Consider the following 144,179-nt stretch of genomic DNA (forward strand, 5'->3'; position numbering starts at 1 on the left):
ACCGCAATAGACACTGCCAGCCAGCCACCACCGCTATTGGACACCACTTAGCCACCATCCACCCATCAGGAATCCACTGCAAAAAAAAAAAAAAAACCTAAAACCCATTGCCACACCCACCACCGCCCACACCCACACCCACTGCCACCAGCCACTGCCCGCACCTCAACCCAAATCAAAGCCCAATCACAAACCCCAAAACCCACCAAATCAACCAAAACCACAAGATCAACTAAAACCCAAACAAAACAAAAAATTATCAGATCATTCAAGCTTGGATTCGATCTAGAGAGAGAACAACGGAGAAAAAAGAGAGTCAACCCACCGCCATCGCGCCGCCGCGATCAGCCATTCAGGACCCAACACAAAACCGGACCAGATCTCAGCCGCGATCCACGGCCCACTGGTGAAAGGGAAAGAGAACCGGTAAGAAGAGAGAAGAATAAAAAAAGCGGCACTGAACAGAGGATAAGAAAAGAGAGGAAAAGAAGAAAGAAAAAAGAAGAAAAAGAAGAAGAGAGAAACGGATCAGAGGAGAGGAGAAGAGAAGAGAGGAAAAAAAAAACTGAATGGGTGAAACGGCAGAAAAGAGAGAGAAGAAATAAAGAGGGAAAGTGAAAATATTTTTTTAAAATAAAGGAGGAGAGAACAAATAAAATATTATTTTTATCTATAAGTTTGGAGCTAGTCAAAGATAACAACTTACTGTAGATCTATTGCTAAAATTTTTAGGTGTATCTCCTTTGTTGTGGCTTGCATTTTGATATTTTAGTTGCTAAAATAGTGTTATAACACCTTTACTATGAGTGCTATGAGAAGTTATATACCATTTTACAGTGCTATACGATATATCTTTGCAATTGGAGAAGTTATATATTACTGTACAATGCTGAACTTGAATTTATATCTTTGCAATTGTGTCAATTTGATCAATTATCTTTTAATATTGTGTCAATTTTATCTTTATTATTATCTTTTAGATGAAAATTAATAATATATCTAATGGCCAAAATTAAAAAAAAAAAAACTTCCATTGATGTGACAATAAACTAAAATTTCATGTTGGTTATTTTCCATGTCAGCAATTTTCATGTAATATATAACGGCAATGATTAAATTGATACGACACTAAAACATAATGACCAAATTGACACAATTGAAAAATTATGAACCAAATTAAAATATGATGTAAAAGATAAGGATCAAATATGTAGTTTTTCCAAAAATAAATTAGAAAAAGATCAGATGAAAATATGGATATGTTTTGGGTTTTATTTTTTTATTATTATTTATCTTTTATCTATACTACTTGAACACGTGAATATGATATGTTTTGAGTTTTTTCTTTCTTTCTTTAATTCTTTAATTTTTTCTTCTACTTTGTAAATTAGTCGGTAAATGAAACTAATATTTTGTTTACAGAAGCCACATTCATTCTGTTTTTCCCTAAAAAAGATGCATCTTTCCACTGGGGTTTGAAAACATAAGAACCAAGGTAATTGAACGGAACACTCCACTCAGGTTTGAAAACATGAATCTTATATGCTTGGTTTTTAATGTAGTGAATTATTTTAATTTTACTTGATGTAAATATTTCATGTTTCTACATTGATCCATCAACTTCTTCATAATAGCTTTAGTAAATATTTTCTCATGCAATTTTTTAATAGTTTTATAGTTACAATTTAATTATGCATTTTCACTTTATGTAAATTTATAAGACTTGCTTAGACTTGAATTATAGCATCATCTTCAAATCATTGAAAAATTGATCATAACATTAATGAAATTGTTGGTGATAATGAGGGAATACTAGCTTCTGAGCATGCGCTCACTTGCATGCTCAGATGCTCTTATATTTATTTATTGTAAGAGTTAGTAGTTTTCATTTATCATAATTCGAAGTTGTTACAATATTTTTCAATCACAAAAATACCCACAAGTGTGATGAGATTTATGCCAAAAAATTATTTTACCCACAAATACATAAATTTTATTACACCCCTAGATATTTTTATGATCTAAAATATAGCAACTTCAAATTATGATGAATGAAAACTATTATCTTTAAAAAATAAAAATAGAAAAGCATCTGAGTGAACACTTAAACACATGCTCAAAGGCCAATTAACTTTAAGAACGTAGAGAATATAAAATCCAACAGTGAGATATTTTAAATATTAATACAATAAAAAGTTATTAAGTTATGTAGCATTACTTAAATTTATTCCATTTGTAAGTTTTCATCTAGTCAGTTTGTAAATTGTGAATTATCTTTTAAATTATATTGATCAAAATTGATATTCTTTAAACATTTTAGATCAAGAATTATGGTTAAATAAATTGGAGATTACACAATTAGAGTAGACTAATTTTAAAAAATTACGAAATATATAAAAATTAAATATACAAAGAGTCTATTTATTTTTTCTTTTCACATAAAAAGTTTCTAAATATATTTATTAAATTATTACACATTCGTTATTTTTTAATTCCATAGTAAAATGAGTAGTAATTTTAATATTTCCCTTAATTGGCACGTGGGTCCATGAAGATGGAGAAAAAACAATGAGAGAAAAGACAGGTAGGATAAGAGACTTTAGGTTTAGGGTTTTGGCAAAATTCCTAGCTAACTAACACAAATAGGACACCCAACCGCTGTCTCTCAAAAAAAAAAAAAGGACACCCAACCGCTTGTGAGGCAAAAGTGCAATTAGGCAGACATTTTAGACAGGTGACACAGCTGTCAATCAATTAATATAATCTTCAGACTACTCCCACCTAACCATAATTAATAATATTAATTAGTCAGATTATCAAAAAAAAAAAAAAATAGTCAGAGTATCACTTTACTATTATATTAAAAACCGGAAACGGCTTTGTAAATTATGACACCATTAATTACGTCACAAACATAAAACGGATGAAATAAAAACAGGTTCGCCAGCCAAAAAAGAATAAGGGTACGGCTAACAAGTGATATTTTGAGAAAGTTTAAATACAAAAATATTTCTAAAAATATTTTTTAAATCAATATTTTAAATATATTCATTAACTTTTTATTTGAAATAAAAATTATATTTTAACATAATTTAAGTATATATATATATAAAATTTTCTTCTAAAGACTTAAATTCAGCCATTATCTCTTAGAGTTACACTATGGTGTGATAATTAAAAAAAAAAAGAAAAAAGAAGAACAATAAAACCCACAATTTCTTGTGGGTAAATTCTGAACACACATGAATTTACAACTCTAAAAAACCTATAACTTTGCCATAATTTCGCTTGACAAATTATGGGTGACAGAGATATTATAAATGCTGAAGTAAAAGTGGTGGTCCAAGATTCGCGAAGGCCGCATGGAAAGGTGTGGATTTTATTGTTTTGCTTGGAAAAAAAAAACTAGAAACCGAAACAAAAACAAAAGAAAAATAGGTTGAGTGGGAAAAATCCAAAAAAAATGAAAAGTCAGAGGACGACATAAACAAAATCGATTTTGAGTCCACGTGAGACAGCTCCGGGCAAACCAAATTTTCCTCGTGCGGTCTTACCGGCTATTCCTGTAGCTGTAATATCTCTCTCTCTCTTTCCACGTAGGTTTAGTTGGAGTTTCGACAATTGGACTTTTCGGATTTGATAGAGATTATTAAAAAAAAGAAAAAGAAAAAGAAAAAGAAAATTCTATTAGGGGAAGGCCACTTTACCCCTATTTTTTCGTTTTTGTAATTATTTTAGAAAATGAATATCCGTTTGCATTTCATTTGAGACACTACTGTTTCTCTCACCTATAAATACCAGCTGTGGAAGACATGCTCATTTTTTCTCCTCTTCTTCCTCGCTCTTTAGTTTTTTTTTCCCCGACCACCACAGAGTGCCGGCGAACTCGCCGGCGAGAAAACGAAACCGTTTATTCTCCTCCTCATCCGTCCTATTTGAGCTTCGCTTCTCGCTTTTCGCTTCTCGCTTTTCGCTTTTCGCTCTTCGCCTTCTATACTATACTCTTAACCCCCTCTCTCTCCTCCCCCCTCTCTCTCTCTCCTTATTTGGATCTTTTTGTCTCTTTTCAGATCTGGTTGTTCAGGTACAGATTACTCAATTTACTCACAAATTATAGTTCTTTTTTTTTTTCCACTCTTTATCATCTAATTGCTTCGTTGTTGATCTTGATCTGCCATTGTAGATTTTGAAAATTGATCCTATTTTTTGCAATAGATTAGGTAATTAAAGTTCTGTAATAATGTGGTTTTCGTTTGAAACTGTGTGTGTGATTTGTTGCAGAGTTCGATTTTGAGGGGGAGAGAGGGAGAGAGAGAGCGATATGGATGGGAGCAAAGAGATGGGAGTAGGTGTGGGACTTAGAAACGTGAGCTCGCATTGCTCCATCTCGGAAATGGACGACTACGATCTCTCTCGCCTTCTCGATAAGCCGAGGCTGAACATCGAGAGGCAGAGATCGTTCGACGAGAGGTCGTTGAGTGAGTTGTCGATCGGTCTAGCCAGAGGAGGATTAGATAACTTTGAGAGCACGTGCTCCCCCGGAGGAAGGTCCGGGTTTGAAACCCCGGCTTCTTCGGCTCGTAACTCATTCGAGCCTCATCCAATGGTTGCTGACGCTTGGGAGGCTCTTCGCCGGTCTTTGGTGTATTTTCGGGGTCAGCCGGTTGGGACTATTGCTGCCGTTGACCATGCCTCGGAGGAAGTTCTTAACTACGATCAGGTATATATACCCTTTTTGATATTGTATGAGCACACTATGTAATCTACTATGATCCAATTCACGTACCACACCCATTAGAGATTGCTAGAATAATAGTATCTTTTAAATGCTTAAAATTGAAATCTTTGATTCAATTCAATAGGAAAACGAACCCATTTGAAACTAAAAAGATTTCAACTTGTTATATGTTTTAACATGATGACAAGCTATGTGAACCTGGGGTATTAATTGTTATGAACTTAGTATACAACAATAACAACAGCAACAACCAGGTCTTACTCCCAAATTTTTGGAGTTGCTATGGATCCTCAACAGATTAGTATGGGTAGACTACATATTTTCTATTCAAAGTCATTCTCTTTCACTGCATCCGGGGTCTGATATAGTGCCTCGCTACTAAGGGAAACCCCAACTGGTATCTGTAGTAGATCCATTCTCATTCACTGCATCTGGGGTCTTTTTTTTTCGGGCCTTAGGACCGGTTATAAACAAAATATATGACACTAAGCACAGACACTGTATGTGAACTTCGTGCATGTTTTATAAATCTAATTTGATGTGTGCTTTGCTTTAGGTTTTTGTACGAGATTTTGTTCCTAGCGCTCTGGCTTTCCTGATGAATGGTGAGCCTGACATAGTCAAGAATTTTCTCTTGAAGACTTTGTACCTTCAAGGGTGGGAAAAAAGAATAGACAGGTTTAAACTTGGGGAAGGTGCAATGCCAGCCAGCTTCAAAGTTCTTCATGACCCTATTCGAAAAACAGATACACTTATTGCAGATTTTGGTGAGAGTGCCATTGGGAGAGTTGCTCCCGTTGACTCTGGATTTTGGTGGATAATTCTGCTGAGAGCTTATACAAAGTCCACGGGGGATTTAACTCTTGCAGAAACATCAGATTGTCAAAAGGGGATGAAGCTTATTTTAACTTTATGTCTCTCAGAGGGTTTTGATACATTCCCAACTCTGCTTTGTGCAGATGGATGCTCTATGATTGATCGAAGAATGGTAAGCTGCCTCTAAAATGATTTTACTCAAGTATACTTTTTTTATTTTTATAAATAATTTTTGTCAAAGATGCTTGGATATTGCTTAGCTGCTTCTTTACCAATCTGTTTAATTCTTATTATGAAATATATGAAGTTTCTACGGGAAAGCAAGGTCACCTCATTAAGTGGTCTTGGTTGATGTTGACTGGCCAATTTTAGTTTCAAAAGAAGAGCAATTGAGCCAATGAAGAATTAGCTTGCTCAGTGCAATGTTTTCTTTTAGCGGTGTTGTTCTTTGGTGTGGAAGTCAGGTCTAAGTTTAATGGCTTCCTGGAATAATTTCTTTTCTTATGACTAAATAAATCCTTGTTTTCAAAGGTATGTGTTGTTAGTGACCATGAACATAGTTTTCACTTAATATTTATTTACTTGAATTGGTTTTAGCAGTGTTTGAGCATATTCCAACAGAGACTATGAGTTCTAGAAGGATCTATTAAGCATTAAAGATATTTGCATATCTGTAAAAAAAGAAGAAGAATAATACTCAAAGACGTTTGCATTGTTACAATGCTTCATTCTAAGTGTAACAACAGGATTATTATTTATTTATTAAAGCCTTGAGACGGAGAGGAAATTCTTAATCATAATAATATGTGACAAATTTTATTGTTTTGTAATGCTCACTGCCTTGTAAGGATGGATAGCCCAGTTTCTCTTGTTCCCTGTGCACTTCCCTCTTTTTGATTTGCTTTAGTAGGATATGTAAAGGATTTACTTGAAGATGCAGATGTTTATTTATTTGTTTTCTTTAGTCTGTTGAGGTTGTTTCCAATTTAGTATCCCCAAATAGAATGAATGCAAATGCTTTTATTGGATCTTTGCATAGTCCTTTTCATGTTCTTTTTGGGTCAACCCCTCATCTAAATTAAGATTTCCTTTTATAACTGTTCAATGAGGATGCTGACTTTTCATTCCATATTCCTTGTAAAAGTAAGTCACACAACTGTTCTCAATTTTCTCTTTCCAGTATTATTCTCTACAATATATTACTTTGGCTCTTATCTTTTTTGTTTTGGTTGAAAATTTTCTTTAGTGCTTGGTGTGGACTCCAAGCAATCCTAGGTGGTGACTCCTAGGTTCTATCTCTCTTTTAAAAATAAATTTCCCCATAGACAGTCCCCTTGAGAATTCTTCTATCTTTTATCAATTTTAATATCAAAGCCCTCTGCCTTTTTTTTTTAATTTAATTTTTTTTTATATTATTATAAAACTACACTATCAGCTGTTAAATCTCATTTTATTACGTTTTTTTTTTTTCAAATTTTAAATTAAATTTTTTTTAAAGTTGAAAAATCATTTCAACGCCTTTTCCTCTACTTAATGAAAAAGCTACTACTAAGCCAAGGCCTAGGGGTGTTGAATACTGCATAGATTTTGATGATTTAGTAGGTTTTTCATAGTTTGATGCTTTGGCTAAAACAAGTGCATTGTAGTGAAAATCAAGTAGTTTATAGCTACAATTAGATTTGAAGCAAGTTTGTGGGGGAGTAAAATTAGCAGTTGTTCAAATTTTTGAGAGTATGGTTTTATTCAGAAACTCTTCTTGATTGACTTCACTGTATTTCCTTAGTTACTCTTCTAATTAAAGAAGTATTATTTTAATTTTTTCACTTATTATCTCCATTTTTTTTTGTATAAAAGGAATTCATCCATAACCTGGTTCTTGTGCCAGGGATGCTTATGTTATCGTAGTGGATTGTTGTTGTATGTGTAAGCAAGCTGGGGAGTCTATGATCACTTATTGTTAAATTGTTCTATGGATAGAGATCCGTAGTCTTTCATTTTATGCCTCTTTGGGGTGCAGTGGGTTATGCCAAAGAGGGTGTAGATTTGTTGGCATGTTGGAAGGGACAGTTTTCTAGGCAGAAAAATGGTGATATTTGGAATGCAACCCCTCTGTGTCATGTGGATTATATGGACGGAACAAAATAACTGGACATTTGAAGTCCTTGAATGATTAATGTTGGCCGTGAAGTTGATTTTTCTACATACTTTGTATGATTGGATGGCTCCCACAAACAGTCATTCTGTCTCTAGTTTGCTGGTTTTAGATGCACCTTCAGTTCACAAGCCGTGTATTTGATGGTGCTTCATCTTTGCTCTTTTTTATGTGAATAAAACATTACTTATCAAAAAGAAAAAAAAATCCTGATAATCTTTTGGGACTCTATTTTTTGAGCTCCTGATCACTTTTCCTCTTTGTATCTTGAAATCAGTTGGACTTTTTTTCCTCCACTATGAACATGAGTACCTAAAGTTCTTTTATAAAGTACACAGTGATGAAAGACAAACGAAAAATTTGCAACAATAAATTAAAGAATAAGAAAATAAAGGATGGGACCTAGGATTTAGCACCTTGGCTTGCTTGGAGTCAAAACCAAGTGAAAGAAAATGCTAGGAGTCAACACCTAGGGTTGGCTGGGGTCGGCACCAAACAATTGAAATAACACCAGTGAGAACTTTATTATCAATTAAACATTGTCTTATAAAATTGAACCCAGGGCTTCTTAATAGAGTTCCAAAACTTTGCTTACAAGAAAAGAACTTTAACTCCTGATCCAAATAGGAAAAGAAAATTATTAATTAAGGGATTGGGCTTAGGTCTTTAGGCCCAATTGATAGCACTCCTTATATCTTGTGTCCACATCACACAAATTTTATGTTTAGTTTCAAAATTCACCTATGATTTGATGACAAATGTACCTGGTGCACAAAGCACCCACTTTTTGTAGGGTGGGAGAGGTCATGGTAAGCAGCTTGACCCCCCAATTTGTTTTGGTGGAAGGCACTTGCCATCGCACCAAGGCCTGACCTCTAGTGTCTCGTCCATCAATCTTGCTGATTTATCTTTCTGTAGTACATAAATTCTACCTTTTTCCACCCTAGCGTTTTGTACCTATCCTAAAGTATGGATCACATTTTTAGATTCATTTTATCATTCATGAATATATAATATTTCTTTGATGATACTTATATTACCTGTATCGGTTGTCATAGTGGTCAACTTTCTTCTTAATAGTTCCTTTTCTTTTTTCCCATTGGTTTTAAATACTGGATGTTAACCTGTTATGTTTAATTATATTATTCATTTTTGAATTGACATGCTTTACCTTTGGCAGACTTCTTGTTCTATTAGTTTGCGAATTGTGTTGAAATATACTCTTTAGACCTTTTGTCTTGAAATTCGAACAGGCCATTGATCCTGAAATTTACTTTCTTTTAGGTCATTGATATGGGAAAAGGAAAAATGCAAGACACTTCTGTATAATACTTTCAGCTACTGCACTTGTCATATATTGTTGGCATGTAACTTTACTCTTTTTTGCTTCTTTCCTCTGTTTTTAATATTATGCTTGTGTCTCGCATATAGCCTATGGAACTTATATGGAATTGTATTTTTTGTTTCTGTTATAACTGATCTGTTTCCCAAAATCATAACATAATGTTCCCCTGGTCTTCTTCACTTTTTTTCTTTTTCTTGAGGAATGTGTCAGGAATTCAGTTATTCTTTTACACTTTTGAAGAAGTCTTTCCTCATTTACATGTTTTATTGCGTGAATTCTTTTCCAGGGCGTATATGGTTATCCAATTGAAATTCAGGCACTTTTCTTTATGGCGTTGAGATGTGCTTTGGCAATGCTTAAACCTGATACAGAAGGAAAAGAATTTATAGAGCGAATTGTGAAGCGTTTGCATGCATTGAGTTATCACATGCGAAGTTACTTTTGGCTTGACTTCCAACAGCTAAATGACATTTACCGCTACAAGACTGAGGAGTACTCACATACTGCAGTAAATAAGTTTAATGTTATTCCTGATTCAATCCCAGAATGGGTATTTGATTTTATGCCAACACGTGGTGGTTACTTTATTGGAAATGTTAGTCCTGCAAGAATGGATTTTCGATGGTTTGCACTAGGCAATTGTGTTGCGATTATGTCATCTCTTGCAACACCTGAGCAATCAATGGCTATTATGGATCTTCTTGAATCTCGCTGGGAAGAGTTGGTTGGAGAGATGCCTCTGAAAATAAGTTATCCTGCAATAGAAAGTCATGAGTGGAGAATTGTAACTGGTTGTGATCCCAAGAATACCAGATGGAGTTACCATAATGGAGGATCTTGGCCAGGTTTGCCTCTTTTCTTGTCATCCAAGTTTTCTACGTTAATGCTTTTAAGTTTTGCCAACTGAAGTCCAATATGAATTTTAGTGAGGGCCTTTTTACCGAGGTGGTAGGAATAAACTCACCATTTTGGCACTCAATAGTCAATATGCATATATTAGGGTCAAGTGAAGGTTTGGATAGCACAGGATTTTTATAGGACGACAATGTTGTTCCCATCTAGAAGGATGCTTTTCTATCTTGCATCTATGTGCTTGAAGAGATATCCTGAAAGCAATCTCTCTCAGTCCTTCCCATCACTCTTCTTTGCACACAAACCATAGAAGGATGCAATCCAAATAGAAAATTATGATTCAGGCATAAAAGCAAAGCAGACGATTGGGTTCCAAGAAACCAGGATAAAATTTAATTTTAGTTGTTGGTTTATTAAACCATGTGTTTTTTGAGTATATTTATGTTTGATAAGTTGTGTGATTTTGAATATTTCAATCACATCCCATGCTTCAAGGTTGGAGTCACACCCTTTCCATCAAAGACAAAGTTTAGCTATAAAATTGGTTGTAGCCTAAGGCTATAACCTTACTCAGTAAAATAAATATTACTACATATTTTAGAAATCTAACTGTTGAATTGTATGTTCTTTACGCTCTTTATACACATGTCAAATATTGTGTCAATTGGATATTCTTTACTTTATAATCTATAAGCTTATATTTTATAGTTAATTTTAAATTACAAAAACTTGCAATTCAAACAATTTATTGATGACATAGCTATTAATCTTAAATTTTTTAGAAATTTTGCAAGCATTGAGAATATAGGAAGAAGTGATCCAATGATGGATTTGTCAAAATTCATCTCCAATAAAAGATATTGAGTAAGGCTGTAGCCCAATGCAATAACTAATTTTGTAGCTAAACTTTGCACACGATTGGCATATGACTTGTCAGCTAATTCTATTATGTCATATGTTAAAAAGAATTATATCTTTAACCATGCTTATATTTTAAATATTAAAAAGATGGAAAAGATATAAAAGAAAGAGAGAAGATATATAAAAAATGTAGCGACAAACAAATATTGAACAGGGAAAAAAAAGGAAATATAGAAATCAAAGTGGGGAAGATGAGTGAGGGATGTAATAGAGAGGGAGGGATGCAGCAGATTAAAGAAAGAAAGGAAAACAGAGAGTTGAGTTGACAAGATACCCTCCATTAAAGTCTTCAAATGGTATTTTTGCTGCTACTATATAAAATAGGGAAAAATGGAAACAGGAATTGTAACCTCGTGGTCCGCTGTAGTCAGCCTCATGGTGTGCCTGATTGGCGACTCAGCTGTCTCCACAGCTTTTGCTGGTTGCTTCTCAAGCCTTTGAGTGCCGATCTTCACTTGGGCTGGCTCTGAGGCTCTACCTTAGCTTTTCATCACAACTAGGGGCCTTTTATCATATCATGCGCTCATCTTCAAGAAATTTGGGGGGGGGGGGGGGGAGTACATAGATGAGGTGGCCCCGGGAATGAAAGTCCATTCCTTCATGCTCTGGAACTCCTTAACTTAGGTTGAACAAAAAAGGTTAAATCTTGTGAAACCGTAGCGTTGGTGAAACCCATCAGCCTGCCATCAACGATGAGGTGGCCCATGGGAATGTGCTACATGGAAACCAACAACTAGCTCCTGAGTTGCAGCATGGAGGTTCTTGCCAAGCGACTTCCCCCCTATCCGAAAAATATTCTGATACCTATATTTATTACTATTGCCTTATATGAGTGACATGAAGAAGAATGAAAAAGAGATGTTTTTAGTAGTTTCATATTGCCTCTTAACTTCCTTTATTTAAGCAGTGTGAGATAGAGTTGTTTTTCGGAAAAATTTAGCGGAAAACAATCTATAAAAAAAGTCATTTTTAATAGGGTTTTCCGTTAACCAAAGATCGTTTTACTTTGACTTATTTTTCTTGATACTACCAAACACAGGAAAACATAGAAAACTATCTTCATGAGAGGTTTTCTATCAAAACAAACAGAGCATTAAGTATTACTTGAGTTTGTTTTCTAATCTCATGATGCAATTCTTGAATATGACAAACAAATGCTATACTCTGTGGCTCTAACAAGCCCCACATGTTCCAAGAGCCTTGTAGCTCAACTAGTTGACAGCACCTGGTATTTCCAATTGAGACATCTAGGGTTCAAATTCCTTTACCTCTAACTATCGAATTATCAAAAACAAATGGGGACGTGGAGAAGATCTAAAGGCTTTATAATTATGCGGATTTCTAATGGACTGACGTCTATAGACCTATTGACAGAATTATTGTATGCAAATTGAGCCAGAGGGAGAATAAAATCCCAATTTCTATCATGTTATCCTACTAGACATCTTAATTGGTTCCCAAGACTCTTATTGAAGACCTCACTTTGAACCCTCGTAAGTTTGGAGTGTTTTCATTTTTGTCCCTATATTTTTTATTTCTATAATTATGTACCTTAACTTTCATTCTGTTTTCAATGTTGAGTTTTGACCACCTTTCAAACCATACCGTTAAATCCTATAAAAGGACGTCGTTTTGCTAGTTTTAGATTTCAAATCTAAAGAGAAATAAGAAAAATAGTTTCATACTAAAATAATTATTAAAAAAAAAATGAAATTATTTATAAAAAAAAATCAGCCACCCACTTTTTCCTCTTATTTCTTTCTTCTCTTTCCCCCATCCTCCTCTCTGTCTCTCTCTGTCAATTTCTGGCAATAGCTTTAGTCAGTGATGCTGTCAAAGATACCACCTTGTGATGCTGAACTCGCAATAACATCACCTTGATCTTGCAGCTCAGCTCATATAAGAACTTGATCTTGAAGCTCATTGGTTAGATGTTGTTTTGGTGAGTGAGGTTGAGGTTGGATGAGTGCAGAGTGATAGGGTGTTGAAGCTTGTGGTATACGGTGAAGTTGATGAGGCTGCGATGGTCTGTGACGAATATCTTTGTGGATTTGTTGAAGAGGAAGGAGGTGGACCTGTTTTGCCCCAACCTAGCCCCAATCCACACATAAGTTATATTGGCATCAATGATTTATTGAACATTGTACTCTTCATGTGTATAACACACAAAAATGCACATGCAAATACGCTGCTGCACACATCCTTTTTACATATGACGAAACCAAAACTTGATTCAACGCAAAAATTAAAGGACAGAAACAACAAAAATCACCTGGGAGTCGGCACCTAGGGATACTTGGGGTCAGCACTAAGCAGAATAGGAGTACAATATTGTGCTTATCTGGACTACTAAAATTGTTTCCATAGGAATACAATATTGTGCTTGTCTGGACTACTAAAATTAAACTCAAACACTGTCTTTGGTTGGGATGAAAGCTGGGGGGTGGAAAGGAGGGGGGGGGGGGGGGTGGGGAGAAGAGAAAAGTGGGAAGAAAACTGAGTTTTCTCTTGTTTGGTTGGGAGTGGAAAATTGAGGAAAAAATGAGTGGTTCCAGGTATTTTCCACTTGGGCCACCAAAACACCATTTTTCCAAATGAGAGAGAAAACAAGAGAGAAAAGAGGGCTTCAACTAAAATTACCCAACTACCCTTTTCCAATTGCGCTGGAGTGTACCTTGGAGGCCATGGATTTTGGGTAATGTTGCAATGCCACTGACGTTCATTGAGCTCTTTATAAGTGAGCACAGGAAGTTCTTTGGCTGGCATTGTTTGTGGATCTTTGCCGTTCACTTAGCTGGAGTGTAAAAATTTGCAATTATCCATGTGTGCATGTGAACCTTTTCCCACATAGACACTTGTTGTATGGTGGCAAATAAAGGAATGCCCCATTGATTTCTTTCCTTAAAAAAAAAAAATTATTTATATTTTATTATTTACCATTTTTATATATGTTGTGAAAATATATTAGAAACTATCCAAAATTTTAGGTGTTTTTTAATGTAATTTTTTACTGTTGATTCATTCTATCTAGGAGTTACCCATTAGGGTGCAACCTAGTGATTGGAAGCTTGGAATGAGTGGTAGAACCAGACATTCTGGGTTCAATCCTCACTCTAGGAGTTTCCTTGGATTACTTGATACACGGTTTTGGTGGGTGGGGTCATGTATCTATGGTTTACTCCCTAAGGGTGGGTCTAAAGGGTCCTACCTTAGTGAGATTCCGCCATCAAAGTTTATTTTATTATATAGTCATTCTTACATCATAATTGAAAAATATCTTATAAAACATATTAAAAAAATAAAGTTCTAGGAGCATAGTAGTAAATTTGTACTATCTATTTCATTGTTCCACTTTTCCATCATTTGTACCAAATAGTCAAACACACGAAACCCAAGGTGAAAATCTAAATCTTTTCTTTTCTTCCAACATTTTCCATCTTTCTACTTTTCCATACTCCGAAGCTCCAATCAAACATATTCTAATTCTAGTTGGTTTAGGAAACCCTAATTCTTTTTCACTTGGGAAATTCTAATTCTATTTGACTTGGGAAATCCTACATATTGAATTTCAAAAGTAATCTTGACTCTAGGAAATTAAGTGTCCGTTTGGGATCCGCTTAATTTGTTGAAACTGAAAGCTTTTTGTTGAAAGTACCGATAAAAGTTAGCTGAAATAGTATAGTAGGACTCATGAATAATACCAAAAATTGCAATAGGACCCATGAATAGTAGCAAAAAAAGCTAAATAGTAAAATAAGCTGGCAAAAATAATCCATGCCAAACGGACACTAAAATGCTAATAACCCAATTAAATAATAATACTTTGAAAAAAATACCATTGACCAATGGAAATACAATTGACCTCCAAAATTAAATAAAACTAAATCAAGATAAATGTTTCTTTGTGTTTCTTGCTTCTCCTTTTCTCTTTACTTCAGGATAAAACTGTTGAAACAAGAAGCATCATGTACAATTCTTGAGTTATGGTGTTCAAGTTTGTGTCTGATGTTCATAAGCTTTTTTTTTTTGTTTTGACTATTTATTTTCCTCTTTATCTCGAGTGCAGTGCTTTTGTGGCTGCTGACAGCTGCTTGCATTAAAACGGGACGACCACAGATTGCAAGACGAGCGATTGAGCTTGCTGAGAATCGTCTGCTGAAGGATAACTGGCCAGAATATTATGATGGGAAAACTGGGAGGTATATTGGGAAGCAGGCAAGAAAGTACCAGACATGGTCAATTGCAGGATATTTGGTGGCAAAGATGATGCTAGAGGATCCATCACACTTGGGAATGATTTCACTGGAAGAGGACAAGCAAATGAAGCCAGCTCTTAAGAGGTCGTCATCTTGGACTTGCTGAAAAGCTCAAGCATGGAAAAGCAAATAGGAGAAAAAGAATAGAGAAAAACAGGTGGTGAAACATCTTGTTATATAAATCAATACTATTCTTTGGTGCTTCCTGCCTTGTACGGCTTCATTCAAAGTTTGCTTGTGTACAATAGCCTGTGCTGAGACTAGTTTTGTGATTTTCCAAATAAAAGATGCATTTTGTTATTCAAGATATAAACTTTGGGAGGCATTCTGCAAATGCCATGGTGCCAATTTTTATTAGCTCTTTACAGGCTAAATGTTGGTGTCAAGTCTTTGCTTTACCAGATAAGAGACATTGTGGATGATCTTATAAGTATATTGTGGACTTTTTATTAAAATCACATTGTTCAGCAGTTGTTTTTGAAAGTGCTTAATTATCTTCTGATCCATTGGTGTTCTCTCACAGCTTCCTGTTGTGACAGTTCAGAGAATACTAGGGCTGTGAAACCAACCCTCCCACAACAATTCGAGATTAGCCCAATAGGGTGGTTTTGAACAACTCAGCACTCGGCTTGAAAAATTACCAGATAAATATTGATCAACTTACAACTGAACTTGGCTGGATTATGCTTTAATCAAGTCATTTATTAAAACTTTGTTTGCTATTAAACCTTCACAAAGTTTTTGAGTAAACTCTTTAAGGCATGCTTGGTATGTAAGAATAGCAATTTACTTAAGGAATAACTATTTTAGTTACTTTTTAGCTTTATCTACGGTACTTTCAACAAAAAGTTTCAGTTTAGCTAAATAAACGGTTCTCAAATAGACTCTTCGGCTATGAGGACTAGTTAGCAATGAATTCACCTCATTTGTGTTGGAATAGACTCTATGATGGAATAAGTATTAAATTAGAGATAGAAATATTATCATTATTATTATTATTATTATCTGATCTTTTTCGCTAGTAGCATTCAACAAGTGACCAACATTTTCAAGTATATCATAGACAGTGACAAAGTCTGATTTTTTAAAAAGCATCATTAACTGAAGATGACAATATTAGCTCCACTAGCGATGTTGAAGTGAGAAATTTTGGCGTAAATGAGGCTCTTTGACAATGATTCTGGTCTAATTCTGGACAGATACGATTCGTGGACCAAGAGACTAGAGTTTGAGAGCTATGATGAGAGGATAGAATTAACGAGAAGTGATAGTAGTGTAGTTAAGTCTTAACTCCGCGAGATTGACGTCTGAATCGACTTCTACCAGAACAATACATGGAGGAGGCTAGAGGAGATAAATTGCGAACGAGGTCAAAAGAGATAGAAATTGTGGAATACACAAATTCAAAATATATTCATTGTCATTACTAAACAGATGAGATACATAGACCATAGACCCTTTTTTTTTTTTTTTTTTTTTAATTTGTTTATGAGAATGACCATAGACCCATTAGCCCGTGCAATGTAGCCTACAAAATAGCATCAAAGTCTTAGTGAACAGGCTAAAAGCCTAAAACCCATCCTAATAAATGATCTCATCACATAGTACCAAAATCAAGGGCTTCATCAAGGGAAACCAAATTTCAAACAATCTAAATTTAACCAGAGTGAGATTATGGAGAGAGAGTGTGACTGAAAAATGAAGAGAGGAGAGAGAGAGGGAGTATTCAGAAAATATGACGGACAGAGACAGTATTTAGGCATTAAAAAAGTCTTTACAACCTGTTATAGTGAGTTCTTATTTTTAAGAACTCACTGTAGCAAGGTTGTAAAAAATTTTGGATATGCATACCGAAATAAAGTGGGTTTTTAATGTAATTGGATTGTAAAATAGCAATTGAGGGGGGGTGGGGTGGTTACAACCCCCAATGCTAATACTCTAACCGAGATAAGTAAGAAGAGGAGTGGAACAGATAGACTGACAGCCCTTAAACTCGATTTTAGCGAAGCATATGACAAATTAAGTTGGAATTCAAGCAGTCTTGCGAAAAATGAGGTTTAGCCATCAATGGATACATATAATAATGCAATGTGTTAGGACAATGTCATATAACATCCTGGTTAATGAATCAACAACACAACCAATTATTTTATCCCCAACAGAGGCCTTAGACAATGTGATCCACTGTCTCCCTACATCTTCATTCTTTGTGAAAATGCTCTATCATGCACCCTTATAGACATCGAAACAAGTGGTACACTAAAAGAAATCGAGCTCAGAAAAGGTGGGCCAACCAAACTTGTTATTTGCAGATAACATCCTAATCTTCGTGAAGATTTAGAAGGAAGGTCCAGGAAAACTTCGCAATGCACTTAGGCCCTTATAGCAAAACAATTTTGGAGGATTGCTTAAATCCCTCAATCTCTTCTAGTCACTACTTTAAGAGATCCAAGTACTTTCCAAAGCACAACCACTTCTGGGAAGCACTCAACAACCTTAGAATTCAACAAGGATGTGGAAGGCCAAATGGGAAACAAAGAATACAGCTAGGGCATGCCCAATGGAGAGTAGGGATATGGGGCAAAACATTAGGTCCAAAGACAACAACTAGTTCCAACAATGCAACTCTGAAATTTTGGAAGAATTCAGTTAACATTGCTCTTCGGGCATTTGTTAATAGACCATTTTAAGAAAGTTTTGATATTATTTTTATAGAAAATATAAAAATCTGTCAATTTTTTTTTTCTTTTCCTATAAAAAATTTCTAAAAATATTTCTTAGACCAATGTACTTAAGGCATCTGTTAATTTTCTCCATTTTAAAATGGTTGCAACTACAAGAAGGAATAGTAGAGAATCTCTTAAAAACAGAACATCTGGCTCTAATTATTAGCAAAATGGAACGTACTAGGTACGAATAGGGTACGGGTACATATTTTTAACACAAGAAATAGGCCAAAATGGGCTTTTTCCCTTTTCGCGAAAAAAAAATCAGCATGTTGCCCCATTTCCCAAACTAATTAGGGAAATGATCCTCTTTTAAAATTCGATTTTCTCAAAATCGAGTTAAGCCCTATAACGACGTTTTAAGGAGCCTATAGTGACGTTTTTAAAGACCTATAGCGGCGTTTTGTAACTCGAGCTCCATGAAGTCGAGTTATAGGTAAAAAGAAAAAGAAAAACTTGCATGTAACTCGATTTCATGGAGGTCGAGTTAAAAAACACCGCTATAGGTTCTTAAAACGTCACTATAGGCTCCTTAAAACGTTGCTATAGGGCTCCATAATTTTTTTTTTGAAACTCGATTTTGAGAAAATCTAGTTTCAAAAAAAGGGCATTTCCCTAATTAGTTTGAGAAAGGGGGCATTTGCCTTTTTTTTTTTGTGTGAAATGGGCATTTGCCCATTTTCGCCCAAGAAATAAGACCAAAATGACCAAGAAGATGAACCACACGAAGGGAGAAACAAGCAGAGATAAAGCAGGCTATGAAAATTACATATTCCACATAGGGTGACCTTGTTTAATCGTCACCTCCTACACAACGGCCTAGCCATCAAAATAAAGCTAGCCCATATGCATATAACAATAGTCGATAGACATTGAATGCAACCCATGTAGAGCCATAGAGGATATATAGGAAGAAACATCGGACCACCTATTCCTTATGTTCCTGTTTGCACAAGCATTATGGTTTTATCAGAATGACAAACAGGAAAAGCTGGTTGAAGAAGAGAGAAGAATGAGATGCTGAAGACGAAACAAGTTATAAAGCAACAATGAGCTAAATGATCAACAGTTAGTTAGTTGTTACGATGCAAAACGACTTGTAGCATCGTTCTCTTTTATTTGTATAGTTTAGTAACCATGTGACTAGCACGTGCTGTGATTAAATGTTAGTTAGTTTAGGCAGTTATATCTGTTAGTTGGTTTCCCTCTTAGCCTCGAGTATATATTGGTCTTGACTATATATACACGAGTATAAAGATGACACAGAAAAAAAATTAGTGTGTACATTATCTAGACAAAATAACAATTTCACAATGAAATAAAAATGGTGTGTACATTATGAGACAAAATAAAAAGAAATTTACATGATTGCAAGCTTGTTTTTTAGGAGATGTGAGAGTTATATGATGTAACTCTTTAGGTGATAGTCACTTTCAAATTTAAGTGATGAATAATGTAGAAATTGTGATTGATTACTATCTACTTATCACACATGTATCTCATGCTGTTGCTAGTTGCACACACTTCACAAGTTATTCTTTGCTAAACTTAGTATATGAAATTGTGTGTGAATTTGGATTGGCCATCCAAGATTATATATTCTATGATTTTGATAAATAAAAAAAAATGTTCAATGGTTGAAAATTTGGGGTAAAAAGGATTGAAAACCTTGTTTTTGAAGTTTTGGGTTGAAAACAATTGTTTTTGAAAAACTTTTAAACTCATGCTCATGCATTTCATTCATGAAATTATTTGAATTGAGTATTTTCTGCATAAAACTCTGCAGTTTTTCAAAAAATTCAAATTTCCAAAATTTCCATCGATCAAATGTGATTTTCAACTGATCGAAAATCCCTTGATTTTAAATCATTTCTCTCTACCTGACTCGATTGGTATTCGATTGATGCTCGACCGATCGAAACTGAAAAATTTTCAGTTTTTAAGTTTTTGACCAATATTTTTTCATGCATCATTTATGTTTAGAATTCACATGCATTGCATTATTATTTTTTTTTTTTTTGTATTCATCTTGTAGCTTTGCAGTCATATCTCTCATTATTTTCACACATAAAATGCATACACTTTCTTAAATTGGGTACTCAACTTGATTTAAAAATCGATTGATTAATTTTTGGGTCCTTTGTATAGTTTAGTATATGCTATTTTTATGTGTGAACTGTAGAAAATATTTTTCAAAAGAGATATGATGGATAATAATGTGCAAATATTTTTTCTACTTGATTTGAGTTCAAACACCATCTGTATATGGATCACATAGTATCAAGTTTGCATTTATTGAAAGAGAGAATTTTTTTTAAGTGTATCCTCAACTTATGTTTCTTTTAGTTCTTCCCCACCTCCTAAATTTTTCCCAAACCTATTTTTCCCAAAACATGTTTTGTTTTTCCTATTTTTATAGGGGGAGTTGTTTCCTTGATTCTTTATTTTCTCTTATCCTTTATTGCGTATGTTTTTTGTTTACTCTTTGATTGGGTTGTCTTTGTCAATACGTGACAAAAAGGGGGAGAAATAGATGAAATGTGGGATTCTTGTTTAAAAAGGTTTTTAAAATGTTTTGTTTAGGGGGAGATGAAATTGTTTTTGAAAGGGGGAGACAATAAAGTTTTTGATGTATCTAACTTAGGGGGAGAGTTAGTTTACTTTTTTTGTTTTTATATTGTGCTTCATTTTGATTTACTTGTATATTTCACACAGCGTTTATGGTTTGTTTAGTGTTTCAGGAACTTATAGGTTAATTCATTTGAAGCTATTGTCTACTTTTGCAACTGATAGATAGGAGTTAGGTTGAATTGTAATTTGGGCAATAATGTGTAATTGGGTTGTTCTTGTATTTGAGCATTTCATATTGTATGTAAGTTTTGTCACGAATTGAGGGAGATTGTTAGGTTTTAAAAGTTTAGAACAATTGGCAAATCGTGAATACAAACTTGTCTAGATATAGATCCTAGAGTCTATAGGTATTATTAGACAATGCTTAAGGTGATACAAGTTAAGATTAAAGAATATACAAGTTGTAGAAAGAAGAGTTCAGAATCTGCCTGGTTCGATCGATCAAAAGATAGGCTCAACTTATCAAAATATAAGTCTGCAGAATTTTAAGTCGGCCCAGATAGCAGTTCAAGCCCAAAAAGAATTAGGGTTTCAGATCTACTTCTTCTAGTATATAAAGGAAACCCTAAGCACGTTTTTAATAGGCTTTTTAGAGAGAGAGAGAAGAGTGTGCCTCTTTTCTAGATCTAGGGTTTTGTACCCAAAAGCTCTCTTGAGTCTTTTAATGTGCTATGTGTTGAATCTCTTGTGAGATCTAGAAGTGTTTACCTTCATACACACTTAGGGTTATCAAGATCTGGATTCATGTAAAAAACTTAGTGATCATTTCAGTTGCTGCATAAAGAACATTCAAGAAGATCAAGATTCACAAGTAGGAGACTTGTGGTTGCAGTAGATCAAAGAAAGAAGTAGTCTGTGGACTCGGAGCTGTCACGTGGTTGTGGTAGTAAGTTTTCTACTCGAGATAGCAATAGGATGTTAGTGGTCTAAGTTCTATTGTACAAACTTCAATTCTTTCATAGTGGATCTGTTTTACCTTGAGGATAGCTAGGTTAGATCTTCTCTAGGTTTTTTACCGGTTTGGTTTTCCTAGGTCATTAGATTTTTGTGTTTTTTATTTTTCCGCATTATATTTATTTTACACATATTGGTTTAACCTAGTGTTAATTAACAAACTTGTTAATTAACTTGGCTTAATATTAGGTTAATCATATTGTGTTAAGGGGTCTAAAACTTTACAATTTTTTTATTATAAAAAAATAGGTTAAAATTAATATGTTGTTTATTTTTATTTTTAATACATGTATATTGTAGCACTAATGGATGAGGATATAGTTGCAAAAGATTTCTTTGACTTAAATGAGCCACTTCAAGAAAGTATTATAATTTTATTTTATTTGTGATTTGCATTTCATTTATCATAGAATATTTTGAAACTCTTGTTTTAATATAGAACCAAAATTAATATGATGTTAATTTTTATTTCTAATACATGTATTATAGCACCAATGAATGGGAATGTGGTTGCAAGTGAGACACGTTACTTTACTCCAAAAAATTGTTTTGACTTAAATGAACCCCTTCAAGAAGGTATTATAATTTTATTTTATTTGTAAATTTTCATTTCATTTGTCATCAAATATGATGTTTATATTTTAAACTCTTGTTTTAACATAGCACCAATGGATGGCAATGTAGATGCAAGTGAAACTCGTCAATTTGTTCTAGTGGATTGTTTTGACTTAAATGAATTGTCTCAAGAAGGTATTATTATTTTTCATTTTATTTGTAATATATAATTCATATATCATATAATATGATGTTGACTGTTTTTTTAATTTTTGTTTTAATATAGCACAAGTTGATGATGATTTGATTGCAAGTGAGGTTCATGGAAGTGTTTCAAAGAATTGTGTTGAATTAAATGAACTTTCAAATGATGGAAAAAATAATAATACTTATGGAGATGAAATAATTAATTGGAATGAATGTCCATAGATAAAATGAGAGTTATTGAAGAACATGAATATATAAATTCAATAGAAAATGAGTTTGAGCCTATTGTTGGTCAATGTTTTCCTAGTGAACAAAGCTTTCATTTTCTATAAAAATTATGCAAATCAATATGGTTTTACAATTCAAAAAGGTTGTACTGAGGAAAAAAAGAAAAGAAATAGTAAGATGTGATTTCTTTTCTCATCGACAAGGTAAACAACCACTAAAATAGTGGATCCATCTAAGGAGCAGCGAAATAAGAAGTCTTTAAAATGTGGACGTAAAGCTCATTTAAGTATCATGTTGCTCAACTCATTTGATATTTTTCCTCGAGAATGGCATGTCACTAAGTTTGTTGTAGACCACAATCATGATTTGTTCTCTCCTTTGGAAGTGTGATTTCTTCTAGCCAATCGAGTTCTCACTATAGATGATGAAAAACACATTTTCTTATTGAAAGAAGCTGGACTTTCAATTAGAGAGGTAATGCGTGTTATGGAACTTGGGAGACATTTGATACATGGACAACTTTTATTTTTTCAAAGGGATATTCGTAATATTTATGTGAAAATGAGGAGGAAGAATGCAAAAAATAATGTCATGGATCTTCTACAATTTTGCAAAGTTGCTAAAGAAGAGAACTCTAGATTCCAATATGCATTGACAATTGATGAAGAAAATAGATTGGAGCATATTTATTTGGTCACCTACTCATTGTTTTGATTGGCACAAAAAATATGGAGATGCAGTTGTTTTTTATACCACTTATAAGGTGAATGCTTATGATATGCCTTTTGGTATTTTTGTTGGTGTCAATAATCATGGAAAGACAATTCTCTTTGGTTGTGCACTTCTTCGAAATGAAACAACAAGTGCCTTTCGATGATTAATGAAGGTATATTCTTTGTCTTATAAATTTGTACAATTATTTTTTAAATTTTATTTGATTAATTAGTAGAATAATAACGTATATCTTTTGAAATATTTTCACGCTTTATTAAATTTGTATTTGATTAGCAGACTTTTGCATGCTTAATGAAGAATTAACTCAAGACAATTTTGACAGACCAAGATCCATAGATTACAGAGGCAATATCAAAAGAATTGCCGGCAACAAAGCATGCCTTTTTTATATGGCATATTACCGCTAAATTCAGCGGTTGGTTTACATCAATTCGTGGTAATCAATATTCAAATTGGTGCATGGGCTTTTATAAGTTATACAAGTTAGAGTCATGTGAAGATTTTGACAATCAAGGGCTTCAAGTTATGACAAAATATGACATGCTCTTTAAAAAACATGTAATTGGTTTATATCAAATCAAACACTTTTGGATACTATGTTACCTTCGTGGGAATTTTTTTGTGGAATGACAACAACTGAAATATTGGAAAGTATAAATACATTTATTAAACGGTTTGTTAGTTCTCACACAAACATGATCCAACTCATCAAACAAGTACGTCATTATTTACCATTGATTTCTTTTGCTGTATATTTTTTTTTTATTTGTTATTATTTGTAATTTTAGGTTGATCTTGCCATTGAAGAAATTGAGCAAATACAATCACGTGATGTGATGTTGTAGACATATAGAGGTTTTTCTTTAAGATCAATGTCATCGTTAGAAGACCAAGCACATAATGTTTTGACGTCCTATGCTTTCAAGATTTTTCAAGAGGAGTTTGGGAGAGCAACACAATATTCGGTGCTTCAAGAAAATGGTATTGAATTGTGCTACAATATTATAAAGATGAAACTAGTCAAAGGCACAAAGGATTACGGGATGGTAAGATGACATATTGTAGTTGCAAGAATTTTGAATTTTGGGGTATATTTTGTCATCATGTACTTAGTGTATTCCTTCATAAAGATTGTTACCAAATTCCATCCTTGTATTTACCACCACGTTGGTGTCGTGAAGCATCATTAAATGAAAAAGAATTGCTAGTGGTGGATGATGAAAATTTAGTGGACAAAGAAAATATGGTTGATGCTAATGTTAATTATATGATTGATAGAGATTGTTTCATTAATTGTCCTCCGCTCTCAAAGACAAAAGGTTTCCCGAAGCAAAAAACGAATGAAAGGTGGAAAAGAATTATGAAAGAAAAAGAAAGCCTTGTAGTCTTTGCAAGAATGTTGCCCATAACATCTTAACATATTTGGAGAAAAATAATTGTACTTCCTCAAATGGGGTGAAAAAAAGAAAAAAAAATGTAGTTTAAGTGAAATTGGATTGAATCCAATATTTTCTTTAAAATGTTAGGCATAAACTCTTGAGCTTGTAAAAGAAAAAAAAATTGACAATATCGTGTTTGTTAATTTTGACAATATAATGCCTTTGTTAATTTTGACGCTTCTTTTGTGTTTTTTATTTTTTGGTTTTACATTTCCATTTTGACAATTATGTCATTGTACTAAAACACTTCTTCCTACTTTTTTTTTTATAATGAATTTACCTAAATTTTTATAAGGGATTCAATAAATAATAATTTAAATTAAATATTCTTGAAGAAATTTAAATCATGCTTAAATTGCCCATTTATAAGGGATTCCAACCTAAACTCGAATCCATGTTGATATTACATTGTTAGTCCCTAATATTTATCTACTAGTGCTTTAGTCCCTAAAGTATCAAGTGAATGTTATTGGTCTGTAAAGTATCAATTTTGACAACTTAATGTATTTGTTATTGTTTTAACTTTCTTTTTTTGGTGTACCCATAGCATAAACAATTCAATCAAAATTAATATTTTTCTTCGGGTTGAGGAGTATTTTCAATTCAACCCACCATATTCAGGTTGAAAAAAGATCTAACCCAACCTAGCCCACCTAGATCGGGTTAGAATTTTTTAAAAAAGTAATAATTTAATTGAGCATTCAAACAACACCAATACAAACAACACCGATACAAATAAGAGCAAATTTATAACCTAAAAAGCCTGAGCCTACTACCAAACTAACACAAACTATTTTATTAGTACTTCAAAGTTAGTAGGATATCATATAGCTCTATCCTAACTTGGTTGATAAGAAAAGAATAAATACTAAAATTATATAATATTTTTAAAATATATATTAAATATAGGTGGGTCTAGTTAGGCGAATTTGCTGACCCACCAACCTTTTAAAACTGACCCAAACTAATAGGTAGGGTTGAATTGGATCGGTTTTGGCAGATCAACGACTTGGTTGCACACCCCTAGCCTCGTATAGTAGAATAAATAAAGGGTAAAGAGTTGAAATGAAAATTTTAGATTTGAGCTTCCTCTAATGCATTTGTGAATTTATGTTCTCTTATCCTTCCTTATTTGTTTGGTTGCAAATCTTCGTCTTCTTTTTTCAGCTTTTAATTTCTTAATTCATCTTTTAATTTCTTAATTGATATTCCTATCTTTTTTTCATTAGTTTTCATTAGTTTTTTTTTTCCATTAATGGTAGGTGAAAAAATATTAATGTCACTAGGATGTCGATGAGAACCAATAAAAACTTATTGCATAAACTTTATTATGAAATTATTATGAAAATATTGTGTAAATAGCACAATTTTTTTTCTAAAGAAAAATAACACTAATTTAAAAAGTTTAGAGATGATATATATAAAATACAAAGTTTAGCTATAAAATTGGTTGTAACTTAAGGCTACAACTTTACTTAGTAAAATAAACATTACAACATATTTTGAAAATCCAACTTTACTTACAAAATTATGCCAAATTTTGTGTTAATTGGATATTATTTACTATATGATCTATGATCTATAAGCTTATATATTATGCATAATTTTAAATTACAAAAAAACTTGTAATTTAATAAATTTATTGATGACATGGCTATTGATCTTTAATTTTCTAAAAAAATTTTCAAGCATGAAGGATATAAAAAGAAGATATAATCCAATGGTAAATTTGTCAAAATTCACCTCTAATAAAAAGATATTGAGTAAGGTTGTAGCCTTTTGTACCTAAACTTTGTCCTACAATAAAATGTGACAATATTTTCACTGTTTTTTTTTGTTTTTGGGTCCTGTTAACGGGTTCTGCCCAGCACCCATTAAGTCTGCATGATTTTACTAAATTAGCCTGAGAAATCAAGAAAAACAACAACACATTAATGAAGCGTGTCAAGTGGCATAAAAACAACAAATATTGCATGCTTTTACTTAAATACACTTTCAACCATTTTTACCATCTCCTTTTTTATCTCTCCCCCTTCCTTTGGTTTCTTCATTCATCTTTATCTTTTGATTTTCCCCCCCTTTCTTGCACGGCTGTGTCAAGCGCAACATGAAGGTAACGTCAACCATTTGTTATTTATTAATTATTATTATTATTTAGCCTCCAAAAAATAAATTTTTTTAAAAAATAACTTTTTAAAAAAGAAATATGACTCCTAAATTCAAATATTAATGAGCTGGAGTATTTAAAGAAAAAATTTATCTAAAAAAAATAAGAATACATAGATAAAATAAGTGGTATAGTAAAAAAAAAAAAAATTCAGAATAAACTTATGTATTTAATCTCTTATAAACATACATGGCTCTAGTTGGATTGGGTCGACTGGTTATACTTATATATGTTTAATCTCTTGCAAGCACTCTCTTTTCAATATATATTATCAAAATTCACATAATATGCCTAAATATATTCCAAATTTCTAGATTCATCAAAATCAATTCTTAAAAATAAATCAAACTTAAAATTAAAATAAGGGTAACAAAATAAACTTAAAAATATGGTGGGTTGGTTTGAGTCAGACGAATTGAAAAAATTATCAATTCAAACTTGACACAACTTAAGACTTAGATTACATCCTTTGCTATATATTTCTTTTGCTTTGTCTTTAAATTGTAACTAGGAAAAAGAATCTTGCATTTTCTCTTATTTATGTTCATTTGTTCAACAAATAAACCAAAATTAAGCCAAATTTAAGCTTGACTATTAAATGTACTAAGCTCAAGTATAATAATATATCTGTAAATAAGCTTGTGAACATGATAAAAGTTTTATAGTTTATTATAATTAATAATTCCATTCGTAGTAAAATTCATTGATTTGTGAAGGGGTAAAAATAGGTAGTCAATGGTTTTACTATATATGAGAAAGGCTAAATAGTAAAATACACCCCTAAAATTTGGGGTCTTGTAATTTTTCTCCCTAAAGTAGGGCTACTTTAGTAAGACGACTAAGATCGTGCATTTTCAGGATTGTAAGTAGGATCGGTAAAATATAATTGATCCTACATTCATGAAAGATCCTACTGACAACCCAAATTTGCTTTAGGTTGGTTTAAAAAAACAAAAACCCAATCAACCTAATGGATAGAAATAATCCAATGGGCCTTAAACGATGTTGAAGTATTGAAAAGACCTCCATGTAAACTAAAAATATCTAAAACAAATTTCACTTTAAATTACAAACTTATTCCATATAGTCTTAGTTATGTGGGATCAAAAAATGATTATCTTCCTAAGTATTTATTTATTATACTTGACGTCGGTGTATTATATAAAAAAAAGTCTATTATAAAATTCCATTAGACTAATATTATATTAATATCAGTTGGTTTTCATCTTTGAGAAGTAAATTTAGTTGGTTGGTTTGATATAAAATTTAAGGGTTAGTTTGCAATTGTAGTCTTACAATTTTTTTAAAAAAAAATTGTGCTGCTCATTTTTCAAGAATATTTAACCATAATTAGTATAATTTAAAATATCATGATCACAACTGGTCAAAATCAATAAGAGTACTTAGCTAACCAAAACATTTAAGTACAATGCCATAATATTCTCAAAAGGAAAATATAACACCCAAAAAAGAAAGAGAAAAAAAAAAAAAAAGACAAAAGAAGCATCAGTTAACAATGGCATAACATAGTCATAGTGGGGGAAGAAGCAATGGCATAAAATTGTCAAAAATAACAAAATATTGGATTCAATCCCAATTCAAAAATACAAGTTCAAGAGCTTCTACCTAAAATTTCAAACAAAATATTGGAGTCAATCCCATTTCACTTGAAGTACACGTTTTCCTTTTTTGCACCATTTGAGGAAGTATAAGTCTCTTTCTCTGGACACAGAGATGTTATGACCAACATGCTTGCAAAGCTCACAAGTCTTCTTTTGCTTTCCTAATTCTCTTTGGCCTTTCATTTGTTTTTGCTTTGGACGGCCTTTTGTCTTTGATAGCGGAGGACAATTAATGAAATAATCTCCATCAATCACACCATTAACATTGGCATCAACCGCATTTTCCTTACCTACTAAATTTTCATCATCCAACACTAGCAATTCTTTTTCACTTAATGAGGCTTCACAACACCAACGAGATGGTAAATACAATAGTGGAATATGCTAACAATCTTTGTGAAGGAATACACTATGAATGTGATGACAAAGTATACCCCAAAATTCAAAATGTTTGCAACTACAATTAGTCACCTAACCATCCCATAAGACCTTGTGCTTTTAACTAGTTTCATCTTTGTGAGTGGTAATTCTTTTGATATTGCCTCTGTAATCCATGTATCTTGATCTGTCAAAATTTCCTTTGGTTGTTTCTTCATTAAACATGCAAAGTTATGCTAATAAAAACAATTATTAGCATATGTAAACATTTCAAATGATATGTATTAATATTAGCTACTAATTATGAGATTCAGACTTTTCAGCACAAAAATTGGCCCAATAAACTGCAACTTTCGTGAGCAAGGGGAAACAATACAATAATATAAACAAGAAAAATTGCATCTCGCCTAAAGTGAACTCCACCCCATGCAGCAATTAAAAACACAACTACCCCCATTAGCTCTTTTTATTATTATTATAATATAAATAAGTAAACTTTTATTGAAACAACAAATAGTATTTATCCCCATTTACTCACAAATTTCTAATTGGTTTTGCTTCTTTCACATACAAATAGAAAGAAGAATCTCAATTCTCACTCATCTAATAGTTTATACAAAACCCAAAATTCCATTTTCAATTCCACGCAAAACAAGCGGAAAATAACACCAAGAATTCCAACACAAACAAACCATTTTCACCCAAGAAACAAAATGCTAATTAAATAAAATGGAAAAATAGTTGTACAAATTTATAAGATAAATAGAGTACCTTCATTAGTCATTGAAAAGCACTAGTTGTTTCATTTTGAAGAAGTGCACAACCAAAAAGAATCGACTTTCCATGATTATTAACACTAACAAAAATACCAAAAGACATATCATAAGCATTTACCTTGTAAGTAGTATAAAAAACAACCACATCTCCATATTTTTGGTACCAATCAAAACTATGAGGGTGCGACCAAAAAATATGCTCTAACCTTTTCTCTTCATCAATTGTGAATGCATATTGAAACTTAGAATTCCTTTTTTTAGCAACTTTACAAAATTGTAAGAGACTCATAGCATCATTCACAGCATGTATCTTTCTCATTTTTACATAAAGATTGCAAATATCCCGTTGAAAAAATGGAAGATGTCAATGTTTCACATTTTTCTTAAGTTCCATGACACGTATTATTTCTCTAACTAAAAGTCCAACTTCTTTGTATAAGAGAATGCAATTTTTATCATCTTCAATGATAACTCGATTGGCCAGAAGAAATCGTACACTTGAAGGGGACAACAATTTATGATTGTGATCTATAACAAAAATAGTGACATGCCATTCTTTCGGAAAAATGTCTATTGACTTTCGCAATACAATAGTTAGACGAGCTTTGCATCCACATTTTAAAGACTTCCTATTTCGTTGCTCCTTAAATGGATCCACCATTTTTAGTGGTTGCCTACCTTCCCGATGACAAAAGAAATTATGTCTTCCTATTTCTCCATTTTTTTTTCTCTGAACGACCTTTTCGAATTGTAAAACCATTTCAATTCGCATAATTTTTATAGAAAATGAAAGCTTCTTCTTCACTAAGAAAACATTGACCAACAAAAGACTCAAATTCATTTTCTATTGAATTTATATCCTCATATTCTTCAATAACCCCCATCTCATCTATTAGACATTCATTCCAATCAATTATTTCCCCTCCACATGTGTTATTATTTTTTCCATTATTCGGAAGCTCATTTAACTCAACACAATTCCTTGAAACACTTCCATGAATCCCACTTGCAATTAAATCATCATCAATTTGTGCTATATTAAAAGAAGAAAAAAAAATCAATATTGTATTATACGTTAAATGAAATATGGATTACAAATAAAATATAAAAATAATAGTACCTTTTTGAGGTAGTTCATTTAAGTCAAAGTAATTCATTGGAACAAGTTGATGAGTCTTACTTGCAACTAAATTGTCATTCATTTGTGCTACATTAAAACAAGATTAAAACAATCAATATTCAGTATCATATTTTAGGATAAATGAAAAAAAATGATATAAAAAAAATAAAATAATAGTTCATTCTTGAAGTAATTCATTTAAGTTAAAACAATTCTTTTTAACAACTTGATGAGTCTCACTTATAACTAAATTCTCATCTATTGGTGCTTTATTAAAAGAAGATTAAAACAATTCACATCATACTTTAGGATAAATGGAAAAAAAAAAACATGATACAAATAAAATAAGATTAACCTCATATTCAAATATATTTTAAAAATTAAAATTATTCTACCTTGCAAATAATTGTTTAATCCTTCATTGAACACTTGAACTTTTCTTCTTTTCTTCTTCTCTTTCTTTTTTTTTGGAAGTGGGGTTTGATAATGATAAAGTGAAAGAAAGTGAGTTTGATATTGGTAAAGTAAAAGAAGATGAATAGTAAAATATTGATAAAGTGAAATTGGGTGAAAAATAAAAAGTAAAATAGAGGAAAATATATTAAAAGTGTGTTAAAATGATATTTTTGTCCTATAATTATTGTAGAAACTAAATTACTTCAACCAGTCAACCACAGCTAAAAAATAAAACTCTGCCAATTTCTTATGCAACTTGAAAAGTACTCGTCTAATATTAACAGCTGTTGACCGACACTTGTTAACAAAATTTTTTTTTTATGAAAAATTATTTTGTATTTTTAAAGTATCATAAATATGTACTTTCTCCTCTCACATGAATAATGAGTCTCACTAATTAAATTAATGATAAAACTCAGTATTTGAGAAGAAAAAGTATGCTGCGTACGTAATAATTTTCCTATTCTTTAAAACTATACATGAAAGTTTGTTCGTGTATTTTCACTTTCAGTACATTAACTAGGCGGGGTCCAGGAGACTGACTCTGTCAACTTTTTTCTCGTGATGTCCCTGTACATTAAAGCTGTGTTTGGATTCAGCATTTTGGCATCCGCATTTAGCCCAAGCACGTTTTGCTTTTTTTTTTTTTTTTATACATGATAGTTTGTTCGTGTATTTTCACTTTCAGTACATTAACTAGGCGGGGTCCAGGAGACTGACTCTGTCAACTCTTTCCTCGTGACGTCCCTGTACATTAAAGCTGTGTTTGGATTCAGCATTTTCGCATCTACATTTAGCCCAAGCACGTTTTGCTGTTTTTTATTTTTTATTTTTTATCTCAGCCGCATTTGTTGACTTTCTTACATTTCACTTTTTTTTTTTTTTTAATGCTGCTGCAGCACGCTTTTTCAGGGGACAAACGGTTACTATTCCTAAACAGTAATAGTATATTTCTGACTTCCTAGCCCATTTTTTTAGTGAACAATACATTTGTGTACTGTTTACGGACTCACAAATTTTATTTTCAGCTTTTTTTTTAATTAAAAATAAGATTCGCAGTACTATTCACACATTTAAAAATTATTTTGTTACAGTATTTTTAATTTTTAGCTGTATCCGAACGGACCCTTAAATTTGGGATACATGTGACTTTGACAGATTCCGTCGGTGCCAGAGGTACGTCTCAGTTAAAAGAAAACAAAACAATACAAACAGTGAGTGGAAGGGAGAAAGAGAGAAAAGAGTTGATTTTTAGAGCCACTGCTTTGGAGAGATCAGATCGCTCGTCGACTGGTGGCTGCAGCGGTCGGCAAAGCCGAATAATCACGTGATACATTTTTGGAGTTGAAAATTTGGTAATTATATGAGGTCACTAGAACAGCACGTTCACACCTAAATTCTAAAGAGCAAAGACGATTTGTTTTTTTGTTTTTTTTAAATAGTCAGTAGTAACGCGTTACACGTGTTATAAAACAAAAAAAAAGTGTATAAGGTGTATGCGGAGAAAACTCAAAGTAAATTTTTAAAGATTTTGCTAACGTGTGTCTAAGGAACTTAATAATTAATTATTTTTGAAAATATTTTTTTTGAGATTTGAAAAATTATTGACAATTTTTTCAATTCCTGAGAAAATATTTTTAAAAATAAACATTAACTAGACCTAACTTTGAATGGATACATGTGCATGATTTTCAGACCCAAACCGTTAAAGTTAACCGGTTAAAGAGAGAGATTCAAAGTTTTTACAATTGAACCAAGTCAAATCAAAATCGACGATGTTATAATTAATTTAATAATTAATTAAAATAAAAATAAAAATATTAAATTAATACAAATACAAAATTTGATTAAATTAATTCCTAAATAAATATAAAGATCTATATTTCAAATGTATTTTTCATATTACATCTTTCATAAGATAAATAAAAAAATTAAATCCCAATCAAACATAATAAATAAACAAATATATATAAGTACATAACAATGTCAGAGCCGATTTATTGATTATAAAAAAAATATAGTTAAATCACTTAAATAAACCAAACAGTAAACCATTGTTATCAATTTTATATATAATAACTGAATAAAACAGTTTTTTTTTTTTTTGCTGAAACTAAATAAGACAGTTGATGAAGCTTAAAGCTACTGTAGTAGTATTGCTATTGTGAGACGCTGGTACTGCAACGCATGCATGAATAGAATAACAAAGCTAAAAACTTATTATATAATAAATATATCAATCTCTCTCGTCAAAAAATTAAAAATGAATAAATATATCTATAGTCACGTGATTGTGATCTGACGTCTGTGGTCCTTGGTTGACAGCTTTATCAAACAAAACAAAGAACAGAGGTCCCAGTTAAAAGAAAACAAGACAGTGAGAGGTAGAGAGAAAGAGAGAAGAGAGTTGCTTTTCAGAGCCCCTGCTTTGGAGAGATCCGACCGCTCGTCGACTAGTGGTTGCACCGGTCGGCAAGGGTGGAAGCTTTGATGAAGCATCTTAATTTATATATATTTATTGATTTTTCGGTGCTGTAAATACATTTTTGGAGTTGAAAATTTGGTAATTATATATGATCTCACTAGAACACCACGTCCACATCTAAATTCTAAAGAGCAAAGACATTTAAAAAAAAAAAAAGCACAAATATTAAAAAAAAAAACATATATATAAGACCCTTTCGGCTTTCCCAAGTTCCATACATTTGAATTAAGTCAGGCTTAAATATTTGAAGCTCTCAAAGAACAACGTCAAGTTCACAAAAGAAAGAGTGAGCCGAGTCAGCTAGAGTAAAAGATATGAATTTCAAGAACAAAGAATGCCTGTTGAACTTTATTGGCTTTCTGTTTCTTGTTGCACAGTGTCTTTCAATGGTTGAAGGAGAGGTCCATTACTATGAATTTGTTGTAAGTACTTACCATGTTATATATAGTTGTCTTTTTATCTGCACTGACTATAATAGCGAAGTGTTTTCCTGTTTTAGAATGATTCTAAGATATTGCAAAGCTTACTGTATAAGATTTATAAGCTGACATAACGCTGATATTTATTTATGGATAATGTTAACCAGCGTCTTGGTGCTGGTTAAGGACAGAAAAGACCAAAAAAACAAAAAAAGTCTCGAAAAGTAAAAAAAAAAAAAAAAAAAAAAAATCTAAACAATACTACAAAACTGAAAAATTGAGCTAAATTGATAAAGGGAAATGTTAACAAATACCGGACAGTGCTTATTAAGGTTTTCTTTTTTGTATTTCACTTAAAAAGAAGAAAAAAATTGTTAAAAAAATTGTCAAAAGAGATAAAAAAAATTACAAAAAACTGAAAAATTGTCAAAAGTTAAAAAAGTTACCCAAAAAATTACCAAAAATGTGTTGTTAATGGGCACCTTACGGTGCCCGTTAACACAACCCATTGATAAAAAGACAAAAAATTTGTCAGGAAAAAGTAAAAAATTTTGTGCTTAACAGGCATTGCACGGTGCCCATTAACATAACCCTTTATTTATTATGTTGTTGAAATTTATCAATTATGTTCATCATTACATCAGTTTGTAACATTTTGTAGTAAAATTTGAAATAATTTTAACATTTTACTTTCCAATATTGTGGGTTTGAATGGATAAGCTTATCACTTGGATTGGAGAATAATAGCTTGATTTTTTTTGTTACATTAATTTAATTATCAATATATGCTTCTTATTTCACAGCTTGCGGAGAAAAACTTTACGAAGCTGTGTAACACGACAAGTAAGTTAGTTGTAAATGGCAGTATCCCAGGGCCGGTAATACAAGTACACAAAGGGGACACAGTATTTGTCAATGTTCACAACCAAGGTTATTATGGGGTGACCATTCATTGGTAAGCTCAATCACTCTTCATAAACACACGCACGCGCACACATACACATACACACACATATATATATCAAAACGGTTCTTTAGCATGAGTTCTATGAACTCACATTCATAAGGGACAAAAAAAAAAAAAAAAAAACCAAACATAACTAATGCAAGAAAAAATATTTTCATTACTCTATCTCTTACCTAAGTACTGCTCAACAAGATTCAAATCCTTGGATAATTTTATGGTTCTTATAGGCATGGTGTAAAGCAACCAAGAAATCCATGGTCAGATGGCCCAGAATACATAACGCAATGTCCTATTGAGCCAGGATCAAACTTCACATATGAGGTCATATTTTCCACTGAGGAGGGAACGCTCTGGTGGCATGCACATAGCGATTGGACACGAGCCTATGTTCATGGTGCCATTGTTATCTTGCCTACTATTGGAACAACTTATCCATTTCCCAAACCGGATGATGAGGATATAATCATTCTTGGTATGCTTATATTTTTAAATCTCTTAATCCCACTAGATTTTAATAAAAAAATAAAAAAAAACTTTCACGTCTGTTCAATAAAGTGTCAACATCATTTTGCCCTTTTGGAAAAGATATGAATGTGATGCTAGTGATGTGAGTTAAAAGTGTGTATACAGTTATTAAATTTATATCTAACTATATGTTTAGTCCATCATGCCCAATAAAAATGGCCGAAATCCAACATATCATATCAATCTAACATTATCTAAGACTTAAAAAAAAAATTAAATATAAGAACGGAAAAATAAGAATAGAAAGTAAAATTTCAAAATTGAAACTTGTAAGATCCACGTGATTGCCTTGGAAACAAAAGAGAGTTGATGTGGACAATAACTCTACTTCTTATCCTAGCCACAACTTTTAGCTTTCAACCATTTCTTATTTTTTATTGTTTTTTCTTTTCCTTACTTTTTCTCCTTCATCTCCTTCTCCACTTATTCGTCAGTTCTCTCTTTCTTCCATAAAGGGATGATTTGTCTAACCAAGCTTCAATTCTGCTCAACCCAACTAAAGCAGCACCACTAGTTCCACCACCACGCCTCTGTTAACCTTTGGTTCATGGTTTGTTTATTTGTTTTTTATTTTATTTTTGGTTTAAATGAAAAAATTGCAGAAGGAACCATTTCGGGTTGAAATACATTTTTTGCCCAGAATGGCCAAAATGGGCCGCAATGGCTGGTACCTTTCGAAATGATCCGGTATTTAGAGCGAGACGAAATAGGGGGTGTTTTCTGTACCGGAGTGAGTTTCGAAACGGAAAATACTGGCCCTATCGGCCGGTATGAAGTTATTAAATATGATTTTTTAATATTTTTTTTATAAGTTATCTTATAATTTATTATAATATTTTTGTAACAAAAATCTTAGCTTTACATGTTGTGCATTCATAATGTGATTTAAAGTAGTTTTTGTTCTATTATTTTAATATCATTTTTTTTGTTCATTAAATTTAGAAGTTCTTTAGGTGTTGTAGTTTGACTCACTCCAATTCAATCCACTATGTAGCTTTGGAAATTGTAACTATTTACAATGAATTGTATTGACTAATAAATCAAATTATTAAATTTATCTTGAAGAACATAAAGTACAACACATGAGGAATTAGACTTAAATTTTTTCCATTATTAATTTTTTAAAATTAATACGTGATTGTTGATTAAACAATGTATGGCACGAGACTAATTCTAATATGTTAAAAATTCATGTTCAAATGAATGAAAAGCAAAATGAAACTTGATTGCCGAGAGCTCTCTTATTGGATGCATCATGCATGAACCTACTCTAAGCCTTCTCATATGCTAGTGTATTTCTGATTAAGTTTTGTTGAAAATGCAGGTTCATTGTACAAAGCAAATTTAAAAGACGAATACGATTTTGACCTAATACATGGCGATAACGACCTGCCACACTCTATTGCTTACACCATAAACGGCGAACCAGGAGATTTGGGTGCATGCTCCAAAGGTACGTATGATAGTATATTATATTTTAGATTTTATAGCTCAGAAATACTCTTAATTAAGATCTTCTAGAGTTCTTTAATTTTGATCATATATATTTTTGTAATAAAGGTTCAGACTAAATCATGTCATCAATCTATTAGCAAGAATCTTAAAATAATAATGTCACATTTAAAAGAATCAATTAAATTGACATGTCATATTTTGAATTTTTTTTATTTTATTTTTAAATTTTCAAAAATTGAAAAACTTAAATCCAAGACTCAGTCTTATTGTCGATCTCTCACCGGAGGCAAGTTTACGCTTCAATTTTTACTTCTTTCGCAGTCTCAATATCTCTCAATTTCACGTAAATCTGAGATTGAAGCTGAATTAGCTTTCTTCTTTCATTATTAGTTTTTAATTGCCTAAAAATATGGATTTGCGTGTGCTAAATAAAATTTTCAGAAGAACAATAAGAGCTTAACTAAATGCAAGCAGACTCAAATGAACTAGGCACAATAGAAGTATAAACACAGCTGTAATTAATTCTGAGTTTCAAGCATATAAAAATGCTCTGAATTGTAATGTTTTCAAGATCTAATAATTGACACTATTTGCAACTAGGGATGATATTTTTTATCCATATCCATGAACTCACCCATTAACTATCTACTTTAGATAAGTCTTAACTCAACCCATTTGGAGGTATTTTGGTAATTTTTTTAGGTTTCAGAGATATTTTGGTCATTTTAAAGGTTTCATGGGTATTTTGCTCATTTTACAAATTTTGGGGGGTATTTTGGTCATTTTAGTGGTTTTTGAGCATATTTGATGATTTTAGAGATATCAGGGGTATTTTGGTCATTTTAGAAGTTTCATAGGTATTTTTCTCATTTTAGATATTTTGCTCATTTTAGAGATTTTGGGGATAATTTGGATGTCCAAGGGTATATTGGTAATTTTGGAAGTGTAGGGGTATTTTGGTCATTTTGGGTATTTAGGTCATTTTGGAGGTTATGAGAGTATTCAAGTAGTTTTAGAGGTATTTGGGTCTTATTAGATTAAATGGGAGGGTATTGGGTAATTAATTTATATATAAACGGGTCATAAATTGGTAAATGGTACATTATACACCCAACCCATTTATGACCCAACCCGCCCATTTGCCACCCCAATTGCAACACATTATGTCAATGTGGTATCCATTTCATTGATTAAAATGCAAGCACATAATAAGTATATATAATTTTATTTGTTATTTTTTGAGAAGAATAAGTAGATAATTTCATTGGAACAAATTGAAATTGAGATATATTTAGAGAGAGTGAGAGAGAGGGAATGTTATGTGGGTTTGATGATTATGATCTAAGTGATTGGGTTGGGCCGGACTCCATCTTGATCCAAGTTCTCTATCGTTGTTGCTGTCGAGATCTTGCTCGAGACATGCTTGTGCCATCAATGTTAGCACGACGGTGAGAGTAGAAGTGGAGAAGGACGAGAGGTACAATAGTGAAATTGGTTCTTAGAACTAGGTCTTTTCGAGTTTTTGAAAACTAAAATAAATTCAAAAAATTCAAAATCTGACATGTTAATTTTTTTTAATTGCTAATATTGCATCATTATTTTAAGGTTTTTGTTAATGGATTAATGACACGGTATAATTAGCATAGTTAGTAAAATACATTACGTGTTTAATATGACAAGCATACGGACGAGTATAGTTCGGCATCTTTCAAAAAAGTATGTTTCCAAAATTCAACATAAAAATACGGAAACGGAGAAAAAATGGTATGCGTATATTATGGTTATGTTACGTTTGTTTTTTAAAATATAGTAACAAAAATACGTAAACATTTACCATATGTTTTTTTAGATAAATACAATCATTTTTGTATCATAACCTTTTAACTCCTGTCAAGTGTGATTTAATCTTTAGAACATTCAAATAAAATTTAAATTTTTTGAGAACAATGCAAGAGAAATTACAAAAATTTTTATATAGGTCATATAAATTGATGCGTCACTAATTATAAAAATTAATTTAAACACTCAGTATTATTTTTTTAAAACAACACCAATTACATTTATTGTCTCATCAATTATTAAGTTTTTGTAGTAAGAGTAGTGCTATGTCCACAACATTTTTCACAAGAATTTTATAACAAATCCTCGATAACAAGCTATTATTGGTGAGTGAGAAAGTGATGTTAATGGTGGGCCTAAATTATAACAAGCAACAATTTACTACTTAGATTTTATTGTAAAAATATTGTATACGTGGCATTCCTAAGTAATATGTGTTGCACTAGTTTTAGAGTTTTTAAGATAATAATAATAATAAAAAATCCTTAACACGGTTATTTTGGCACTAGGAACAATGACTCAAACTTGGAATATGTGTTTTGTTAGGTCTATATTTTAAATATATTAAAAATCTCTTTTAGGGTAAGTTTGAGAATAACTTATTTAACTGAAACTGAAAACTTTTTGCTAAAAATACTGTAGATAAAACTAAAAGTTAGCTAAAATAATACAGTGGAACCTATGAATAGTACCAAAAAGAATAGTACCAAAAAGTTCAATAAGACCCATAAATAGTAACAAAAATAAGCTAAATAGTAAAATAAGCTGTCCAATATAAGCTTATCTCAAAAGCAACCTTAGGCTTATTTAGTGTTGAACATGTATTCGTTTTGTTGAGATTTTTTAATATTTTATATTCCTTGTTTGATGCAACAGCCAACAAGTTTCAATAAAAAGCTGATTTTTTAACATTTAACAAACTCGAATGTAACAAGCCAATTTTTACATTGTTCATATTTAACGCTTATTGTACATTTAAACTTAAAGTAACACGTTTAGTTATGTGGCTTTGCAAACAGTATGTAGTTTTGCAAAATAGTAAGTAAGACGCAAGTAACTTTAATTTTAACAGATGTACGCGAACTGTTCGTGTACATTACGCATATTTACCAATTGTGATAATCAAAACCATTTATGAATATTAGAATAACCCTATGTGATAGAATTCCCTAGAATCTTAGTCCAAAATATCTACCCTGTTGGATCATTTTGTTACAAGAAAGTCTAAATCTATGACAAAAATTTTACAAACTAAACTAATGTGGTAATAAATAAGATGAGAAATGCTAAAAAAGAGATGGAAAATGCTAAAGTTACTACAAGTTTTGCTACAGGGCTTTATGTAGCAAAACAAAGATGGTAATGAATGTGATTGGTAGGTTTTAACTAGCTCATAAATATTCATTTGAATCACCTCCTTGTAATTTGTGATTCATCAGTTTGGAAGCTCAATTTAGTAAACTTGTAGTACTTGCAACATTACTCTTAATGAGATTTGTTTCACTTCAATAAGATAAAGAAAAGAATTTTACTATATAACCTGTACAAATTGATGTGGCAATAGATGTGATTGGCGAATGTCAAAAACATAATAAATGAATACCAAAATCACTTCTTCTTTTTTTTTTTTGTTTTCTAATTGATGACACATTAATTTCTACCGTAGTAAAAATTATAGTATCAATAGAATCACTTGTAAGATAATTTTGAGTATTTGAATTATTTTTTGTGATTGGTGACACGTTAGTTTGCAGGACCTATATAGTAAAATCTATAGTATTCCTATCATCACCTTTTGTAGTATTCAACATCTCTCTACTACATAATCTTTACAAGTTGACATTTTACTAATTACAAAAAAGTGGTTACATATTCATTTATTAGGTTTTTTAAGTCCATGATCATATTCATTGTCATGTCAGTTTATAAAATTTATTTACTAAAATTTGTATATATTTAACGTTATTCATAAATAAATCACACATTGGAATTAATTCAGTCATAATCTTAATGTTGTAGAAACAACATACCGTCGGGTGGTTGATCACGGCAAGACCTATCTTCTTCGTCTAGTCAACGCAGTTGTGTCAGCAAATATGTTCTTTGCAATAGCTGAACACAACCTCACAATTGTTGGAATGGATGCAAGTTATATCAAACCCGTAACTACTAGTTACATAATGATAGGCCCAGGACAAACCATGGATATTCTACTCACAGCAAATCAGACTCTTGGCCATTATTATATAGCTGCTCGACAACTCTGGAGCCAACAGGAGGAACTTGATGGTTTTGACCAATTCAATGTCACCGCGATCATTGAATACAGAGGAAACTACACTATTCCATTATCTCCTTCCTTTCCAAGTACACTTCCCAGTTACAAGGACTTAACAGCTGCCAGAAAATTCTCCGCAAGCCTTTTTAGGAGCTTAGCAAGCAAAGACCATCCCGTAAATGTCCCCTTAAACATAACCACCAGAATTTTTATTACAGTTTCCATGGCTAAAATTAAATGTGAAAATACCACATGTACAGCACTCGAACAAGGAATTATGTTAGCTGCAAGTGCGAATAACATAAGTTGGAATAACCCAGTTCCTACTGATGTACTGCTTGCTTACTACAGGTTTTTTCCCCTCTTTCCCTCTTTTATTTTATATATATATATATATATATATATATATATATTAATATAGATTGCGTTGTTTTATAAAGAACAAAGTATGCAGTTTCAATTCTTTTCCATTTCTTCCTTTATGATTGCAAGTGCAGTTTTTGGTAGCTTATTTTCATATTATTTATCAACAGATTAGTTTTTAGTAACTTTATGTTAAATGTATGACAAAAAAATAAAAACTGGTTTATTTTTAAAAGGATAGAAGTTAGATTATTATATATAAAAAAAAGAACAAAACCTTGCGCACATTGCATGTCCTATGATGCCATAGTAGTGATAATTAAAAACTAAGAATAAAATACCATGACTTTTACTCAAATGACCATATAGTGTTTGATAATTACTTGGTCCTCTTCCATGTAATCAATATATGTTTTAGTTATTTTTTTAGAGTTGTGATATTATGGTTGAGAGATTTTATTTATTTATTTTAAATTGTGTATTTTAATAAAGGACTTTTGCCAAACATTGCATGGATTACTGACTAGGTATGAATATTTTATCAAAATGCAACATGATTATCCTTCTACCATATATGACAATACATTTTGATATTTGATTATATTAAAATCTTTCATGCAGGAATATTAGTGGGGTTTACACTACAGATTTCCCAGACCAACCCCCTTATTATTATAACTTCACATCTTACGACCTTCCAGATAGTATGGCAATAGCAGACCTTGGGTCCAAGGTAAAGGTGTTGAATTATAATGAAGCAGTTGAGATTGTTTTTCAAGGTACCAATATATTTACCGGCTCTGATCATCATCCAATGCATTTGCACGGGCATTACTTTTACGTGGTTGGAAGTGGTTATGGAAATTATAACAATGAAACCGACCCAAAAAGTTTTAACTTGGTTGATCCAGTCGCAGTTAATACCTTCGTTGTGCCTAAGAATGGATGGCTTGCCATCAGATTTGTAGCAAACAATCCAGGCAAGTTATTTTATCACTACCTTATACGTTTAGTTTATATTATTATAAAAAGTGCATGCATTAGAGACAGAACATTCGTTGGCTCAAGATCTTGTAACCACAAATAAATAAAAATAAATATGGATAATTTTTTAAAATAAGTTTGAGGGGGAAGATGGGATCAAACTTGTAGAAAAAAAAAGTTGCTACTGACTTAAGGGGAGGGGGGGGGGAGGGAAATTGAATCGCAAATGCATGCATTTAAAAATTGATCTAATTATCTAATTCTGGTTGGTCTAAGAATTGTGGATGTTAACATCAATAATATTTGGCAGGTGTGTGGTTTTGGCATTGTCATATAGATAGACATATGACTTGGGGTATGGCTGCTGTTTTTATCGTAAAGAATGGAGGCACTGCTGAGACAAGTATCCGCAAACCTCCTCCTCACTTGCCTCCATGTAAATTTCCCTTAGAATCGCGGGTCCAAAACAATGATGGATCAGATGGAAAAGAAAATCAACCAATTTTTATCTAAATGGATTGATTTACTTTTTATTTTTATTTTTGATGAATGTATGGATTGATTTACTTTTTATTTTTATTTTTGATGAATGTATGGATTGATTTACTTATGTAATCAGTTTATCGAACATTGTATTGCCTTAATTATTTGTACTTCCTAGTCAAGAGAAATTATTCAATAATCTTAGAGCAATACTCCTTCATTTCACATAATGGTGAATCTCAGTAATTAAGTTTATAGTGTGATGCACCGTTCATGTGCTCTTGCTCCTGCATGATTGGGTATACACATACACATGCTTGGAGCTTGATGCCATGAGTTGGTAGTTTCTCCACATGTACATGCCTTTGCTCCCATGGTCACATGTTTCATCTACTTTCCCTTGCTTGCCTCACATGACACATGTTAGGTTTTGAGTTTGTAATGTTGGCAAACCATGACAAAAACTAAGTCTCATTGGTTTAGAATGGTCTACATTAAAGTCCATGACAAAAAACTCATGCCGAGGATGAAAAAAATGAGTTACAATATGTTTCATTTGATTGGTACTCGATCGATCGATCGAAAGTCGCATATTTGCAAAAAATCAACAAACGTAAAAAGCCCATAACTTGACCATTTGAAGCCCAAATCGCCAGCCGTTTTTTCTAGTATTTAAAAGACATTATAAGCTAACCCTAGAGAGGTTTTTTAGAGTTTTTTTTAGAGAGATTAGAGTGCATCTTGTGCCTCTTTTGTATATCTAGGGTTTTGAACCCAAAAGCTCTCTAAAGTCTTCTACCTGTGTTATTCCTTGAAGAATCTCAAGATCCGGTGTTTTAGAAGTTGCTGCATACAAGATCAATGTCTGAGGAGATCCAAAACCTTTGAGTGGAGTCTCAAAGTCACAAGTGTGGGTGCTTGTATTGCAAAGGCCTAATAGAGAAGGAATCCGTGGATTCGGAGTTTGCACGTAGTCGTGTCAGTAAGTTCTACATATGGTAGTTATAGGATGTTAGTAGTCTAAGTCTTATTGTAAACTTTGATTCTTTATAGTGGATTTGATTTTTACCTTGAGGATAACTAGGTTAAATCCTCCCCAGATTTTTTACCGGTTTGGTATTCTTGGGTGATCATATCATTGTGTTCTTTATTTTCCACTGCTTTACATGATATGACTTTATTGTTTTAACCTAGATCTGAATAATAAACCTAAGTAATCACTTGGTCAATTAATTAGGTTAAACAATCTAGTTTACAGGGGTCTAAAACTTTACAACACATAGACTAACACCCATGCTTTGAATACAAGTGCACATCTTTTGAGTCATTAGGATAGCTTATTTTCCATCTAGTTGAGCAACAATATGAAGGCTAGTTATGAATGGGCAAACTTAGAGTGTGTAACCTCTTCTCATCCTGTATCCTAACTTTGGACCTAGTTTGATAGAAAGACCTTCATGAAGTCATGTTTTGGGTCTTGAACCTATAATCAGGTGGCGACTCCTTCATCTCTTTTTAAGAGGCTCTGTGTACTCTCAGGTTCACGTTAGTTTTGAATCTAAAACCATTTTTAGGAAGATTGAGTACTGTGTATCCCGCTTTCGCGAGAAGAAATTGACATACCAATCTCTCACAAAAGGGGATACGAATCACGAAACTTACAAGTTGCTAGGCTAAATATGCTTTAATACCATGTTTTGGAAAAAAAACATGTATCGAGTTTCTTACGTTTAAACCCTCACATGTTACACACACACACACACACTCTAATTTATTGTATTGGCCCTAGATATATACTCATTACAAAATTAAAAAAAATATTAATTTTTCTTTCAAAAAAATTATTTAAAAAAAAAACCATCAACCCAAATCGAATTTTCTCATATTTTCAAATCCCATCAAATCAACCCAAACAGCAACTCAATACCACAAATACACCAATCATAAAGCCACCTAAACAGCACCCATTATCACTGAGTTCAACCACCAAACCTCCAACAACTCGTCACCAATGACACAGTGACAAGTGACAACAAACCTGATTCTAGGCGGTGACTAAGGTTGAGGTTGGTATTGCTGTCAAAAACCATGCATCCAATCCATACACATGGTGCAAATTGGATGGAAGGACTAACGGTAACAGCCAATGTGGACATAACAAGTAAAACTTGAATGACCAAAATTTTTGCTCTTTGTTTTCAATTGCAAAATTATTGATAAGGATAATTATAGAAGGGTGTTAAAATCATTCATGTAAGATGAAGCCGACGTTCCCAATGAACTCGTTAGCCTTATTTGTGCTTTCATAGACATAGACGACTCCACCTCAAGGTTGACGACTGCATCTTAAGATCAACAACACCTGTATAAGACGACCAGAACGCCTAGACAAGGTAAAAAGATGACGGAAGGAAGCTAATGGGAATAAAGAAACCTTTGACGGGTCTGACAAGACCTTGCTTGGCTTCCGCACATAAGTATATAAGGAAACATCTTGCCCCCCACAGTTAACCCTAATCGAGAGGATTCCTACAAGGAAAGGATCCCGCAAGATACGCTTATTAATGAGAATTTTCCCTACAAGGAAAAGCCTTCTCCACCAAGGAACGAATGTCAATTCTACACTACTATAAAAACCCCAAAGCCCTCACAAATCAAGGTACGCATAATTCCCCAGCTCTGGTACTCTAGAGTAGTGAAAGTTCTCTGGCTTAACCTTCGGAGTGTATTTGGCCGGTACCACATCGGTACTCTCTTGAGGTCTTCTTTTCCTGTGTTGTGCAGGTGTTGTCTTGAGCACATGAGGACCATATGACTTATTGACGATTTTTGGAATCATCAGTTTGCGTCGTCTGTGGGAATCAAGAACTTGTAAGCCATACTACCACCTCCCAGACAAAGAGTTGCATGGTACTTACTCGCTTGATGGCAACCACCAACAATAATTAAGGAGACGAACCACGTATCACTGCCCTCGAGAGATAGATTCAGACTCTCGCTGCGGCCGTGGAACACGTTACCAAGCAAAACCATGACCTGGAAGAACAATTGCGCCAATAGAATGCAAGGCCTAACACTTAAGAGGAGGACCAAGAAGGTACCAGTGCAGAGAGAAGAGACCAAGAAGGGCCAGAAGGCTGTAATGCCCCAAAAAGACAAGAGTGACAGGACACAAGCCATCCATCTACAACAGATATGGCTCCACCACACATGGTCGCGCAGATGCAGATGATGAAGGAATGGATGGACTTCATGATGAACGCCTTCAGACGGGTGTCTAGCGACCTCAATGAGTTGGTTTATCAAATTGACTCACCATTCATTGCATCTGTCACTTTGTTCCCCCTTCCATCGAAGTTCCGCATGCCATAAGTAAAGGCCTACGACTGATCTAAGGATCCCTTAGATCACCTGGAGTCTTTCAAGACCCTGATGCATCTGCAAGGAGTGGTAGGTGAGATCATGCGCAGGGCCTTCCCCACTACATTAAGGGGACCTGCGAGGGTTTGGTTTAGCAGGTTGACGCCCAACTCCATTAGTACCTTCAAGGAGTTGAGCGCTCAGTTTGCCTCGCACTTTATTGAGGGACATAGTTATATGAAGTCCACCGCCTGCCTAATAAACATTAAGCAATGAAAGGACGAAACGTTGAGATCTTATATTACCCGCTTTAACAAAGAGGCCCTCTCGATTGATGAAGTTGATGACAAGATACTAGTGGTTACATTCACGAATGGGTTACGGAAGGGTAAGTTTCTATTCTCCTTATACAAAAACAACCCAAAGACTATGTCGGACGTACTCTATAGGGCAACTAAGTACATACACATGGAAGACGCGCTGCTGGCTCGAGAAAAGAAGCCTAAGAAGAGGGAAAGACAGGAGGAAGCATGGCAGGACAGGGGGCGAAAGACAACAAGGACTGGAGACCGACGAGAGAATAGGCACTCCAAAACCCCCACTAGGAGGTTCACAAGCTTCACCCCGTTGACCGCCCCTATCGACCAAGTCCTAATGCAGATCAAGGACGAAGGATCCCTGACATTTCCCGGCAAGTTGAAGGGAGACCCCAATAAGAGATCCAGAGACAAGTACTGTTGCTTTCACCGAAATCACAGTCATGACACATCTGACTGCTACGACTTAAAGCAACAAATAGAGGCCCTTATCAGACAAGAAAAGTTGTAGAGGTTCGAAAGCAAAGAAAGGACGAATGCACCGCAAGAACAGGCTGCCCGAAGGGAGAATGAGCGCCCTAGGCCGCCCATAGGAGACATAAGGATGATTACGAGAGGATTTACAACTTCTGGCTCGTCAAAAAAAGCTCGCAAAACCTACCTAAGGGTGGTTCCGAACGTCCATCTGACGAGCTTCATCCTAAAGATGGCACAGGTCTACAACCCTATCGTTGGATTCTCAGAGGAAGACGCTCGACGTCTCCACCACCTGCATGATGATGTACTTGTCGTTCTAGCATATGAGGATTGAAAGAGAACGGCTGGTTCCGACCAACGGCCCGCTCGTTGGGTTCAGGAGAATGAGAGTATATCCCTTCAGTGCAGTCACATTTCCCATAACAGTTGGTGATTATCCACAAAAAATCATAAAGGATGTAACATTCCTTGTGGTTGACTGCTCGTTTGCCTACAATGCCATCCTAGAACGACCTACCCTCAACTCATGGAAGGCCGTGACTTCAACTTATCACCTGATGATTAAGTTCCCCATCGAGTATGGAGTTGGAGAAGTACGTAGGGATCAAGTAGTGGCACGTGAGTGTTACATAGCAATGTTGGAGATGGACGACCATTTACAGACCATGAGTATAGAGAAGCAGCAGCGGACGGTTGCGGAACTCGTCGAAGGATTGGAAGAGATACCCCTTGACAACTCTAGGCCTGAATGAATGACTAGGATCAGCACTCTCGCCAGTTCGCCAATTCGTCAAGCGCTCACGACACTTCTAAAAGAAAACCAAGACGTCTTTGCCTGAAGCCATGAAGACATGCTCAAGATCGACCCTTTAGTCATGGTGCACAGGTTGAATGTGTCGCCCATTTTTCCCCCTATCCATTAGAGGAAGCGAGTGTTCACCTAGGAACGAGACCAAGCTATAGCGGAAGAAGTCTGCAAGCTGTAAGATGCAGACTTCATTAGAGAAGTATACTACCCTGATTGGCTGGCCAACGTGGTGATGGTCAAGAAAGCCAACAGGAAATGGAGGATATGCGTAGACTTCACAGACTTGAACAAAGCGTGCCCCAAGGATAGCTACCCCCTCCCATGGGTCGACGTCTTAGTAGACTCTACAGCTAGACACCAGTTACTGAGCTTCATGGATGCTTTTTTCGGCTACAACCAGATCAAACTGGACGAAGCTGATCAGGAGAAGACTTCATTCGTCACCAGCCAAGGCCTCTTTTGCTACAAAGTAATGTAGTTCGGCCTCAAGAACGTAGGCACAACATATCAGAGGCTAATGAACAACATGTTTGCGCATCAGATTGGAAGAAAAGTCCAAGTCTACATGTAACGACCCAAGGAAAAGCGCTAGTCACATCTGCGCTATACCTCAAAAGGATTAGTCACAATTGAGACTCATTGTAGTTGTTAATAAAGCTCAGTTCAACCCAGTAAATACCTGATGTGGGACTCATCACACACCCACATACATCACACAATCAATCAAATTGGGGCATCACAATCTCCCCACTTAAATCCCTAACGTCCTCGTTAGGGCCCACGTTGTGGGGTAATGTCTCCGAGCCCACCCGGGGTTACCGGGCCGGCTCTGATACCATATGTAACGACCCAAGGAAAAATGTTAGCCACATCTGCGTTATACCTCAAAAGGACTAGTCACAATTGAGGCTCTTTACAGTTGTTAATAAATCCCAGTTCAACCTAGTAAATACCCGATGTGAGACTCATCATACACCCACACACATCGCACAATCAATCAAATTGGGGCATCACACTACGTTGATGACATGCTGGTAAAAAGCCGAAGGGAGGACGACCACTTGGATGACCTTAAGGAGACCTTCGACACCCTCTGCTCTTACAACATGAAGCTTAATCCGAGTAAGTGTGCATTTGGGGTGATGGATGGAAAGTTCCTTGGGCTTATGGTGTCCTAGAGAGGTATCAAAGTCAACCCAGACAAGATTAGGGCCATAATGGAGATGTCACCACCAAGGAACGTGGAAGAAGTACAAAGCCTCAATGGCAAGGTAGCCGTGCTGAACAGGTTCGTGTCAAGGGCAATGGATAAATGCCTACCTTTCTTCCGCACGCTAAAGAAGTCTTTTGAGTGGATGGCTGAGTGTTAGCAAGCATTTGAAAATCTGAAGGCCCATCTCTCTTCACCGTCGCTGCTAAGTCTCACCAAACCAAGGGAAGAACTATTCTTCTACTTAGTTGTATCTCTGGCTGCCGTCAGTGCGGCCTTAGTCAGGGAGTAGAAGCTCGTCTACTACACTAGCCGAGCACTCCAAGGCGTGGAGGAAAGATACCCACCGATAAAGAAGCTCACCTTTGCTTTAGTCACCACAGCTCGTAAGCTCAAGCCATACTTCCAGGCCCATACTGTGGTCGTCCTGACAAACAAGCCTCTACGATAAGCAATGAGTAATCCTGAAGCCACCGGACGGATAAAGCTATGAGCGATAGAATTAAGTGAATTTGACGTACAATACCGGCCCTGAACTACCATAAAGGGACAAGTAGTCGCCGACTTTATTGTAGAGTTCACCAATGTGGAAGGCCAGGGGGTAGAAGAACATCCTCAGTGGAGCATCCATACGGATGGATCATTTAATAGGTAGGCTGACGGAGTAGGTGTAATGCTCCATTCCCTAGAAGGGGACGAGATCAAATGTATGGTTCGCCTGGACTTCCCAACGACCAACAACGAAGCAGAGTACAAAGCTTTAGTGGCGGGGCTAGATCTCGCAAAAGCCACGGGGGCAACAAGTGTGGTCGTATATTGCGACTCTTAGGTCGTCACCAGTCAGGTGAACGGGGACTTCAAATGCAAAGGGGAAAATATGAAGAAGTACTTGGAGAAGGTGTGGAAATGAGTAGGCGAGCTGCAGGCCAAGTTCGTCCAAGTCCCTAGAGAAGAGAACGAGAAAGCTGATCGCCTTGCCAAAGCCGCCTCATCGGAATACATGCGATCGCCTAGTAAGGTACTCTCTTTTGTTCAGCACTCATCCTTGATAAATGACGTCGGTGTGCAGGAAATAGATTCAGGAAGCAACTGGACTACACCAATAGTTTCCTATTTGAAAAACGGCACACTACCTGACGATAAGGGAGCCGTGAGAAAGCTGAAGGTCTAGGTAGCGCGATTCATTCTGATAAAGGACGTCTTATACAAGAGAGGCTTCTCCCGCCCGTACTTAAGATGTTTAAGCCTTGAAGAAGTGGACTATGTCATGAGAGAAGTCCATGAAGGGATTTGCGGGAACCACTCAGGGTCGCAGTCATTGGTGCACAAATTGATTCGTGTTGGATATTATTGGCTCACTATGTAATTTTACAAGGGCCGTGATGAAGTCAAAGAAGGTCAACCTAATTAAATTCAATTCCAATTGGAGCAAGGAATCAAAGGAATTTTGCACCTAATCCAAGCCCAATTCTGATTAGGATTCCAGCTTGCACACCAGTTAGTATTTGGAGCATAACTTTCGGCTCCGATGTCCAATCGAGATGATTCAAGTTGGGCTGGAATGCTAACTTAAAGGGATACAACTTTTTAGTTTACCAAAAGTCCTAATTCTGAAGTTAAATGGGCAAAAAACGTCAGTTAAGTGAAGCCTAAAAACTTGGGATTTTCTCCAAACGAAAATTCAACTTGTAATAGAATTCATTGACCTATTTAAAGGATCTTTAGGGAAAAATTCAGGGGAGAACTACTGTAGAACATAATTTAGGTTTTCTTAAAATTTCTTTACAGTTTTTAGAATTTTATTTGTATTATGGCTTGCTAAGGCAAAGAGTGAAACACAACCATTTATTGGTATGTTTTTAACAATTATTTATTGTTTTTAATGCTTATGTTTTTGATTGTTTTACTCATCTAGAAAATTGTTTAGTTCTATATAATCCTTTGATTTATCATAGACTCCAGCCATGTTAAATGCTTAGTATTCCCTGGGAACTAATTCACTAATTTTGTTTTGCCTAAAATCAATCAATTGCATGAAACTACCTTAGACAATTAATTCTTGAGTTTTTATTGTTAAATCATCCGACTAAGATCATCCTTCGTATGAATTTTAGTTGAGTTATAAAATAAATATTGTTAAGACTACCAATAGATGTGTTGTGTGTGGATCCCTAAACCTTAGCTTTAATATATTGTTATTTTCTCTCAATTTAAATTACCTTTACTAAACTATCAAAAATCTATTTAGATAAACTTTATTATTTTAGTTTTATTCTCTTGTGGTTTGCTAATCTATTCCCTTTTCCTTGTGGATTGGACCTCGGACTTTCTGAGTTATTACTTCGCGGCAATCCTGCACTTGGGAGCACTATTTAAGTTGCAGCAATGATAAGTTAATTAAATTACGGGTATTTTTGGAAACAAAAAAGACAATATCTAACTTTCTAAATCCTCTTAATATATAGAGATAAATAGTTGTACATGCATATTTTTATCGGTGGAACATAGAGTTTGTAGCAATTGTGATATTTTTCAAATCATAAATGAAATATGTATTCAACTTTAATGCATGCCAAACCTAACCCGTTTGTCATAATTCAAAAAGAGGTAAACAGAGATTGATGTACTGGATAATGCATAGCAATTCAATTTCTTACAAGTCTACAATCAGTCACCTAAGCCCTAGCTACTAGTGAGTGCTCCGCATGAGTAATTCTTAGGTACTCTCAGAGCATAAAAAATGGTCATCTCACATTCATGATGGGATTCACTCATTAAATTCATGGTGGAGTCCACCATGAATGTGAGAATAGAGAGTATTATTTATCTATATTTCTGGAGTACCTAAGAATTTTCTGCTCCACTTATTATGTTTCCTAATCTCACTATAATATATATGTATATTAGTGTCCAAGATTTTTTTTTATAAATGTTATGAGCAACCCAATCTTTTTGTACAATTGTATGTATCATAGTTGTCAAAACGTAAATCATATCATAAATCGATTTTTAATCTTTCTATACCGTGTATCGTATCGTATCGTATCATGTATCATAAGATACACATATAAAAAAATTATAAATATACATATATGAAGGGTATATTCATTATAAATTTTGAATATATTCCACTAATGACTAATTTATTCATCACTTATGAAATAATATTTAATAAGCTAACTAAATAAATCAAACTAGCATGTGTTTACAACATACACATTCAAATCACTTAAATTCAAAAGTGATAATATATTACAAATTACCCAAAAATAATAATTTATTTTCATCATATTGCCTAATCAACTTCATCTAAGTCAATTCTATCGTCATGTTTATAATTTTGTAAACTTATTTCTTCATTAAAATTTTCTTCATCATCATTCGTCATTAACATTTACTATCTCTTCTTATTCTTTTTATTTTAATAATTTTTTTATAAAATTTTCTTTTGGCATTCTAGCTTCTTGGACTTATAACAATAATGATAAAAATAAAAAATTTATATAGTCAATTAATATTTCATTCATGGTATATAAAATAAATTTGTAAATATTAAAGTGAAGGGTAAGTGTGTACTGTGTAGTCCAATTGTAGGAGAGAGAGGAAAAAGAACTTATGAATTTGTTATTTTAGTAGGCTAAATTAAGTAAACTAATAATTTTATGTTAAAAAAAATTCTAACAACTTGTTAGATTCAAATAAAAGTACAAATTTTAACAAAAAATCTCATTTTAAAGTATTTGTCTATGTATCATACTATAGGTACAATTTTAGAATACGATTCATACGATACGCATACTGTATTGTACAATTCATGAACACTTACAATACGCCGATACAATACAGAACTTTTTGCACACGATACAATACATATTGTACAATATGTACGATACTGACAACTATGGTATGTATAGAAACAACAGCCCCTATCAATACAAATTCCAAAATTTTGGAGGTAAATAAATAAAAAGTTCCTAAATGTTAACATTTTCTATAGTTATGAAGTAAAAAATTAAACACTTCTAAAAAAAAGTAATAAATTAAACGAAGACATATTTTACTGTGTATTGATTGCATATTTAATTAATTTGATTGTGCAAAATCATTTTGGCATCATCCCGTGCATTTTGCACAAGTTAACTGCTAGTGTAGGTCAATGAATAATATTATGCTAGTATATTTCTGATTAAGTTTTGTTGAGAATGCAGGTTCATTGTACAGTGGAAATTTAAAAGCCGAATTGGATTACGACCTAATATATGGCAGTGACTTGCCACACTCTAGTGCTTAGAGCATCATTATCAGATGTTGCAAATGTGCTAAATACCAAATATTTGGCACATTTGCAACACCAAACACAAAAAACACCTCCCATCAGACGTTGTATATGTGCCAAAATTATACCATTTGTGTCCGTACCATGGCAAATTTGCCACGGTACGGACACAAATGGTAAAACCAAAAACTAATATTTTATTGGACTTTTCTCTCTCCCCTGATTTCTTTATTTGATTTTCTCTCTCTCTCTCTCTCTCTCTCTCTTCTCAGAATCTGTCTCTCTCTCCCAAGTTCCCAACCCGTGTTCTTTCTCTTCTCACAATCGGACACGAGCAAGAAGAAGGCGGCAGCGGCGGCCAAGAGAGGAGGAAAGCCAGCCGCGACTCCGTCGAAATCGGCCGCAGCGGCCGCGGCGTCGGATTCATTGATGGTGGTAGATGGGTTTGTGAATATTGGCTATCTACTTCAGATCCATGGTGGTGAATCTCTCTCTTGGGTTCATCGATGGTGAAACCCATAAAGAACAGGAGCAGAAACTCGAGCCGAAGAGGGCCGCCGTCGGGACCATTTGGTTAGGTTTTGGACCCAAGAAGCAAGCGCGTGGAACGATGGAACAGAGCATTCTTGCTGGCGCGGGGGATGGCAGTAGATGGGTTCATCGATGGTGGTGCTTGGCGGTGTGAGCTTGAAAGTGGGTTCACCGAGGCCGCCGTCGATCTCACCCTCTTCCCTCTCCTCTCTGTCCGCCTTTCACTCTGCCTTTCTCTGGTTGTGGGTTTTTTTTTTGGCTGCAATTTGGGTTGATCTGATATTGGTGAGTAATTGTGGTGGTTGGTTTGCAGTAGAGGTGTTGTTGCGGCAGTGGATATTGGTGGCTGGTGGTTGTGCCGTAGATGTTGTTGATTTTGTTGATGATAACGGGGAGGAGATATAATATATTATTTTAATGTGTAGTAAATATTATTTTAATGTATAGAATTGAATTATAAAACATCTGATAAATAAGATGTTGTAAAATGATGTGGTAAAATAATAAAGTAGGTCTTTAGTGTGGAAAAATGACATTTTTTTGCCACATCTGCTGTGGATGCTCTTACACCATAAATGGCGAACCAGGAGATTTGTGTCCATGCCCCAAAGGTATGATCGATGGTAGATTTTAGATTTTATAGCTCAATGATACTTGGAATTAACATCTTCTAGAATTTTTGCAAACTCTATTACATAAAGAATTTTAATTTTGATATTTTGTTTTGTAATAAATGGTTCAAATAAATCATGTCATAAATCCACTAGCAAGAATCTTAAAATGATAATGTGTTGCAAATTAATACTCAATAAATTGAACACCTACATTGAGTCATTGATATCAATGTGTAAGAATGGAAAACAGAGAAGAACAAAAAGAAGAAAAGAATGCTTATGGAGAGAGAGAGAGAGAGAGAGAGAGAGAGAGAGAGAGAGAGAGAGAGAGAGAGAGAGAAACTTCTCGAATATCTCTGTGATTACTCAATTGAATGAATTGAATTGAAAAACTGTACAAGACTCTACATATATACTAACCAGAATGAAGAAAACTAACTCCAAATTATGCGCAGGGTAGTTACATTAGTTATAGCACGTGTATCACCCACGTGTGAACATAAATAACTAATACTGTCTAAACTACAAGTCAATTAGCTCCTTATGTTGTTTTACACATCACACTAACACTTGCTTCACTTTGCTCCACTTTGCTAGCACTTCACTGTTGCATTACTTCCTTCTTGCTTCACTACTGCTCTAACCTTGCCTTTAATATCTTTACATCCCCCCTCAAGGTTAGCACCAATTCCATAGATATTGCTTATGCTCATTTTGACAAGTAAAGAAGCTAATTTTTGAGCATTAAGGGCTTTTGTAAGTAAATCTGCTAACGGAGTATGAGTGGGAGTATAAAACAGTTTAATCACTCTATCTTGCACTTTGTCTCTAACCAAGTGGCAATCTATTTCAATATGCTTTGTTCGTTCATGGAATACAAGATTCTCCCCTATGTAAATTGTAGCCTGATTGTCACAGATAGCAAGGCTGGTTGTGGATGATAGACCTCAAGATCCTTTAACAATGCAAGTAGCCATGTTATCTCACATACTATCACAGCCATTGCCCTATACTCAACCTCTGCAGAAGATCAAAAAACAATGGACTGCTTTTTAGACTTCCATGACATCAGAGAATCACCTAGGGAAATACAATATCCAATTGTTGATCTTCTAGTGTCCACACATGCTACCCAGTCTGCATCGGTATACCCTGTTAAATGGAAATCAAACCTTAAGAAATAGAATTCCTTGACCAAGACATCCCTTAATATACTACAGCACCTTGTAAGCTGCATCCAAATGGGGTTTTCTAGGCTTAGACGTAAATTGACTAAGCTTATGCACTGAATATGCCAAATCCGGTCTTGTGATAGTGAGATACAACAATCTACCAACTAGTCTATAAACTCCAGGGTCAGGCAGCAATTGTCCTTGATATTTACTTAGCTTCAGATTCTGATCCATTGGAATTTTGCAAGGCTTACAAGCTGTCATCCCTGCATATTTAAGTATTTCAAGGGCATACTTTCTTTGACACAAGGTTATCCCTTTTTTTGATCTAGCAACTTCAAGACCAAGAAAATATTTCAAATTTCCAAGGTCTTTAAGCTTGAACTTCTGATCTAAGAACACTTTAAGTTCTTCTACAGCCTTGATATCATTGTTGGCAATGAGAGTATCATCAACATAAACTAATAAAGCCAAAAACAAATTTTGAGACTTCTTAGCAAACAAAGAGTAGTCTGATTTAGACTGTTTGAAACCATACTGCAAAATGGTGGATGAAAACTTGGAGTACCACTGCCTAGAAGCTTGCTTGAGCCCATATAAGGATTTATTGAGCTTACAGACCAGTCCCCCATTGCAGTGAAACCCCTGTGGAAGCTGCATATATACATCCTTATGCAAGTCACCATGGAGGAAGGCATTATTAACATCAAGTTGAGTCAAATGCCAACCCCTAACAGCAGTTATAGCCAACAAAGTCTTGACAGTAATCATTTTGGCAACAACTGAGAAGGTCTCAGTAAAGTCAAGACTCTCCTGTTGAGTAAACCCTTTAGCAACCAGACGTGCCTTGTACCTCTCAATATTGCCTTCTTATGAGGAGGTAAAGGAGTGAGAGTCCAAGTATTGTTAGACTCTAAAGCAACATTATCAGTCCTAAATACTTTGATTTTAGTGTGAAACTAAGTACATATCATGTTGTCAAAGGAAACAAGTAAAGGTCTAGTATCTAATTTACATTTCGTAAGATAGACCCAAGTTGATCTAGTGGCATCATTAACAAGGGTAAGAAAGTATTTGTAACCTTCATGAGTAGACTTAACAAAAGGACCCCAAACATCACAATGGACAATATCAAAAGCATCATGAGAGATATGATTAAAAGATGGAAAGGGAAGCTTTTTCTATTTAGCAATAGACAAAGAACACAATTTTTATTGCTTTGAAATGGAATTACATCAGGAAAATGATTGAGCAATGCACTAAGCTTATTATCAAAAACATGCCCAAGTCTAAGGTGCCAAAGATATGGCTTAGAGACAACAGGAATACTAGAAACAGAATGTACAAGGGAACTAAAAACAGACTTCAAAATAGAAGAAGCCCCTGATATAGATGTGCAATTTGATGAAGCTTGCAGCAAGTAAATATTGTTGTGCAATTTACCCATTCCAATCATTTTCCAACATGACAGGTCCTGTATGAAACTCAAATTTGAAAGGAAAACAAGAAAACAAGATAGATATTTTGTTAATTTGCTAACAGAGATGAGATTGAATGTGAAAGAGGGAACACAAAGAACATTTTTAAGAACTAAGGTAGATGTTACTTGAATTGTTCCCATGTGAGCGATAGTGACTTTCTCACCATTAGGCAGTTGAACAAAGGTAGATATAGAACTAGTGATTTTGGTGAATAAAGTAATAGAATGAATTATATGATCTGTGGCCCTAGTATCAAGAACCCAAGTCTCACCATTGAAGGCAGTCATGTTCACAGGAGTGACAGCAAACACAGAATGTTGCATGCTTAAAGACATACTTTCTTGAAACAAATTACTAACATTACCTGATGCAGCAGCAGGATTGATTGCAAAATTAGCTAAATGACACCTTCACATGAACCAGAAGCAAAGGCATAAGTGTTGACCAAAGAGATCACCTGTTGACATTGCCTAGAAGTAAAAGGAAAATTGCCATTGCATAGATCTTCAGACTGAGATTGATCACCCTCAAGACTGATTTGGTTTGCCATTGGAGCCTTTCCTTTCTGCTTGTAACCTGGTGGAAAACCAACCAGCTTGTAACACTTCTCCTTAATGTGACCAAGTTTGCCACAATGACTGCACATAGGCCTTCCTTTCCTAGTATTGCCTTTGAAGTTCTTGCTAGCATTAACAGAGCCATGAGTAAAGCTTTGATTTTTAACAGCAAGAGCAGTCGTTTCAACTAATGAGCCCAAATTGAAACCCAAGGATTTTTTCCTTTCTTCTTGAATCACCAAAGATAATGCCTTATCTATTGAAGGAGTAGGTTCCATCATGAGAATTTGAGTTACTTGAGAATAAGCATCATTCAACCCATTGAGAAACTGCATCAGTGAATCTTGATGCTGAAGAGTGGTGATCTTGTCATTCACACCACAAGTGCATTTGCCACAAGAACAACAAGGCAAAGGTCTAAAATTCAGCAATTGATCCCACGAAGCTTGAAGCCCTGTGAAATAGGTAGTGACTGATGAATCACCTTGCATCACAGTAGAAATTTGCTTCTGTAGCTGTGAAATTTGTGGTCCATTAGCTTGAGAAAAACGATTCTTGAGTGCATTCCAAATCTCAAGAGTTGTGTCCTTATAGATCACACTAGCAGTGATATGAGGTGAAACACAATTCAAGATCCAAGAGGAAATCGTTGAATTGCACTTAGACCATGCCTGCTTCTCCAAAGGAGTAACTGCCATTGAAGTAGTGATTGATCCATCAACAAAACCGAGTTTGCTTTTGGCATCCAAAGCCATCTTCATAGCTCGAACCCAGGTAGGATAATTATCCTCTGTTAATGGTTGTGAAACCAAAATCGCTCCAAGTGATTCACCATGATGCAAAAAGAACGGGCTACGAGGATCCTCCTTTGGTGTAAGCTCACGCTGTGAGATTGAAGACGAAGCTTGTTGAGAATTGGACGCCATTGAAATAGATTCAAGCTCTGATACCATGTAAGAATGGAAAATAGAGAAGAACAAAAAGAAGAAAAGAATGCTTATGGAAGCAATGAGAGAGAGAGAGAGAGAGAGAGAGAGAGCACAAGAGAGAAACTTCTAGAATATCTCTGTGATTACTCAATTGAATGAATTGAATTGAAAAACTGTACAAGACTCTACATATATACTAACAGAATGAAGAAAACTAACTACCAAATTATGCGTATGGTAGTTACATTAGTTATAGCACGTGTATCACCAACGTGTGAACATAAATAATTAATACTGTCTAAACTACAAGTCACTTAGCTCTTTATGTCGTTTTACACATCACACTAACACTTGCTTCACTTTGCTCCACTTTGCTAGCACTTCACTGTTGCATTACTTCCTTCTTGCTTTACTACTGCTCTAACCTTGCCTTTAATATCTTTGCACAATTTCAGCACGACAGTGAGAACAAAAGTGGAGGAGGACTAGAGGTACGAGCGTATGATAAATGATAATGAAATTGGTTGTCCCATCATTATTTTAAGGTGTTTGCTAATATGAACCGTTTATTACAAAATAAAAGGTTAAAAGATTAAGACAACTATATGTAGCATAATTTCCTAGAATCTTAATTCGAGATATCTACCCTGTTGAATCATTTTGTTACGGAGAATTTTAAATATATGACTTAAAGCTTATAAGCTAACATGACAATAAATGATATGGAAAATGTTTAAGGTATTACAAGTTTTGCTACATAACTGATGTGAAAATAAACTATTTTTTTGAGAGAGATGTGAAAATAAACTTAATTGGTGGTTTTCAACTACCTCACAAATAAATATATGTAGTAAAACTTTTAGTACTTGTAATATTACTCTAAATGAGATTTGTCATTTGTGTCACTTCAATAAGATAATAATAAAACGTTAAATATATTATAAATTTTACTATATAATCTTTACAAATTGATGTGACAATAATGAATACGATTGGTGAATGTCAAAAACATAATAAGTGAATATCAAAATCACTATTTTTTTTTATGTGATTGGTGACACATAAATTTGTACTGGTCATGTAATAAAGAATATAGTATCCCTAGCATCACTTGTAAGACAATATATGGGTGTTTGAATTAATTTTTGTGATTAATACATCAGTTTGCACAATCTATATAGTAAAATCTATAGTATTTTTATCATCACTCTTTGCAGTATCCCGAGCATTGACATTTTGCCAACCACAAAAAAAAAAAAAAATGATTACACAATCATTTATTAGGTTTTTGAAATCCACAATCATATTCATTGTCATGTCAATTTAATAAAATTTGTATTTATTTAGCATTTTCCATAAAAAAAATCGCATATTGGAATTAATAGTCATAATCTTAATGTTGTAGAAACAACACACCGTCGGGTGGTTGATCATGGCAAGACCTATCTTCTTCGTCTAGTCAACTCAGTTGTGGCAGCAGATATGTTCTTTGCAATAGCTGAACACAACCTCATAGTTGTTGGAATGGATGCAAATTATATCAAACCCATAACTACTAGTTACATAAGGATAAGCCCAGGACAAACCATGGATATTCTACTCACAGCGAATCAGACTCTTGGCCATTATTATATAGCTGCTCGACAATTCTAGAGCCAAGGTGTGGGAATCACAAATTTTGACCAGGTCAATGTCACCGCGATCATTGAATACAGAGGAAATTACATTATTCCATTATCTCCTGCCTTTCCCAGTATACTTCCCACTTACAAAGACTTAATAGCTGCCATAAAATTCGCAAACTTTTTTAGAAGCTTAGCAAGCAAAGACCATCTTGTAAATGACCCCTTAAACATAACCACTAGAATGTATGTAACAGTTTCCTTGAGTGAAATTGCTTGTCAAAATAGCACATGTACATCAAAAGGTGGAGATATATTAGCTACAAGCATGAATAACATAAGTTGGAGTAACCCAGTTCGTATTGATATACTGCTTGCTTACTACAGGTTTTCCCCCCCTCTTTCCCTCTTTTATTTTATTTTTAATATAAATTGTTTTATTTTTTTGTGAACGAAGTATCCAATTTCAATGTTTTTCCATTTGTTATTGTGAGTGTGCTTGGATTTTGCTTATTTTTCTAATAGTTTATTTTTATAATATTTATCAAAAGATATAGTTTTGATAACTTTTATATTAAATGTATGACAAGAAGTAAAAGTTTGATTATTTTATTAAAAAAAAAAGAAAAAAAAAAGAGGGAGAACCCAAACGCACACTCTATGTCCTATGATGCCTTAGTAGTGATAGTTAAAAAGTTAGAATAAAAAACTGACTTTTACTCAAATGACCGTGTAGAGTTTGATAATTACTTGGTTGGTTGGTCCTCTTCCATATAATCAATTTATGTTTTAGTTATCTTTTTAGAGTTTTGATATTATCATTTGGTTGAGAGATTTTTTATTTTTTTTAAATTGAATATTTTATAAATGGACTTTTGTCAAACATTGCATAGAATACTGACTAGATATGAATATTTTATCAAAAAGCAACATGATTATCCTTCTAACATATATGACAATACATTTTGATATTTGATTAAATTAAAATCTTTCATGCAAGAATTTCAGTGGGGTTTACACTACAAATTTCCCAGACCAACCCCTTTATTATTATAACTTCACAGCTAACGAGCTCCCAGTTGATATAGCAATAGCAGACCTTGGGGACAAGGTGAAGGTGTTGAATTATAATGAAGTAGTTGAGGTTGTTTTTCAAGGTACTAATTTAATGAACGGTGCCGGGATTCATCCAATGCATTTGCATGGGCATAGCTTTTACATGGTTGGATCTGGTTATGGAAATTATAACAATGAAATCGACCCAAAAACTTTTAATTTGGTTGATCCAGTCGAAGTGAATACCTTCGGTGTCCCTAAGAATGGATGGCTTGCCATTAGATTTGTAGCAAAAAATCCAGGCAAGTTATTTTATCACTATCTTATATGTTTATTTTATATGCATATATAAATTGATCTAATCATCTAGTTGGTTAAGAATTGTGGGTGTTAATATCAATAATATTTGGCAAGTATATGGTTTTGGCATTGTCATATAGATAGACATATGACCTGGGGTATGGCTGCTGTTTTTATCGTAAAGAATGGAGGCACTGCTGAGACAAGCATTCGCAAACCTTCTCCTCACTTGCCTTTATGTAATGTTCCATTAGAATCGCGGGTCCAAAACAATGATGGACCCGATGGAAAAGAAAATCAATCAATTTTTATCTAAATGGATTAATATACTCATGTAATAAATTTGTCCAACGTTGTATTGCATTAATTAATTATATTTCCTAATCAAGAGAAATTGTTCAATAATCCTAGAGCAACGTTCCTTCATTTCACATAATAGTAGATCCTAGTAATTAAGTTTATAGTGTGATGCACCATTCATGCGATAAGAGGGATTATTTCTCTAAGAGTGCTGAATAATTTTTCCTTCATCATATAATTCTCTTCTTTTTGATAGAAATAGACTTTCTTTTTTAGGGGGGAATATTTCATCTTAAACCCAATAGTTTAGGGGTGTAACAAATTAAATTCTATAGTTTCAAAATGCTAACAAATTAAACCCTAAAATCAAATAAACCATCAACCTATATTAAACCACAAACTTTCTTTTTTTTCCATTTAAATGGGTTGAGATTTAATTTGTCTTTTTTTTTTTTTTTTTTTTTTTTCTCCAAGATAAAATTTTATATTAGGCTAATATAAGTATATATGTATGTGAAGTTCCTTCCTAGAGATTTTTTTTTTATTTTTAATAGGTAATCACAAAACTTTTATAAATGATAAAAAAAAGAGGAATACAAGTTCATGATGATGAACAAGAAGAAAAAAAAAGAACAAACAGCACAACAAACAAAAGAAAATCAGGAAAGCTCTTTCCTAGAGACTTGAACCCTAACGCTTGCTGAGCTTACTCAACAAGAAGAATAAAACAAGCTTGAACATATATAATATAGCTTGTGTGATGAGTTTAAACTCAACTTGTGTTCAAATAAAATTAAATGAAATCATTCTTGATATTTTAACTCTCAATTTGACTAATTTAAGAAGCTTGTTGACTAATTTAAGAAGCTCGTGATTGAGCTCGCTCAACAAGAAAATAAAAGGCTTGAACATATAATATAACTTGGGGATGAGTTTAAACTCGCCCTGTGTTTGAATAAAATTAAATGAATCATTTTTTATGTTTTAATACCCAATTTGACTCAATTGGTTTAATGGTGACAAAGGTAAAACGATTAAATAGCTTGGACATTTCGGCCCAAAATTTCTATGCTAGAAGCCTAAGATGGACAATCAAATGAAATATGAAATAGGCTTCACAATGAACACACTTCTCTGAACTGAATCAGTTGACAAATTCTATCCCTGTCAATGAAGCGCCCGCATGAAGTTGAAGACTAACATCACCAACAACCTATCGCAAAATTAGCCAATTAGGTCAGTCAGTAGTAAAAGACTAATACCTGAATGTGTAAATTATCTATACTTTTTCTTGAGTATTAAGTAGAAACTAGAAAAAGGCATTGAGAGAAGTATCATCCTTTCACTTATTTATTTATTGGCTTGGAAAGAGAACTACTATTGTTATCCACAATGTAAGCAGTGATCCAGTATATTAGATAAGATGGATACCTTAGCCATGGATCTGTAAGAATGTTCTGTAACTCCAGCAACATGAGGTGTGATTATAACATTCTTAAACTTCAAAATTGGATCATCTGGATCAAATGGCTCAGTCCAAGCAACATCAATGCCCAAACCTCCTAAGTGGCCAGACTTGAGGTAATTAAGTACAGCCTCATAGTCCAAAAGACCCCCTCGAGCTATATTTACCAAAAGGGCACCCTGAATTACCATGAGACAGAACAAAAGATAAGTAGAAATTAAATTTAAATGTATAAAGAAAAAAATGACGGGGAAGATGGTCTAAAAATTTACTTATTAGGTCTTGAGTAATTCATTTCGAAAGTAATTTCTAGGAAAAAATATAAATTATACCCGTTAAGTTTGGTCAAATTTCATTTTCGTCCTTTAAATTTCACTTCAGCCATTTTAGTCCTGTAAGTTTACATTTTTGCTCATTGTCAATCCTTCTGTCTATCATTACCCTTAACTATTATTAAATTAATTTTTATATTAAAAAATTTATTATAAAAAAATAAACATGAATCCAGATATTCATACATGCCAAACACTTGAATTTTCTCAGATTATCAAACCAAGGAACCTAAAAAATAAAAATAAAACCACCAACCCAATACCATAAATAAACCATCGTAAAGCCACCCAAACAGCACCCATTGTCACTGAGTTCAACCATCAAACCTCCAACAACTCATCACTGATGACACAATGACACCAAACCTGATTCTGGGCGGTCGCTGAGGTTGAGGTTGGTCTTGGTGTCAAAAACCATGCTATCTGATCCCTACACATGGTGCAGAACAATGACGTCAAGGTGGTGGGGCTTCATGAAAACTGTCAATATCGTTGAATTTGCCACGGTTAAAAAATCAATTCCTCCCTATTCTTGACCGAAGAGAGAGACAAATTATGGAAAATTATGTCTCATATGCTTTGTTCTTCAGATCGGTAAACTGTAGTGTATTAGGAGCATCAAACTTTTCATGTTGATGAGGTCCATTAAAAAAGCTTTGAAAGATGGTCTCCTTCTTACCTTTTGACATCTGATATGGAAGAATAATTGGGGTTGTGAAAAGTTTTGCAATTGCATTAGCTTTCACAAGGAAGCCATTTTGCCTATGTTGATGAGATGAACTGAATGTGCTGCCAGTGAAAGGGGGGTTGGGGGGCGCAAGTAGGCAGAGAAAGAAGAGAGGATTTTTTAAAAACAATATATATATATATATATATATATATATTGCAATGCTAACCAAGCACAGTTAAAATAACTTCACAACTGATAAATTGCAATCAGTTCACCAAACTATAGCCATTCACTATACTGAAATACGAATAAAATGATTGAGTTACGGAAAAATATATAATCTACATCATTGCAAACAGAAATTATATTTTCCTATTTAAACAACTAGGGCATAGAAACAAACCTTTCTCATTGAAGATATGAACGTCTCGTTTACAATGCCAGCCTGAAATTCAAAATAGATAAAATCTAAGTATGCACTAGACAATTAATTATTGGATGCTTCTGCAGAAAACTTGTTTATGTTTGAAGTCTCCACTGCTGGCTTCAGAATTGTCTAGCAGTGTTGGCCACATCTTGAGATGTCCAGGATTTTAATGGAACTTTTTATATTGAGGGACATTTCCAGCATGTGTTTGTACAAAATGGACAAGAGGGAGACAATTATTGATAGATAAAATAGTACAATACTAGATTAGGATATATAGTAAAAAGGTCCACATAAAATTTATGCAAAACATTTTGCAAAATTAAAATAGAAGTGAGATTTATGTCCCTTTAGTGCCAACTTAGTTGCTTAAGTATTTTTTTTCATTAGAAAAAAATGATTGTCTTACTGGCATGATCGCTGCCAGCAACCATTTTTTACACTGGAGATGTGAAACATGAATTCTACCATTTCCCACAGAAGTAAATGACATAGGATGAAAAAGGCAAAGAAGCATTCTTACTGTTTGACGATTTAAACTTAGGCAACAAACAATTATGTCTGAATTTCTTGCAAACTTGTGAATGTCTTCATGACCACCTTTCTCATCAACCAAATCACCGTGAACTACAAATGATGTAGATATAACATAAGAGTAATGCCCTCTACAGCAATGGTCAAACTTATGGATCCTTACATACCATTAGTCTGGCAGGAATCTTGTGAATTTGTGCCCCAGCTCCGTTTTGTAGCAATAATTTTAACACCAAATGCTCGCAAGCGCTTTGCCAAGTCAATCCCAATATTTCCAAATCCCAGAATAAAGACCTGTATAACTGAAGAAAATCATTTTCCTAAGACTTACTAGGACTATTTATGATGATGATGATAAGAACGTATAGAAAAAGATATCAAAAGCTAGAATTCCCACTTTTTTTTCTTAGTATTGACACTTAATTCCCAATGCAATCAGTCAAATTACAATTTTTAGTACACATGTCAAGGGACAGATTACTGAGATCTTGTTGAGACACTCTTGCCAAATCAAAACTTCAACTATTAGTCAAGTTCAGCACATGAAACTAATTTTTCCTGCAAAATTCACAAAGGGAATGTGAATTTTTTGCTCCCCACCCCAGACAAACAAACACACTTCTCTCTCTTTTTGCTCAACCTCACAGCTTTAAAATATTCCAACAGCTAACATCAATCTATTTAGCCTGAGACTGAGACTTCCCCTTGAGTTAGGTTTAGTAATAAAATCAATTAGTCTGTGCCATATGCTCTTAGACCATACTTATAAAGCACGGGTGAGTTTCTGGATTCAGGTGCGGATGCGGGTGCGGGACTTGGCAATTTTTGAAAAAGTAGGATGCGGGTGCGGCAATTAAAAAATTATTATATATTTTTATATAGTGAATTTAATATTTTTTATATAAAAAAAAATTCAAATAAAGGGGTAGAGTTTATTATTAAAAAAAAATTATTTATGATTTGTTTTTAATAAAATCAATATTTTTGGTAATTGTAAACAAAAAACCACCTTTCAAGAAGGTTCTTTTACTCCTTTTCCAATTACCAAGCCTACCCACGTGAAATAATGACTTTCTCACCTACTTAATTTATATTCTTTTGTTATATACCTTTATTCTTCTTCCTCACCTCTTCTAAGTTCTAACCATTTCTTTGTGCCTTCTCTCACAACGCCACATGAAGCAGAAGAATGGTGGCCAGCAGCCATTGCAGCCTGTTTCAGCAGCCGTATCAGTCTATTTCGACGGCCATTTCGGCCAGAATCGGGCCGAATCGGAGCGAATCAGCCTGAATCGGCTCGAATCGGAAAAAAAAAAAAGGCCAGCTCTGGAGCCCGTGCTTTCTTGGACCATACTTTTCCCCCTTTTTCTTCCTGGTCCAATATTAATTCTCAAAAGTCTTTGTTTCCATGTACATATAAGTTACCAATCACACCATAAAAAAATCTCAATGATTAGTGACAACCTCATAAATCGCAAAACTCCCCACTTTCCACCAATTTAATTCCCATATTCGTGCTAAGTGTGCACGAGGAGGAATATGTGTCACCATTGCAAGTGGTCGATCTCTTCCAACCAAAAATTAGGTATTAACAAGTGCAAAGGAGGGTGCAAGCATTCAAAGGAATTCCAAGAAAGCAAAAAATGAGAACAAAAAAAAAAAAACAATAGTATTATCTGAAACTCTAACAAATTTGAAGTAGAAGATGAAGTTGAAGTCCCTGTCCAGTCATATGAAGTCTTCAAAAATAAAAACATCAAATTCATTGGCTGCATTTCCTTCCCTCAAAACAGTTACATTCCTTTCTCCTGCCATATTCACCGCATTAAGCATAACAGTATAGCCCTCCATATCTCACCATTCTCTCTCTTACCAAAGTGTCCATTCCAACAGGATAATAAATCAACAGCTCAAATGGGCATTGCCCAACTAACACCAAATAAGAAGTATTAATGACCACATCCCCTAGCAATTTCAGTGTAAAAGTGGATGAGCCATTGACTCTCCACGATTAAATGCACATATTGTATCATTCCATAATGATTAAACCCCAGCTTCTAAGATTATCCAAGTGAAAAATGCCACTCTAAAGGGTACATAACTTTTGATATGTTTTGCCATTGAAAATATTTTTCTTCCCCCTTTCTCCCTCATTGTGACTTACACTTGAAAACCATGGTTTTTCCACAGATATTTTTTCATTCTATCTTCCTCCTCCCAACATATCTTAATAGTATATAGATTATCCATGAAATGCTCAATAGATTCTAAGCTACCAATGTGATTTTTTTTTATGACATGTAACCTCACTAAGGATAGGCCCTTTAGACCCATCCCTGGAAAGTAAACCACAAATACACAACCCCACTAACCAGAACTAAGTATCAAGTAATCCAAGGGAACTCTTACGAGGCATCGAACCTATGAAGCACGGGTGCAGATTTGGGTTCGGGTGTGGTGCGGTGACTCGGCCATTTTTGAAAAAGCAGGTGCGGGTGAGGGTGCAGCAGCATACATTTATTAATAAAATATTAAATATATTTTTATTTTTATTTTCTATATATTGCTAAACATATTTTTTCATATAATAGTTAACATATACTAATTTAAAAACAATAATAGACAATAAAGTGAACACATAACAATAGAGAAATATTATATCTAAAAATTATTATGAGTTGATATTGATGGGCAAAAAATTAATTTCAGTGATACGTTCAAATTAGAACAAATAAAAACCTCCAACTTATAATTTGTTGTGAAAATATTGTAAACAATTGTTTCTCCTAATAATAATACCTCTTTGTTTTTAGTATGCATAAACATTAATATATATTATATACCATTGTACGAACTACCTAGTCTGACACTTGCTTAGATTTTTTTTTTTAAACGTTTCTTTGTCATTTCCAAAGCTAATAGCGTGAGGTCTCGGTAAAAGACTAAAAGTTGAAACTTAAAAAGAGTACTAGACTCTAGAAGAGAGTAGAAACATGAATTAAAAGAGGAAAAGACCAGCGCGAAACGAAGAAGAAGAAGAAACGGAGAAGAAGAAGATGAAATGGAGAAAAGAAGAAGAAGAAGAATGGCAGCCGGTGACCTGGGTTTGTAGTTTTTTTTTTTTTTAACATGTATTTCAGCCTGTTTCAGCCTGTCTCGAATCAAAAAAAAAATTAAAAATTAAAAAAAAAAAAAGGACTAGCCACGGACAAGTATGCAGCTGCATTGACGGCCGCACAGTGCATCCGTGCATCAAACCCATGATGTGTCTACAACTCATACTAAGCCTCCAACCACTGGGCTGCACCCAGGTATTAGATAGTCTTCCACTCATGCATCCCTATTTTTGGCAACTAGAGAACTTTTCCTTTGGTGTAGTTCCACCACTCCATGGATCATGCCAAAAGTAAATTCTAGACCCATTTTTTTTCACAAATCTGGTAGAGATATACCATCCTCTTTCAATTATGATACATTTCCAACAACTCACTCCATATGGACCTGTAGCCACTTCAAAACACCATCCCTCCAAAAGACAATAATTAATATCTTTACCTTTTCTCCATAGTGCATTTTCCTTCTATGCATTACACCAGAACCATTTCCCAAGATGTGCTTGATTCAAAACCAGATATTTTTTAACCCAAAACCTCCATAGAGAATGGGTGTACAAATTACATTCCAATTAACTAAATGGAATCTAACTTCCTCACCCATCCCACTTAAAAGAAAATCTCTTTGAAGTTTCATCATACTTTGTTACAAATTTTCAAGGAAAAAATGTAGATAATATGTTGAAATTTTTGACACATACTCTTAATTAGTGGAATGACAACTTATTGAATGAAACACGCATCATTTCTTTCTTTCTTTCTTTCTTTCTTTTTTAATTCCTTATTTTCCTCTTTTTCTTGTTTGTTGCAATGCATTTCTAACATAAAACAAAATATGTTTCTCAAAAAAAAAAAAAACATAAAACAAAAATTTATTAGACACAGAAAATTCTCAAAGAAATATTTTATTCTGAAGATTGGTTTGTTGCAATGCATTCCTAACATAGTTGCCATTCTTGTTTAAACAAAGACCTTGAAAATTCAAGGAAAAAAAAAACTAGAATCCTCTAGACATAAAGAAAACTCTCAAAGAAATATTTTATTTTGGTCTAATAAAACCAATCTACTATAATGAAAAATGTATAAGGACTCTTTATGATTCCTACTAAGCTTTTTTTCTGAAATAAAATTATAAAAATAACCTTAAACCTCCTAGTACTCAATTGAAAGACTAAATTAACAGAATAAAATAAGCTAAATAAAAATAACTAAATTTTAGACATGAAAAATTAAGGTCAGTGGGTTGAGAATCATGGACTATGAGAGAATTTGAATTAATTTCTCACAATCCTACTCAAAAAATTCCTAGGAATCTTGTTCTAAATCAATTTGGGTTTACTTACTATGAACTACAATTTAGGCAAATAAAATTTAAACTTTAAAATATATGATTTTCACTTGGTGGCAAAATAGGAACATTGACCAAGGAAGAAAGAAATTAACTCAAATGCTTTGCTCACAGGAAATTTGTGAAAGAAAACCAAGAGAACTGAAACTCACTGTTTTTCCAAGTAGCGTTTCACCAACTGGCTCTCCAAGCTTTCTCTGCCTTACAACAATTTGCATCTCATTCTGCAAGAATAATGCAAATCATCTAGATTAAAAAATTCAAGAAATTTAAACAATGTACATAGGTGTAAAGCCAATCACATAATCATAAACTCCCGTGTATATGAGCACCACACTATAAACAAAGAAGCAAAGCAAAACTTTTGCAAAGGCGGGTATTTACATATATGTACACACGTGAATTACCATCCCAACAACAACACATCCTAACAATTATGTCAAACTTGTAAAAATTTAATTAACCACCTAATATTGATTTTGGCCTCAAATTTTTTTGATTAAGAGAATAGAGTGCCCTAATTTTAAATGCAGTAATTCTAAAAGTCACAAGTTTCACAGCTGCTGATGTGAAACGTTGTTAATGGTAAATAACAAAATGACATTAGTAGTGGACCCAAATAAGAACCAATAAAAACTTGCCAACTCAACTACTTTGAATATTTTTTTGCCTATAGCATAACTCTTTCAAATGAAATAGCTCATTGCACTTGTTAAAAACTAATAAAAATCAGTTACCAATATCTTGCGTCAAAGAGGGTTTCGAACACACATTGTGGCAAAACCTCTACAATAATTTTGGAAAACCCTTCATTTGTGTGTGTGTGTGTGTGTGTTCAAGCATGCCAAAGAGTTATAGCTCAACTGGGCACTTCCTTCTCCCATAATAATTTGCTGGAGGGTGAGACTGTGGTTGAAGACCCACTGGCTGCATAACTTACCACTCAAAAAAGAAAAAAAAGTGTGTGGGTGTGTGCAATGTGTATACAGCTTTCAAGTGACTATGAAGCTATCAACCAGAACCACCACACGTCAAAATGAGCCTTAACCTTCTCCCCCTCGTTTGTTTTCTTTTCCAATGAAATTAGCATCAATAAGTCCATTTAATATTTACAATAAATTGTTGAAATAATTATCTAGTAATTTATCGATTCATTTTCTTCCTTCTACTTCTCGTCTCAAAGTGACCATAAGGGGCAAACAAGTACATATTCCACAAAGTACTAGGAAGATCCCATCCTACAAGGTCAACAATTCAATTGCTGAAAAAGAGAAGGCAGCATGACCTAAGCAACTTCAAATGCAGTCTTCTGGTTTATGTGCCCTTCATAATCTCCAAGATAGAAATGCAGGTGAGGAACATTTTGTTTAAGAGGAACAATGATTAAAACTGTGTAGGTAGCTTCTTTTTTTAATTTTTATAAGTAACTATTCTTGAATTTTGAACTCCTTGTGTTACATTATTTCTAACTGCTTGAAAAATAGATAGGGACAGCACCACTGGTAACTGATTATAGAGAATTGCAAATTACAATTCTAGAACACTGCAAGTAGCAATGAGTATGATTGGGTTGGATTTGACTTTGCTCCATTATTGCGATTGTGTTGAAAATTACCCAGATACACAGGTTGATATCAATCCATAACACCCCCCCCCCCCCCCCCTCTATTAAAACCAAAAAAAAAAAAATTGATTTATTAGTAACATGAAAATTAATAAAACGTCAAATATCCCAATTAATAGGTCTATCACAAGATTAATCCAACTTATGCCCATTTGAGTCAAATAACTTCAGCAAATTACCTTCTTTTTTTTAAGTTCTAAATATTCACAAAAACACAGCAGTCAAAATGTGAATCATATCGTGAATCAATTTTTTTTGCTTAATAAGTAATCAATCTCTCCATTTCTATATTAGTATCAATAACTAGATAAACATGCATGCACATATACATACCTAAGCACATTAAAAAAGGTGTTATTTCTATATTAGATTTAGATTAGACTAACATACTTGCTTTCGTAGAAGGCCCATCATCAAATATATAGCCATTTCTGCACATGATGCTGCATTTCCAGTTACATCACCCGGAATCCTTGCAACCTTGATTCCATACTTGGTAGCAGCATTAATATCAATGCCTTCAATAAGGTAATAGAACAAAAGTATATAAGAATACAAAACAAATGCAAAGGTAAGGTATATAAACAAACACAACAATTACCTTCCACACCAACACCATACTGCATAACAAGTTTCATTTGAGTTGCACGAGAGAGAACATTTGAGTCTAGCTTCATGTTTTTCACTACACACATGTGGTACTTGTCTATGACATTAGGCACGTCATCAAGGGGAACATCATCAACCTACAATGTCACAAATAGAGCTGTTCAATGAAAGAATGATGCAAAAGGTTGTTTTATAAAATCCAAATATATAATGAAACTCTAAATATTTTCTTATATAAGTCAATTCATTTTTAAAAAAAAAAAGACATTAACGAGATCCCACCTAAGTTACACAAGAAGTGAATTGATTAAAAATGAAAACTGTGCTACAATGACAACCAGTCCAGTAACATGTTTATCTGTTTATGCTCTAATAGAAACTTTATTTGTATGATGCCTTCTTCCTAATTTTAAGAGAAAAGGTGCAGAGAGAAGTGACAAGAATAGTAGAAAAAGAGAGATAAAAGAGGAATGCTCCGAATGGCACGAAGCAAATGGGTATAGGATTTACTACCATAGTTCATTAATAAAAATACCAAGATCCTGAATTACACAAATACCCAAGTAAAGAACAAAAGATCTTCACATAAACATAGTGTTCTACAACACTTAGGTCTTTAAAATAATTTACTGTTTTTGAAGTATTTATTCAGACAATTATTGTGGAATGTTCCACCAAAAACATATCAACCTTTGATAGTACAAGGATTTTTTTACAAGAAAAACATCAATCATCGTAATCTACCGCATTGTATCCACCAAGCCATCGGCTATATAAAGCTTAAGAGAAGAAATGATACATTTATTAAGCTCATTAAGCCTTCCCTAATCGATAAATTTATTATCCTATTATCCTAAAATTGCTAGTTCAAACTTCAAACACTAAGGCATGATGGCCAAAACTAAGACTACAACAAATTTACAGCACATACAAGCCTGATTTCTTAAATTCTTTCACTTTTTGAACTTATTGTTACTTTCATGTTTTGAAAGAACAATACTTTTTTCTAACATAACCAAACTGAATGAGCACCTTAGTTTACAGTTATTCAGATTTTCCACAATATAGTCCCTTTTAAAAAAATATAGTAATATAGTATTTCTCATCACAGTAACACAAAATTCTTTGAGATGTGAATATTCTTGAGAAGAAACCCTCTTTCTTCATAGATCTACATACATGAGCACCTTCCAAAATAGAATGTTAGCAAAAGCAATCATTATTGTGAAGTAAGACAAAACCAAAACAGTGCAACTATAAAAAAAATTTTTTGATAAGAAAGATGTTTATTGATATCAAAGATGAAACACCCTAGTACACAGGGAGTGTACAAGGGTTAAACAGTTAAGAACAAAAATTACAAGAATTTAAGAAATCAAGAAAAGATAAATATGATTGGTTCTGCAAAGCAGTCAACTAATCTCTAAGGGTTCTAAAGAAAAATAGCTTCAAGTCTGAAATTGATCTCTCCTTATCTTCAAAGCACCTGATACCAAATGATGCGAACCTTAATCGACACGCTTTGAGACCCAACAAAGAAGCACTTAATGGGCTGATTCAAGGGATTTGGGCTGATTCTAATGCAGGACATTCCAAGTTTAGCCCAAAGGAAGTTGAAAACGAAATAAATTTAATTCAAGCTATTTAGGGCTGATCTGGCTTAATTGCGAGTGATTTATGGCATGAATTAATGGTTGATTGACTTTTCAGCTCTATATCAGTGAAGGCAAATTTTTTCCTATTTTGGATTTGCTAATTTCAGACCAAATCAACTTTTATTTAGGGTTTTATTATTTAGTACGTTTTTTAGGTATTTTCCTTGTTTTTAGGTGCATTTAATGCTTTTTAGGTCAAATTTGATTCCTGGTATAGTAAGGTATTAATTAGGAGTTATTTTAGAATATATTTTCTTGTCTGACAAGTTTTATGGAGCCCTTAAATAGGCTCTGAAGTTTGTAAACGTTTGATAGAAAATTTATTGAATAAAATTCAAAAAAGGTGAGGCTTTGCTCTCTTTTGATTCTTCAAGAACTGTGAACTTATCAAGGATTCTTCCTTGTGGCGTTCAAACTTTATACCTTTGGTTCGTGATTCTTTATAATCATTGGGTCAAGGTCAACTTATACCTTTGGTTCGCGTTTCAATTATAAACGTTAGGTCAGGGTTTCTATCATAAATCTGATTTTTAGCTTTCCTAGGTTAAATATTCCAATATTTTTGTTGGGTCTCAAAGTGTGTCGATTAAGGTTCGCATCATTTGGTATCAGAGCACAGGTTCTAAAATCAATTTTCTATCCCTTTATCTTTTGTTTCCTGTTATCATCCTATCCTGTTTCTTTTGTGTTCTTCATTCATCGTTCTTATTTTTTTGTTTTTGTTGAAGTGCACTAGGTTAAAATCGTGCACCTAATTCCCAAAAAAAAAAAACGTGAAAAAAAAAAAACATCTAAAAAAAAAATTTTTAAAAAAAATTTTGTAGTTTCAGTTCTCTCAGACCAAAATATTGTTTTCTTTTGTCTTCTTCCTTTGATTTGGTATTTCTGTCATATTTTCTTGCCATTGGTATCTGTTTTAACACTACAAGTTGAATTTTTTGATCAAGTTTATTAGTTCATTGCAGAACTGAAAAGGCGAAGCTACGAGTGGAAAAAGGCAAGAGAGTGTGAGACTAATATCGGAAAAAAGCCAATTTAAGAGTGAAACACGAGTGGGAGTGACATAATTTGAGTGCAAACACGTGAGAGAGTGTTGTGAGGAATTATTTCTAACAATTCTCTGTTGTTTCAAAAGTATGTCTTTCAGGTGTGAAACATCAAATAGGGAAGGAGGAGAGGAGTCGTCCATCATCTTACAGGCTATGCAACAACAATTTGAACGCATGAACGTGGTGTTTAATGAGATTCGGGATCGGATGGATAGGCAGGACACTGTTATTGCTAATTTGCGTAAGGAGCGTCCCTAAAGTGGCCCTAATGCTAGAAGGCAAGAAAGGCGTGCGCACATGGATGATTCTGATGACTACCACGAGCATGAGTTTGAAGATCAGAACAAAATAAATGAAAGAGGATAGATGACCTAGGAGCCAGCACCTAGGCTTGCTTGGAGTCAACATCTAGCAAGAGAAAATAAAACCTCTAAAAGTTAGCACCACACAATTAGAAAATTCTAAGAGAAATTTTATTAATTAATTAACCTGTAATCTGTATTCATAGGAGTACAATACTATGCCTATTTACACTATTAGGACAAAACCCTAATACTAAATGTAATTGGCTAAGGAAACTTAATTCTAAGTGTCTTGGGGAATCCCAATTATTGAATATAAAATAGCCTCATCTCTGGGAAACTAATAATAATCTAGGTTAAATTACTAATTTGGTCCTCCAACTACTGGATAGAGTTCAATTTGATCCCTCAACTATTAATTTTATCAATTTAGCCTCTCAACTTTCAAAATTGAGTCAAGTTCATCCTTTGGTCTCTTGTCCATTTAAATTTTTATGGAATTAATAGTTGGAATTGATTTGATTTTAAAATATTTACACTTTCTATAATAGGAGATTCAAGGATGAATTTTTTTTTTTTTTTTTTTTTATAGGTAATCAAAGAACTATTATTAATGAGTAAATAAGGAAAAGTACAAGTTGTTCATGATGATGAACAACAAGAAAAAAAATAGAACAAACAGCAAAACAAAAAAAGAGGGTAATCAGGAAACTAATCTAAGGGAAAACATAAACTCAGAGAGAGAAGAAAAATCAGTAAAACTCCAACAACGAGACCACTCAAAAAGGCTACGCTGGCATAAAACCTTTAACTCATCCAACGTCTTCTCATTGTCCTCAAAGAAGGGATGATTTCGTTCCAACCAAACAATCCACATTAAGCACCCTAGAACCAAATTCCAAATGTTCAAATTATGCTTCCCAAGTCACTGATGCCAACAAGATAACAATTCCGCCACCGATCCTGGCATAACCCAATGAATACCAAATGTCTGAAGCATAGAAGTCCATAAGGTATGAGTAACAAGGCAATGAAGAAGAAGGCAGTCCACCGACTCCCCATCACAACAACACATACAACACTGATTTGCCAAAGGGCGACCCCTAAGCATTAGATTATCCAAAATCAAGTCAAGGATGAAATTGACTTGATTTTGAATGTTGATGGTCTAAATTGGTTCAATTAATAGTTTTTTTTTTTTTTATACAAGTAATAAGAATATATATATATATATATTAGAAAAAGGAGTCACCCAAGTATACAGGAAATATACTAGGGTGAAACAATCAATTACAAAAATTTCGTAAGTCTAATAAATCAACAATAGAAAAGAAAGAAAGGTTCCTTAAGGCAATCAGTCAGTCCAATAAAGTTCGGAAAAAGAATAACTTGAGATCAGGCATAGAATGCTCGGTATTTTCAAAACTTCTATTATTCCTACAATGTGGGATAATAATCCAAATGTGACCATTTTAATGACGATCAAATTGACCTTACCAGCAAGCTAGGAGCTCAACTACAGATTTTGGCAACACCTAAAAAACTCCAAACAAACCAAAAATCATGGACCACAAATCTAAAATGATGGGGCAATGTAGCAAAAGGTGGTCAACAGATTCACCATTACATTTGCACTTATAACATTAATCTATGATCTTTACCTTTCCCTTCCTTAAATTGTCAATAGTCAAAATATTACCCAAAGCTGCAGTCCATACAAAGAAAGCTACTCTCAAAAGGACCTTGGATCTCCCTAATTTTCCAAGGGAAAAGGTGATCAGTAGTAGCAATATCAGTATTAGAGTCCAAAAGTAGGTAATAAACACCTAACTTAAAGCCCTTTTTCTTATCCGATTGCCAACACATCTTATCCTCTCCAATCCCCCTAATTTTGAATCATAAATGGTAGTCATGAAAGTCATCAAGGCTCCAATTCCCAATCTTGTATTGCCCACACAAAGAGATCCCAGTGAAGAATCCCATTGGTGAAATGCATAGAATCTGCCACACTAGCATCCTTATTGAGGCTAAGTCTAAATAACTCAGGGTAACAAACAGCAAGAGAAGTCTGCGCACACCATCAGTCTTGCCAAAATTTCACTCGTGTTCCATCCCCAACCTCATAGTGAATGTGAGAAGATAAAGACAGCCAGCCCTGTCTAATAGTTCTCCATAGACTAACACCATAGGGACTAAGGACTAAGCTAGTAGACCACAATTGGTAGTTGAGGGACCCAATCAAACTTTACCTTATGGTTGCAAGAACAAATTAGTATATTTAGCTAAAAATCTATTAACCTAATTAACTACTCATACCTAAAATAAAATTCAATTGACTGCCAAATTAAAATAAAATTTTCTTCGCACTTTCTCACACCATTCTCCCAATTAGAGAAAACTCGTATATGAGTTTTGAAGTATTGGAAGGATAACAATTCTGACATTGTATACTTGCTTCAACTCTTGAATCATATTTGATAGCACTGAGAACAAAGAAGCCTTTCATTCCACCACACCATGAACTTCCACTGGAGTTACAAAATAATGTGTGATATTCATATTAGCTTTGGGAATGATACAACCTCCTCTTGATTCTCTTAAGCATCATGGTATCAATTTTTCCATTTCATCAAACTTTGTCACTTGATGCATCATAAAGGGTTAATCAGTAGCAAAGAATTCAAAAACTCATTTTGCACAACAAGTGTACCCTCTGATTTGTTGATATCTAGTTGAACTTTCTCCTCATCAAGTAGGGGAAGTCTTCCTTCTCAGCATTAAGCAATATATATGACTCTTCGACAATTTGAATTAAATCTACTACACATGATTCAGATTTTTCAACATGCTGTTTAGGTATTACAATTTGTTCTTCCTGCTGCACAAGCGTTAAAACACCTTCAAGGTTATTAGGCAGCCTTTGGATGGAGAACTCCATGAATCCTAGTCAGGCATCACAGGCAGTAATCCTAGAATCCAATTTGGGGCAGGTTAGAACTCCATGAATCCTAGGCAGCCTTTAGATAAGTAGCATAAGACTTGGACAAGTTTCACTAAATTTTCACGTTTGTTCCATGGATGACTATGCTGGAGTGGGCTTAGAACTAAAAACTCAGCAAATACTTTTCTTGTTTTCTTCAAACTGTACTACTAACTATTTATTCCATTGCCTCAAAATGTTTCTTCAATCTAGAAAACAACCATGATGAGATTGGGGAAGAAATTATTTCCAAAAGGATTAAGGATAAATTCATATCAAATTTTCTCTTTTATTTCATCCCTATCTTTAATAGCAAGTTTGTGCCTCCTAATGATGGTCTGTTGTAGGTCCTCCTAGAAATGTAGGGCTTTACCTATTAGCTTCATCTTTGCAAATTACATTCTTGTTATTTCATAAAACATACTTATTCAAAGAATTGGTCCATCTCATTTAATCAATTGGTGAAAATCCACAGATCTTTCCACAAATCATTGTAACAAGAACCTGGTATACCAACATGAGCTGCCTGAGCTGTTCATTTGAACCGCAGACAAGTCACAAGCAGTGCAAAGCTTGCAGTCCAAAGAAAAATAAATGGTCCATCACATATGAGATAACAAAGTGTTGGATCATATAACACTGGGTCCAACTGTTGCAGGCCTAATTACACTAATAACAACATGTTTAAAAATGCCTTATTTTAATGTTGGAAACTGCGTTGGAGTGTCGACAATAATTACAGCCTTCACAGGCCCTTCACAATGGGCCCTAGTACAGGTTGCACTCCTCTCTCAAAATTTCCAGTGATGTGGTGACAGTAGGCAGCTGTAGACACTGCTTGAAGTGCGAATGGCAAGACTCGTAGATTTGTGTCATGGTGGACCAAACACAATCTCGGCAGCAACACACGAGATAGTTTTTCAGGCATGGATATTAGTGGCAACACAGCAGTTTGGGCCAAGAGCAATGACCAAGAGTTGAGAAACCCTGAACCACCAGTGGATCTGTGGGTCTTGGGATGGTGCATTGTGGTTGGTGGCTATGGATGAGTTTGTGGGGTAACCTTGGATTGTTGACTTGTTTTTTGGGTACACATTACTGGTTGCCTTGGTCAAGCTTAACAAGGGCTTTGTTGTAGGTTGGGTTAACAGTTCTGGTCTGGTTGTGACAGCAACCTGGGGTTACGATGATATGGGTTTTGGGCTATAGATAATTATCGACATAGTTGTCAGTATTGTATGATATGTAATACGTATTGTATCATGTACAAAGAGTTCCATATCGTAATAGCATATCATAAGTGCTCATGAATCATACGATACTGTGGTGTGTATCATATGAATCCTATCGTATCGTAAAATTATACGTATCATATGATACATAAGACGTGCTTTAAAATGGGTTTTTTTGTTAATATTTGTGTTTTATTTGAATCCAACAAGTTGTTAAACTTGTTTTTAACACAAAATTATTAGGTTACTTAATTTATTTCAATAAAAGAACATGTCCATAAGTTTTTTTTTTTTCTTTTTTTCTTTTTTCCCTCTTTCTCCTACAAAATCTGGACTACACACTTATACTTTTTTTTTTTTTTGATAAGTAACTACACACTTATACTTCACTTTCATATTTGCAAATTTCTTTTCTATACTATGAATAAGATATTAATTGACAATATAATTTTTTTTTTTTTTTTTGTCATTATTGTTACAAGTCTGAGGTGCTAAAATGCCAAGAATTTGTTTTAAAAATTTATTTATTTAAAAAAAAAAGATAGTAAATGTTGATGATGATAAAGAAAATTTTAATGAAAAAATAAATTTTGTAAAATGAGCACGATGATAACACTGACTTAGATGGAGTTGATTTGACAAGATGATGAATATGATGAAAATAAATTATTATTTTGGGTCATTTGTTGTGTATTATCATTTTTAAGCTTAATCAATTTGAATATGTATATTATAAACACATGTTAATTTGATTTATTTAGTTAGCTTGTTAAAAATTATTAAATAAGTGATATTAAATTAGTTATTAGTTTTCTTTTTTGATAGGTAGCGTAAAATTTTATTAAATAAAAGAAAACAGCCAACCCGAGTACATTGGGAATGTACTATGGGGGCACAATTCAGGAACCAAAATTACAACGATCAAGAAAAAAGTAAGGGAAGAACAAGAAAGATGACAAAAACCACACTCCAATCAAGGAGAGTGTGCCAAAAAAAAAAAAAGACTTAATCTCTAGCGTAGAACGTTCACATCCCTCAAAACTTCTAGCATTCCTTTCACGCCAAATACACCATATCAAGCAATGAGACACAAGTCTCCAAAAATCTATGTTGCGATGTCATTCAAACTTACCCTTCCAAGACTCAAACAACTCAATAACCTTGTGAGGCATAACCCAATGGATTCCAAACAAACAGAACACCAACGACCACAACTCACAAGCTATGGGGCAATGAAGCAGAAGATGATCCACTGACTCCCCACAACTCTTACACATATAGCACCAATCAAGAACTAGCACACGTCTTTTGCAAAGGTTATTTGTTGTTCAAATCTTACCTAAGGAAGCAAACCATGAAAAGAAAGCTACCCTTTGAGGAACCTTCGATTGTCATATCATTCTCCAAGGGAAGGATAAGAGAGAACCTAAAAACCTCTACTCCTTGCTAGCTTCCAACAAACTTTATCAAGACCCAACCCTCGTACAGTCGAAGAGTAGACCATATCCATAAACAGATCAAAAGATTCTTGTTCCCAATCTTGTGGTGAATGACGAAATTTAGCATCCTAATGAATCCTTCCACCAGACCAACACATAACCTCCACTATTGAAGAATCCTTTGTCTACTAATGCAATAAAGTTCCAGAGAAGCCTCTTCAAGAGTACGATCTCCACACCACACATGCTTCCAAAACTTCACTCTAGTACCATCCCCCACGTCATACAGATGGATTTTAGAAAAATTCAGCTAACCACGTCTAATGGATCTACACAAGCTAACACCATAAGCACTAGTCACTTTTTTCGTGCACCAATCACCCCAAACATTCCCATATTTCACCTCTATAACCCTCCTCCATAGAGCATCAGTCTCCATGCCATACCTCAACCATTTTCCTAACAAGGCAAAATTAAAACTCCTCAAACCTTAGCCCAATTAACCAAGTGTAATTTAGATTCACCACTAATACCACTCCACAAGTGTAAATTAGTTATTAGTTGAATTTATAATGAATACACTCTTTATATATGTGTATATATATAATTTTTTTATAAATTGTATTAAGTGTTTGTGTATCGCAAGATACACAATACGATATGATACACAATCGTCTAATACCTAGCCCCCCAACCTGCAACGACTTACAAACCTTAGCCCAATTAACCAAGTGTAATTTAGATTCACCACTAATACCACTCCACAAGTGTAAATTAGTTATTAGTTGAATTTAGAATGAATACACTCTTTATATATGTGTATATATATAATTTTTTATAAATTGTATTAAGCGTTTGTGTATCTTGCGATACACAATATGATATGATACACGATACAAGAAAAAAAAATCAAAAATCAATTCACGTTTTGACAATTATGACTGTCAGTGTGGTTGGGCATCTATCTTTTTTTTCTTCCGTTTTTCTCTCTCTTTTTTCTTTTTTTGATGATTTTTTTTGCTACGAGATGGATTTGGTTGCTTCACAATTTTTTTTTCTTCCTTGTAATAGATTTGACTGTGATCCATTGGGATGCTTGGAAAAAACAATCAAAAGTTTGCTTTGATACCAAATTTGATGCATAACAGAACCAAAACAACCTAACAATAAAATTGAAAAACAGAAGAATAAAGGACAAATGACCTAAAAGTAGTCAGCACCAACCAAGAAACAACAAAGCCTCTAGTAGTTAGCACCAAACAAATGGAAAATTTTAAGACAAATTTTACTAATTAAGAAAACTGTAATATGTCGTTATAGAAGTGCAACACTACGCTCATATATAGGTTACTAGTGTTGAAAGACAAGAATAAAAGCAAGAAAGAGAGAAAACACAAGGGTAACGTAGTTCGACCTGACAGTCTAAGTCCATGGTATAAAACCCTTAGGGCTACATCTTTATTGTATTCTTAATTATTGTTACAATGAACCCTAGTAAGGTATATATACGAGCTAGGGTTAACCCTACATGGGCTTACAATATATTAGGCCTCTTGGGCTATTACATTAAAATTAACCCAATATCTTTAATAACGAGGACCAAACCCTAATATAAATTACAACTGACTAAGAAAGCCTAATTCTAATTTCTAAATGACTTGGAAAATCCCAATTATTGAATTATAAAATAACCTTTTTTTATATATATAGGAAAGAAACATGTATATTCAAAAAACTGCTAAATGCAAAAAAACACTGGCACAAAAAGTACAAAAAGGAAGGAAAAGCTAAGACATAAAAAGAACACTAATTACATAAAAGAAGAGAGCTAAGGGTGTGTTTAGTTGGGATGAAAACAGGGAGGATGGAAAATAAGAAGAGGAAAATAAGGTGAAAAATGGCATTTTTCACTGTTTGGTTAAGAGGGGAAGGGGGAGAGAAAAGTGGCAAGGCCCACAAGTTTTCTCTCCCCCCACTTCAAAATACAATCTCTCCAAATTGGAGAGAAAATTAGAGTGAAAAGTGAGAATTTTTTTTTGACAAAACTGCCCCCACTTTTTTGGTTCTTTTTTTTTTTCCATAGTAACGTTGGTTTTTTTTTTCCTTTTTTTTTTTTCTTTTGACTTTCCACTGTAATGTTGGTTTTTTTTTTTCTTTTGTTTGGTCAGGTGGTGGGTTCTTCTTTTCTTTCTATTTTTCTCTTAATTTTTATTTTTATTATTTTTTTAAGAAAACACTTTTAAATGATTTCTTATGCTATTTTTTTGAAATGTCCACTTTCATCTATACACAATTTTTTTTTAAAGTAAAATGTATTACTTTTTCTTTTATTTAAGAGGGACATGATGATAAATTTATACAAACCTTATTTTCAATCAAACCAAAAAGTTTTCCATCCCTTTACTTTTCCACCCTCTCAACCAAACACAACTGAGGAAAACTAAAAACTTTTCTATCCTCCCCCTTTTCCATCCTCTCTCTATTTTCTATCCTCTCACTTTTCTATCCTTCCAACCAAACGGACCCTAAGAAAAACAGGAAGAGAATCACTAGAAGTGAGTCCCCAAACCCTAGCCCAATCAAAAAGGGAACAAGCAAAGAGAGCAAGCAATTGGTCGATGGATCTATCCAAATCCTCAAATGTTCTCCGATTTCGTTCCCTCCAAATACACCACATCAAGCACGATGGAACTAAATTCCAAATATGAGATGAATGTTTCCCCAACCAATTCCACCAGCTAGAAAGAAAATCTGACACCGTACAAGAGGGGACCCATGAAATCCCAAAAGATCTATAAACAAAGGACCACAACTGATAAGCCTTCCCACAATGTAACAACAAATGATCCACTATCTCCCCACAACAACGGCACATAGTACACCAATCAACAACAACAAAGCCCTTCCGCCTCAAATTATCTCCCATGAGAATCCTATCTCATGCTGCTGTCCAAACAAAGAACGATACACGTCTGGGTGCCTTAACCTTCCAAATACCTTTCCATGGGAAAACAATAGAAGAAGAACCATATAACTTATGATAATATGAGCGGATAGTAAAAGCCCCGTTCTTTGTCAACTTCCATCTCATACGATCTCCATCAGTTACTGGAGGTAAATTGGATGCCAAGAAACGAAAGAAAACATACACCACATTAGCCTCCCAATCATTAGGGCCCTGAATGAAACGAACATCCCAAGTTCTCCTACTCCTCGCTCCTTGACACAACAAAGAAGATTCTATGGAAGCTTCTTTGTTTGCCGCAAAATTGAACAAGACCGGGAAAGCCAAATGGAGAGGAAGATCTCCACACCACCTGTCTGTCCATAATTTCACTCTATCCCCCACCCCAACCTTAAACTAGACATTTTTGCTAAACTCTTCCCATCCCATCTGAATGCTTCTCCACAAACACAACAAAGAAGATTCTATGGAAGCTTCTTTGTTTACCGCAAAATTGAACAAGACCGGGAAAGCCAAATGGAGAGGAAGATCTCCACACCACCTGTCTGTCCATAATTTCACTCTATCCCCCACCCCAACCTTAAACTGGACATTTTTGCTAAACTCTTCCCATCCCATCTGAATGCTTCTCCACAAACCACACTCATGAACACCCCTTCCCAACTTAGAGGTCCATCCCCCCATTCTTCCCCAAATTTCAAAGCTACCACCCTCCTCCAAAGCCTATTCTCCTCGATCCCAAAACGCCAAAGCCACTTTCCTAGTAGGTTTTATTGAAAGTGGTCAACTTCCTTATACCCAAACCGCCCTTGTCAATAGGCATACACACCTTCTCCCAACCCAACAAATGTGTCTTAGAGCCACCCCACAAAAAGTCCCTTTGCAGCTTCTCAATTTTGTTCGCCACATGAGTGGGAATGGTGAAAAGAGATAGGAAGTAAGTAGGGAGGCTAGAAAGCGTGTTTTAAGCAGAGTCAGTCTACCACCTTTGGACAAATATAACTTCTTCCACCCTGCTAACTTTCTTTCAATTTTTTCCAACATAGGGTTCCAAATAGAGAGGGATTTATGGGACGCCCCCAACGGCATACCAAGATAAGTCATTGGCAGGGCCCCAACCCTACAACCCAAAATCTCTGCCAAAGCATGCACATTATTTACCTCTCCTATAGGGACCATTTCGCTCTTTGCTCCATTAACCTTCAAACCAGTCACAGCTTGAAAGCAAAGAAGCAACAAACGAACATGCAAGATTTGCTCCACCGCTGCATCACAAAACAAAATAGTATCATCCGCAAACAGTAAATGCGAAACACATTCCCCTCTGCCCCTCCTACCAACTGCCTTAAAGCCACTGAGTAAACCTGCCCCCTCCATTCTCTTCACCATCTTACTAAACACCTCCATCATAACTAAAAATAACATGGGAGACAGCGAATCCTCTTGTCTCAAACCTCTAGAGCTACCAAAGAAATTAGCTGGAGACCTATTAACTAACATAGAAAACTGCATTGTAGAGATACAAGTTCGGATCCAGCTGCACCATTTCTCCCCAAAGCCCATTTTCTTCAACAACTTCAAAAGAGTCTCCCAATTCACATTGTCATATGCTTTCTCAATATCTAACTTACAAATCACCCCAGGAATCATACTCTTCGTCCGGCTGTCAACACACTCATTGGCAATGAGAGGAGGACAAGAAGGACGAGATAATACACAAAGCTCCCAATTCTGTGGGAGCTGGAAGAGATCATGGTAGACAACCTTACCCCCAATTTTTTTGGAAAATCCCAATTATTGAATTATAAAAAACCTTGGCTTTGAGAAAATAATAATAACCTAAACCACCAACATCTAAAACAAAATACAATTGAGTGATTGAACAATAAAAAAAATTCCAAAATAAAATAAAATTTTCTTCATGCTTCCCACATTACATTGCTTGGAGGGTATATACTTACTAAAGTGACTTGTCTGAATTAATCCCACATCCATTCATAAACTTCATTTTATTCAACACAAATCTAATAAAGAAAATGCAAGGCACCAATCAAAGATGGAAGAAATAAATTAAACAAAGAGAATAACCTGGACAAAGGGGTACTTTTGCAAATATTCTCTTGTGTAATTTTGAGAAGCAGGAAAATGTGGCCCACAAAAAAGGACACGTGTAAGGTGCGTGTCACTATTACCAGCCATGCTCTCAACCTTTGACAAAATATCTGCACTGGAAAACCTTTGAATTAAAAGAAAATACTTTATCTGAGAGTTTGTAAAACAATGGAAAATTATACACTGAGGATCTAAAAGAGTAATGCAAAAAGAAAAATAACAAACGACACATTACACAAAAAGTAAAGAACCATGCTTTATAAACCTTTAGGGAAGAGAAAGCCTTTAAAAATGTTACACTAGAGTTGCCTGCAACTGGTTCCTAATACTGGACATCATGAGATTATGAACATTTTTCCCCTTCTCATTTTCAAACTCAGCCTAGAACTTTATTTTTCAATAATAGATGAAGAATTTACTAAGAGAAAAGAGAAGAACAAGGAATATAAAAACAGTCCCATCCAACCAATGTTTCTCAATTAAAACATTGAGAGTTTTTATGACAAGGAAGAATCAAATTGAGGGTAAACAGAAAACCAAGACAACAAGCAAAGAAATACTAAATTGAGTTTATAAAGGGGAATTTCAACTCACTCAAAAGCCTACTAGTCTACTACAACTTTTATTTTATATGAAAGTTTATACATACATACATACATACATACATACAAACATACACACACACATATATATATATATATATATTTCAAAAAGAAGCTAACATAGTACGTGCTACATTCTGAATATTACATATTCAAGTTTAAGCCATCTAAGAATATTACATATTCTGCTGGCAAATGGTATTAACAGTTTAGGAATCTAAGTCTACTAGACTAATATGTTTATCTTCTCTAAAAGGATAATCAAGGAATTGGAGAAAAATTCAATGCATACTTGTGGACAGGTACTCCTTATAAGGTTATGAAGGCTAAAATCTGCAGGTGGACAGTAAGTACAGCTAACGAAGAAAAGGACTTCGGTTTTAGAAGGCTCCCTATGTGTTTTCTGCTAAGCGGATCCTGGGACCATTTATTCTATCAGTGTGGGTTCTGGCTAGAGATGGTGCATTCTCTAATCAATAGGCACATTGGTGATTGGCAACTGAGCTTTAGTGAGTAAATGATAATGCCAAAGGAAAAGGGCTGCATGCTACTATTTATAAAGTTGCTTAAACAGTCCAAAAAGTTCTCAATGACGAAGCAAGTATCAGAACATCAGGGATAAACATTCTTCTTGTAGAAGCAGAAGGCTTCTAATTATGCTCAAAACTATAACAGTCTCAATGTCCCAACTCTGTTTCCCATCATAATACAACCACTTACACAATAAGACTCTATGAGAAACCTCAAAAGTCAAAACTCCCAATGCCCAAGCCCGTCTTCAACCTAAAACATCCTTCAACTTCAAATAGTTGATAGCAAACTCTACCCCCATTCTGGCATATAGAGAATCTCTCTGAAGTTACAGCAACCTTTGCACAACCAAAATAAATATAGGGAAAAGGGACAAAATTCGTTGACTTAAAAAGTGCTTAGAACAAGTTTAAGTCTCCCCCACTGGCACCATCTCACTCTTTCTCAAGTATCTGTCCAAAAAAAAATAGAACACTCTACACAAAGAATACAACAGTATAGCATCAGCCCCAGAAAGAATGGAATTACCTGCAAACAACAGGGGAGACACTACAATCTCATTCCCACCGACCAAATCCCTTTCAGAACCTTTAATCATGCCTCCTTTTTTGCATGTTGACAACCATCCCACTCAATGCTTCTATAACTAGAATAACCAATGAATGGAAGGGAGGGTCCTCTTGTCTTACCCCCTTGACCTGTCAAAAGTCCAGACAACCTTCGAGGATCCAATCCACTAGGAGAAAAACATGAAGGGTAAAAATACATCCTAAGAAGAAATCATTCTATTATTGTCCCTTAAATAATTATTCTGTTAAGTGAGTAAACTACTCTAATAAATTACCAATACAGACTATTATTTTGCAATAAATAATACCATCCATGCAAAAAAATAACATCTCAACATTCATTGTGATAATGCATGAAAAATCTCATAAACATTCATCTTACTATGTACTTGAGCTATTACGTGAGGGATAGTAAAAACTAAGATAAGTGATTAGTATGCAAAAACTAAAAATAAAAAATATAATCACATCAAATTAACTTAAAAAAAATTCTTCCAGTGAGATGCAGCTCAAGTGACACCTCCTCCTCCCATTGAAAGAGCAAATTGAAGTGAAGTAGCTAATAAACTACTTTAACAACTTAAAAACAATACTGCCAATGAGCTGCAGCTAAAGTGGCACCTCCTCCACCCCTTGTTACAGCAAGGTGAGGTGACGTGTGCCTGTTTGGTAACACAGTTTCAAACCATACTTTTTTCAAACTTAACATCTTTCTAGCTACAGCTTTTTCAATTCAAACAATCCCATTTTCAGAAGGTTGAAAAAATAAGCTGTACCAAACAGGTATGTGAGTAAACTGCTCTAATAACCTAAAAACACTTCTGCCAATGAGCTGTAGCTAAAGTGAGACCACCCTACCCTTGTAAGAGCAAGGTGAGGTGATGGATTCAAGACCAACGATATTAATGCATGAGTTTCACGGGTTTGAGGTCTCTCATACTCGCAGGAATGGTGATATACCTGCAAATTTGTTACCAAAATATGCTTTAGGTGTTGAGCATTATGTTACTTGCATTGAGGAGAGCCCTTGTTCTCTCTCGACTGATGTAATTTCTTTTCATTCTGTTTAGTGAAATTCTAGTCTTAAAGTGAACAATTTGTAATTTTGTATCATGAACTTCCAAAGAAAGTATTTTTCGCATAAAACATGAAGAGTATGGCAACAGCTAGTGCTAGATACTCTTTTGATTTTAATCAAAAGGTGCATCAGTATCAGAAAGGAAAACCCATTTGTCTTTTTAACTTTTTCTTTGTTATGAAGACTTGAAATCAGTCAACGGCTTCTATGGGGTGTGAAGATTGAACGCATATGATATGATAGGAAAAATGGGGTTCATTTCTCTCAAAAAGATATAACATAAATTATGTATTATTGATTGCATCAAAAGGATTTGGTGGAAAGGGAAGCGTTACAGAGACATAAGGAAAGAGAGAGAGAGCGAGAGAGAGAGAGAGAGAGAGAGAGAGAAGCGTTTACCTGTGAGTGTGAAGCCTACTGAGTTTAGTGAGAGAAGAAGCGAGATTCCAGAGGACAATCGACCTCCTTATATACATTCCTTCCCCACCTCTCTGCTGTTTCTCTCCCAGATCTCTTTCAGCGTGTGTTTCATTTGTGAGTTTCCAGATTTTTTTTTATTTTCAAATAACTTTACTATGCTAACAATATAGTTAGAGGGCGTTTGGATCCAGCTGAACGCGTTTAGCGTTCAGCGTTTCCAGCGCTTTTTTTTTTTTTTTTTTTTTTGGTTTCTGCTGCAGGGGATAGGCACTGTACATGTTCTGTCCACCTACTTTTTTAGCAATTTTTTATTAAAAATGGGTCCTGTAATACTATTTACATATTAAAAAAATTATTTTGTTACAGTATTTTTCAGTTTTCAGTTTCAGCTTTCAGCTACATCCAAACGGACCCTAAGAATGTGTTTGGGAGCTGCGTTTTGCGTCCACGTCTGGACGCAAAACGCGCTTCAATAATTTTTTTTTTTTTCATTTCAGCTGCGGGGGACAAAACCGCAATGCGCGCACTGTGCGTGCACTGTTCATGTATTTTTTAAAAAAAATTTATTAAAAGTGGGTCACACAGTTCTATTTACACATTAAAAAATTATTTTGCTACAGTATTTTTCAGTTTTCAATTTTCAGTTTCAGCTGCATCCAAACGGACCCTTAGTTGCCCGGTTTAAGAAAAATGTAGAAAACTAGCATCTCGAGATTCATATAAAACTCGAGTTTTTAATACTCAATTTTGGAGGTTTTTCATATCTTGGCGTGGATCAAGTTTTTTCACGTGGATATCGAGTTTATAAAACTCGATTTAGAAAATCAAGTGTCCAAAACTCGATTTCTAATCCACGTTTTTACTAAAACTGAGTTTCAGAAACACGTTTTTGACCACTTAAAACCTAAACTCTGGCCTCACTCGTCACTCTCGCTTTCGTATCGGACAGTATCACTCTCAGACACTCTCACTCTCACTCTCACACTCATTCTTCTTCTTCTTCTTCGCCAGCTTTGTCTCCGATTCCAGTCCTCAAGAGCGCACTCAAGTGCCCCAAACCCACTGCTCCCATTGCCCACTGCTCCCATTACAGGATCTCGAGTCTTTCCCCACTACTTCCATTGACCCACCGTGCCGAAGGTACTCTCTCTCTCTCTACTCAATACTCTCTCTCTCTCTCTCTCTCTCTCTCTCTCTCTCTCTCTCTCTCTCTCTCTCTCCAATTTTGGAATTTCATGATTTTGGGTTTTGGTGATTCATGTTTGGTTTTCGAGAAAAAAAATTGAGGTTTAGGATGATAGAGAGCTCTTGTGAGACCTTGCTTAGTTAGTCTAAATTGAATTGAGTTTTTATTATTTATTTGCTACTGCATCAGTTTTAATTAAGTATTCCTGAAATTAGGTCAATCTAGTAAAGGAGTTTTTATTGAGTTTTTATTGTTTATTTGCTACTGCCTATGAAGCATACACACACACACACACACATAGATGACACCATTTTTATGTAGAATGAAAAGGTATAAAGTGAACCAAGAATGAAAAATTTTAAGAAAAAACACACACACACACATACTTCAAAGTTGGTTTGGATAGGATAGAATGGCAAAAAAGCATACCTAAGGCTGACTCTGATTTGTCTGTTGAGGATCTATAATCGAGCCCAACATATTGGGATTAAGGCTTTGTTGTTGGTGGTGTTGTATAGGAAAAAGTTGGTTGGTTTCTTTCTGATTTTCTACGCTTTATGTGTCTTGCAGATTGCAAATCAACTTGGTTGAGTCATTGCAAGCATTGGGAGAAAGCCTTTGAAGGTCTTGGTCCAAGAAAATACCAGTGGAGAAGAATGTTAGTTGATTATGTCTGCTGATTTTGTTAAATAACTTCTTCTTTTTTTAATTGGTTATCTACAGTGCATGATAAATTTACCTATTTCTTGTGAATTTGATTAGTCTGACTTAAATTCCAAAATCTGACCTGTTATGGTTGCTTGAACAGTAGTATGACATGCTATAACAATTAATTTGGTTATGTCGTACAACATTTTGTTTTTGAAAATCATAGTATCAATCAGCATTTGGATTAATTTATAGGTTTGTAATTTCTAGTATTGTTAACTTGGTTGAGTAGTAGTGGTCTGTAATCTGCATGGTAATATTATTTATTGAAAATGAGCTATGGTTTTATTTTTCCCCTATTTTTTTCATGTGAAGTTTTAGTACCTGTTTTATCCATAGGTGTGCCTCATTTGTCTTTTAGCATTTGTGATTTGGTGATGAAGGTTAATACATCCATTCTCTCTGTGAGGCATCTTGTTTTAAGCATTCCAAAATAATCACACAAACAAACAAACAAACCCTGAAAAATGAAAATCACTCTAAAAATGTCAAGAATTGTTGAGGTTATTAGTAAGTGAACGGTGTCGTTTTGTCTTCTACTATTCAAATTTGAACTCTTTATTTTTTTTTTTGGCTACTGATATGTATGGGTTTCTTTTTTTGTTGGGTAATAGATTTGGGCTGTTTTTTTGTGTGGTTAAATTAACATAGGACCAGCCGGCCCAAGTTTAAAACTTCCTCATGAAAATAAAATTAAAAAAAAAACAAATTATAAATTGAGTATTCTAGGTGACGAATTGTTTTGATTCTAATCAAGGCCCATTTATGTTTAAGACTAATAATAATATGTTATAGATAGTAAGATTCATTCCACTCCAAAAGACAAAAAGGAAAGAAGTTTTTTTTTTTTTTTTAATTTGCTAAAAAAGAAGCAAATCAAATATAAAAGGATATTTTTTTTCCAATAAGAAAAATAATAAGGACTAAAGAAGCATTGTATTTTGCGTTCTTACAATTATAATAACAAAAACTAAAGTTCACATGTTATTAATACCAATATCAACATTTTAATTTTGATTACAATAAAATAGGCATTATATTATGTATTGTATTGTTCTTAGAAGTGAAAGAGATGGATTTAAATTACATATGGTAATGAATGTGTTTAATATTGCATCAACATCATAATAAATAAATTTGTAATTAATATTTTTGTTTTGTATTTATAAGTTGACATATCATGCAAGGATTTTGTAGTAAAATTTGTAACACAAAATTGAGATCTATATTTTTTTTTAACAAATCATAATTTATAATAGGTACTCTTAACTCAAACTTTTTTTTTTCTTAAGTAAATGGACCGAATTAAACCAAAGTGGACCAAGAGTTTTCCCAAGTATTAGGTGAAGGGCGAAGATTAATAGGTTCAAGATTCTTGACTTGTGTAAAACACACAAAAAAGGGAAAACAAGACAACCAAAACTCGTTATAGGCTTTTTCCGAAATCCAAACACGCCCTATAATGATATTTTATAATTCCATATGGGCCTCAGTCACTGATTTTGATGATAATGATATTTTATATCTTCATGTGAAATCATTGTGTGTTGTGGTAATGCCTGATTTGTGATGACTCTCACACCAAAAAATGTATATCTGCCACTATGTATGATAGAACAGTAGCACAGTAGCACTCTTTGCAGTATGGAGCCTAGGATCGATGAGGAGCCAGAGATTGTTCGCCCTCGTCCAGAAGATCCTTCATTGTTGACGGAACAACTGCATCATCGATTAGAGGACATTTGGAATGGCGAGGTGAAATATCTAGTTCTAACAACCGCTTTAATTTTTACGTTGTCTTTGACTTTTAGCAAGTTCTTTCGAAGTTGTATATCTAGTTCTAACGACCGCTATAATTTTTATCCATTTAGCAGGACCCAGGCCTACTTACGTGCCGTAGTCGCGCTAAGGAGATGGCAAATACAATGATGCAAGATAATTGGGTGATTGACATTATCAAGTTGGTGGGGTTAGAAGGATTGTTTAGGGCCCCTTCCAGAGAGATAGATCACTGCTTAATATCGGCCCTAGTTGAGTGATGGCGGCCGGAGATTCATATGTTCCATTTTCCACATGGTGAGATGTCAATCACCCTAGAAGATGTGGAAGTCATTTTAGGACTTCCTATAGACGGTGAGGTCTTGGTTGGGCCGACTGTTGTGGAGGGTGGGGATTGGAGGCGACTGTGCGAGGAGTTGCTTGGTTTTGAAGTTCCGCGGAATGACAACAAAACTCTGGTGGGACAAAGAATTCTTATCAGCCGCCTTGTTGAGCGCATTGAAGAGCCCCTGCTTCATGATGCAACGGAGATGCAAATACATCAGTATGCTCAGTGCTATATATTAGCACTACTAGGGGATACTATTTTCATGGACAAGTCGGGAGATAGGGTGCATTTGATGTTCTTGGAGTTCCTGCAGAACCTTCGTGATCTGCGACAATATAGTTGGGGTAGTGGTTGCTTGGCATGGTTGTATAGAGAGTTGTGTCGGGCAAGCCATAAAGAGTCACCACAGATTGGTGGGGCATTGCAATTGGTCCAGTATTGGGCATGGGCGAGGTTGCCATTCTTGTGCCCGAGGATAGAGCCCCCACCTGGATGTGATTATGGCCCATGGCCAAATGCTCAACTTGCATTTAAGTAAGTAATTGCATGATATTCAGTGTGTTATGGAATTTACTCTTCCTAGTAACTAAGTGACATTATCTTATCTTATGTTATTCGCTCGTAACTGTAGGTGGGTGTGGGTGCCAAGCTCGAAGAGTAGGCCATCCGGCATGGCGTTGATCCACTATCGCAAGCAATTAGTTAGAATGAAGCCAGACCAGGTAATAATATACAAAAATTCTATTTGGTTATGCTGAATAAAGATTGGATCCGTATGTATAATTTCTTTGTTTTTTTCTTGCCTAAAGATTGGATCCGCATGTATAATTTTCCTTAAGAATATGTTAAAATCATTTTCCCTTGTTGCACATTTTAAGACGTTATGATAATTGTTTTTTGTTTCTATTGCAGATTATGTGGCAGCCATATAAGGCAGACTTAGGCCACCTTCCTGCCTTCTACGTTGCAGGGAGGGATATGTGGATGGCAAGGGTGTCACTTGTGTGTTTTTGCATAGTAGAGACACACCACCCAGACCGTGTCCTTCGACAGTTTGGGTTGGTGTAGGAGCGGCCCGACCATGTTGTGTACGATCATAGACTGCATGGAATAGACTTGAGTGGGAAGGTGGAAAAAAATTAGAGGGAGGAGCATGCACCGTACATCCTCTCATGGGGTATGAGACAACAACGACTTTGCCATGCACCTCCTCAGATGGGTGAGATGCCCCACGATCATGACTATTACCGCTGGTATCGTTCGGTCACTCGAAAGTATGTCAACCAAAACAACGCTAAATTACATATGATGGTAATGTGTTCTAATTAGATTTTATTGCCTGCTTTGTTTTTTCTTTAGTACATGTATGAACGTAGAATCGATTGATTTCTTTCTTGAGCAAATTTGGTTTGATCTGACTGACATCCAATCCAATTAAAAACACTTTCTATTACATATAGTATTCTAATAAAACTTTTAGTTCTTAGTTGAGTGTTTGAGTAGATACTAATCTCAAAGTTATAATTTTTAGTTGAGTAGTTGAATATGGAATTAATAAGTACTATATTATCCATTCTATAATTGATACATAAATGTCTCAAATCTGATTATACTGGTTGTTTCTCTGTTTCAAATTGAAAGCCATAAGAAGCTGTTGGAGATGCTTCCTGAAGGTAGCCCAGGACACGACCACGTCCAGCTTGTCCTAAATGCGATCGTTGGGCTTCGTGTTGGTCCTGCAGTAAATGGGCTGGCAAACAATGGGCATGAGACTGAATCAGTAGCTGCTGCAACCCCAAGCACAAGTGTAGCACCCCTAAGTACACCGAGCTGTGGTCGGCTTGCTACTGCAAGCCCAAGCACAAGTGCAGCTAGGGGCCGTGGTCGGCATGCTACAGCAAGCCCAAGCACAAGTGCAGATAGGGGCCGTGGTCGGCATGCTACAACAAGCCTAAGCACAAGTGCAGGTAGGGCCCATGGTCGGCGTGCAACAACCCCTCGGGTTGTAACTAGTCTTGAGGTACTTGCACCCATCCCGCACGCATCTCCTCCACCTGAGGTCCCTCCACCCATCCTAGATGCATCTCCGAGGTCCGAGGTCCCTCCACCCATGGTAGATGCATCTCCTCAGCCCGAGGTCCCTTCACCCACCCCACCTTTGTAGCCCAATTTTGATCTTGGTATTGATTTTCATATGACCTCTCCTACGCACCCTGAGACACCCTCATACCCACCCACCAGCTCCAGTGCACCCACTTTGCCCATGACAATGATCCTCACTCCTAGCTATAAAGAGCATCATTACCCACCTACCTCATCCTCATTTGACCCTCTAGGACCTCCGGTTGGGATTGACAATGATGTACCGGACAAGCATCCCCCTCATCAGCCCTCACCCCCACGAGGTAGACCACAACGTGCTAGAAGAGCACCCACTTGTGGGACTGGTGGACACAAAATAGGACATAAAGGCAGCTCTATGGTATGATAACATTACTTACAATGTAATGATATATTTTGCAGTTCACTTTATTCTTATCATTACACCGAATATTGATTGTATGCATCTAATGTCTTTGCAGCATGATGATGAGCCTAAGGATGATGCCCCGCAGCCTCCTCCCCCGCCGAAACATTACACAAGGGTTAAAAAACGCAAAATTGGTTAGTCTACCATTTATTATCATTTTATGCCAAATACTGAGGTTAACGATGTATGTTGTGAGCAAGGGATTATACACATTTTTTAGCAATAAGTTCATTTTATCTATATTTCATTATTGTTGAAGACCTGTGTTCTGTTTGCAGGTGATTGACATGGTATCTCTAATGTGCTACTTGGTGCAAATAATGAATAAGCTTGCACATGTTGTGGTAATACAACATTGTTCAAACAAGGTTTTTTTATATTTATTACTAAATTTCTCAAATCTTTCTTATGTTCTTGACTAAGTACTGAATTCTGTATCAATCTCAACAATGCAATCCTTAAGTTGAGAAGGTTTTGACCATGCTTCTTTGTACTAACACTTCTTTGAAATTGGTAGAACACAAATATGCAATTGTGAAGAAGCTGCAAGAGAGGAAGCACATTTGTGGAATTACAGGAGATGGTGTCAATGATGCCCCTGCTTTAAAGAAGGCAGATATTGGAATTGCTGTTGCTAATGCTACTGATGCTGATAGAGGTGCTTCAGACATTGTCCTCACTGAACCAGGTTTGAGTGTCATTGTAAGTGCTGTGCTGACTAGCAGGGCTATTTTCCAAAGGATGAAGAATTACACAGTTAGTAATTTTTCATCTTCTTTATTGCTGATAGTTAATATCCATTTTTGTTCAAGAGTGTCTAAGCTTTTTCCTATTTTGATTTCTCTCCTTTGCAAATCTATGCAGTTTCAATCACTATTCGTACTGTGGTATGTATACTAATAATTTGTGTTGGAGATGTTTATGCTGTAATTGATAGTTCTATGGTAAATTCTAATATATTTGTTATATTCTCAATCTGGCAGTTTGGATTCATGTTTATTGCTTTGATATGGAAATTTGACTTTGCGCCATTCATGGTTCTAATTATTGCCATCCTAAATGACGGTGAGACATTTAAGTCACTGTCAATCTGTTTGTTCATATAATTTACCCTATCAAACTTAGCACAACCATGAGTTTGATTTTGTGCATTCCCCTGGCTCTAGGTACAATCTTGACAATATCAAAGGATAGGGCGAAGCCATCTCCAATGCCAGACAGCTGGAAACTGAAAGAAATTTTACCTACTGGCATTGTTCTAGGAGGTTACTTGGCCCTGATGACAGTGATATTTTTTTGGGCTATGAAAGACTTTTTCTCAGTAATTACTTATGCCTTTTTTCTTTTTTCTTTTATAAATAAATTAATTTAGTAGTTTGGTTGCTATTTTTTCAGATAGTATTTGTCTATCATTTTCCATAATACAGGACAAGTTTCACGTGAGGCCATTGAGTGGAAATGATGAAGAAATGATGGCAGCCTTATACCTTCAAGTTAGTATGATAAGCCAGGCCCTAATTTTTGTCACAAGGTCTCGCAGCTGGTCCTTTATTGAACGACCTGGCCTTCTCTTGCTTGGTGCTTTTGTAATTGCTCAGCTGGTAAGATTTATATGAGATGAGGCATCTATCTTTTTCTATTTGTCGTTTGAGCGAAAACTTTTTCTTGTTAAACATAGGTGGTTTTTGTTTTTTTTTTTTTCCTTTCGTGAATCTTGAGTTAGTCCAGTAGTTTTTATATGGCACTATAAGTTCAAGGTGGTCATATACTATCAAGGTGACATGATTAGTAATTTAGAAGTAAAAATGATGAGAACACAGTGGATGGATTCACTTAAATCTATACCAGCTTACGTTTTACTTCCCTGGCTCATGTGTTTCTGTGTCAATTGACAGGGTCCTCCACTGTGAAGGATTCATTCAACTGAAGGTGTTGGTGAGCCTCCATTTTTTCTGGCCTCAGCTGTCTTTGTTGCCATCAAATATGCCATTACAACTGCAAGAGCAGAAGTGGGTTGTAATGACTGGTTTCCTCTGGATAATCAAGTAAGTGTTTGGCAAGTTTTTTCTTTTAAAATTTGCATATAAATTTCGTTAGAGAACCTTTTCTAATTTTATGGTCAAAATCTTGGTTCTTTATTTGATTTAGGTTATGGAGAGCTGTAATCAAACTTGGTGGCTATGAACAGGTTTGACCAGGACCTGCACTACTGTCTCTTCAACTTTCTGAATTTTTTATGAGAAGGTTATGCTCTACTTGCTATGTTTCTCCTCCTGAACATTAGTTCCTGAACTTTTTGAGGATGAGATGCTGCCTTTTGATGAAGATTATGATGGTCAAGCTACTGAAGGTATGTGAATTTTAGCATTTGGTTATGAACACTTTGCTGACAATGTTGTGTTGATTTTGCGAAACTAGTACTGTATGATGCGTAGTTTCTGAGGCGTAGGTGCTGTGATTGATCACATTATATTTCTGTGTTTCCATGGATGAAAGATCCACCCTTTGGATATTTACATTTTACAAACTGCACTTGGATAATACTAAATTGGTTTTAAATATGACTTCTTTTTTGATAATCAAGTGAATTTCGTTGAAACACGCTAAGGAAAGCAACACAGTACATGCCTAAACACGCTAAGGAAGCTGACAAAACAATATGACAAAAACTACAACAATTCCATGCCTAAACAGCCCAATATACCTAAGTGGATTAGTCAGCATTAGGCCTACATGACAGTAAAAAAACATTGAAACCCCATTTACAAAAAATGTCTTTGTTTTCATCAGCATAGAGAAATGAATTTTTGAACTCAATTCTAGCTCTTGCTTTCTGATGGCAGCAATTATTCGATCCTCAGAGTCAATGCATCTTGTATCTTATGTAGAAAAGCATTTGAAAGCTTCCAAAACTGGTATACAGTAGCACCAAATCCAAGCTTACAAGTTATAACCTTTAAACTTCTCCCTTTCCAGTTGTTTTCAGCCCATTCAACAATTCTTCCCCAGTCAGTTTCTGGGTTGTCTTAAACCAATTATCACTCTCCAAAGTCTTTTAGCTGCAGGGCAATTAAAGAACAAGTGGGCTCGACTCTCTGTACTAGCTCTGCATAGTAGACACAGCACATCACTACCAACACCCCATTTAGCTAATCTATCTCTTATTAGCGCCCTATCCTTCCCTGCAAGCCAACAGATGAATGCATGCCTAGGGAATGGTTGTGGAAAGTGAAAACCAAATCAATTTCCACCAATTCACCACAGGAGCCTTATATCTGATTTGTATGCATCCATACCACCTGATCAGACTCACCAAGAATTACCTCAGGCAACTATCTAAAATTGTTGAACTATTTAAAAATTGGCCCTATCTTAGTTTTTATGTCACTAATTTGTATCTTTTCTTTATTTTTATTTTGAATTAGTGTCCCCAAGGTACTGCATTTTGGTATGAACATTTGAGCAACTTTCAAAGGTTGTTGTTCAGTTAGACATTTAGTAAACTTGCTTGGATTTCAGAATTGTACAATATGGCTTTTGTACTTTATTTTTGTGATAGGTTTATTAGACAGTTGCACTTGCTTGGTGTTTAATTCTTCATTCTTTGGGATTATGTCCATGACATCAACAATAGTTTTGATTGTGCAGAAGAGTCAGCCATTTTAAAGCAACTTCGTGGTCCTAAGACACAGGATCCAGTGGATAGTGGTCTGATTGAAGTAGAAGAAAATGTGAGGCCTGTTTGGCTATCTTAGTTTTGATATTCAGATGTTATATTATTGTATGTAACTCGAATCCCTAATTAGTGTGACCATTTAGGTTGTTAATGTGAGGATACTATCTTATTTTGGATTCTTTTGTTTGATGTTTTAGTCTTATATCTCCTAATTGCTCTTTTTTTACTAACTTTTTTTGGGAGTTTATTTTTTTTCCTTATTCCATCTTGTGGCAGTGAGCTGTTTTGCAGCTTTATGCAATCATCATTGTTTTTTCTATCCTTATGTGTTTGTTCCTTTAAGACAAAATTTGTCTTGATGCCAGGTGATCCTCGTACTGTTACTTGATTACTTAGATTGGCAACTCCATTTATGTAGTTTAAATCATTTAGTTTATACACGTTTCCTGATCTGAAGATTAGAGTTTTCTGACCCAAAATCATATTCCTGGAATGGATTATGTCATTTGTTGAATGTATTCTCTAAGTGTAAGAAAGTGATGTGTTTTCTTCGAAATGACTTTCATATTCACAGCTAATAACATTGATTCAATTGGCATTGACATAATTGGAATATTTTGTCTATTAAGGAGGATTCCCCAAATTCTCAGTTGTAACTATTAATGAAGCCGTGTGTGTGTGAGTGCAAGCACGCATGTGCTTGGGGGTGCGTGCGTGTCCATTTGTGTTTGGATGATGTTACATGATGTGTTGAACTGATTCAAAGAATTGTATTTTTACTGCAGAGACACAAAACCAAGAAAGAAGTGATGGAGGAAATTATATGTCAAAGAGCAAATTTTTTAAGGTGATTTTTTTTTTTAAATTTTAATTTAATTTTACTTTATTTTTAAATTTTTTATTTTTATTTTTTATGTTATTGAAACTGCTTTTTGAATGAAGTTGCATTGATTTCCAATCTTTTTCTTCAATTTACGTTTTCCACTAATTCGTCAAGGCTCAAAAAGCAAAAGAGAAGGAAGAAAATGAACGTTTGATGGAAGACTTGGACAAAAACTTCACATCCTAGGTGCAGTCTGAGGCCTTATTATCTTTAACTGAACCAGGCAAGATGAATGCTTTGAAGGCTCTTGTGAAAAGAGCATTCCAAATGAAAGGAAGAACGATAACTCATCTACAACTCAAAAAATAGAAAATTTTAATCAGGTATGGTCATCTGATGAAGGTTCTAGAACTTGACAACTATGATTTTTTATTATTATTATTATTATATTTGGTGGATAAGTTAGATCCTAACAACTTTTATTCAAGAAATATGGCGTTTGGGGTTTCTAATTTAGCCTCTGTTGTTGGAGGTCTCATTTCTTATTCTTCCCCCTTGCTGCCCCACCAAATCTTCACCTTGGCATACAATGTTTTTTGATTCTTAAACCATCTCCAGGAGGGTTATCATTTTTCGCATACAATGTAATGGTGTAGTGATTGGCTACTTGATAGTTTCAAGCATTAAATTTTTGTATTTGGCAGGATCAACCTGATTCTTATGATAAACTTGTGTTTTGAGATGGCACTGGACATGCATGCTCGCCCCTCAGATAAAACTAAGACTCCTGAGGAGATTGCCCAGGAGGAGAGAGAACGATTAGAGCATTTGGAGGTATGAGTGCCTCATACTCAATGATAATTGTATGTGTGTGCGCGCACGTGTGTATGGGTGCATGTGCATGCTTGCTAATATGATATGTAGAGTCCATTTTAGAACAACTTATTTAGCTAAAATTGAAAACTTTTTGTTGAAAGTGTAGAAAAAAAAAAGTTTAAAGCTAGCTAAATAGTACAATAAGATCTATGAATAGTACTAAAAAATACAATAGGACCCATGAAAAGTACCAAAAGAAGCTAAAAACTTAAAATAAGTTGAACTTTTCATCACATCCCAAACAAACTTGTAGTTCTTGTTAACATGATCGGTTTTGCAGTTGGCTACTGTTGGTAGTGACTTTAGTATGTAGTTTCTGAATATCTTATTAGGGTTCTTGAATATTGCTTGGCTTGGCCAATATTGAGTTTAATCCTGTATAATACTAATTTCTAATACTAGTTATTTGTAAATTGTAATTCTTCCAAGTCAATGGTAGTGAGATGTTGAATGTATACTATGCAATACGCATGGATTGGCACACTTGTCATTGAGCTTTTAGAATGTGGGTCCTGTTTTTTTGAGTTATATATCTTCAATTTTAATTTGAAATATTTGTTGTTGCCCCTTAGTTCTGGTGTGATTGCACGTCAACACCATTTTGTGAAGAAAATGGGGTTCTAGTATGGTTGCATTTAAATAAATAAAAAATTTCAAAGGAATCTGGAAAGAAACTGTATTGTGACCTCAAAAAGGATTTTCATTTCTTTGTGGTGGTATAAAATGCACCATTATTTTTTAATATAAACTTGAAGACTTACAAATTTGTATTATGTACTACATTTCAGGAAGAGCGACAAAAGAGAATGCTTGCTCCTGAAGATGCCAGTGATGAAGACAATGATGATTCTGACAAACCATCTACCAAGGGGCTCAGATCCATATCGGGGGATGCTCTTGTTGATTCCTTCTCACTTGAAGAAGAGCCTAGGACTAAAAAGGATTGGGTGGATGAGATTCTTGAAAGAAGGAACGAGAATAATTCTGGTAGTGAAGCTGATGATTCTTCTAGTGACTCAGAGACTGCTGAAGATGATAGTGATGAAGAAGAATCCGATGAAGATGATGATGAAGGTGAAAATAAACTTGAGTGTGGAAGGATCCGATGAAGATGATGATGAAGGATCCGATGAAGATGTTTCGTTGCTATTATGACTATTGTGGGGTCATGGATTTTGGGATTTGGCCGAGAGCATGTGGTTTTGGCCGAGAAGCATGGGTGGTCTGAGTCCGAGGAGTACTATCTCTTCGGATAAAGCTAAACGCAAATCTGGTATAGATCCTAATGATCAAGGATGACCTTTCAGGAAGTTCTAATGATAGCAACGAGCATCATGATCGTACAAGAGGGATAAGGACTCAAAAATATCTAAGGGAAAGCTGCTACCACGGTATTAATGAGGAAGTGACCTTTGAACAGTATTATGGCAGCCTTACAGCCACCCCAGAAGACTTTTAGAGGGGGTTGATGGGACAAGTATCAGCATAAACCATCAGCATAAACCATCGATTGTCCACATGTAGTCCTCGTGTAGGGTAAGGATGAAAGGAGAGATGTAATATAAATAAGGGTAGAGATCCCAGAGAAGGAGGAGGATGAAAAAAGGAGAAGAGAAAGCACTATAGCAATTTCAACAACTCCTGTAACCATTGTCATCCAATATATACTAGAACAGAGCTCCTCGGACTGTGCCGAGGACAAACTTTGTCGCACAAACCGGGTTCAATTCTTGTTGGCTCATCATCCAAAACTATATTAACTGTTCTCCATGGACTAAAGCCTAGCTCTTTGACCTACTCTCTACAAATTTATTGTACTCGGTTCACTGGGCCAAAATCTTTTACATTTTGGGCTTGGTCTGAAAATTGTGTCCTTACATTTTGGGATTAGTCTGAAAATTGTGTCCCTAAAAAGAGTCTTAGCTATGTCGGGTCCTCGGACCTCCTGCTAAGAAGAGCCTTAGCTACGTCAGGTCCCACAGACCTTCTGCTAAGTGTTAAAAGAGTCTTAGCTATGCCGGGTCCTCGAACCTCCTGCTAAGAAGAGTCTTAGCTATGCCGGGTCCTCGGACCTCCTGCTAAGAAGAGCCTTAGCTACGTTAGGTCCCACAGACCTGTTGCTAAGTGTTAAAAAGAGTCTTAGCTATGTCGGGTCCTCGGACCTCCTACTAAGAAGAGTCTTAGTTATGCCAGGTCCTCGGACCTCCTGTTAAGAAGAGTCTTAGCTATGTCGGGTCCTCGGACCTCCTGCTAAGAAGAGCCTTAGCTACGTTAGGTCCCACAGACCTGCTGCTAAGTGTTAAAAAGAGTCTTAGCTATGTCGGGTCCTCGGACCTCCTGCTAAGAAGAGTCTTAGCTATGCCGGGTCCTCGGACCTCCTGCTAAGAAGAACCTTAGCTATGCCGGGTCTCAGACCTCCTGCTTTGGGGAAATTAACGCATAATGGCATCTCTCTTCAAAGTGTTTAAACTATAACTTAATCATGCCTCGGTCCTCCGACCAGATGATGTGAGAGAGGTAACACTTCATGACATCTCTCTTCAAGGTATTTAAACTATAAACTTGATCATGCCTCGGTCCTCGGACCACATACTTTGGGGAATTATCATTCCACAACATCTATTTGTTTCTCACTAAGTGTCAAGACAGGCCCAAGATTATAACCAAATCCTCAGATTGGTAGCTCTGAAAGGAGCAATTCACAGTATAAATATGGGGCGCGTGAAACGACACTCCCACAGGTGTAAATCAAAGGATCAAGGCAGAATCAACTCTTAAGAATTCAAAACCCCACTTTTCTCCTCGGATGCGAGGAGAAAACCAGAGTTTTGAGGGGCTATTGTGGGGTCATGGATTTTGGGATTTAGCCGAGAGCATGTGGTTTTGGCCGAGAAGCATGGGTGGTCCGAGTCTGAAGAGTACTATCTCCTCGGATAAAGCTAAACGCAAATCTAGTATAGATCCTAATGATCAAGGATGACCTTTCAAGAAATTCTAATGATAGCAACGAACATCATGAACGTACAAGAGGGATAAGGACTCAAAAATATCTAAGGGAAAACTGCTACCACTGCATTAATGAGGAAGTGACCTCTGAACAGTATTATAACAGCCTTACAGCCACCCCAGAAGACTTTTAGAGGGGGCTGATGGGACAAGTATCAGCATAAACCATCAATTGTCCACATGTAGTCCTCGTGTAGGGTAAGGATGAAAGGAGAGATGTAATATAAATAAGGGTAGAGATCCCAGAGTAGGAGGAGGATGAAAAAAGGAGAAGAGAAAGCACTATAGCAATCTCAACAACTCCTGTAACCATTGTCATCCAATATATACTAGAACAGAGCTCCTCGGACTGTGCCGAGGACAAACTTTGTCGCACAAACCGGGTTCAATTCTTGTTGGCTCATCATCCAAAACAGTATTAACTGTTCTTCATGGACTAAAGCCTAGCTCTTTGACCCATTCTTTACAAATTTATTGTACTCGATTCACTGGGCCAAAATCTCTTACATTTTGGGCTTGGTCTTAAAATTGTGTCCCTAAAACTACTATATATTTACTTTGTAAACCAAGGTTTCCCTTCTCTTGGAAACTTGAATTAAATTCCAGAAACCCTAGCTCAGCTTTTAATGTTATCATATAATTATGAGTGGATTTTATAAGGTGACTAATACCATCCAGATATTATTGTGCATTCTTTTTAAGATGCTTTTTGCCTTTTGTCTTCGTAACTATAGTTAATAATTCATAACAAACTAAATTATCCTTTGAGCATTCATTTTATATGAAATCTAATAATGGCACAACATTTTGTTAAAAAATTTATTCAAACATCACAAGTTGAGATGTTGGTGAGTCAATTTAGATACTTACCAATATTTCTGCTCCTTTATAGGTATTTTATGGTGTATTGCTTCAGTATTTTGCCATCTTAGCAAACAAAAATCCTTTGAATTTCGAGCTACTTAATTTACTAGTGAAGCCATTGATGGAGATGAGTGTGGAGATTCCGTACTTTGCTGCAATATGTGCTCGTCAGAGGATATTACGGACTCGAACACAATTTTGTGAGATCATCAAAGACCCAGGTTAGACCTGATAAATACTTGTTCACTGCTGTTTTATTTTATTTTTTTCCCCAACATGATTTGATTATTTTTGTTACTGCAGAAATTAGCAGTTGGCCTTTTTCAAAAACGTTGTTTCTCTTGAGGCTCTGGTCCATGATATTTCCATGCTCCGACTTCCGTCATGTGGTCATGACTCCAGCAATATTGCTCATGTGTGAATATCTGATGCGCTGTCCCATTGTTTGTATGGACACGTATTTTACTCCTAGAAGTATGTGGGTTAAAAATCTTTACCAAAATGTTGGGGCTTATACGGGCCTCTTCAAATATATTAGATTTCATAATATTCTAAGAATTTCCACTTCTTAGCGAGATGTCAAAGGAAGAATAGAAAGTGGTATGTGTTGCAGAGACTCAATTCTGAATCGAGTGCTGTGCTGTAAATGGGGTCTAAATCCTGCTGTGATTTGTAAAAAAAGTTGCTAGGGGGTTTGATTTTTAGAGCTTGTAACAATGAATCTATAAGATGCTGTTGTTTGTTTTTCTGCGCTGTCTTTTGGCTTGGGCGGCCTGTTGCAGCTGTTGTGTTGTTTAGGTGTTGGTACCTCTGTTTTGGTCCTTCAGGAGATCTTGTTGTTTGTTGTTAATGAAAATTACTTATTCTTCAAAAATGAAAAGAAAAAACAAATTCCACTTCTGAAAGTTGTTGATATTTGATTAAATTGACCTTTCAATTTGCAGGGCTAGTGTGTTGTTAACTATGATTGAAACCCTACATGGATATGTTAACATTTATGAGGGATTTTCTTCCTTTCCTGAAATATTCTTGCCAATTTCAATGTTGTTACTTGAGGTGGCACAACAGGAAAATTTACCACGTGTTGCAAGATAAATTTAAAAATGTTGCTCAACTCATTAAGACAAAAGCCAGTGCTTATCACAAGCTGCGGCGACCACTTCTAATGCGGAAGCAAAAGCCAATGGCTATCAAAATGCTGAATCCAAACTTTGAGAAGTAATTTTCTTTCCCCTGCTCTTAACCACATGTTAAAACTTTGGTGCAATAGATAATGTTACTAAGAATAACTGGTTGGATTTGAGAACTTGTCATGTTGTTTTGCAGCTTTGTTAAGGGTAGAGATTATGATGCAGATCATGAATGGGCTGAAAAGAGAAAGTTGCAGAAACAAGTAAAACATGAAGCTAAGGGGGCAGCTTGTGAATTGCGGAAAGACACATTTTTCTTACTTAAGGTTAAGGAAAAAGAAAGAGCATTACGGGAAAAAGAAAGAGCAGAGAAGTATGGGAAGGCATTAGCTTTCCTTCAAGAACAAGAACATGGTATAAAATCTGGACAATTAGGAAAAGGCAGGAAGAGGGCGAGATGAATCTGACTTCTGATTTTTGTATTACATGCTATCATTATTTAGGCGGTGTTCAGGTATACATAATATTCTTGGAATTGAAGTGAATTGAAGCCTTGGAATTGGGATTAGAGGCGCAATTTTGATTTTCTGTATTATTATTGTTAATTGAAGAAATTATAAGCAAGTTTTTCCCTTTTCATATTGAGTCATGATAAGTCTACTCTAAGCGCATTCTGAGACCCGTGAACAAATTTCTTGAGATTCATACTCTAACAGAGTTGGCTAGTGTCTTTTGAGATAGAAATATCAATCTTTTGTGTACCCTTGCATGGATTAAGCTAGGGTAAATTAAACTGAAATATGAAGTTATGAAGTACATTAAGGGCATAGAGATGGATCCATTATTCAATATTCTACTCAAACTCCAACTAGCAATCTAGTTTGTAATTTTTGCAATACTGCAGAAGAAGCTATACCATCGTTGGTCTCTCAAGTGTTAACCGGCTGAGTTGTTAGGCATTGGGTATATGCTTCTCCTCTCTCACATTTGGTGGGTCCCACTCTTTAATGGAGCCCACCACTTATGAGAGAGGAACATATACCCCGTGCAAGGTATATTTTTCCGTAAAAGTAGGTGTTTGCAATTTGTTTAGAAGAGAAAATAGATCAGATACAAAATATGTAATGGTCTGTTCATAAGGGCTTCAAAATCATTTTCTTTTTTATTTGACTTTATCCATATGCTGATATGCATATACCATTTGAGTTTAACTTGTTGAATTAGATGTATATATTATGTGAGTTTAGACCATAATTTTCACCAAGTACTTATAATTCTTGCAAACATTAATACAATTACACCTTTTCATTCTATACCAACAAAGAACATCAAGGAAAAAATGAGCAAGTGATTTCATATAAACTTAGCCACAAGTTGTGTGCAATTCATCTTTAGATTTATAACAAGTGAACGTACGGAGACATGATTTGTCAGACATTAACAACAACATTTAAAAATTGCATACAACGTGTGGACTTTAACAACAACGTCGAATGTTCGTAGGTAGAAATTTTTGGAAATCATCATTGCTTGAATCTGAGAAGTCTAAAATATCACGTTCATCATCTAACGTAGTAATTTCATTAATAGACTTCATGGCTTGCTCTTGCGCCTTCCCCTTTAGATGCTTCCTAGCTTTTTAGATTGCATGAAAATGGTCTAGTCGCATTTGCATTTGATTGTTCTCTCGTTCAAGGCGAGCAAGTATGTTGGCAGGTTCATCTCTAGGTAACTCGGCTGAGCGTGCCTTAGGAACTCGTAACCTGTGCCATCGACAATACACCTCCAACTCACACCTCTTCTCGTATAGGGTTGACCATGGTGGTTCTGCTACGGGGAATTCCATTGCGGTGGTATTTGTACTTAGTTTTGTAGGTTTGCCGACCATGATGTGCCCGACGCTTCTAAGACTCTCGTACGTGTATATTGGCATATTAACGAAATCTCTCTTCTTTCCAACCCATTTCCCTCCATAGTGGTCTGTGTATGTCTGTAGTTGTTGATCTGCTGGAACTTGTGATAATCCATTTGTTGAAGTAGATCGAAACTTGTTTCTATGTGTACGAGATGCTGTTGAGGCGTTGCGACTCGTATCTTAGTCAACCTACGAAGTTAGTGGTGTAGGAATAAGATCATTATTGTGGTGCATCTATAACCTGATTTCACTGTGTACTCAAGCATTAAAATTTAACATATTCGGGCTTGCCATGTCAATACAGGCTGGAAAACCACGATATGAATTTTTTGTTCAAACGTTCCCAATGTCACAGTGAAATTCTCTTGTTGTGGGCAGTAGTTGCAGTGTACTACCATGACTATTCAGCACTCCTGCCCCATTCACGTGAAGAGTATTCAGCATGCCTGTGCTTCATCTTACATGACTTGACGAGACAATACCGAGTTGTGTTAAATGCATCATAAACTTTTTAGGGGTCCTCTACATCCTTGAAAACAGTGTATTGCAAAAGGATGCATATCTGTGTATTGACGTGAGTGTGGATAGGGTTCAACAGTGCCGAGCAGCACATGTAGCACTGCAAACATCAGTGTAGCAATGGTGGACAGCTGACCCCCAAAATTGATGCATAAACTTCTCACGGATGCTCAATGGGTCCTTGAAAACGATGCATTGCAAAGGGTATGCATATCTATGTATTCACGTGAGTGCGGATGGGTTGCATATCTGTGTATTCAAAGGGTTGTCCCGTATGACATTCAACTTATAAAATCTATTTCGTTTTACAAAATTTCTCAAAAATATTTGTAGCTCAATTCGCTACCTTCTTTTCTATGCAACCCATATTTCCCAAGGTCTTTTATTTTTATTTTCAAAACACAGTGGCAGAGCCACATGCAATAATTAGATAGTAAGTTTTGTGAGTAAATAGTGGGACCCCTACTTTTTAGCTCAATTTCAAGAAAAAAAAAGGCTCATATGCCTAAAAGGAAAAAAAGAAGTGACATTTTTAAAAAAAATGTGAAAGGAACTCAAGCCTTTGAAACTCGAGTCTATTTTTAATAAATTTAGATTTAGAATAAGGGCTCCCAACCTAAACCTGTTGTATCCCATTATATATGTAAGTGCACAAAGATGGATAGAAATTGACCAAAATGGACGAAAGTGGTCTGAATGGACCAAATTGGACCATAACTAGAACCGAATGACTGAATAAGACAAAAGCTGACCAAAGTCGACTAAATGGGACCAAAGTATATTTAATGGACCGAATAGGACCAAATTAAATTGAATGGACCAAAAGGAATTGGGTGGACTGAATTAGACCAAAAAATGAATGGACCAAAGTGGACTGAATTAGACCAATAAACTGAATGGGCCAAATGGACCAAAGTGGACTGAATTAGACCAAAAAATGAATGGACCAAAAGGACCAAAGTGGACTGAATTAGACCAATAAACTGAATGGGCCAAATGGACCAAAGTGGAATGAATTAGACCAAAAAATGAATGGACCAAAAGGACCAAAGTGGACTGAATTAGACCAATAAACTGAATGGACCAAAAGGACCAAAGTGGATTGAATTAGACCAAAAGGACCGAATTAGACATATGCTGAGCAAAACTCGAGTCTTAGAAAGTCGAGTTCAAATAGTAAAACTCGAGTCTCTAAGACTCGAGTTTTACTTGGCTTTTATTTTAAAACACAGCAGCATGCTCTGTTTCAGGCAGAGAGCCATGCTCTGTTTTTAGAGGGTTTACATAGTGGAATTCGAGTCTCTAAAACTCGAGTTTCACTGGGAAATTTTTTTTCCCCCACAAGAGCATGCTCTGTTTTAGGCAGAGAGCAATGCTTTGTTTTTAGAGGGTTTACACAGTGGAACTCGAGTCTTTAAAACTTGAGTTTCACTGGGGAATTTTTTTCCCCTAACTTCATGCTCTGTTTCAGGCAGAGAGTAATGCTTTGTTTTTAGAGGGTTTACATAGTGGAACTCAAGTCTCTAAAACTCAAGTTTCACTGGGAAATTTTTTTTCTCCCACAACAGAAGCATGCTCTGTTTCAGGCAGAGAGCAATGCTCTGTTTTTAGAGGGTTTACACAGTGGAACTCGAGTCTCTAAAACTCAAGTTTCACTAGGTAATTTTTTCCCCCCAACAGAAGCATGCTCTGTTTCAGGTAGAGAGCAATGCTCTGTTCCCCCCCCCCCCTAAACATGCAGCAAACCAAAAACTGAAATGTGTGCACACACCTGCTGAGAAACATAGATAGAGAAGCTAAGAATGTAATCCACAAATACTCATTGAGAGGTAGAGAAGTTGAGAATGTAAATGCATTTAAATTACATCAAAAGGCATTCTCAATAGGCACCAAACTATAGAAATTGTTACGCTCTTTGCATAACCATAGTTTTACAATGTAAATGCACTCAAATCACAACAAAAGTCATTCTCAATATATCAAGATTCTAAACATGTCCAACCACGCTTAATTTGCAGTTCTAACCATACTACTCAAATCACAATCTTCATAGAGGTACATTGGGTAGAGAATTACAAGTACATTCAACAAAAACCAAAGCATTAATTGTGCCGATACAACGTAGTCACTTTTCCTAAGATTGGCTGTCCGCACTACAAAAACGTCGTCCATGGAAGCATGCCTGAAAAACGTAAACTATTCACGTTAGGAGACAAGACAGTAAACATTAGGTAAACATAGAATGAACCCGATCCAGAACTTTTGCCATCTCTTACCTGCCTAGTTTGGAACATGACCGCTTGTGGAAGCGCCACGGGATTGCGGACATTTTCTGCGGTTATGCCCCGAAGTATGACACAGTCCACATGTCTACCTAGGTTGACTCTCCATCAAATCAGCATCCTCCCTCCGCCATCCCGGTTCTCGATCCTTATTCCTCACTCCATCCATCTCATTCCTTATTCTTGACTTCACTGGTCGACCTTTGGCCCGCAACAATTCTGGATTAGGCAACCACTTTGATCCCATGGGATCCCTCCACAATGACTGTGACTTAGGAATCACAAATGCATGTGAGTAAGTTGTAAGGGCATAGTCCAAACTATAACATGGGTGAATATATGTGGTCGAATCAATTTTTACAGCGTCACATACTCTAATTGCATGTGAACACGGGATCCCTATGTTTTGCTATTTCCCACAACTGCATGTTCTTTCCAGTAAGTTGACTTCATAACTGTGGTTTCCCCTTCCTTTGCTTCACACGTTGAATGAAGTAACTATCTGATATAACATATTCAAATTGCTAAATTCCTTGAGATAGTGCTTCTCAGATTTACGCCTATTTTCCTCCCACGTGGAGAAGGCATATGTACTCCATTTCTTACCCTCTGCTTTTTCATGAGTATACTCCTTGTGCCGGTCGTGGAAATATTGAACAAGTTTGGACCAAGTGAACTCAACCAATGCGGCAATAGGAAGGGCCCATGCACCTTTCAATACACCATTGAAGCACTCTGATATATTGGTTGTCATTGCCCTAAAACGTCTCCCACCATCATGTGACTGGGTCCACATATCCACAGACTCTCTCATTAGGTATGTGTATGGAAGATAATCTTGATTTTTTTCCTTGCCATCCTTCCCCATCACCTTTTTCTTATTCTTAATGGCCTCAATTTCCACCTGCTTAATGGACTCCATTATGGTATCAAATTTAACTACCTGAGTAGCATATCCCGCTTTCAACGCCGCTGACTTTAGAGTCGAGTTCTGAAAATGTGTGTTGAAGTTGCTAGCAACATGTCGAAGGCAATATCTATGAAATACCCGTGCTTTTCCATCATCCCCTTTAGGCCAATTTGCAACGGCCTTTTTGATATCGAGATGTCGGTCAGAAATTATGCAAATGCCTTCGTTAGGTATCATGTGGACAATCGTATCTCTAAGGCATTGTAAAAACCACATCCAACTAGACCCTGACTCACAATCCACAACAACAAAGGCGAGAGGGAATACCATGTTGTTAGCGTCGGTTGCCATTGCGACCAACAACTTTCCCTGGTATTTACCATACAGATGGGTCCCATCAATACTGATCACCGGTTTGCAATATTTGAATCCATCAATGCACGGACCAAAAGACCAAAACACATAATGCAACATTACAGTGTCATCTTCATCGGGGTTTGTGGTACGAAAAAACACCTGAGTAGTTGGATCCTGATCAATATATGCCATTAGCAACTTTTGCAACTTCTGGTAGGACTCTTCCCAATCCCCAAACATCTTTACAATTGCCTTTTGTTTTGCATCCCATACCTTGTAGTAAGAAGGCTTATGACCCTCATATTTCGCCTCTATCATATCTACGAGATACTTAATTGCGATAGTGTGATCCTCACTTATCTTCTTAAAGATGTCTGATGCAATAAAATTACAAGTCATCATTTTACCATCATTTCGCACCCTAATCGGTATACACGTGTGAGGACCCCTATACATGGTGACCATCCATAGTCCGTGGAGATTGGGCTTTATGACTGCGTAGACATACCACTTGCATGACTCTTCCACGCATTTCATAGTAAGTTTTGTAGTAGTCGACCTACTGATCATAAAATGTTTATTTTCCTTGAGGGCACAAGTTCTTAATGCGTGCTGCACCTCCACTTTATTGGCAAAAGTCAACCTTTTGCACAAATTCATCCACTCTCTCCAAGTAGACACAAATGGTATCTCAATATGTAAATGATCAACCATATTTTCCCAAGTATTTGTAGAAAATGACAAGGTAGGAGGTGCGTAGGCAGGGATTGTGTTCGTAATGTTTTGGACACTAATAACATTATCTGCATTAGGTTCATTATCATCCAATGTCTCATCGTCATCAATGTCCCTCTGAAGGTCCCTAAAGTCCCTTTGTTCAATCATCTCTTCAAACTCATCTCTATCGACAAAATCTTCACCGTTAATCGCAGTAGTCTCATCAACATAGTCTTCATCATCATCGTCGTCGTCATCATCTTCATCATCATCATCATGAACATTATCCTCTACATGTGTAGAATACTCATATTAAGCATCCGGAACTATAACCTGTAAACTTGTGGTTGTTTGTTGGAATTCCTCGATACCAACTTCTGCACGCGGCTCCAACTGTATGTACAACTCAATCATAGTCACTTCGGCTATTCTCTCCAACTTGTCAAACATTATCTTTACATGTTTGTCTGCTTTTATCGCCATATACTTGTAATTAATCTTCTCCTTGAAAATTTCAGTTGGCATACCATAAGTAATTTGTACGTCGTGCAAAGCAGGATTCATACACAATTCTTCCATAACTATCTTCTTCAATTCATCAAGGGTCTTCAACCTACGATCAATTTGGGTGAACTCCATGTTTATACCCGGCCCTGCAAATGGCAATCCCTGGTCCGCATCGGCGTTCTTAAGCGAACCACTGTAGTATAGGACTATATCAATTCCACTCATTGTGAACCTGTTCGAGTCAAGTTTCTATGTTAGTTAACAAAACAAAGCAAGTCATCAACCTCACATTTCAAAATTGTACAGATGATTAATAAAAAAGTTTATAAATTATAGCTAACACCCAAGTTCAAAGACTAGATGATACTTTCTTCCCCTCTCAACTTGAAAAACTTAACCAAGAAACTGATTAGAGTATTACAGAATATATTGTTCAGAGTTAAGAATAATTAAAGAAAACAAATAGTAGAACAATCAAATGGACAGAAAAAACAACAGTGAAAGAATAGGAAATAGAAAAAATCTGAATGGGTGTCAAATGATTAATCAAAAGTTCACAAATTTATCATTCAATTTCAAAGACTAGACCATATTCTGTCTCCTCCCAACTTGGAAAACTTAACTCAGAAACCAATTGGAGTGGCACACAGTAGGAAGGACACAAAATTTTTCACAATTAATGTTGACAAGAGACCTATTGTGATAATGTACGATAATACAATGTAGCAATAGTCGATTTAAGTGAACGTGATGTTATTCTAATTTACAACAAATCATGTCAATAGTTGTGAAGCGGACTTGCTATACATGCATTATATGTATCATTTGAAGCATAACAGCCTTGAACAGTATTAGCCCTTATAATTCTTGCAGCACTAGCACATGGATTCAAGGCTTAAAGCAAACTGCAAAACTTCTATTTTCTTTAACTTAATATATACCAAAAACAGGCAAATCCCGGAAATAGGTTAAATTATCACTCAATTTCATGAAACAAAAACTTAACCCATTTCATGTATATTGTTTAGAGTTAGAGTAATTCATGAAAAGAGAGAGAACAATCAAAAAATGGGTCAAACAAACAATAATGGAAAAAAATGAAATTTAACAATAAAAAAATGGGTCAAACAAAGCAAGGTATCTTAACTAAGTTATGTTAACTATCTACAAAATAAATAGTCAAAATCTTTTAACCCAGACCCAACAACAAATAATACCCAACAAACAAACAAATAATACCCAACTACAATGAAACCCATACCTGATATATGAATTTGTTGAGAGGGAGGAGCAGTGAGAGAGGCAATGTGAGTGTGGGTGAGGCAGTGAGAGCAAAGTGAGTGTGGACTGATATGAGTGTGGGTGAGAGAGTTCTAAGTGAGGCTGAGTGGGTGAGGAAGAGAGAGCTGTTCTGAGTGTGTGTGCGTGAGTGCGTATTTAAAATTTGCCCAGCAAAACTCGAGTCTCTAAGACTTGAGATCTTGGTCATTTTTAATTAAATTTTGAGTCTTATAGACTCGAAATCTATGTGTCAAAAATGTTTACTTCAAGAAAATCGAGTGTCTAAGACTCGATTTTCTGTTTCAAAGAACTCGAGTATTTAAAACTCGAGATCTATGTGGCGTTTTCTGTCCACCTCATCATTTATAAAACGGGCTTAAAGCGAGTCTTTGAGACTCGAGTTTCACCCACGTCTCGAGTTTCTGAAACTCGAGATGCTAGTTTCCTTAAAACTTCAAAACCTACATTAACTTATTATATATTTTGTCCCTACTGCGCTAGCCTGCAAATTCCCACTGAGTAGCCATCGCTGGTTTGGAATTTTGGATTTTTTATTTTTTTTAATAGAGTTTCAAACGAAGTGTTTGGGATTTTTTTTAAAATAATCAAATCTCTCGAACAATTTCATTAGTTAGCCAAGACTTGAAACTATTTTGGTATCTAACAAATCGAGTCTGTTAGACTCGATTTTGCTCTTTGAAATTGCACTTGAAAATCGAGTGTTTCACCTGTTTCATACTTGAGTGTCTCACACTCGAGTTCCAAGTGCAATTTCAAAGAGCAAAATCGAGTCTAACAGACTCGATTTGTTAGATACCAAAATAATTTTAAACCTTGGTTAACTAATAAAATAGTTTGGTTTTTATAGTTATTTTTTTTAAAAATCATGTGGTTTGCTCTTAGGGTCCATTTGGAAGTTTATAAAGGAATGGAATGAAATGATCATTAGCGCTTCATTTGGAAGGAGGGAATGGAATGGAATAAAAATAATATTTTTTAGAATATTCTTCCCTCTCTTGTTTGGGAGTTTTAACTCCCTTATTTGGAAGTTTAAGTATGAGAGAATGGAATGGTTAGGAGGGAATGCTCATTCCTCCCTTTTCCCTCAAAACCTCAAATTTTTGTTCCTCTTAAAATTGGGAGGAATTGGAGGGAATAGATTTAGGTTTAATGAAATTTTTGTTAAAACCCCTAAAATACCCCTTTAATATCAGCCATTCTTTTCTCAATCAGCCGTAAGAAAAAAAACATAGCTACACGTTATAGCCTATTGGCTACAAAGTGAAGCTACTGCTATTATGTTTAAGACTATGTTATGTTTCAATTACTTAGATCTAAATGTTATGCAAATTTCTCTTTTCATTTTGATATTGCTCTCTATCTTAATATTAATTATCAAAAGATAGACAGCAATATCAAAATGAAAAGAGAAATTTGCATAACATTTATGTCAAAGTAATTGAAACATAACATAGTCTTAAATGACATGACAACAATAAACACAAAAGCTATCACATTTGGACATAGTTTTGCCACATCGCTAATACTATAGAATCTCTTATAATATACACTTGCCTAACATCCTCATCATCTTCTCTTGGAGTAGGGGCCACACGATCACGATGAGAATGTAAAACCTCTTCATCAACTTCAGCAATAAGACTTTCATTAGGATCAACACCCATTAAATAATTACGAAATATGCAGCATGCTAAAATGATTTCATTTTGTGTGTCAACACAATAACTAGACTTTGTGGTACTTGCTCTGATAAGAAATGTCTTTTTAAGTACACCAAATGCTCTTTCAATAGCATTGCGCAATGATGCATGTCGCAAATTAAACAATTCTTTAGCATTTTCAGGGGGACGAATAGAGTACTCTTTTAAATGATAACGCACTCCCCTATAAGGTGCAATCAGACGACTTCTATTCATGTGTCCCGCATCAACAAGATAATATTTACCTATTAAACAATAACAATTGTTAATTATATACTATAAATTTTTAATTATAAAGAATACATCCTAACACGTATTTGAATTCATTTACCTTGTGGGATTTTCAAATTATCGTTTCTAGTATAAGAACTCTTTATTATTCTCGAATCTGAAGCAGTTCCTTCCCAACCCGATAATACGTACGTGAATTTCAAATCAAATAAGCATGCTACCAACACATTTTGTGTTGGGTAACCCTTCCTACCTCGATATCTTGGTGCATCCTTATTAGACACTTTGACACGAATATGTGTTCCATCAAGTACCTCAATACAATCCTAAAATTAAAAATATTTCTCAAAGACATTTACCTTAAAATGTACTTATACTAAACTACTATCAAATATATAATATATACATGAAATATTTACCTTAAAATATGGATTGAACCTACTACTCTGTAATATTTCAACTGGCACTTGGGTTCCATCAAGTTGTCGAAGGAACTGATCCTCTAACATAATTATTGATTTTAACACATTATGAAAATGGTGACTAATGGTCTCACCGGAACGACAAAAAAAGAAGGACATTGTACGGATCTTCACATTATGTGATAGAGTATGAAGAAAGTGGGCAACTTGCTCTTCAATCGTGGCACGTTGTGTGTCTTGAAGATCACCGTCTCTTCACAAAATGTCACACAAACCTTGAAAAGCTTGTGGACCCATGTGTATTACATCATAGCATTTTTCACTAGATCTAAGTCGATGCATTATTTCATCATGAACTAATTGTCTTTCTATGGTTGATTGTGTAGGAATGTAGGGATCACGTCTTTTCAAACGTTGCCTTCAATGAATAATGTAGCACAAATAACGGCATGAAGCATGAACCAAGGCTAGTTTCTGCATATATTCCAAAAAAATTATGGTCTTAAGTACCTCATCATTCAAATCCATCTAAGTAAAAAAAAAAATAGTTATGTTATTAGTTGGAGTCCTAGTCAAAGAAATTATTGGCACATGTTCCAATAGCAAATAAGTATCACTAGTATAGAGGAAGAACAGATTATACACATACTGGCAAGTAATCATTTATTGAACAGCCAAAGAAGAGAACTTAATAGATGTATATATGCAGGTAAGGGTTGTGGAGGATTTAAAGTTCTTGGTCTGGAGTCAACAGAAGCAATGGGAGAGGCCACATTTATCAACAATAATTATGTTAAGAGTTATCGATTAGCATAAAGATTCAACATAAAAATTAAAACAAGATTTAATGTGGTTCGGCCAACTATAATCCTACATCCACTGTCAATGCCAACAAAAATGCAATATTAATGACATGATTTATAAACACTACCGATGCTTATTGTTAACGTACACTCATATGTGGGCTTGGCCCATTTAGATCACTTACTTGTACTGCACACTGTACTACTTGTACTGCACTCATATTTACTTGTACAGCACTCATATGCCTCCTATATAAAGGCACTCATGTATATTATTTTATTTGAGAAATACAATACTATTCAATTCAGTATTTCTAACATGGTATCAGAGCCACTGCTCTGACCTTTTCTTAGCAGTCTTGTCTTTATTGGTGTAACTCCGTTCTTAATACTGCTTCCGCTGTCACGACAACTGCCGCAGCCTTTTGCCGTTGAACCTTCGAGTCTTCCAGACATCGTCCTCAGGTTCCGGACTTGCAGCAGCCGCCGTTGAGGAGTCCGAACACTGCAAAGACCACTGCCCTTTTCGGCACCGCCGTGAATATTGCTCCGAAAATTTTTCCGAATGTACCACGAAGATCTTCTTGCTCCGATCTATCTTTTCATGAAAACCTCACAGTCATCGGAGTCTCCACGCGCCCTCACGCGCCGCTAGAAGTTTCTGCACATCAATTCACGCGCCCACGCGCCTCCACGCGTCGAACCGAGCCGCCACGCACCACCACGCGCTGGTCACGCGCCTCCACGCGCCATACTGATCCTGCTGACGTCAGCCCTAGCCACGTCAGCAAGCCACGTCATCCTGCCACGTCAGCAAGCCACGTCAGCCTCCCACTTCAGCTACCGTTGACTTTGACCGTTGACTTTTCTGTAGTTGACTTTTTGCAGTCCAGGTTCTCCTTACTCAGTTTTTCGCGTAGATTTCATTTTTGCAGTCTGTTTTTGCATATTGTGTCTCTAAATGGATAAAAAGGATGCTTTTCTTCCTCGCCCCATCAATACTGTATTGGAGGGGACTAGGAATTACTTATCTTGGTCTCAAGCTATGCGCAGTTTCCTTAAGGGTCGCATGCTACGCGCATTATTGCCTTTGGTGCAATCACTATTCTGTGAAGGGGGCAAGTGAAGAAGATCTTGCTTTTCTCAATCGCATGATTGAATGGGATAGTCACAATCACATGATCCTCACATGGATTCGAAATACTTCCATTCCCTCCATCTCCAATTTTTGGGCGGCTTTGATGATGCGAAATCGGCATGGGATATGTTGGCAAAAGATACTCCACCACGCACGGATCCATGAAATATCGGTTAGTGGTTGAATTGCATCAACTCGGGCAAAGCCAGGGCAGTCCATCAATGACTACTATGATCGGCTTCACTTCATTTGGGACCAAATTGACCTTTACGATCCAACTTGGGCATGCTCGAAAGATGCTTGACAATATCTTGCTATTAGAGATGAATTTCGTCTCACATGAGTTCTGATGTCACTCCTGAGGACTATGAGCCCATTCGAGGTCGGCTTCGAATCGTTGTCCTCCTCCATCTCTTGATACTACTTGTGAATGAGTTAGTCGAGGAGAAGAAGCTCGCCTTGCAACTCTTCGAGCCCGGGATAAGTTTAATGTTACGGCCACGCACTCCTTCCATGAGCAACCTCGGCACTCGGGCGATTCTTCGCTCCGGCAATCGTCGCGGACGGACCAATAAAAAGTTACGCAACTATTGCAAGCGCCACAGCCACACTATTGAGACTTGTTACGTCGCAACAAATCTCTCGCTTGCCGGTTGCTAACAACGAGTCTACTCCGCCAATGCCTCCCATTTCGAGTGAGTCCCCGATCTTCGGATCCACATCAACCTCTCACCCGTTGATCTACGGAGATCATAGCTCGTGTTCGTATGGTTGTGTAATGCATCTCTTTCCCTTGCTCTCTCGGTTTTCCCGGTAAGTCTCAAACTTGGCTTTTTGATTACACTGTTGCAATCACATGACACCTCGCTCGTCCTTATTCTCCAAACTTAACCCTGCTCCGCATCCTCGATATTCACATGGTGATGGTTCCACCATGCATGGGAATAGTCTTGGTTTTGTTTCAACCTCCAAACCTCTCTGTTCTGGGGTCTACCATGTTACGACCTATCCTATAATTTGTATTCGTGGGACAATTAAGTGAACTAGGTTATCGCCTTATTTTTGACTATTACGGGTGTATTGTGCAGGATGCGAGGACGGGGCAAGAGCTTGGGACCGGCCACAGAGTTGGGCGTATGTTTCCAGTGGATAATCTTCATCTTCCACTGTTGCTCAGGTGTACATTCTTGGCTTTCTTGCTGCGGTGTCTTCCTTACCTTCTCTCTCACTTTGGCACTCTCGTCTTGGTCATGCACCCTCTTCTCGGGTACAACAGTTAGCTTCTAAGGGTCTGTTAGGTTCTGTGTCCAAAGACAATTTTGATTGTACTTCATGCCAGTTAGAACAGCCAGCTTTACCTTTTAATAATAGTGATTCTATTTCTAATAGTATCTTTGAGTTAATTCATTCTGATGTTTGGGGACCTTCTCCTGTTGCTAGTATTGGTGGATCTCGATATTTTGTTGTTTTCATCGATGATTATTCTCGTTACAGTTGGATATTTCCTATGAAATCTCGTTCGGAAATTTTGCCAATATACAGTAACTTTGCAAAAATGGTTGAAACCCAATTCTCCAAAAGAATTAAAATATTTCGTTCTAATAATGCTTTTGAATACACTCAATATGCTTTTCAAGCTCTGTTACACTCACCTATGGCCTGTGTACATCATCTAACTTGTCCGGGTACCTCTCGGCCAAAATGGTGAGCTGAACGTAAACTTCGTCATATTCTTGACACTTTGTTCGTACTCTTCTTCTTTCGCAAGGTTCCTCCTCCATTCAGGTGAAGGCTCTTCATGCTGTTCACACCATTAACGCATTCAAGCACTGTCATCCATAATCAAACTCCGTATGAGCGCCTCTTTGGGTCACCCCACGACTATCATCACCTTCGCTCTTTTGGATGCGCACTTGTTTCGTTCGTCTTCGATCTCATGAGCACAACAAACTTGAGCCTCGATCTAGACTTTCTTTGTTTCCTTGGTTATGGCGAAACACAAAAGGGTATCGGTATGATCTGTCTCTCATCGCCTTCGTGTTTCTCGTAATGTTGTCTTCGGGAACACCGCTTGTTTGTTGAACTCTCTCATTTTCGTTCTTCTCTCACTACCTCATTTGTACTTGAAGTTTTTCCAGAGGAGTCTCATGTTCCTTCTCCAACTCCAATTGATCCTCCTTTAGACTTTTCTATACAAACACCCGATCCTTTTAATGTCTCTTCGGCCGGGTCGAAGATGAAGCGGATTGATGACGAGCTATCCCAACTCGAGCCTGGGTCCCCGCTCTGCTCACTTTGAAGATCCTCCACAGCAAGACATTTCCACCTCGTCACTCAACCCGGGTAAGATCCATTCCTACACATTTACTTGATTACCATTGTTACACGCACTTGCTACACTCCACGAGCCTCGAACCTATCGTGAGGCCTCCCACTGACCCTTTATGGCGGTTGCAATGAAGAGGAAATTGATGCATTAACCAAAAACCATACTTGGGACTTAGTTCCTCTCCCTCACAGACGGATCGTGGTTGGTTGTAAGTGGATCTACAAGATTAAGACTCGCTCAGATGGGTCCATTGAGCGCTATAAAGCTCGCCTTGTTGTAAAAGGTTTTACACAGGAGTATGGGATTGATTATGAAGAGACCTTTGCACCAGTTGCCCGCATCTCATCTGTTCGTGCCCTCACATTTGGTATTCTTGTTGCTAGAAAATGGGATCTTTTTCAGATGAATGTTAAAAATGCATTCCTTAATGGGGACTTGAGTGAAGAAGTTTACATGCAACCTCCTCCAGGTCTCTCCATTGACTCCAACAAGGTTTGCCGCGTTCGCCAGAGGCATTGTATGGTCTTAAACAAGCTCCTCGAGCTTTGGTTTGCAAAATTTAGCTCTACTATTTCTCGCTTGGGTTACCTTTGCACTAGTCCTTATGATGCTACCTTATTTCTTCGTCGTACGATAAAGGCACCATTCTACTTCTCCTCTATGTGGATGATATGATCATAGCTGGTGATGACCTTAGTGGCGTACAAGAACTCGAGGATTTTCTTAGTCGGCGAGTTTGAGATGAAAGATCTTGGACATCTTAGCTATTTCTTGGGGCTTGAAATCACTCGTTCCTCGGATGGTCTTTATATTACTCAAGCCAAGTATGCTTTTGATCTTTTGTCTCGTCTTTGGACTCAACGACGGCAAAGCTGACACTCCGGTTGAGCTTAATGCGCATCTGGCTCCCTCGGGGGGAAACCATTGTCTAATCCTTCTCTTCTGACGGACAATTAGTTGGCGGCCTAGTTTATCTCACGGTTACTCGTCCGGACATTTCTTATGCTTGTTCATCGGAGTCGGCCCGGTATTTGTACGCTCCACGGTCGACTCACTATCTTCCTTTATTCGCATTCTTCGTTACACGAAGGGCACTCTCTTCCATGGCCTTTTCTACTCGGCTCGATCTCCTCTTGTACTTCGTGCATTCTGCGATGCGGTTGGGCGGGAGATCACGATCGTAGGTCCACCAACGGCTATTGTTTTCTACTTGGCTCTTCCTTGATTTCTTGGCGAAGTAAGAAACAAACCTTTGTGGCCCGCTCCGATGCGAAGCGAATATCGTGCTCTTTGCGATACCACATCTGAGCTTCTTTGGTTACGATGGCTTCTTACAGACTTAGGTGTGTCTACATCCTCTGCTACACCTCTTTCTTGTGATAATCAGAGTGCCATTCACATTGCTCATAATGATGTCTTCCATGAACGGACTAAACATATTGAGATTGATTATCATTTTATCCGTTATCATCTTGTTCATGGTACTCTCAAGCTCTTCTCTGTCTCCTCCAAAGATCAACTTGCAGACATCTTCACCAAGTCCCATCCTAAGGGACGCCTTCGTGATTTGGTTGACAACCTCAAGTTGGTCTCACATCCATCTTGAGTTTGAGGGGAAATTTGTTAACGTACACTCATATGTGGGCTTGGCCCATTTAGATCACTTACTTATCTTTGCACACTTTGTACTACTTGTACTGCACTCATATTTACTTGTACTGCACTCATATGCCTTCTATATAAAGGCACTCATGTATATTATTTTATTTGAGAAATACAATACTATTCAATTCAGTATTTCTAACACTTATAAACAAACCTTACACACTCAACTCAAACTAAATCCCAACACTCTCTTTCTCTCTTTTCTATTTTGGTTTTGATTTTTTTTTTTCTTAATGAATCAATCTCAATCCACAATCCCAAGACATCAATGTATACATTGGCTCTCTCAAACTCAAGATATAAACAAACTCTCAACACACATCTTTTGTACACCTGCATTTTTCAGCCCAAAATATAGAAAACTAGTTCCTCACACAAACCCACACCACATTCTTTAAATAACCTTCTCCTAATGTAGAACTCTCCTTGTAAGAATACTGCTTTGAGCCAAAGCAATATAACCCGTAGAAGCAATGATACATTCCTCAAATTTGTTCATAAATTTGGAGAAGATTGATCACGAAACAAAGATAGAAAATATATGACAAGACATGAAGTAGGAGGCAAACATAGCAGAACCTGTAGAAACATAAGAAGAAGAAATACTTGTGAGCAGTAACCAAAACTTGCAACAGTCAAAGAATAACGTGCAGCTATGTTGATGAACAGCAGTAGCTTCAATGGTGTCTCACGAAACAGCAGTAGCTTCACATTGTAGCAAATAGGCTATAACGTGTAGCTATGTTTTTTTTCTTACAACTGATTGAGAAAAGAATGGCTGATATTAAAGGGGTATTTTAAGGGTTTTAACAAATATTTCGTTAAACCTAAATCCATTCCCTCCAATTCCTCCCAATTTTGAAGGGAACAAAAATTTGAGGTTTTAAGGAAAAAAGGAGGAATGAGCATTCCCTCCTAACCATTCAATTTCCTCTCACTTAAACTTTCAAATAAGAAAATAAATCTTCCATTCCCTCCGTTAAAGAGTCCAAATCTTCTGTCCTACTTTTCCTGCTCCACTCTATACTCCACCAATAAAAACTTGCCACGTGTTCATCTAATTAATTAAATACTATCATTATTGACTTATTAATGCTACGGTTATTAATTAATAGTAGTATTTAATTAATTAGGGGAACACGTGACAAGTTTTTATTGGTGGAGTATAGAGTGGAGCAGAACAAGTGGGACATAAGATTTGGACTCTCCGTTAGAGTCCAAATCTTCTGTCCCACTTTTCCTGCTCCATTCTATACTCCACCAATAAAAACTTGCCACGTGTTCATCTAATTAATTAAATACTATCATTATTGACTTATTAATGCTACGGTTATTAATTAATAGTAGTATTTAATTAATTAGGGGAACACGTGGCAAGTTTTTATTGGTGGAGTATAGAGTGGAGCAGAACAAGTGGGACAGAAGATTTGGACTCTCAAACAAGAGGAGGGAAAAATATTTTAAAAATATTCCTTTTATTTCATTCCATTCCCTTCTCCCAAATGAAGTCTAAATTAAAAAAACAGTTTATTTTTCTATTCAGCTTATTTGTACTACTATTCACGGGTCTTACTGTACTATTTCACCTAACTTTTACCTTTATTTACAGTATTTTCAATAAAAAAAAAATTTCAACAAAATAAGTGGATTCAAGACAGACTACATTTTTAATTTATTGTCATTGTATCAAACTACCAAGATTTTGATAATAGGCATAGTTTTAAATCTCTTGCTTATTATCAGCACACAAAGAATTTTGAATACTAGTTAATGTCATGGGATCTAAGGTTATGTTAAAACACTAATTGATATTTAGTGCAAATAATATTTTTGGCAAAAATGCAAATAAACAAACCCTTGAAAATATTTAACATCAAAACAAATGGAGTGGAAATTTCATTTCAATTAATTAACTTTATTTTCATTCAATTGAGTTCTCTATGTTTCAAATTTATTCAATTTAGGTCTTTTGTCTAATTTCATTAAATAATTTTCGTTAAGTATGCAATTAACTAATAAAAAAATTAAAATGAGATTCTAACATAAATAATCTATAAAATATTTTATTGATTCTATAAATTTTTTCCATGTGAGACAAATATTCTTTTAATAGATAATTTCAACAAAATTGGATAGAATGTCTGAATTAAATAAATTTGAAACTTGGAGAACTCAATTTAACAAAAATAACGTTAGATAACTGAAATGAATTTTGATAAAAACTTAAAGGGTGCAATTTGCATTTTAGCCTAATTTAAACTTGTGTTTCATTTTTTTTATTATTATAAACACACAAAACTTTATCATCAATTGAGTTAAATTAGAACTAAAACAAACAAAATGGAAAGGTTTAATGATTTGAGGTTCAACATGAATTCAAGCATAGTTTATATTCATAGTGTTATGTAAAAAGTTAATAAATTTGAATTATTTTTAGTTAGACAAACTAATGGCATTGGAAAGTAAAATCCTTTAAATTTTCTCTTATTTTAATTTTAAAAATAAAATTAGTTATATGATTAAGTTTTTTATAATTCATTTATATTGCACTCCTTATGTTTTGTATTGAATTAACTCATTTAGAATAAAATTTTTTTAAAAAAATTAGACAAAATATGTGGCTCAAAATTTTAGACTCTAATTGAAAATCTAATTGAATTTTCTCTTAGTTTTAGCTTTAAATAAATATAAATATATTAATTTTAAAAGAAAAGCATTAAACGCAAGTTTTATCATTGGGAGGTTGTTGAATAAGTCTTAATACACTATGGTTTTTATTTATTTTTTATAGATACAAAGAAATTTGAATCTACGACATTAGCTCCATTATAATTACTTTTTATCATCATGTTAAGACACTAATTATTTTTTGGTGTAGGTGGGTTTAAACCTTAAATCTCTTAATACACTATATTTTTAGTTTCTACATGTTCCTTTATTCATTATTCTTTATCAAATATTTTAGGTCTTTGGAACTTCCACACAAAGCATCAAATTAATGTCTAAGAATTATATTAAATAGATTTTCTTTTAAATTTATCGTAAGCAATCATTTGTAATAGCTAATAGAGATAAATTATCAATTAAAACTGCTTAGCTAAAAGAGGATGGCCAGAATGTCCTTGATAGGATGGGTGTCATAAGTTTCAAGTTGTTCATCTCAATATTTCTTCTTCATCATCCAAATAAAGCTAAATATAAAACTACAAGTTGTCAAGAAGTTTAGACATCAAATTTTAGCACTAGTTTTTTTTTTTTTTTAATGGGAAAGCTGAGATTTTATTGTATATGAGAAATAGAGATTACATCATGGATTAAATTTTGCTCAATAAAACAATGATTCTCTTCAATTCAGGTAAAATAGTCATTAATGCCAGATGCATATTTAGCTAAGAGATGTGCAGGTCTATTACCCTATCTTCTAACATGGGACAACTCGATACGTCTAAATTCCTTGTCCATTTCCTGCATTCTTGATACCACCGCTTCCATAGATGATGGGGGAAGAGACTTCTTAGTTCTCACATATGGCATTGTATACCAACAAAGAATCACCCTCGAGGATAATGTCTTGAATGCTGATGTCTTTTGCAAACAGCAACCTGGCTTCAAAAGCTTTTGCCTTTGCCTCAACAGCCCCCACTAGGGCCATAATCTTCTTGCACAGCATTGCTTCCACTCTTCCCTTCTCATCTCTAATGACCACATCAATCCCCTCTACCTTCTGTGCAGAGAAAATTGCGCGCCATCAACGTTTATTTTATTCCAATTCGAATGCGGAGGTCGCCAAGAAGCATCTTTCTCAACCACTAGTATTGACTCATTAACATCATCAATAGCTATAGCAATATAGTTAAGGGCCCACTGCACCAATGATTGTCTATTCTTCTTCTTCCCCCCATGTCTCACCTCATTACGATTACGCCACAATGCCCATGCATTTGTAACAACTTTCACTTCCCAGTCAACACCAACTTCATCGACCATTAACAAAGTCCACAGCAGATCATCGAACGTGTGACAAACCTCCAAGTTCGAACTTCCAGCCATTTTAGAGTAGCCCCATGCCTTTTGAGCTTTCGGATAGCTCCACAGAATATGCCCAACGGACTTTGGCTCCATTCTGCAGTTATCACAAATATTGTATTGTACAATCTGACGCCGCCTCAAGTTCGCTTTCGTTGGTAAAGTATCATGACAAGCTCGCCAACCAAAGTAACTAACTTTCTGTGGAATCAGTAAATGCCAAACCCTCCTCCAAAAGCGGCAAACGTGGCTACTCTCCGAGCTCTCTCCAAGATTGGCATGTTGGGCTGTTTTCAGTAATAGATTGTAAGCTATACTCACAGAGAACAAACCATTTTACGTCTTAGACTAGACTAGCTTGTTTGTTGCTAGTTGAGAACTCAGCGGGATGCTTTTTATTGTCTCGGCTTCATGGGGTAGGAATAAAGCATCAACGATGGAGGTCTTCCAACTAGCTATGGCAGCATCAATTAGCTCGCTAACTCTTGTATCATATTGCAGGAACAATCTTGGAGAAACTACTTTATACGTGGAGGAAGTTGGCAACCATTTGTCTCCCCATACTCTAATACTTTCCCCATTGAGGACCCTCCATCTAAGGCCCTTTCTAACCAGATGTTGGGCTGCCGTGACACTACCCTAGGTGAAGGAAGGGTTGTTTCCAAGCGAGGCATTCACAAAATCACTTCTTGGGACATACCTGGCCTTAAGAACCCTATACACCAAAGAGTTATGACCCATTTAAAGCCTCCATCCCTGTTTTGCAAGAAGAGTCAGATTAAAGATTTTTTGATTTTTAAAACCTATACCTCCGCATGATTTTGGTTAACACATTTTCTCCCAACTAAGCCAGGTAGTTTCCTTTTCATCTTTCTTTTGTCCCCACCAGAAGTTTCTAACCATACTTGTTAACTCCTCACAGAGAAAATCTTGTAGTTTGAAGTACCTCATGGTGTACATTGGTATAGCTTGGACCACTGCTTTAATTAAAATCTCCTTGCCAGCTTTGGACAACATTTTCTCCTTCCACCCCGCTAACTTTTTGCCAAGCTTCTCCTTAATGTCATTGAAGGTATTCCTTTTATTTCACCCCACAAGCGAGGGCAAGCCAAGATATTTTTCATGTTGTTTAATCACTTGGGTCCTAAATCTTCTTTTAACCTCCTCTTGGATCTCCGTGTGTGTGTTCCTGCTAAAGAACAAAGATGTTTTTGCCCGATTCAATTGCTGGCCTGAGGCTTTCTCATATACTTCCAAGACTCATTGTAGAGTGTCACATTCTTCTATGGATGCTTTGCAGAAAATTTGGTTGTCATTTGCAAAAAATAAGTGAGAAAGCTTTGGACCACCACGGCATACAGCCAGCCCTTCCATCTATCCATTGTTAACCATGGCTTTGATTAGAAGTGATAAGCCTTCTGCACATAAAAGAAATAGGTAAGGAAATAAGGGGTCACCTTGACAGATTCCCCTTGATGGAATAATATTCCCCTTAGAAACCCCATTTATCTTTATGGCATAAGTGACAGAGGTCACACACTGCATAATCAAACATATCCACCTTTCTGCAAAACCCAACTTTTCCATGATTTTCTCTAGGCATTCCAATTCCACCGTATCATATGCCTTGCTCATATCAAGTTTAAGAGTTATTTCCCCCACCTTGCCTCCCTTTTTCTGACTAATATGATGCATAGTCTTAAAAGCAATTAACACATTATCAGTGATTAACTTTCCAAGTACAAAAGCAATTTGGGTTCACTAATAATAGATGGAAGAACCTTTTTAAGCCTATTTGCTATAGTTTTTTAGGCAATCTTATATACCACATTACACAAACTGATATACCTATATTCTGTTTTTTTAGGTTCTTTTACTTTTGGAATAAGCACAATACGAGTCTCACTAAAATTAGGAGGAGAAATATCATGGTTAAGGAAATCAAGTACCGTTTTAGTGACCATCACTCCGCTAGTGCTCCAAAAATGTTGAAAGAATAGAGGAGGCATACCATCTGGACCTGGTGCCATCAAGGGCTACATTTGCTTCAAAGCCACTCTGACCTCATTTTCATTGAAGTTTCGGAATAGCTCTTGGTTCATGGAGGTTGAAACCTTCAATTACATTGCATTGAGGATCTCATCAAACTCCATCTGATTGCTTGATGTAAATAGGTTTCTATAGTAGTCCACCACAATCTCCTCCATTTTATTTTCATCATCCTACCAAACTCCATGGGCATCTAACAGCCCCTCCATGTAATTCTTTTTGTGTCTAGCCGAGGCTTTTGCATGAAAGAAGCTTGTGTTTCGGTCACCTCCTTGAAACTAGTTAACTTTTAATCGTTGGTGCCACATTTCATCTTTTTTTCTCCAACCGGGAATTCAATTCTATTCTTGCATTTTTCAACTCATGAACCATTTATGGTGATGATGGTTGCAATTCTAGCCACTCCAATTTTGTTTGTAGTGCAGCGATTGTCTTACCCACATGGCCAAACTCTAATTTGTTCCAAGCATCTAAAGAGGATTTGCAATGCTCGAAACAAGTGCCAAGCACCCAATTCGACCCTGAAAGCACTCCATCCTCCCATGCCGTCTTCACATTTTCCTCACACCTATTATCCTTTAGCCATATGGATTCAAATATGAACATTTTACGCCCTTTGCTTTTCTTTTTCTTTGGTATCAAATAGAGAGATAAAGCAGAGTGGTCAGATATTGAAGTGGAAAGGTGATATAGTTTTGCTTCAGGGAATAAAGCCAGCCAATCTGTTGTTCCTAGGGCACGATCTAGTCTCTCTCGAACCCCACCAGACCGTTGGTAGAGCCATGTGTACTTTGGGCCAATAAAACCTATATCACGCAAACCACAAGTATCAATGGCATTAACAAACAACTCCATCTGCTTCCTTGGTCTCAAGCTCCCACCTTCCTTCTCTAATAGGCTAGTGATTTCATTGAAATCCTCAATTGCAAGCCATGGTAGTGGTGAGGTACCTTTCAGATGCTTTAATTTTGCCCAAGATTTTGGTCTTTTCGCTATCTTTGGATTTCCATAAAAGCCTGTAAGATGCCACCAGCCCACTTTCGCTCCCCTTTCCACCCATACATCAATATGGTCCTATGAGTATGTTTGAACCTCTACTTTGACGTCTTCTTTCCACAATAAAGTAATTCCTCCGTTATTCCCATTGCTAGGTACAATTAAGTCATGCTTCATGTTACACTTTTCCCTTAGCTTTTCTTTCCATTCTCTTTTCGACTTTGTCTCCATTAAGAAGACAATGATGGGCTCTTCATTATTCACCACATTTTTCAAGATTTTAACTGTCCGAAGGTTCCTAAGCCCTCGACAGTTCTAGCTTAAGAGACTCAATGGACTCGGTTGGGTTGCCCTGCAACCTCCGCCGATCCAAGCTTTCAGTCAGTTGATTGCACAGAGATTCGAAAACCTCAAGCAACTTCAGTTTCTTTTCTTTCTTCACACCCTCAGCCATCTCCCTGTTTGCCACAAACAACTTGCGTTTTGATCCCACATCCAGATCTTCTGAAGCTGTCGTGGATAGAGCTAGAGTCCCACTTGGTAACCTTTTCCAAGTTCCCTGCGTTGGACTGTTTTCACACGAGCCTCTTTTGAACACACCCTGCTCAACTAAACTTCTTTTCGGCTTCGTGGTGCACTTACCCTTACTAGAATTCTTCTTAGGCCGAGCCTTGCTATTGCTCACATCCAACCGAGAGTCAGCCCAGCCCACCTTAAACCCCATTGCTAAATCTACGGCACTTGGATTGAGAATATCCTTATTCGTATTTATATTCAAACTCCTAGTATATTGCATTGGATTATCCTCCATAATTGCAACGTCTATTAGATCACATTTGTTATCATCTTGAACCAACAAGATTACAGCTAAATCAAAATTTGAATTTGAAAAACCACCGGGTTCATATGGATAGCATCTTTAATATCCCTAATTAGCTCCTCAAAATCCAAGGTATGCTTCCACGGCATGTGAGTAACTGCTGCATTTCTTATTTCACCATTCGCTAGAACTCCACCACTTCTGTCATCCTCCATGGCTAGTCTTTCCATCGGCAGTGTCAAGTTCATCCTCAATTCCTCATGGATTGAGCTATCAACCTCAACATGTGATTCAGACCTGATAATCTACCCCGACGTAGTCCTTCTTGAAACACTTGTAGATGACTTTGAGTGACCCGAGTCATAACCTTGAACCTCGGTACAATTGCTTTCCTCGCCGGATTGAACTGGGATGCCCTAATCCACGGACCAAATTGTTGGTCGCCCATCATAAGCGCTCCCTTGCTGCTAAGCCATAATACACATTCTTTGTCATCATGAGATACATACATGTCCACACTAGTAATAAATATTCGGTAAACGCTCATACTCAAACATTGCCCATCCCTCGCTGTTTTGGTCCCATGAAATTTTCCTTCCCCTACACAGTGGTTTAGAAATATCCACTTCGACACAGACCCTCATGAAACTACCCCCTTTCATCTCTCCAACATCCTTCGGTTTTGTGATAGTGCCTATTGTTTCACTAGTACTTATTGTCACCTTTACCATCAACAAAGAGAAGGGGAGGTTGTGAATCTGAATCCAAAAGGCAGTCCTGTCAAAGCGAAGGTATTGAACTGGAATAGAGCCATTGTACCTCTAAAAAACAACTAAGTGCCTATCGAAAGCCCATGATACTCCTTGAATGACCTTCTCCGCGTCAACATCCAATTAAAAAGCTACCAGTAAAATATTATTACCTCCATCAGTCACCTTGAAATTACCCCAAGTTTGCCATAGCGGCCGAAAACTTTTAGCCACTGCCTCAATATTTAAGGATCTACGGGTGAAAAGCTTTGTAGCTAAAACAAAATCCAGCCTTTTCTTCTCCCTTGATAGGTCCACCCTTGTATCTTCAGTCTCTGTTAGGAATAGCGTGTCCTCCATATTATGGCGATGTGGGAAACCATGGCCACAACCAGAGAACAAAAAGACTAAAGAAAAACTAAAGAAAAAAGAAAGCCCTACTAGTCCCGTAGAAACTAAAGGGTACTCAATGTCCTTGAAGAGAATGGGAACACTATGCTACAGTGGAGAGCAGAGAACTATCACCTATTGAGAACCATCGCTATTTAGCACTAAATTTGATAAAACGTTAATTAAAAAACAAAATACAAGCCAACCTCAAGAAAAGCTCCTCGGGAGCTAATCGTTGTAGAGCACATGTAGATGAAATGCATTTTATGAAGAATGCATTTTGGGCATATATCGCACTATCCTTCCTAGTGTCATACCCAACATTTACATCAAAGGTGTTAAAAATTTTAGTTTTTAACACATCAAAAAACTATTTTATTGATTTTAACACTTCACTTTACAATACACCCACATCAAATCTTATATTTTTACATACAACCCATTAAATAATGTAAACAACCGAACATATGAATCTCTCTCTCTCTCTCTCTCTCTCTCTCTCTCCAACCCATGAAAATAAATGAATTAAAAAATAACAGCAACATTCTACAGTGGTTTGCTACTAGTAGCAATCGTTGTAGCATGTTGCTAAATTTTTTTAGCTTTAACACCTTTGATAACATAAATTTTGGTTTTTGAAGTGCTAAAAATAGTTTTTTAATAGTTTTACAACCACCATTGCGAATTCTTGTGTATTATAATGGTAGAAATTTACTATAAGAATACTCATATTTTAAAGTTTAGGTGTGAAATTGTTATAGTTAGACCTCCTCAATTTTTGGATTGGTCCAAATAGCTTGAAAGAAACTAATCACTTAACCCTTTCTTGGGCCGGGGCCCCTCCAGTTCAAATACACAACAAAAAATCCCCAAATCAACAATATCATAACCAAAAACAAATCTCAAAGGAAAAAAAAAAAAAAACCCTTACGGGGTTACAGCATTCATGACCACTGCCCAACATCTTTTTGGGTAGCTATCATTGAGAAGACAAATTGAAGAACCGTATACAACCAATTAGTTTGAACTTTGGGTGTCAATATATCAATACTAATTAATTAAGTTTTTAAGTAGTGCGACGTCCATAATATTTTCACGATAAATCATAGATAACAAATTGTTACCAGTGAATAAAAAAGTAAAATAAGTGATGGACTCATATTAGAACCAATAAACATTACTATCTAGGATTTGTTTTGAAATTGTTGTGAAAAATGAAAATGTTGTAAATATAGCATTATTCTAATTTTTTTTAGTTTGTGAATAAATAGTGCATATATGATGAAACAATTTATATGACTTGTTTAATTGATTTATAAATGATAGGGAAGTCAATTACAATATTTGAATTTTTTCATAAGACAAAATGCAAAATTATTTAGAAGACAATATTGATGATGTAGCATTGTCAACTCTTAATATTAATATCCCAATTTTTTTAAATCCTCAAGCAAAGTTTTGAAAAACTTCGTTAGTGTGATCCAAGTTGCATCCAAAAGTATGGAATTGTCATGTTGGTCAACATGATAAAATCAACATATTAATTCCAATTACCCAAAATTTGGAGATTCAAAGTCCTCTTCTTCTTCTTTTTCTTGTTCTTTCAAAAGGTTAGAATATCATGTTGTAATTTTCAATTTTTTTAGTTCATGTTATTCCTTGTTAACTTAAATATTTAGGTAATAAAGTACAAAATTTTATCTACCACGACTTAAAAAAAAATCATGTCACTTGAAATTTTTTTGGTTCATACTTTGGTTCTCTTTAAGTTCAAATCCTGGTTACGTCCTTGTTTGTAAGTTTAGAATACATCAACATAATATTTTGTTATTTTGTTTATGTTTTGGATAACTAAGTTATGCCCTCTGACAATAGATTATATATTTTGTAAAGTTTGTAATGTGACAATTTTATTTTGTAATATTGGATCGACTTATACCAGCCTTGAGAATACTTGGATTGACAAGCTACATTTGGGATTGATATGTTGTATTCTTTTTTTTTTTGTTTTGAAAAAGGGTAATACGGACAACTTATTTTCAAATTTTCCATGCAGAAAAAAGGGCAATAATAATGGAAATATGTTGTGCTATTTATTTATTATTATTTTTTGTTTTTTGTTTTTGGTATACTATATTTGTGGCCAAATGTACAACAACAACAACAACAACAATTACCAGAAGAAATGAAACAAAAGATTATAGAGGGACGAGGGTATGAAGGTTGATTTAGTAGGGGTTCAAATATAAGATTTAAAAATATTAAATTTAATGTTAAACTGATGAAAAATAAGAACGAGTGCAAAATGCTAATTATGAAAAGCTAAGGGAGAAATAGAGTTTTAGAGATTGTGCAGCATTTCAAAGGGTTGAATCCATGGTTTTAAAAACCGAACCGAGAATAAAACCGTTTTTTTCAAAATTTCCGGTTTTTAACCGGTTTTTCCCGGTTTTTGACCGGTTTTCCGGTTTTTGACCGGTTATTGACCGGTTTTGATACATATAACCGGACCGGACTGCACCGGTTTTTCCGGTTGAACCGGTCGGACCGGCCGGTCCGGTCCGGTTTTTAAAACATAGGTTGAATCTTCTCTTTGGATTTTGGTTCCAAAAAGGCTTTAGAAAAATTTCATGAAAAAAGTATAAAAAAAAAGAAGATAAAAATAAATTTTAAAAACAAGGTTACGGGAAAAAGGGTGGAAGTTGTGTTTTGGACAAAATTGTCCTTCTCCACCAACCAACAATTTCTTTTTGTCTTTTTCTTCTTTTGTTTTTCTGTTTCTTCTACTCTACTGTTAGGTTTTGGGTTTCTTTTTATTTTTCCTTTGATTCTTGTCTTTTTCTATTATACCATTTGTTTATTTTTCTTCGGTTTTCTTCTTTAGATTTTTTTCTTTTACTGTACTTCTCATTAGTTTTTTATATTTTTTATCCTTTGGCTTATGTCCATTCACAACTTTTTTAATAAAAAAGTGTTACCTATTATTTTATTTAATAGGGACATAGTTGAAAATGTATACAAACTTTATTTTCTATCTCTCCACTCTTCTATTCTTTCATTTGTCCATCACTTCCTTATTTTCTACCCTTCCATGTTTCCACATGGCCCGTTTGGTTGGGAAAATAGAAAAGTGGGAAGATGGAAAAGTGGAAGGATAAAAATGATTCAGTTTTCTCTCATTTATGTTTAGTTTGAGGGGCGAAAAAGTGGAGATATTTACTTAAATACCTCTATTAGATAAAAAATATATATTATTTTGAGCAAGACTTAGGTACAGTACTTAGGTGTTGTTCTTAGGTTCTCCTTTTAAGATTCTGCCATGTGAATTTTTTTCTTTGTTTGGTTGAAAAGAAAAATGGGAAAATCGAAAATAAAGTTTGTATAAATTTACTTAAATACCTCTATTAGATAATAAAAAAAAAATATTTTGAGCAAGACTTAGGTACAGTACTTAAGTGCTGTTCCTTAGGTTTTCTTTTTAAGATTCTGCTATGTGAATTTTTTTTATGGGACGAAAGTGTATTTTTTACTTAAGTAACCACATGGCTGAATCTTAAAATGAGAACCTAAAACATAGCACCTAAAGTATTGTACCTAAGTTTTGTCCTATTATTTTTTATTAAAATTTTTTGTATGGATGGCTCTTCATTTGGTTTTTTAATAAATCATTTGGTTTTTTTAATTATTTGAAAATAGTGTGATGAATCATGCTTTTTTTTATTCTTTTTTTTTATTTTATAAATCAACCAGAAAATAGAGCATTACAAAGTTAGGTGCTGAGGCCATTGGTAGTGCATAGGGGCACTGGAGGCCATAACAGCCATATTATGTACATTAGCAAGCACAAAAGCAGGGGTCCAACGGAAGGAAAAGCACATACCTTGCTGTTTTAAGGACACAAAATCAGCAAACAAGGTTTTCCCTTCCCAAACCGGAGCTTGGCTTGAATTAAACAACTAAACCAAAAAACTACTATTGCTTAAAACCAAAATTTGGTTAAACTAAAGCCTAAAAGCTATCACTGCTGCTTCTTTAAGGCCTTTAAGCAAAACACCTGGGACTGATCTAGCTGAACTGTTGCTGCACCCGTAGAACACCACTGCACCCTACCTGGTCCTAGCCTCATAAGCAAAAGCAGCTCTCTTCTTTCCTCGTTGCCTGACACCAAAAATCTTGAGGATGATGCTCCACTGCCTATTAAGACCTTGAGCCATAATTTTCTACCTAAATATCCTATGATCCATACTATGATGATTTTGAAAGATCTCTTGGTACTTGCAAAACAGATTTTGAGTGGTTAAAATGACAGTCATTGGATCAAGAGTAACTCCCTCATGAATCACTCAGTTTCTGTGGTTCCAAATAGCCTAGAGGGTGATGAACATCAGTTGCAAAGTTTTCATGCTACTTGCATCCAACCTCTTATGTCTAATAATGGAATTGATGATCCACTGCTGAACTGCCGTAGGACCAAGGGAGGAAGTATGCATGCCTAGTGTTGATCCATACCAACAAGCTCTAGCAAAATGGCAATGAAGGAAAAGATGGCTAGCAGACTCCTCAACAGTCACAAAAAGGGCAAAGGGCAGCAATTGGAATTCCCCTCCCCTTTAAAGCTTGAAAAGTTGGTGCGCTATCATGAATTACCTTCCAAACCAAGTTGTAGATTTTCAAGGGTAATCTAACCTTCCATAAAATGTTCCACACAACTTCAGGGATAATGTGGGGTCTAAGGTGTGCATTGGCTGACACATTTGCATCTTCCAGCAAAATCTCATAAGCTTTTTTAACTTTAAAATCCCTTGATTTTGAGAACTTCCACGTTAGAGAATCTGTCAGAGCACCTGTCTTTGAGATTGGGATGCTTAGAATTTTAGAATAACAGGGGGGTACAAGGATCCAACCAGATCATACTTCCAAGAGTGAGTGGCTTGGTCAATTAAGTCAGCCACATTACTTGTGATAAGGTTTGGGTTATGCAGATTAGGAGTTTGGAACCAAGCAAGATGGTCTAAAGGAATATTTGTACCATTACTAACCCACCACTTCCCCTCTTTCAACTCTTTGTTATCTTGTTTCACAATGTTTCTCCAGAACCAAGATCGATAAGGCTTGGGTTGACATTCATGGATTGAGCTTCTAGGGAAGTATTTGGCTTTAAATGTTCTTGCTAAAAGGGATTGAGGATTTTGGTGAATTCTCTAGAATTGCTCAGCAAGCATGGCCTGGTTCATCAAACTAACCCTCTTAAGGCCTAACCCTCCCATCTTCCTAGGCTAACAAACTCTGTTCCAATTTAGAAGATGCAATTTCCTAACCCCTTGATCATGCCCCTAATAGAAGGATCTTGTAATGACATCAAGTTTATTACAAATACTCTCAGGCACCCTAAAGCAAGAAAATGTATATGAGGGCATGGATTGAAGAGCTGAATGGATCAAAGTGGTTCTACCAGCTTGGGAGAGGAGCTTAGCTTTCCATCCTTGAAGTTTAGAACTGAGTTTATCCACCAAGTAATGAAAGTCAACAACTCTCTTGCCCTTAAGTTTGAAATTTAATCCTAAATACTTACTAGGTTCAGTCACCAGGTTGACCTTTAAGGCCGAGGCTAGGTGTTCTTGCTCTACTCTTAGCATGTTTGGAGAGCAATATAAATCAGACTTGGCAACATTAATGCTCTGACCAGAAATAGAGCAGTACCACTGTAAAACACCTTGAATATTGTCTATAGATTTATCATCTCTCCTAAGGAACAAGAGGGAGTCATCAGTAAACAGCGAGTGAAGGTGCATCCATTCCTTCCAATTCTTATACCTTGGATCTTATTTTGTTGCTCAGCTTGAATAAGGGCAATGGATAGAACATTTGCACACAGAAGGAAAAGATAGGGTGATAAAGGATCTCCTTGTCTGAGACCTCTCTTAGGCTTGAAAGTTTGAGATAAGCTTCTATTCACAAGAAGAGTATATTGGACTGTGGTGACACACTGTAAAATCCACTTTATCCAATTTTGGCTAAAATTCATGGAAGTAAGCACAGTCTTAAAAAATTTCCAATCTACCCTATCATAAGCCTTTGTCATATCAATCTTCAAAGCTCCATAAGAATTTTTCCTCCTCTTCCTTTTTGTAAGAAAATCAAAGATTTCATGAGAAAGGAGAATGTTATAAAAAATATTCATTCCCTTAATAAAAGCATTCTGAAAGGGGGTAATAAGAGAGTCCATGAAAGACTTAAGATGATTAACTAGCAGCTTAGAGATAATCTTGTAAGTCACATTATACAAACTAATGGGTCTAAAGTGATCCACATTATCAGGGCAAGCAATTTTAGGAATGAGGGTGATATAAGTAGCATTGAGAGACTTAAGTAGAGATCCTGAGTGGAAGAAAGCTAGGACAGTGTTAAAAATATCAAACTTGACAATGCTCTAGTACTCATGATAGAAAAAAGCAGGAATACCATCTGGACCAAGGGCTTTATGAGACCCAAGCTGGAAGACAGTATCCTCAATTTCCTCAGTAGTGACTGGTCTATCCAGAGTAGAGAATTGATGAACAGATAAATGAGGTAAGGGCAGGGTTCCAACTTCAGCAAGGATCTGATCAAAAGATAAAGGAACATTGTCCTCAAAGGCACTCTTAAAATGCTGAGCAAGAATGTCCTCAATTTCCCCTAGGTTGTCAATATAGCTACCATCCCCCCTTTGAAGTAGCATAATTCTATTCCTGACTCACCTTTGCCTCACAATAGTCTGATAGAACCTAGTATTTCTATCTCCAAAAAGAACCCAGTCACTCCTAGCTTTCGGAGCCCACATAACCTCCTCCCTTTGCATCAAAATTTCCAACTCTTCCCTCAACTCAGCCTCTCTCTTAACATCTTCAAGGGACGAGATAGAGTTTTGCACCAGTTTAAGTTGATTTTGTTTCATGTGAATCTCATTCTCCACCTTCCCAAACACTTCCTTATTCCAAACTTTGAATTCATCCCTAACATTAATGAGCTTGTGTCTTAATTGAAAAGCTCTTGAACCCTTAACTTGATTATGCCAGGCTCTTTGCACAACACTCTTGCAAGAAGGATGTGAAAGCCACATTTTTGAACACTGACTACCCTGAAGAGAAAGTCTTGGTCCTGGATTAGATTGGGTAGAAATAGGTGAGGGAGGGCCAGGTTCAAAGGATTCTGCCTCAGGGTCACTTTGTATTTGGAGTTCCACTTCGAAGGCTTGGTGTGGGCCTAAGGTATCATTTGGGCCATCATGCACAGAATTAGTATCAAGCCCACCATTTAGCCCCAATTGACTCAAATTGTCTTGCATCCTCTCGGTATTATGAGGATGGGTATGCAGCCTGGACAGTATTGAGCCAAGACTAGAATCACCCACTTCGAACCTAAAACGGCCCCTATTAACTCTCTGGACTAGGGGTCGAACGAAGGAATTTGGAGATTCTGGAATTTGTTTGTAATTCCATCTTGCACCTTGCATGTCCGTAATTCCATCTAGTGTGATAAATCACGCTAGAAAAACAAAAACTTTGTCCAATAAAAAGCAGCAAGATTGGAGTCATTTTGGCGGAATTGAGGGGGTTGGACACTATCGACAAGGTCAAGCGACTCAAACCAAGGTCAACCATCTTGAGTGTTACTCCCACTCTCTCTCTATCTCGATTGGGTGTACAGTTACTTACTCCTAGTCTTATTTGTCTCTCACAAGAGACTATAAAAATAAAAAGAGTTAGGTTAAGCTCCTATAAATATTTTTAATAAATCAAATACAGTTTGCTTTATTTATCAAATTATCGCATTCTCTCTCTCTCTCTCTCTCTTCACAACAAAATTACAAATTGTTATTATTGGACTAATCGCCCCAAGAAAAAAGTCACGGTCCTTTTTTGAAGTTCTAAATAAACTTTCATCGCAAAAGTCTCAGAATTCGTTCACACTAAACTATGTAGCGGAACTGATCGGGTTTTATAAGACAACGAAGGCGACACGACGGGACATCATCAGGTAACATCGCCATGATCGCATTCCTCAAATTACTTCGGATTTTCGATATCTACCTTTTTTTTTTTGTTCTTTTTTAATCTCTTTGAACGGAAGTAGATTTCATCGTCCAAATAGATCGATTTTTGTGTAATAAACATGTTATTTGTTGTATACTGAAATTTCAGCTCTCAGTCAAATTAGTGCTTACTTTGTTCTGTCTTTGAGTTTGCTTTGATACCAAATTTGATGCTGTTTGTGTAAGGATTTAGAAAGGAGAGCTGAACAAACCCTAAGCCAAATATATATATATATATATATATATATATATATATATATATATATATATATCGATTTGTGTAAGGATTTAGTGAACTCATATCTTGAAAATCTCACCTTGGATTAAATATTCTAGTGTTAAATTTCAAGTCAATTGGATGTTATTTACAATTTGATCCATAAAATTATTTTAATTTTGAACTATAAAATCATAAAATTTAAACTTTTGATTGATGACATTGGTATCGATTTTTGATCTCCATGAAATTTTACAAGCATAAAGGATACTAGAAGAAAATGTAATCCATAGATTTATCCAAATTTGTAGAGTACACTGACGTGGTAATCTTGTTCTCACATGAATTGTGGGGTAAGATTTTTATTTTATGGGATACCACCATGAATTTAATTAGTGTGATCACAATAGTACATGATAAAGAGAGAACTATCACGTCACTATACTCTTGGAGTAAATAAGGAAAGAAACAATGTAATTAATAACATTAAATTCAGAAATAAAATTCAAATCAAATGAAATCAATCACTTATCAGAAAATCAAATGAAATTAATCAGTAATAATTATGGCTTAATTAGTGTCATTAATCCTCCATCAATTGCCATAAGGTCATTGGACATTTGGATGGACCATTCTTTCAGGTCAATGCTCGTAAAGATGTGCTACCCAATTGAGTGCTTGTTCATGGTGTTTGGACCAAGTTTTTATTTGAAACCAATCTTGTCAATAGAGCCTTTGGAACTATTTCTTAGTCTATTATTTTTAGTTTTCTATTTATTTCCTTATGAAGTACTCCATAAGGAAAGGTACGATTCAAAATGAGTCCCTTATTGATAGGGTTGACCCCTCTTGATGAAGAGTAGAGCGATCAATGCACTAGTGAGGAACAGTGAATTGATTCAAGTGGAGGAAACAAAAATAGGAAGAAGAGGACCTGACATAAAAGTAGTAAAATTGTTAAAAAATGACATGTCAATAAAGTAGGTAACAAAGAGTATGATTTTGGATAGAATAGAATGGTGGAAAAGAATACATGTGGCCGACCTTGATTAGTTTGTTAAGGATCCATAGGTGATCCCAAAATTTTGTAACTAAGGCTTGGTTAAAGCAGGCTAAATTGGTGTCATTTAAGGTTTATTTATCCTAAATGAATATTGAGAGTTCCTCAATGAGTATCTTCCACTAAGAAGCAAAAAGGGTCAGAACAGAATTGAAAATCCAATCATAGTTTTTGATCGTTCTAACTTCCATTGATTATATAGGCCTGTAGCAGTACACCACCTGTGTACTTGGAGGCTAGCTTGTTATCCTTCTCTCTCTCTCTCTCTCTCTCTCAATAAAATTCATCTTTACTGATAAAAAAAAATTTTTGTGATCATTCTATCAATTATTTTTTGATATTGTAGTTCATTTAGTTCATAAATTTGCATTCACCTAGCATTAAGATAAACTTCTGTCAATTTGGTTGCATCAAATCCAAAACTGTGACAAGGACCACTTAAATGAAGTAGGTTAGATTCGCTGCAATTTTTTTTTTTTTTACTTTTCTTTTCTTATGGATGAAGTATTTGACCAAAATCTACGAAGAGCATCATAAGTGAATAAACCTTTCCGAATGGTTGGTTGAGTAAGAATATAAGTCTCCAATTCTGATAGTTTTTGCTTAACTGACAAGTCAGAAACTTATGTCTTATAACTGCCAAAATTAATCCTTTAGTATCTCATTCCATGTTGTGGTTCTACATAAATTATATATGATTACCAAATAATGATTTATTGAAAATTAATTCAATCACGCCTTATGTGATGTATTTGGCAAGACCATAAGGACATTTAAAGGGATCAAATTCACAGTGATAAAACTAAAAAATGATATTTCTGAGGTTTCTGATTGACTGGTTGATGGCTGCTAGTAGTTTATCATCACTTTTGTCTTTTGGAGTTGTGTAACTCTTTAGATTTTAAATTAAAATTTTTTTTTCCACATTTCTCTTGTATAGTCTCAGAACATACCCTTTCATTTAATAAAATTTAATGTGTCATAGAAGATTACTTCTGTTTTTTCCAACATTTTTTGATTTTTCAATATCATAGTTAATATTACAAAATAAAGACACCTTGCTTTTGACATTCTTCCACATATCTTTTACACCTTTGACTCAATCAGAACTACTGTATATTCTTGCATTGGTTCTTTTATCATGGGATTTCTTAGTTATTGCTATTTATGACCACCACTTCCACTTTGCTGATTTTTTTTTTTCTTCTTAAATTTATTTTATATTTAATATCTCTATTCTTGATGCTTTTCTTTATTATGACTATAATTGTCTTGTTTTAAGTTTTGATTTCATGTACCTTTGAAGGGATTGAAAGATCGATTCATGCGTTGAAGCTTCTATTAATTCAGACTTTGCATGATTGGGCAAATGCTTCTGGTGTTTTTCTTTCATTTCTTTACCTGATATGCTTGATTTTTGTTCATTCATTTTTAAATAATTTTTTCTTTGTTGCTTCTAGCACACTGACTGTGTGCTTTTTTCCTCTGTAATTTCTTACATCTTTTTTCAATAAAGTTTATTACTTATAAAAATAAAAATAAAAGTTTTGATTTCAAGTATGTATAGGCTTTGACCTTGTATGTTTGTGTACATATTTTAATGGTGACAGAGTTTATACCACACACAGGAAAGGAAATAGAATGGTACTGCTCCTAAAACAAGATAGTAGTTTCCACACAAAATATCTTTCACTACATATATTTCTTCCATGATTTATTTATTCTTAGATGTATCATGTATGTGAATTCATCAAAATAAGTGCATATGGAAATGAATTCATCATAAAAATATATTCAATTCATATTTTACTTAATAGGGGAAAAGAAAAGGCACACATGATGTCGGTACATTTTCATTGTCATATGGATTCTACGATACGAACTGATTAACAGCCATTGATCCCTAAAAACTTAAGTTGACAGGAAAGAATGAATTTAATCATTATTTTAATGCTTCCCCTCATGTGTGGGTCTACACCTCCCTTCAATAAGTGGGGGTCCAGCACTTGGAATTTTAATTTTCTTAAATGGGAGTTAGAGTGGACACATGATTCAGATTTAGGGCCACCTACTCTGATAACAATATGATTTTCTTTTCCTTAAGTACAAATTGGTTAATACTATCCTTTTGCGTGATAACATTGTTGTTTACATCCATTGATTTCTTCTTAATACAGTCTTCATTTTGTAAATATTTTAATTTCCCCGCTTTATTTAATATAATTTCCTGAAATGTTAAGATACTGGTTGTGCACGTTCCCCCTAACCCCTCACCCTCTTCATTTTTCACTTAGTATGTTTCTTATCTCCTAACGATTACAATCATTAACAAAAATTTTCTAAATGATCATTTTATCTGTAGGTATTCCAACCATAATTAAAAAGGCACAATGGCCAATCTAATGGGTGACAAGAAGGCAAGCTTTTTAAGATTAGTGGAGGAGAGAGCATTGTCAAAGGAAGAGAAAAAGAAGCTGCAAGATGCTCTTGTCCCCTATATTCCTAAAGATTGCATCTCAAACATTCTTCTTCGACTTCCTCTTGAGTCTCTTCAAAGGTCAAGGTTTGTTTGTAAGCCATGGTATACTATAATTAATAGCCTCAAATTCATTGATGATCATCTCAAAAGATCAGAATCTGTTTTGATCTATATATCATCAATTAAAGAAGAAAATCTGTACCCTTTTTCTACGCGACCAATTGCATTTGAGAAACCAAATACCTTTTCAGTTGAGGCAAAACTCCTTCAGTCAGAATCGGTCCCTGTTTTAGGGCAGCCAAACATAAATCCCACTTTGAAATGTTACATCAAGTTCTTGGAAATTAACAATGGAAGGAGCAAAATAGGTGAATATAGTGTAAGTTGCACAGGCCATATTAGGGCTGCTTGCAATGGTCTAATTTTGCTTGAAAACAAACTGAAGAAGGGAGGACTTATAGTTGTAAATCCTGTGACTAGGAAGTTGATTTCTCTTCCTCTGGGTACTTTATGTCCTGCTGATAAAGAATCGTATGGCTTTGCATTTTGCACTGTTACTGGTGAATATAAAGTGGTGCACTTGTTTCAGGATGAGTTGAGGTATATTGGTTGTGAGATATTAAATCTTGGTACCAGAGTTTGGAGAGCAGTGAATGGACCTTCTTTTGGACTCTTGCGCTG

The 144,179-nt window shown here is 35.3% G+C and overlaps 6 protein-coding genes and 1 pseudogene across 12 annotated transcripts in view; 4 read left to right on the forward strand and 3 right to left on the reverse strand.

Moving 5' to 3' along the window:
• The first annotated feature begins 3,818 nt into the window (after positions 1 to 3,818).
• LOC142639508 (putative alkaline/neutral invertase D) lies at positions 3,819 to 15,535 on the forward strand. Its single transcript, XM_075813672.1, has 5 exons — positions 3,819 to 4,084; positions 4,282 to 4,720; positions 5,295 to 5,726; positions 9,338 to 9,896; positions 14,891 to 15,535. Exons 2-5 carry the CDS (start codon positions 4,322 to 4,324, stop codon positions 15,184 to 15,186), a joined length of 1,686 nt encoding a protein of 561 aa, XP_075669787.1. The 5' UTR covers positions 3,819 to 4,084; positions 4,282 to 4,321; the 3' UTR covers positions 15,187 to 15,535.
• An 18,232-nt stretch (positions 15,536 to 33,767) lies between these two features.
• On the forward strand, positions 33,768 to 43,099 carry LOC142615594 (laccase-14-like). Its single transcript, XM_075788335.1, has 7 exons — positions 33,768 to 33,981; positions 34,782 to 34,933; positions 35,173 to 35,417; positions 36,795 to 36,923; positions 40,784 to 41,393; positions 42,027 to 42,385; positions 42,700 to 43,099. The coding sequence occupies exons 1-7, from the start codon at positions 33,874 to 33,876 to the stop codon at positions 42,900 to 42,902; spliced, it is 1,806 nt and encodes a 601-aa protein (XP_075644450.1). The 5' UTR covers positions 33,768 to 33,873; the 3' UTR covers positions 42,903 to 43,099.
• Positions 43,100 to 55,679: 12,580 nt separating this feature from the next.
• LOC142623058 (uncharacterized) lies at positions 55,680 to 58,628 on the reverse strand. Its single transcript, XM_075796525.1, has 5 exons — positions 57,527 to 58,628; positions 57,244 to 57,482; positions 56,872 to 57,111; positions 56,719 to 56,818; positions 55,680 to 56,503 (listed from the first exon to the last, which is right to left on the reverse strand). Exons 1-5 carry the CDS (start codon positions 58,626 to 58,628, stop codon positions 55,680 to 55,682), a joined length of 2,505 nt encoding a protein of 834 aa, XP_075652640.1.
• Positions 58,629 to 62,775: 4,147 nt separating this feature from the next.
• On the reverse strand, positions 62,776 to 89,180 carry LOC142620447 (uncharacterized). 7 transcript variants are annotated; one of them, XR_012841632.1, is made up of 11 exons: positions 88,918 to 89,088; positions 85,715 to 85,853; positions 71,997 to 72,141; positions 71,786 to 71,913; positions 69,924 to 69,995; positions 65,478 to 65,604; positions 65,300 to 65,403; positions 64,753 to 64,794; positions 64,046 to 64,109; positions 63,314 to 63,526; positions 62,776 to 63,095 (listed from the first exon to the last, which is right to left on the reverse strand). XR_012841632.1 is itself a non-coding variant. In XM_075793816.1 (11 exons), the coding sequence occupies exons 2-11, from the start codon at positions 87,467 to 87,469 to the stop codon at positions 63,027 to 63,029; spliced, it is 1,104 nt and encodes a 367-aa protein (XP_075649931.1). In that variant the 5' UTR covers positions 87,470 to 87,607; positions 88,918 to 89,073; the 3' UTR covers positions 62,776 to 63,026. The 7 variants fall into 7 exon arrangements, 5 of the variants coding, with proteins under 5 accessions (XP_075649931.1, XP_075649945.1, XP_075649935.1 ...); XM_075793816.1 differs by lacking the exon at positions 64,046 to 64,109 and adding an exon at positions 87,400 to 87,607 and having other exon boundaries at positions 85,715 to 85,848; positions 88,918 to 89,073; XM_075793830.1 differs by lacking the exon at positions 64,046 to 64,109 and adding an exon at positions 87,400 to 87,607 and having other exon boundaries at positions 88,918 to 89,073.
• An 8,272-nt stretch (positions 89,181 to 97,452) lies between these two features.
• LOC142623075 (putative nucleolar complex protein 14) lies at positions 97,453 to 106,311 on the forward strand (annotated as a pseudogene).
• Positions 106,312 to 129,088: 22,777 nt separating this feature from the next.
• Positions 129,089 to 129,889, reverse strand: LOC142623107 (uncharacterized). The gene is made up of 2 exons (XM_075796527.1): positions 129,809 to 129,889; positions 129,089 to 129,712 (listed from the first exon to the last, which is right to left on the reverse strand). Exons 1-2 carry the CDS (start codon positions 129,887 to 129,889, stop codon positions 129,089 to 129,091), a joined length of 705 nt encoding a protein of 234 aa, XP_075652642.1.
• A 9,539-nt stretch (positions 129,890 to 139,428) lies between these two features.
• The window catches only part of LOC142639466 (F-box protein CPR1-like), a 5,444-nt gene continuing 693 nt past the window's right edge, over positions 139,429 to 144,179 (forward strand). Inside the window, exons 1-2 of the mRNA XM_075813637.1 lie at positions 139,429 to 139,687; positions 143,382 to 144,179. The exon at positions 143,382 to 144,179 is cut by the window's right edge and continues 693 nt beyond it. Coding sequence (XP_075669752.1) covers positions 143,410 to 144,179 — 770 coding nt within the window. The 5' untranslated portion in view covers positions 139,429 to 139,687; positions 143,382 to 143,409. The remainder of the gene's footprint in view (positions 139,688 to 143,381) is intronic.

The sequence above is a fragment of the Castanea sativa genome, chromosome 1 (assembly GCF_040712315.1).
Source record: "Castanea sativa cultivar Marrone di Chiusa Pesio chromosome 1, ASM4071231v1".
In the NCBI taxonomy this organism is placed as follows: domain Eukaryota; kingdom Viridiplantae; phylum Streptophyta; class Magnoliopsida; order Fagales; family Fagaceae; genus Castanea; species Castanea sativa.

Bases quoted from the DNA above. Each gene is read 5' to 3' on its own strand.
- LOC142639508 (XM_075813672.1), top strand. From the start codon at position 4,322: ATGGATGGGAGCAAAGAGATGGGAGTAGGTGTGGGACTTAGAAACGTG. The intron at 4,721-5,294 runs GTATATATACCC...GCTTTGCTTTAG, and splicing joins AAGTTCTTAACTACGATCAG to GTTTTTGTACGAGATTTTGT. The intron at 5,727-9,337 runs GTAAGCTGCCTC...ATTCTTTTCCAG, and splicing joins CTATGATTGATCGAAGAATG to GGCGTATATGGTTATCCAAT.
- LOC142615594 (XM_075788335.1), top strand. From the start codon at position 33,874: ATGAATTTCAAGAACAAAGAATGCCTGTTGAACTTTATTGGCTTTCTG. The intron at 33,982-34,781 runs GTAAGTACTTAC...CTTATTTCACAG, and splicing joins TCCATTACTATGAATTTGTT to CTTGCGGAGAAAAACTTTAC. The intron at 42,386-42,699 runs GCAAGTTATTTT...AATATTTGGCAG, and splicing joins ATTTGTAGCAAACAATCCAG to GTGTGTGGTTTTGGCATTGT.
- LOC142623058 (XM_075796525.1), bottom strand. From the start codon at position 58,628: ATGGTATCAGAGCTTGAATCTATTTCAATGGCGTCCAATTCTCAACAA. The intron at 57,483-57,526 runs GTGTCATTTAGC...CTGCTGCATCAG, and splicing joins TGCTTCTGGTTCATGTGAAG to GTAATGTTAGTAATTTGTTT. The intron at 56,504-56,718 runs GTTACAAATACT...CCTCATAAGAAG, and splicing joins TGTTAAGTCTACTCATGAAG to GCAATATTGAGAGGTACAAG.
- LOC142620447 (XM_075793811.1), bottom strand. From the start codon at position 88,994: ATGTATATAAGGAGGTCGATTGTCCTCTGGAATCTCGCTTCTTCTCTC. The intron at 72,142-85,714 runs GTTATTCTCTTT...GTGACATTGTAG, and splicing joins AAAAGTACCCCTTTGTCCAG to GTTGATGATGTTCCCCTTGA. The intron at 63,096-63,313 runs GTATCCATCTTA...ATTTTGCGATAG, and splicing joins CTTACAGATCCATGGCTAAG to GTTGTTGGTGATGTTAGTCT.
- LOC142623107 (XM_075796527.1), bottom strand. From the start codon at position 129,889: ATGAAGCATGACTTAATTGTACCTAGCAATGGGAATAACGGAGGAATT. The intron at 129,713-129,808 runs GTTCAAACATAC...GGAAATCCAAAG, and splicing joins AAGAAGACGTCAAAGTAGAG to ATAGCGAAAAGACCAAAATC.